This window comes from Dunckerocampus dactyliophorus, chromosome 14 (genome assembly GCF_027744805.1).
Source record: "Dunckerocampus dactyliophorus isolate RoL2022-P2 chromosome 14, RoL_Ddac_1.1, whole genome shotgun sequence".
Taxonomy (NCBI): domain Eukaryota; kingdom Metazoa; phylum Chordata; class Actinopteri; order Syngnathiformes; family Syngnathidae; genus Dunckerocampus; species Dunckerocampus dactyliophorus.
The window spans coordinates 29,666,081-29,790,352 of NC_072832.1; the positions used below are offsets into that span (position 1 = coordinate 29,666,081).

Genomic DNA, 124,272 nt, shown 5'->3' on the forward strand with positions numbered 1-124,272 from the left:
CAAGAAGCAAAAGAGAAACAACCAGCCATGGATGACAAAAGGACTAAAAAACGCCTGTAAGAAGAAGAACACATTATACAGGACATTTATCATTCAACAAACTACAGAAGCAGAATAAAAGTATAAGACTTACAAAAATAAGCTAACAACTATTGTGAGAGTGTGTAAGAGGGAATATTATAGTCATGTACTAAATAAGAACAAAAATAACATGAGAGCAACTTGGGGCGTCTTAAATAGTATTATAAAGAACAACTTTAAGAAAGCAGACTATCCTCCCTATTTCATGGTTGGAAACACTAACAGGAATGACATGAATGCGGTAGCTGAAATGTTTAATGAATATTTTGTAAATATTCGACCAAAACTGGAAGAAGAAACAAGACACAATTGACGAAGGGAATGATATCATTGATAGGAATCTTAATTCTATGTTTGTCACTGCTGTAACCAAAAAGGAGATCACTGACATTGTTAAACATTTTAAGGCAAAAACATCAACTGATTTTCATGGAATGGAAATGGAAACAATGAAAAGAGTCATCAATGAGATCGCAGACCCGTTAACATCGATTAGTAACTTATCATTTCAGACTGGAATATTTCCAAGCAAAATGAAAACAGCCAAGGTGGTTTCAATTTTCAAAAAAGGAGACAAACACCAATTTACAAATTATCGGCCAGTTTCCTTGTTACCACAATTCTCTAAAATTGTGGAGAAGCTATTTAATAATAGGTTGGACAAATTTATTAATAAGAATGAATTATTTGCTAGCAGTCAATATGGTTACAGAGCCAACATTTCAACTTCTATGGCACTGATGGAAATCACGGAGGAAATCACTACTGCTATAGACAACAGAAGATGCGCAGCAGCAGTATTCATGGATCTGACAAAAGCTTTCCATACAATTAATCACAATATTTTAATTACATAATTAGAAAGGTACGGAATTAGAGGATTAGTTTTGAATTGGGTTAAAAGCTACCTAGCAAAGAGGAAACAATTTGTAAAGCTAGGAGAATACACATCTGGGAGTTTATACACCACGTGTGGAGTACCCCAGGGGTCCATACTGGGACCAAAACTGTTTAATTTGTACATCAACGACATTTGTAAAGTAACAAAGGACTTAAAATTGATCTTATTCGCGGATGATACCACCGCTTTCTGTTCTGGTGAAAGCACACAAGAACTCATTAAAAAGGTCAAGGATGAAAAGGTCATATTAAAGTCATGGTTTGACAGGAACAGATTATCTCTGAATTTAAGTAAAACTAAAATAATGCTATTTGGTAATAGTAGAAAGGACACGTACGACCAAATACAAGTTAATGGAGTGGATATTGAAAAAGTGGAAGAATATAAATTCCTTGGGGTTGTAATAGATGAAAAAATGAGTTGGAAATCTCATATTAAAAATATACAACAAAAGGTGGCGAGAAATATCTCTATATTGAATAAAGCAAAATATGATCTTGATCAAAAATCACTCCACACTCTGTACTGTTCCTTAGTATTAGCATATTTAATGTATTGTGTGGAAATATGGGAAATAATTACAAAGCAATCTTCACTCACTCACTGTACTGCAAAAAAGATGGTGAGGATAATTCATAATGCCAAGTATAGACAACATACACACCTTTATTTTTAATATCACATATTAGTGATCATTCATAATACCAAGTATAGACAACATACACACCTTTATTTTTAATATCACATATTAGTGATGATCATTCATAATACCAAGTATAGACAACATACACACCTTTATTTTTAATATCACATATTAGTGATGATCATTCATAATACCAAGTATAGACAACATACACACCTTTATTTTTAATATCACATATTAGTGATGATCATTCATAATACCAAGTATAGACAACATACAAACCTTTATTTTTAATATCACATATTAGTGATGATCATTCATAATACCAAGTATAGACAACATACACACCTTTATGTTTAATATCACATATTAGTGATGATCATTCATAATACCAAGTATAGACAACATACACACCTTTATTTTTAATATCACATATTAGTATCATTCATAATACCAAGTATAGACAACATACACACCTTTATTTTTAATATCACATATTAGTGATGATCATTCATAATACCAAGTATAGACAACATACACACCTTTATTTTTAATATCACATATTAGTGATGATCATTCATAATACCAAGTATAGACAACATACAAACCTTTATTTTTAATATCACATATTAGTGATGATCATTCATAATACCAAGTATAGACAACATACACACCTTTATGTTTAATATCACATATTAGTGATGATCATTCATAATACCAAGTATAGACAACATACACACCTTTATTTTTAATATCACATATTAGTATCATTCATAATACCAAGTATAGACAACATACACACCTTTATTTTTAATATCACATATTAGTGATGATCATTCATAATACCAAGTATAGACAACATACACACCTTTATTTTTAATATCACATATTAAAATTAGCAGATTTAGTAAACTTTCAAACCGCTATAATAATGTATAAAGTTAATAATAACTTGTTAGCCAAAAACCTAATAAAGTATTTCTCAATCAGAGAGGAGAAATATGATCTTAGAGGAAAGTGAAACCTAAAACATTTATATGCGAGAACTACGCTGAAAAGCCACAGCATTTCCATGTGTGGAATGAAACGATGGAAGGGATTGAGTAAGGAAGTCCAACAAAGTACAGAGATGAGCACATTCATAAACAATACAAGCAGTTGATGTTTGCTAAATACAAGGCAGAAGAGTCTTCATCATCACAATGATGTTCTGTCAGGTTTGTTATTTTTTGTTTATAAAGAAAGCTTTGTTCTTTATTTATTTATTTATTTAGTATTGTTATTATTATTATTATTATTATTAATGTATATGTATATATATATATATATATAATTTTTTATTTTCTTTGGGAGGGCTATCTTACCGTTATCTATCATGTATTATTCTGACTATCACAGAAAACATGACATGGAATGCAGGAAGTGAACAACATGTACTGTACTAGATGTAGAATAGATGGGGGTAGGATTAAATAAGCTTTGCTTCTTCCTACTCCTTTTGGACATGTGGAACTGTGAAAGAATGATTCATGAGATGTATTCCATTGGAACCTTCATGTTCAAATAAACTAAACCAAACCAAGTTCTCATTTTCCTTCTCCACTTTGGCCGAAGAGGGTCCAGGTTTGATCATCAGGGACTTGCCTTCGTCCTCGTCTGACTTATTAGAGCTTCATGTGTCATGTTCTGTGTTGTCTCTCTGTTTTGTGGTTGAGTGCATACTGCCACCCTAATTGTGATGGGACACACCTGTGTGCAATTACCAGCCCCTTTACCAGCTGCTGCCAGACAACTGTGCAGCGCCACTTATTCCTACTGCCATTCCTTTGTCCCGTGGCTCCTAAGTGGTCTTTTCCCTTTTTGCTGTTTCCTACGTGATTGCTCGATATTGTTTTTGCTTCGCTAGTCCTTGTCTGCATAGTTTTTTACTCTCGTGTTTTTTGTTATAGCCGGCGTCATGCCCCGAGTCTTTTTGTTACTGTTTTGACATTTTATATTTGTACACTTTTTGTCTTTGCTTATTACCTTTGGTATTAAATTCTTTTGTTACTCAAGCGCTGTGTGCCAATCTGCATCTTGGAATCCATAACTTAAAGTTGAAGTTGTAATATTAAGAGAAACAAACAAAAAAACTTTGTAATTTTCGGAAAATTTCGTTGTGGGGAAAAAGTCAGGAGGTGTCGAGTGCTTGACCACAAAAAAAAGGCATTTTGTTTTTGGACAAAGCTGCAGTGTTCCAAAAAAAGGGTCACTAATGGAACGACTTCACCTGTCATGTTCTGTGTCCTTCCGCCACCTGGGGGCTAACTGACGCACGTGCAGCTCATCAGGAGCAGCAGGCTCACCTACACTCACTGCCACTTTGTTGCCAAGCTTCCGTCCACACAGGCTCATCTCTGCAGTGTTCCCTGCTCTTTGCTAGCGTTACCGAGCGTTTGTGCTTTAGCCTTGTGCTGTTTCTTAGTTTCCTGCCAGGTGTGCTACCGGCAGCCTGAGTACCCTTTTTGCTGACCTCGCCTGCTCGCTTCTCAGCAGTGCTTTTGGCTTTTGTTTGGACTCTAGCCTTGTTCTGGTAGCTCTTTTTGTTCTTTCGTATTGTCCCCGTAAGTGTTCCGGGTGATTTTGTGTTGGACTTTTTGCCTGGGTTGTACTTTGTATTATTGTTTGTATTTATTAGCCCTTGTGTGTAATCAATATTGTTACAGCTGTCATTGGCTCTCACGTCCTGGGATCCAAGTTCCGGCTTCGGCTAATTCCTGACATCACCACTTTGAAAAATGCCATCAAGTCAATTCATAACTCAGTTCAGATCAATTATTTGCAATTGAATTCCAAAATGAAATGAATTAATTACTCCGTCATGTCAGAAAATGAATTTTAAAATTATGAAAGGCATAAAAATGTGATGAAATAAATGAAACTGTGATGAAAAGTTGGTCTCCTCAGGCGTGTTTCGCTGCTGATTGGCTGTGTTACACGTGCGTCTAACCAATCAGAGGGCGCTGTGGGTGGGACGACGCTGGAGACAACTGCAGCTTCAGAGCCACAGATCTGTATTATATATCTGGATAGCTCATACGTCGCACGCCGCAGTGCAAGCCGCTGAAGCCAAAGAGACGCCATCTTACTACTCACATGTCGACTACATTGGCACAGCGTACATAGTGTACAAAGCAGATGAAGAGGCTAACAGAACATCTATATTTGACATTAAAAAGCGGGGAGATTCTCCCATTCCTTCAAGTAACGCAACCTTCGTCCCTTAAAAACCATTTGATACGTTATTCTCTATCTTTTGCTATATTAAATGTACTTTTTCCCTTCCAATTCTCATTGCCTTTGGGACAAAATTCTACTGTGCACCCTGGCTCATCACTCCCCTATAGCAATGATAGTTTTACTCCTCTAGAAAGAGATTTTAATTTTAACTGCATATCTCATCCCTTTTTTCCACTAAAATCCATGGTCATGATCCTTTACTTTTTATTCTTACTTTCATACAATTCACTATGCTCTCGTCTGTAGAAAATATGAATCATAAAAGAGACAAGTTTGAAAATCATTTCACATTTTGATGATTTTTTGTTTTGTTTGTGTTATGAAATAGAAATAAGCTCTTTTCTGATATAGAAATATATTTGAACAAAAACCACAGGAATAATATGTGATAACCATAATGTGTAATAACCATAAACACACACACACAGAAAAAAACCACAACACTGAAACAAAACCATATGCTTTGGGGAAGACAATACGTTGTTTGCAATCTCAAACATACCGGTATGCATGTTCAGTAATATTATTTTCCAGAACATATCATATGAATGAATCCTTTTACGTCATTCAGCATTGTTGTTTATCCAAATGAAGGGTCATGCCGGGTCAACTGTATGCTAACTGGCTTGCTAACTGCACTGTATACAATGCCTGGTAAGCATCATGGAAGCACTGAGGTTCTCCTTCCTTCAATAACGCAACCTTCGTCCCTTAAAGAAATACATATATCATGATATAATAAAAAAGTACGTACATTTGCTCTTACCTATTATAGAGCTATATAAACCTATCAATTCTGGACGTATATTTAATCAGAGGAATTTTACACGATCGAAAATATCTGAGAGATCGACAGTGGAAAACCCTTAAATGATCAATCATAAATCTACATTTCAATCATACTTACACGTGAAATGTTCGTCCACAGCCTTTGAACTGGCGATTTGTGCAGTTAATAGCTGCACATGCAGGCATTTTAAGTTGGAATTTGTGTCCAATCCGAATTAATAAAAGAAGTTCACCACGAATGCAAAAGCTTGTCCGAGAAGTGTTTCTTGTGAGTGGCAATATGGCGGCCATGTGGCCTCACAAGTCATCGCTAATGAGCTATTCAGATATATAATACAGATCAGTGTTCAGAGCAGACAGACGACAGGCTGGGCCGCATCAGAGCCAAAATGAGCCACTTTGAAACGGATGTCTTAAAAAGGCCCACTTGTGCGAAAATGGCTGATAAGAATGTCACGAAAGAGTAAATCAGTCATAAAAAGATGGAAAATAAATGTCCCATGCAGGGACATTTAGTTGACAATTCCATTCAAATGGGAGACATTTGAACGTTGAATATTTGCAGGATCAACACCAAGTCTTACGGTTGTTCCTCTTGTTGCTAGGCAGAGTTCGTAGGGCTCTTTGCTAATAGGCCAAGAGGAAAACAAAGCTCAATACCAGGCTCGTGCACTAGGCTGCATGTGCCAACCAATGATTACATGCCTTTCTTCATACATCATATGGAAGCCCCTTTCCACCACGGAAAGAAAAGAAATATCCCAACCATAAGTCACAATAATCACATCAAAAATCACATTCTGACTTATAAAGTCTACATTCGGAAACAAAGTCACAATTAGGAAATAAAAATGTGGAAATTATGAGATAAAAAGTCAACATTGTGAAATAAAAAGTTCTAATGATGACTTTTTGATGTCATCATTCCAACTGTGTGAGGACAGGAAGGTGGACACTTCCATCAGCGTGGCTGACATATCTGGGGTAGTCCAAACCCTCCCCAGTGGCAAAGCTCCGGGGGTGGACCAGTTTCTCCCTGAGTTCTCTGGATGTGTCTTGGCTGACACGTCTCTTCAACATTGTGTGGAAGTGGGGACCAGTACCTCTGGATTGGCAGACTGGGGTGGTGGTCCCCCTTTTTAAGAAGGGTGGCCGGAGGGTGTGTTCCAAATATGGTGGGGGGGGGGGGGGGGGGTCACACTCCTCAGCCTCCCTGGGAAAGTCTATTCCAGGGTGCTGGAGAGAAGGGTACCACCGCTAGTCCAACCTTGGCTACAGGAGGTGCAATGTGGTTTTGGTCCTGGTGGTGGAACACTGGACCAGCTCTACACCCTTGCGAGGGTACTTGGGAGTTTGCCCAACCGGTTGCTCCCAGGTGCTCCGGGAGGATGGGATTGGTGACACTTCTACATGTCATTGGGTCCTTGTAGAACCAGAGCAGGAGTCTGGTTGGCATTGCCAGCAGTAAGCCAGCCTTTTTCCGCTGAGCGTTGGCCTCTGCCAAGGCTGCCCTTTGTCACCCGTTCTGTTCATCATTTTTATGCACACAATGTCTAGGAGCAGCCAAGGCATCCAGGTGGTCCAGTTTGGTGGCCTTGGGATGAGAGAGCAGATCCTGATGGTCCTGATGGCCTCATCGGGCTGTGACCTTCAGCACCTGTTGGAGAAGCTTGTGACCATGATGTCATGCAGTACGACACATGAGAAAGGATCACTGCGTGCACGTTCGGCAGCTTGATGTGACAGGCTCCTTCTAATGAAACCATTACAACGCAATGAAGATTTGGTTGAACCTTCTTGCACATCCAGTATATTTAACCTGACTATCAAAGTTGAATTCTTCTCCAGGATGACACTTAGCTTCATTCACTTCCTCAATCATTTCATTCTTAATTCTTACCTCCAATTCAGATTGAAGAGTTTTATTGCCATCTGCACAGTAAAACAGGTACTTATACTACTTACTGCAATCAAATAAGGAGACGTGAGGAGGAAGTGACGTGATGCTGTAATCTTGCGAGAGTGTGCGTGACGCGCGGAATACAGACAAGCGGAACATAGCGCTCGGGAAAAAAAAAAAGACAAACAATCAACTATTAAAACATCCGCAAAGTATCTCGACACAAAACCAGCAAATTAAACACCTTAGACGCCTAACCAACCCAAACTGGAAGATCTGGAGGAGTACATCGACGGGTGCTTCGAACGTGTAGTTATGGGAAAATCACCCAAGACCCCAAACGGAGCCGTCCGGAAGACTCACCTGGAGGTATATCTCCGCCAGGCACTGACATCAGAGACATCCTTGAGTCCATCGACAAGAGGCTGATTTGCTTGGACGGCCGCCTTGCTCTCATCGAGGTACTTCACAAAGAATTCCAGGCCATCCGTGAATCTCTGGAATTCAGCCAAAACCAGATCGTCCCCTTGGTTACGGAGAACGCCACCCTCCGCGACTCGGTGAAGTCCCTCACCGACGGAGTTTCACAACTCGTCCAGGATAACAAGACCATGAAGGAGACGATTCTAGACCTCCAGGCCCGGAGCATGAGGGACAATCTGGTCCTGGGAATTCCCGAAAAATCTGAGGAGGATCCCCCTATCCCACTGTATGTATGCACAGCCTTTCTTCTTTTTTGTCCTTTTTTTCTTCTTCTCTATCTTCCTCTTCTATTCCCCCCTCTGTCTCACGTTTTCTCCCCTCCTCATATTGTCACATATCCTCTTGTCTGCCAGCTGTCTCCTCACAGTGACATCATACACCCTCAAAGTCCAAACCCAACCAAATTCAAACAATTCACACAAATACACACACGTGCACGCATTCTCCTACACATACACATCATATTCTACTATTGATATGGATATCACAACTACTCACAAGCACGCTCATCTCACTTATGCATAAACCCACATCACATCCTCACTTTAGTTGGCTTAGTTCATTCAGGATTACTATGTTACACTTTGCCTATGTACAAATTAAGCATACATTTAAATGTACTGTATATACTCCCATTAATTTTACTTCCAGGTACACATACTTCACATTTGATCTTGTTTACACACACATCACTAAAGCTAGTCTAGGATGAACTCACTACAGTTTGTCACTTGGAATGTCAGGGGAGTTGGGTCGATAGAAAAAAGACAAAAAATGTTTAATCATTTGAAGAACACCCAAGCAGACATTGTCTTATTACAAGAGACTCACATGTCCAAGTCAGCTGTCCATACACTTCACTCACCACAGTTCCCACACACATATTTAGCAAGTTACAACTCCAAACAGAGAGGGTGTTTTAGAATATTTTAGAGGATCGTGTTCAGTCGGCACACAGAATGACACAGACACATCAAGGTATTTTAGCCTAAACAAGGGCGTATTTATTTAAGTATCAACACACAAGATATATGATTGCAGCGAAAAAGCCTCTTACCTACGCCAACAGAGTGGAGAGCCAACACCCGTGGAAGAGTTCGCATCAATCGGCTGAGCGTTCGATCACAACCCGCAGCAGACTCCGTCTAGGTGTTTTCGCTCACCCCTCTTTATGCCAGTCTGTTCGTGCGAGCGTGAGAACGGGGTGGCCTGCCCCAAAACTCAGGCATTCGCACACAGAGTTACTGTTTTTAACAAAACAGGCGCCAGGCAACCTAGTTTGGTTATATGAGTGTCCTGTCTTCCTCAGTACATAACAAGCACCTGGTAGGCAAGGTCAGCAGATAACAATAACAAGATACAGTGGGAAGTGAATGTTCAGAACAACACAAACCCATCACCCTTTCTCACAGAGGGGTAGCTATTTTAATTAACTGAAGGGTGAATTTTACAGTCCACATCATTATTCCAGACACAGAAGGGAGATATATAATAATGAACATATCTGTTGATAATGTACATTTCTGCATTGCCAACATATATGGTCCGAATGTTGACGACCCCTCCTTCTTTCATGCCTTCTTTTCTTCTCTCTCTGCACATTTGGATACAAGTATGATCTTGGGAGGGGACCTCAACTTAGTATTTAACCCAGAAGTGGACAGGTCTAGCCCAGCTGGGAGACATCGTGAGTCTCAATCAACATCGATACAGAAGAAATACATGAATGATTTTGGTCTTTGTGATGCTTGGCGCTGTTATCAAGAGAGTTTTGTTGTAGTTGTAGTGTTGACTGCATCATCCGTGGACCGGTTCTGGCGATATGCAAACTGTAGAGGGTCCACAGTTGCCGCCGGGATGCTCTTTTTGATGTGGGTCATGACTATTCTTTCAAAGCACTTCATAACAATAGGAGTGAGTGCTATAGGGCGATAGTCATTCAAGCAAGTCACGTTGCTCTTCTTGGGTACGGGCACTATGGTGGTGGACTTAAAGCAGGTTGGTACAGATGCTTGTGCAAGCGACAGGTTAAATATGTCAGCAAGCACATCAGCGAGCTCTGATGAGCATCACCCTACTCACAGGGAATATACTTATTTCTCCCCAGTGCACCACACCTACTCTCGTATTGACTACTTTTTGACAAGCAACTCAATCATATCTGACATTTCAAACATTCACATACACCCTATCACCATTAGTGACCACGCCCCAGTCTCTCTTTTTCTCACTAACCAAACTATGAGCGCTCCTACTAGATGCTGGAGATTAAATACATCATTACTAAAAGACTCAGACTTCCTAAAATACTTTGAAAGAGAGTGGACAATGTTTTTAGACTTCAATGACCAACCCAGTGTCTCGGCTAGTATTCTGTGGGAGGCAGCAAAAGCAGTAATGCGCAGAAAAACCATTTCATATTCATCATATAAGAAAAAGAAAGAGAGAATACTCGAATCAGAGTTGGAGAAAAAAATCCAACTCCTCGAAGCAGCTCATGCTGACTCACAAGATGAGCATATCCTAAGTAACCTAAGAAAACTGAAACTAGACTTAAAAGAAATTACTGACAAGAAAATTCAGTTCTAACTGCAGAGACTACGTTTCGAAAAGTTTGAGGATGGCAATAAACACGGAAAATACGTAGCTAACCAACTAAAAGTCAATAAAGAAAAAAGCTCTATCTCCTCCATTAGAAACTCAGGAGGTCCTATCACTCACCTCCCGGAGGAAATTAATTCCGTCTTTAGGAGCTTTTATAAAAATCCATATACACCTCAGATTAAACCATCTCTCCCAGATATCAAAACATTTCTCAACACCATAGAATTACCAAATTAAATGACGAACAGGTGACAATCTTAGATGTTCCCATTTCATTAATAGAACTCCATAACGCTCTACACCGGTTGCCGAATAAGAAAGCACCAGGACCTGACGGTTTCCCTGCCGAGTTTTATCAAACATTCTAGTCATTACTATCTCCAATATTTCTTAGAATGGTTTTGGAAATTAAAGACAGTTCATGCTTGCCTCCAACCATGAACTCAGCTACAATCAGTCTCCTGCTGAAACCGGATAAGGACCCAACACCACCTTCCAGTTATCGTCCAATTTCACTCATTAATGCAGATCTTAAAATAATATGCAAAGCGTTGGCTATAAGGCTGGACAAAGTTACCCCTCATATAATACACCCTGATCAATCAGGATTTATCAAGGGGAGAAACTCAACTAGCAACGTACGCCGTCTAATCAATCTGATTGATTACTCTATCATCCATAATTTAGAAACCACAATTGTCTCATTAGATGCTGAAAAAGTAAACTGGAAATTTCTCTTTGCAACACTACAACAATTTGGCTTTGGAGATTAATTTAGAACATGGATTAAAATACTATACAACACCCCGAAGGCCTCTGTTCGGACCAACAATCACATCTCTCCAGAATTTACTTTACAAAGAGGTACTAGGCAAGGGTGTCCACTCTCTCCCTCACTATTTGCTATCTTTATCGAACCTCTTGCAGCTGCAATTCGACAACATATAAATATGAAAGGGATCCACACCACAATTGTTCATCATAAGATAAGCCTTTATGCTGATAATGTATTACTCTTCCTAGATAATTCACATTCTTCACTTCACAAATCTATCTCACTCATTAACAATTATAGCACCTTCTCAGATTACTCCATTAACTGGTCTAAATCCACAGTACTGCCCATTAACTTTGGTTTCCAGAGCACCCCCTCTATACCACTGTGTTCAGGGAACATTAAGTATTTGGGTATTAACATTTCCTCCAACCTGTCAGACCTGATCCGCTTGAATTATACTCCACTATTGAAGTCAATAGAGGATGATCTTGCACGTTGGAGAACCTTGTCCATCTCACTTACAGGCAGAGTATCCACCGTGAAAATGATGATTTTACCAAAGGTGAATTATCTATTTTCCATGATCCCCACCAAACCATCTATAATTTGGTTCAAGTCATTAGATTCATATATAAATAAATTTCTTTGGAAAAATAAGCCAGCACGAATAAGTCTCAAAACGTTACAAAAATCTAAAGAATATGGGGGCTTAGAACTCCCAAACTTCTCCAACTACTTCCTTGCAAACAGGTTACAGTATATCTTAAAATGGATCAAACCTAACCCATTGGATTATTTATGGCTAGACATTGAACAATCACTTAGCCACGAAATCCCAATTTGTAACCTGCCCTTCATTAGCCAAATCCCCCGGAAAAATAATTGTTTTAAAAGTAAAAATATAAGCACCACTCTGACAGCTTGGTGGGAATTTTTAAAAATAACAAAATTCTCGCTCACTCCTTGCCAATACACTCCCGTCTGGAATAATCCTGACATCTTGCTTAAAAAGAAACCATTAAATTTCCCAACATGGCACGAAAAAGGAATAAGCTGTATGAAAAATATAATTATAGGAAACAACTTTATCTCATTTAACGACCTTGTTACACAGTATGGAATAAATCATAACAAATTTCTTGAATACATACAAATTAAATCCATAATTAAAGCAAGTTTCAGGACCATATCATGGGAAAGCGATACCACCATTGACCAATTTTTAAAAATATCTGCCCCGAAAACATGATCTAAATTATATGTTCTACTTTCAAAAAATGACAACACAATCGGAGTACCAATCTCCAAATGGAGCTCAGATTTATCTACAAGCTGTGACCCTGAATTCTGGAAGCAAATATGTCTCAATGCTTCCCGGTTAATCAATAATCCCAACCTACAGCTGATTCAGTTTAAAATCCTTCATGGAGTACACTACACAGGACATAGAATGTTTAGAATGGGCTTAACTGACTCTAACATCTGTACACACTGCTCAGACCATAGAATAGATGACTACTTACACTCCATGTGGACCTGTGCTCCCATTAAAAATTTTTGGCACGGAGTGTGTGAGTACCTATCTTTGGCACTTGGGTTCTCCATTCCTACCTCCCCTTTACTATGCCTGCTGGGCGATCTCTCCACAATTAATGTAGAAACAAACCAAACACAGCTTCTCATCACTGCATTAAGCATCGCCAAGAAAACCATTCTCATCAATTGGAAATCAAGGAAGGAATTGAACATAGCTCTTTACAAAAATCTTTTGTTTTTGTCATATAGCTTTGGAGAGAATGTCTGCTGAATCTAAAGAACAAATGTCAGAATTTCAGTCTATATGGGCACCAATAATTAATTCCCTGACCTGACTCTCAGGGGGTGAGGGCATCTGTCTCTGCCCCTGGGGGTCTCGTTCATCTGGCATGGGGTGTGGTCCTGGTCGCTGTGTGGGCCTGGTACCTCGGGGGCGGGCGGTGGCGGGCTTGGTGTCCCGGGTCTTCTTTGCTGGGCTGCCTGCCTGGGGGGGCTGGTGGGTGGGGGTGGGGAGGGGTCCAGGTCGGGTGATGGGGCGGGGGCGGGGGGGCCGCCCAGGGGGCGGCGTTGGTTGACCTCCGGGGTGGTGGGTGGGCGGGGTGCTGCATGTTGCGAGTGCCGGGCGCCTACTGCTGCTGGGGGGCCCGTGTGCGGCTGGTGGCGCTGGCTCTCCCTCGCCTCCTTTGCCTCTGAGGGTGGGGTGAGGTCTGCCCTGGGCCCTCCTGCTCGGCTGCCGCGTGGGGCCGTCCGGTGTGGGGTGTGGGGGCCGGCCTCTCCCCCTGGTGGGGGAGCCATCTCCCCTGGGTGGGAGGGTGGTTTGGGTTGCCCCTTTTTATTTATTTATTTATTTATTTATTTATTTATTATTTTATTTTATTTCTTTATTTTATTTTATTTTACCGATTTATGTGTGTGGTGTATGTGTGATAGGTGGGAGCTGCCTGTTATCCTCCGGCGCCTGTGGCTGTCCCCCGGGTGACTGGGGGCGCGGAGGTGGGGGTCGCGAATGTGCGGTTTGGGCTCGGGGTGGTGGGTGCGTGGTGCTGGGGTGGGGGGGATTCCTTGCTTTCTCCCTTCAGGGACGGGGCCGCTGTAGCTTGGTGAGTGGGGCGTGTGGGGGACGTGGGCTGCGCGTGGGAGCGGGCGGCGTGGTGTCCATCTGCGTGGTGCTTCCCGGGATCGGCGGGGGGATGCTTGCTCCGGGGTGGGGCGGTCGGGGGGTGGCTTTGGCCGGGGGCTTGGGGGTGGGGCTGGCGGGCGGTCCCTGCTGCCTGCTGGTGTCTGGCTGGTCCTTGCTTCCGGGCCGGCGGTTGTCTCCCGCCCTCCGGGGTTTCCCCCTTGGTGTGTTGGTGGATGGGCGGGGGGTGGGGCGGTGGCCGGTCTGCGGCGTGGCAGGGGGCGGGGCGGGCGGGGGCATCTGCTTGGGCGCCGGGCGGGGGGCCGCTCCTCTCGTGGGCAAGGTTGTGCGGTGCTTGCTTCTCTGTCCCTCCCTGGCGCCTCTGGCCTGCGTGCTTCGTGGGTGTGGCCGTGCTCCACTCTATGTGGGGTCCGGTGCTCTTGTGGTTGTCGTGGTGTTGCTCCCTTGCCGGCCGTGGTGGTATGCGGGGGGCGTGTGGGCGCGGTTCCCGCTGTCCTGGTGGCGGTCGGATCTGCCTTGGGGCGTGTGGCTGGTCCGTGGTGTTTGGCGGTTTGGGGGTGGCGCTGTGGACGCTACCTCCGGTGGGGCTCCGGTGTTGGGGGGCGCTGGGGGTATCGCCTCTGGAGGGTTGGGTGGGCCGGACTGGGCATCCTGGCGGACCGGGTAGGGCCTGTGGTGTGTCCTGCGGCCTGTGGCTCGCCCGAGCCTGGGCTGTGGTGGGCGGCCGGTCGGTCATGTGTCCTTGGTCCCCCCCTGCTCGGTTTGGGCGGCGTTGGGGTGTGGGGCCCCCGTCCTTCCTGTGCCACTGCACCACCTCACATATACTGTATATAGGACTTTGGGGGGTGTAGAGTAGACACTTAGGGTTTGGGGGGGCTGGTCAGGTGAGGGGCCCTCCGAGCGGCAGCTGTCCCCCGATTTTAATTGCATCATTAGCTATCATCCACATACACCCCATATACATGCACACAGATACACCATCCTCCTTTATTTTATTTCCTCTTTTATTTTATTTTATTTATTTATTTATTTTTTAATTGCATTATAGACACAATCACACCTTATCACATACACGGGTGGGGCGGGCTGGATTGGGGTGCCTCGTGCACCTCGGCGTCTGCCCGCCAGGGTCGGCAGTGTGGCCGGGGGCCTGGCTGTCGCGGTGGCTCGCCCGGGGCGGCCTGGCCTGTGGGGTGCCCTTGTCTGGTTCGCCTGCCCTTCCCTGGGGTGGCCCTCTGGGGCCTGTTGATGCCGGAGCTTGCGCCGTGGGGGGCGGCTTGCGGTGCTTCCCCTGGACTGACACGTGCTGCGGGCGCCTCTGCGCTCTTGGGGTGGGTTCGGCGGTCTCTGGGGGGCGGTGCCGGTGCTGTGGGTGGCCCGTGTGCCGTCGCGGCGGCTGGTGGTTGCTGCGCTGTGGCGGCTGCTGGGGCGCCGGGCCAGCTGGTGGGTTGGGGCTTGGTCATGCTTGCGGGTATTGTGGGCCTGGGTGGTGGGGTGGGGGTGGGGTGGTGGCTGCCCTGGGGCCGGGCCCGCTGGGGGGGGTCGTGCTCTGCCGGGCGCTTGGGCGTTTGTCGCCGTTGCGCTTTGTGTACTGCCGGGCCGCTGTCTGTGTCCTCGCCTTCCCCGGTCTGTCTGTGGGCTTGTCGGGGGTGGGGCTCCGGTGCGCGGGTGGTGCGCTGTCGGCTCTGGTGGCATGTGGCTGGTCTGGCTTCCGGTGGTTTGTGGGGGCCGTCGGCTGGTCTGCTGCTGGTCTCGCCTTCTCGGCTCTGGTGCTTGGCCTCCCTGCGGCTTGGGGTGTGGTGCTCCCGCTCCCTCTTCGGGGTTTGCTGGCCCGCGGGTGTCATTTGGCGCTGTGTGGTGGTTCGCCTGGCTGCTCGCCCGTTTTCCCGCGTGCCTGCTCAGTTTCCCGCTTTCCTCCTCGCTGGCTCCCCTGTCTGCCTTGCTGGCGGCGTCCTACCGTTGGGAGGGTGTGGCCTGGTGTCTTCCTGCTCCCCGGCGGTCCGCGCTCTCCGCGCCTGGGTTCTGGATCGTATGTCTGGGACCCCGGGGTCCCCGGCTCCGCTGCTCCGTGGGTTACCAACGGGGGATAGGGTGGGGCTTCCGGGTGTCGGGCAGTCGACCACTGTGTGTGTGTGTGTGTGTGTGTGTGTGTGCGCGCTTGAGTAAGTAAGAGTGTGTATGAGCGTGCGCGTAGGGGCGTAGGGGTGTGTATGTGCGTAGGAGTGTGTATGTGCGTGCGTGTGGGTGCGTAGGAGTGTGTTTGTGCGTGCGTGTGTGTACTTTTATTTATTTATTTATTTTTGTTATTTATTTTTGGGGGGGAGGGGGGCATACAGGGATTTGCTCCATGGGGTCGGGTGCTGGGCGATACATCTCTGCCGCCCGTACCTCCGCCGGGTGGGTGGAGGGTGTGCCTCCTGCATCCCATGGCGGGGCGGCCCTGTGTCGGGGGTCGGGCGGGGGTTGGCCCGGGGCGGGCCGGGCTCCGTTCCCTGGGGGTGGGGGTGGCGGTGGGCGGGAATTGGCGCTTCCGGCGCGGGCGAGCTTCTTTCCAGTTGTGGAGGCGTCTCTGGGCCTGCCGGTTTGTGGCCCCCGGTACCCGTCTGCCTTTGTGGGGTGTGATCTCTCGCTGGTCTCAGGGGTTGGCAGTCCTCCGGCTCGCTGGCGCCCTGTCCTTGGCTGTGATTACCTCTCTTCGGCCCCTTGCTGGTCTTCCCAGGGGGGAGGGGGGGGGGCTCTCTGGGCTGGCTCTTGGGGCACTGATCTTTGTGCTGCCTGCCCCTATGGGCCTGGTGGCCTTCTGGCGTCCGGGGCCCGGCCTGGCTATTTGGGGCGGGGCTCTCTGGGAGGTGGAAGGCGGCCCCTTTCCTTTCATGCATTCTCAGTGACAATTACACGCCCACACATTCCTGCACCTTTATATATATATGAAGTCTTCCTCACATACAGAGATACCTGTACATATGCACACTCACAGTATATACGTTCTTCCCCACATTACTCACTGAGTTAACCAGGGTGTTATTATGTTGTTGGTTTTATTACAGCGACGGTGATATCAGCAGTATGACTATATATATATATATATATATATATATATATATTTTTTTTTTTTTTTTACAATGATGTGCATTACAGTAATTTTCATTCTGTTCACTATCATGGACAATCATTTCATTACTACAGTTATGTGTGACTGTTTCAATGCAGTATTGTCTATCATAGTTCATCATTTCATGACTGCTATTATGTGTGACTGTTTCAATGCAGTATTGTCATTGTGATCACTGTCATAGTTCATCATTTCATGACTGCTATTATGTGTGATTGTCATTGACAGCTTTGTCATTGTGGTTGTTGATATTGTTTTGTCCTTTGTCCTTGTTCGTCTTTATAGTTGTCACGGACATTTATTTGCTGATGTCGTTCTGTATGTTTCTGTTGTTCTGTCACAATTGTTGTTGTTGCTGCTGTTGTCCTTGTCTCTTGTCTCTCTTTTTTTTGTTTTTGTCCCCCTCTCGTGTCAGCTTGGTAGGTCTTTCATGTACATTGTGAACAACGGAGGGCCAGGACCAGACCCTTGGGAGGATAGCATGGGCCTGCTAAATCTTTGTCTCCTGATTTATGCACTGGGATCATTATTGCAGTTTTCCAGCTCTCTGGGAAGGTTTTAGTTGGTTTTGACATGTTTACTAAGTAAGTCATGGGTTCCAACAGACAGCTGAGATATTTCCTAATGAATGCAGCATTAAAGTTCAGTAAGTCCTGAGCCATGGAGTTCCTCATGTTGCCAATCTCTTTCTGAACTTCATCACCAGAGATGTGTGTGATCATGGTCCAATTCATCAGGAGATGACACAGTAGATTTCAAATGACTCGCTAATTCTGGTACACAATCAATAAAAAATATTTGAACCGTTTGCAGTAGACTCAGGACTATCAATAACTTCATGACGCACTTTGAGGTAGTTTATTTTCGGGCGTGTTTGCTTGCTTGAGTGAGTGAGTGAGTGAATTTATTGAGGCGTTGCCACAGTTTACAAGTGTTGCCAGCAGCCTCTTCAATGACTTTGGTGTAATAACTGTCTTTTTAATAACTTGCTAGTAAAATCAAATTGAGCTACACACGTGTCAACTCTTCCAGCTGGTCTTTTGTATTCATTTGCCAGACTTTCCTGTTTATGTGATAGGACACCCTCTGTTGGACATACAGACCAGTGGGCCAGTTGCCACATGGGCTTTGGGTTTGACCCACGCCATCGACCCAAACTACCTTGGCGATCTACCGGTAGCTTGCTATCCACGTAATGAGCACCCCAGATTTAAGCTAACGTATTCTTCTGAGTTTAACCAGGTCTCCGTTAGACTACTAAGCTGTGTTTGGATGTGTGACATACAGGGTAATTCAAAAAGAATACGTCAAAATAATGATGCATTTATTAAGTTTAAAAGCATTGCAATGGACTGAATCAGTGGTCATTTAATTGGGGAGTTCTCCAAGTTCGACTGGGTGTGAACATCACAGCTGTGGTGGTTTTTCTTTGAAGGAAACTCCGTTTCAGGACAGATGTATCTCAAAATGCTCCAAAACTTTACTGCGAGCAGATTGGAATGAATTCATTTTTCAACAAGATGGGGCACCGCCCCACTGGCATCCTGGGGTTCAACCTCACTCTCTGCGCTTGGCCGGCTAGATCCCTGCACCTCACCGTGTGTGACTTTTTCTTCTCATGTGGGCTTGATGTTGTCCGTGCTGCCGGTGGTGGCCACACTGAGCACTTGTAAAACATGAAATAAAAACTTGAAGGTACGTACAACATGTGTGTCCAAGATGGACTCTTCTATTGCTTTTCCTTTTTGAAATATTGCATGATGGTTCTTATTGAATCACCCTGTATTATTTAAAATGCACAAAGTTTCAACAGAGGTCCAGTTTAAAAAGTATATACTGTAATAATGACTACAATAGTCACAGGGGCATGCTGGAGCCTATCCCAGCTGGCTTACACCCTGGACTGGTGTCCTGCCAATGGCAGGGCACATATAGACAAACACTCACATTCATACCTATGGACAATGTAGAGTCTCCAATGAAGCTAACATGCATGTTTTTGGAATGTGGGAGGAAACCGGAGTACCCAGAAACCCCCCCCCCCCACACACACACACGGGGAGAACATGCAAACTCCACACAGAAATGACTACAATATTACAAGACTTCAATATTACTTTTTGTAATATGGGAACTTATGCGGCACCCTGTCCCATATTGGGGACAAGTATTGTTACAACTATTTTCGTATCCCCTGCATTGTGTTTTTCGGATGAATGCCTTCATTCGTCCTGAGCCATCTGGAAATGCAGAGTTGCATTACTGGTTTTGGTCGCCGGGTGGCAGCAGCGGTGAGAGGAGCCACTTGAGGCGGTGCTTCCTCTACGGTAGTAGCAGACAGTGTTGCCAACTTGTCGCTAGGTCTGGCGGCATTCCAACCCCCCTTGTCGACATATTTACTCAAAAGCGACTTTTTCTCCCGTCGTTGGAGCTTTCTAATGTGGCAGCGGTGGGGGCTGCTGACATGTCCGCCCCGCCCAAAGGCAGTCACAAGCCGTGCTCTACGCATCCCAAGTGCAGATGAGTTGCTATTACATACATTCACCAGAAGAGTGCGCTACTCACCAACCACATCTGTCATGTTCTTCATTGTGTCGAAGTAAATGATGCAAAAACGGTTTTCTCCAGGGCGTTCTTCATTGACACCAAAACCGGGTCAGGTGTTCCCTCCAACACCGCTTGTCGGAAGAGATGACGCATCATCTCTGCCGAGTTTGGATCAGCACCAGCTATTTCAGTCCACTGAACACACCTGACAAGATGAGCCACACCAGTTTCAGGGGGAGCATAGAGAGCGTGCAGGGTGGATACATGCTATGCAATACTTGACCCAAATTGTGCATTAGTCCGTCTGGAACTGGTTTGCTGTCTGGCATTTCTAGAATGCCGGCCCGTTGTTGCACGTCCCAGAGAAAAAGGAAGCTTTACTCAAATCTGAATTGTTGCGTTTGCAGGTGCAGGGAGCAAAGCGAGACAACTCAAAGGCCACCAAGGCTGACAAACAAATGACGTCCAAACAACCGACGTCACCCCAGAAGTCTGATTGGGTTCTTCTACCACCTGAACAACCCGCTCGGGGACCCGTTGATGGGATTCAAGCCCCTCAGGGAGTTGCTAAGCGTTGGCGAGGACATGGTGGGGCTATGAGGGTGGGGCTGAAATGGGACCAGACAACACTCCAAGTGTGGAGACATTTATTGGGCAGCCTTGACCCCGGAGACGCCTGATGAGCCTGGCATTCTCTTCCTCTTCTATAAGTGGTCTCCATGGCTTAGAAGCCTGCACCCTTATCATCCATGACGTATGTTATGACAGCAAAGGTGACATGTATTTTGACAGGTACACTCGATGCAGGGGGACTCCTGCTCCATCATGCGTCTTTTTCTTCCACAACTGGTGTGGCTTCTCATGTCGTGTTGACCGACCGGGAATCCACAACAATTCCGTGCGTCTCCTTCTCTCCCGGATTGGTGAGTCAGCTGTCAATCATGCTGTTGTGGACATCACATGAGATCATGGTATGGTAGGTCAATCAATGTTAGATGCTCGACCACACACATGATGGGCACATGGTCCCACAAACGTGGGATGGTATTTTCCAAACCCATGACCTTTGACATTTCCACCCAGGCTCCCATTTGGCGTCCGCAGTAGCGGTGCTCTCTGAAGGCGGAGGACGGTCTGTCAGCCTCGATAGAAGGCTTGATTGAGTCCGGTGCGCTGGAACCCTCCTGCCCTCCTTGGAACACCCCGATCCTGCTGGTGCCAAAGGGGGGCTCTGACCTTTGCACCGTTAACGCACTAACTACCACACCCACCACTGCGGTCCCAAACCCTTTCTCTGCGTTATCAGCTCTTGATCAGACACCCACGCATTTCACCTTCATTGACCTTTCCAATGCATTGTTTTGCCTCCCGCTGGCTGAACACCTGACATTTTGTCCTTCAGGTTTAGGGGCAGGAAATGGCGCTACACACGTCTGCCACAAGGCTTTACTTTGTCACTCTGCATTTTTAACTCCGCCCTGAAGCAGTGTTTGTCAGGGGATGCGCAACTTGTTTGCTGTACTGGAGCGGACACCCGAAAGAGGCTCGTTCTTTGGTGGCCAACTACTCCACCCCCTTCTTTTTGGATGTTGCTGAAAAACAACACTGGAGGACGTGAGTGGTGTTTTATTCACAAGGGGATGGAGGTGTGCGTAAAATCTTCATGTACATCAGCGCTCAACTCGACTCCATGGAGCTACGTCACCCAACATGCACAAGGTCATGTGACCCTCACTGACAGTCCTCACCGCAGTGTCACAGCCTACATCACCTCAGCAGCCTTCACACTCACGTCCTTGCCTCAGACACGCTTGGAGGACATTCTCACTGCACCCAACATGAAGCAGGAGGGGGTCCCACAAGTGTGCACACAGAAGGTGATGGACGAGCAGATGTACGGCCAGCCCAGTTAAGGGGCGTGATCAGAGCGTTAGAGGTCGCAGAAGGGAAAAGGGTTAACGTAACAAACTTGGCTTGAGTGTGGAGTGTGGTACATGATGAGCTGGTCCAGTGGCAGGCAGTCAGGCAGGTTACAAGACTGCAACAGGAAACCCAGTGAAGCATCAACAGGACACTTTCAGCTTCCAGGACACACTTCTAAAGCCAAAAGCTGTGCAGCAAAGGAAGCGGCAGGTTATAACCCAGCGTTACACGTGAGTGTCTCAGAAAGTGAAGGTATGTTGCCAAGATTCACATCTGATGTACTTAGAGAAGATCAGGAACAACACCAGAGGAGGAAACTTTGTGGTTAGCAAAGAACTGTAACGAAAAGGAGGCTGGGGCTTGGCTTTCGGGGGATGGGCGTCCTGTCTCTGCTGGCTCAGCTGTTCTGGACCCTGGTGGTGGAGGAACACGGACCGGGACATGTAGGTAAACAACAAATGATGTGAGCTGATTCAAGATTCAAGATTCAAGAGAGTTTTATTGTCATGTGCATGGTAAAACAGCAGTTATACCATGCAATGAAAATCTTATTCTGTTCATTCTCCCAAGAAAAGAAAGAAAACAAATGAAAGAATAAGAACATAAGAAACATAAACACATAAACATATATACCAATAAATTAAGCAACAACAACAGAAGAGACATTAATACAAGTAAACAAAACAAATAAATAAATAAATCAATAAATAAAGTGCTATGAGTGTGTGCGTGTGTTGCGTGCGGCGTGTGCGAGTGCTTCGTTGAGGAGCCTGATGGCCTGTGGGTAAAAGCTGTTTGCCAGCCTTGTGGTCCTGGACTTCAAACTCCTGTAGCGTCTGCCTGACGGTAGGAGTGTGAATAATGAGTGTTGTGGATGTGTGCTGTCCTTGATGAGGTTGTGTGTTCTTCGTAGGACTCTAGTTTTATAAATGTCTTGCAGTGAGGGGAGGGCTGCCCCAACAATGTTCTGTGAGGTCTTGATCACCCGCTGGAGTGCCTTCCTATCACGTGTTGTACAGTTACCGTACCAAACAGTGATGGAGGCGGTAAGGACACTTTCCATAGTGCATCTGTAGAAGCAACTCAGGATTGTGGTGGACATGCCAAATTTCCTCAGTCTTCTCAGGAAGTACAGTCTCCTTTGGGACTTCTTCATAATTTGTTGGGTGTTGTGAGACCAGGTGAGGTCCTCGCTGATGTGTGTGCCAAGGAACTTGAAGGTTTTCACCCCTCCCACCTCAGTCTCATCAATAAACAGGGGTCTATGCGGCTCCTTTTCCCTTGTTCTTGGGTCGATGATCATCTCTTTAGTCTTATCTGTATTGAGAAGGAGATTGTTATCACGACACCAAGCTATGAGGTCCGCCACCTCTCTTCTGTATGACGTTTCATCCCCACCAGTGATCAGTCCGATGACTGTAGTGTCATCCGCAAATTTAATGATGCTGGTGTTGTTCTGGGAGGCCACGCAGTCGTAGGTGAAGAGCGTTTAGAGGAGCGGACTCAGCACACACCCCTGTGGGGTCCCAGTGCTCACAATTCTTGAGCTGGATGTGCGATTGCGGGCTCTGACTGACTGGGGCCTGCCTGTTAGAAAGTTAAACACCCAGTTACAGAGGGAGGGAGATAGTCCAAGTGTGAGGAGCTTATTTTTGAGTTTGTGGGGGCTGACTAAAAGCAGAGCTATAGTCTATAAATAGCATTCTGACGTATGTGTCCTGGCCCTGTAGGTGAGAAAGGGCTGTGTGGATGGCAATGTTGACTGCATCATCCGTGGACCGGTTATGGCGATATGCAAACTGTAGAGGGTCCACAGTTGCCGCCGGGATGCTCTTTTTGATGTGGGTCATGACTATTCTTTCAAAGCACTTCATAACAATAGGAGTGAGTGCTATAGGGCGATAGTCATTCAAGCAGGTCACGTTGCTCTTCTTGGGTACGGGCACTATGGTGGTGGACTTAAAGCAGGTCGGTACAGATGCTTGTGCAAGCGACAGGTTAAATATGTCAGCAAGCACATCAGCTAGCTCTGATGAGCAAACCCGAAGTGCACGTCCTGAGATGTTGTCTGGCCCTGCTGCTTTTTGTGGGTTTGTTTTGTTTAGAACCCTGCACACATCAGCTGATGTCACCATGAGAGGTGAGTCCTGTGTGCTCCCCAGGTTCAGCCACCCTCTCTGCTCATCAGGAGTTTGGGTGTCAAAGCGGGCATAGAACTCGTTCAGCTCATCTGGAAGTGTGGTTTGGCTGGACGTGGCTACGCTACTCTGCTGTCGATAGTCTGTGATGTGCTGGAGCCCCGCCCACATGCGCCGAGGGTCTGAGGTGGAATAGTAGCCCTCCAGCTTCTGTCTGTACTGTCTTTTGGCCTCTCGTATGGACCTCCTCAGGTCATATCTGGCCTTTTTGTAGTCATCAGCGGTGCCCATGACAAATGCAGTCGAACGAGCACGTAGCTTAGCCCTTACATCACAGTTCATCCACTGTTTTTGGTTAGGGTATTTTCTGTAATACTTGGTGGTGGTAACAGTCTCTATGCATGTTCTAATGTAGCCAGTAACAGCAGAAGCATATTCATCCAAATCAACAGTACAATCTTCCCTCCCCGCTGCAGTTTTAAACACATCCCAGTTTGTGCAGCCAAAGCAGTCCTGAAGTACTTGATCAGTTTCTTCATTCCACACTTTAACTGCTGTACTTACAGGGGGAGCTTTTTTAAGAAGTTGTCTTTATGTTGGATAAAGGAATATAGAGATGTGGTCAGCCTTTCCAAAGTGGGGTCTTGGAACAGCCTTCAAAGCACCTTTCATGTTGCTGTAGACTTGGTCCAGGATGTTATTTTCCCTTGTGGGAAAGCTCACATGCTGGTAATATTTGGGGAGGACAGTCCTGAGGTTACAGTGGTTGAAATCGCCAGATATAATGAATACAGCGTCTGGGTGTTTGGTCTCGTGTTTATCAATGATGTCATGCAGGAGGCCTAGTGCGTTAGCGTTGTTAGCTCGTGGTGGGATGTAAACAGCAGTTAAATACACAGCGCTAAACTCACGAGGCAAATAAAAAGGTCTGCATTTCACCATCAGCAGCTCAATGTCCTGCGAGCAGTGCTTTTCCATCGTCTGTACGTCTGTGCACCACCGTTTGTTTACGTAAACAAGGACGCCGCCACCTCTGTGTTTACCAGACGCTAAAGTCCGATCTCCCCGGTAAGCAGCAAATGATTCCAACTGGATCGCCGAGTCCGGTATATCCTCCGTCAGCCAGGTTTCTGTGAAGGTGAGGACACAGCATTCCCTGATCTCACGTTGAGCTGTAATCCTTGCTCGTAGTTCGTCCATCTTGTTTTCAAGAGAGCGGACGTTGGCTAGCAGCAGGCTTGGTAGCGGTGGCCTCGTCGCTCTAGCTTTTAGCCTAGCATGCAGGCCGGTACCATCCTCACATGGCAGACACAAGTGAGGAAAAGTTGAAAGCAAGTGTACCCGTGCAGGAAAGAGGATGATAAACCATTGCATTCCAACGCCTGGGTTTCCTAGACTAGTTTGATCTGACAACGGTAAACATTTCTAAAATGTATTTGCAAACAGCACAAAAGGCCGTAGGCTCAGTATACCATCCTCAATCACAGGGCAAAGGTCAAAGGATGAATCTAAACCTCCAAAATAAAATGGCAAAAATGATGCAGGACTCAAACGTGACTTGGGTGTGCACACTTCCATTAGCCCTTGTGGCTGCTAGGTGTGCTGTAAACAGCCAAAACGGGGTTCCTGGACGTACTGCCGGCCCATGGAGGCCCACGGGGGCCCTGGCGAAAATGAGCTATGGCACATATTATGATGCATGACAATGCTTGGTTGCAGGTTGCTGATACCAACAAGGAGGGTCCTGAGAAGGAAGTACACACAGCACCATGGGAGGATCTAAAGGCAGACTCATTGCTGGGTGCGTGGGAAACGCTTCCTGTCTGAAATACAATAATGGAAGGCCTGTCAGCAGGACTCGGGGGAGGGGGGCTCCAGCCAGATAGCGTGTACTATGTGGCAGGAAGTAAGAACACTTTCAGGTAGAATTTTGGACAAAAAAGAAAGCGTCTGTCTTTGTGTGAATTCACAGTTGATATGTGCGACTCTTGGGGACCAGTGATAGCACACTCCGGCCCCTGGACCTCAGCTGAGTTACCAAAAATATTCTCCATGACACGAGGCGCCCTAACTCAAGGAATCACTGATCATGTCACAGGCTGGCAGGATTCCAGGATGCAGAGGAAGACACAACATTTCTGCATAACAACAGTTTACTCCAAAACACAAAATGGTACAAAAACCAGGTGTAACCCAGGTTAACTGGATGCTCAAAAGTAAAAGCCTGTTAATAAAAACAGCAATAAATACTTTGTATGAAGAAACAATATGAGACAATATGGTTATATAATCTGTAAATATGTGTAATAATCTATGTTGTTTAAAACCTGTTAAAATATGAAAAGAATGTAAATTCATTGGTTATTGTAATTTACGTTTGAATTACGGAAATGGGACTTTTATTTTGAAAGGGTACGTTGCTACGTAACCCATGTGACTAGCTCCATTTCCTGTGCAGAGGAGGGAGAACATTACGCAGTCAGCACATAGTGCGCAGCAGAAGGAGAAGAGCAGGAAACTTTCCAGAACAATATGAAAACGTGTCTAAATACTATTTTTGTTGTCTGAAGAAAGTGCAAAGAAGTTATTTTTGATTTTCCACCGTGTTCCTGTTTTGGAGATGTTTTATTTTCTAGAACGGGACTTGGTGAGTGAAAGAAATGTATTTTATTTTGTTTGAAAGTGATGTGAGATAATATAGTGGTTATGTTTTGTGGTGAAGTTATGGTGTATTTTCAATAGTTAACATACTATACTGTTGCAAGTGTATTGTTCCTTCCCTCATTTCGGCGACAGCACTTGTTAACGAGCACTAATTAAGAGACGAAAGTGACGTGTTCTTTATTGTAACACTATCCACTGGTTTATTTGATATATTTATGCATATTTCATGTTGTTTATGATAGGCCAATTAGATTGGGTTGAAGAACTATCGCGATAGATCGACATAAGAGAACATGTGCAGGAGCACATGTGCTTGAGATAAAGATGGCGAGCCACCCATGGAACCTGTGAACTGCGCATGCGCCAGGACCAGTTCAGGAGCAACAAGCCCTCTGCTGACCGGTGCATGGTACTACAACTGGTAGGATTATCCATTGTTTCTGCAAAACTGCAGTGGACCAAGGATAACCGATAACCGTAGTAAATAGGTCCATGACAAAGAAGGTGATATTTGTTATCCAAATGGATGTGGTGCATATTGTTATTTAGTCACCAAGCTGCTTGTGCACGTCGTGTGTCATAAATGCTAATGTTCCACAGAGGGACACAACTCTGCATGCTGGTGTTTGCGTGCGTGCGTTGGGCTTCATGCTGCCACGTGCTCAAATGTGCAGTATGTGACATAAGCTCTAAAAGTATGGCTATTGCCCATTTATGTTGATAAATAGATAATATCTCAGCACGTGACGTCTCATCGGCTCTGTGGTAAAACTCGGGGAGTGGAGGAAGTGACGTACATTTTGTACACGTGCAGAACCAGTCGTGTTTCCATAGTGACAGGGTGCTAAACGGGGGAGGTGTGCGAGCACTGATCTGTACGAAAAAAAATCTGGATCACACCTCGCTCGCGCCCGTGCAAGCCGCTGACGCCACAGGCACGCATGAGAGGCCATCTTAGCACTCACACCTCGTACGTAGCAGACTACATTGGCACACATGATCTGTACTAATATACAGTCAAACCTGTCTTAGCGGCCACCTTTTATTGAATGGCCACCTGCCTATAGCAGCCACTGAAAAATCCCCCCCAGCAAATGTACATGTTATAGACCCTGTGTATAGCAGTCACCTGTCCAACGCGGCCAGCGGCCACCCATTTTGTCTCCCTTGGTCAATATCTGACCGCATATAGCGGCCAAATTACCGACTCAAATAGAAGCTTCATGCACAAAAAAGTTTAGTTTTTCAGTCAATGAAGCCGTCGTGTGTCGACTTTAATTACTGAGTCCTAGCTCAGTCACAATCATTCACAAGATCCACACAAACTGTCAGTTGTTCCACATAAAAAAGCCGTCTTCTTTTGAGCTTGCTATTTCCTGGTCAAACATGTAACTTTAAGAGCATTTGCACCAAAACATTACCGCAAAGTAGGCTGGGAACAGGACATGCTCCCAGCGACGCTACAATAAAAAAAACGCTAGCATGCATGCGGCAGCGGGAGCAAAACTGAGTTGGGTTGTACTTAATTGAAGTATTTTAGAATGTACTCATGTTATTTTTCATCAATCCTCATCCACAAATCCATCAAAGTCCTCATCTTCTGTATTCAACACAAACAAAGCCGTCTTCTTTTCCGTTCGCTACTAGTCTGTTAACTTGTCAGTGTTATTCAGCTCCGAAGCAAAGAAGGAAACTTCTCCTGTTGCTTCTGCCAACTTTATTTCTTGAACGCGGCCACCAGACAGCAGCTCAGAACACACACACATCTCTCAGCATCGTCTCTCCTTCCTGCTTGCCCACAAGGCAAAGGTTAAACAAGCCCCACTACATAGCTGTCCAGTCAATGCCTGTAAGAAATGACACCGTTTATTTCCTGGTGTGCACTGGTCAATACTGTAATGCCGCTTGTTGTGGGGAAGGACAGACTCAGGTCACCGATGCACTTTAATGGCTTTATTAACAGCGGAGAACACTGCAGGACTTTACATCCACGCCAACATAAACACACTTCCCAACTCTCTCCAAACTCACAGCTAGCACTGAGCCTAGCTCTCCTGCTCGGGACGCCCACCGTCACTTCCCGTCACTTCCTGATGAACTAAAGCTGTAATGACACTCTGCCGTATAAAAAGTAAAATATTAAAAACAAGCGTAAGACATTACTAGCACAGCTTTGTTCTGTGGGTGGTGGATATATTCTATCAGTTATTATTAAGCCTCTAGCTTCCTTTTAGTAAGTAAAAACCTTGGCTATGATTGCACTACATTGTCATGTAGACCTACAAAGTACACTTGGAAGAACAAGAGGTGAATAAATGTATTGCAACTGATGTGAAACTGATGAGGGGTAGGATTAAATAAGCTTTGCTTCTTCCTACTCCTTTTTGGACATGCAAAATTGTGAATTGTACTATGTGATGTGCTACTGTTTGACTCATATGCATGTTCAGGATTAAAACCATGAACCATGATAATAACAAGCCTAGTAGTGCTGTACAACTTTTATCCGCAGTCCGCAGTGCCCTCTACTGGTCAACATTATTATTTTCCCTTTTTTTTTCATTTTTTTCCCTCTACTGGTCAACATTCAAACTGGATGCCAACCTGTCTATAGCGGCCACTTTTGCAAACTCCCTCTAGTGGCCACTATAGACAAGTTTGACTGTATCTGGATATCCCATTGGTCAATGACTTGTGAAGCCACATGGCGGCTATATTGCACTCCAACGAAACACTTGTCGGACAATGACTTATGTGAGAACTTATGTGAGAACACTACAGTCATCGGACTGATCACTGGTGGTGTTGAAACATCATACAGAAGAGAGGTGGCGGACCTCATAGCTTGGTGTCGTGATAACAATCTCCTTCTCAATACAGATAAGACTAAAGAGATGATCATCGACCCAAGAACAAGGGAAAAGGAGCCGCATAGACCCCTGTTTATTGATGAGACTGAGGTGGAGAGGGTGAAAACCTTCAAGTTCCTTGGCACACACATCAGTGAGGACCTCACCTGGTCTCACAACACCCAACAAATTCTGAAGAAGTCCCAAAGGAGACTGTACTTCCTGAGAAGACTGAGGAAATTTGGCATGTCCACCACAATCCTGAGTTGCTTCTACAGATGCACTATGGAAAGTGTCCTTACCGCCTCCATCACTGTTTGGTACGGTAACTGTACAACACATGATAGGAAGGCACTCCAGCGGGTGATCAAGACCTCACAGAACATTGTTGGGGCAGCCCTCCCCTCACTGCAAGACATTTATAAAACTAGAGTCCTACGAAGAACACACAACCTCATCAAGGACAGCACACATCCACAACACTCATTATTCACACTCCTACCGTCAGGCAGACGCTACAGGAGTTTGAAGTCCAGGACCACAAGGCTGGCAAACAGCTTTTACCCACAGGCCATCAGGCTTCTCAACGAAGCACTCACACATGCCGCACGCAACACAAGCACACCCTCAAAGCACTTTATTTATTTATTTATTTGTATTAATGTCTCTTCTGTTTTTGTTGCTTAATTTATTGGTATTTATGTTTATGTGTTTATGTTTCTTATGTTCTTATTCTTTCTTGTGTTTTCTTTCTTTTCTTGGGAGAATGAACAGAATAAGATTTTCATTGCATGGTATAACTGCTGTTTTACCATGCACATGACAATAAAACTCTCTTGAATCTTGAATCTTGAACTTGTGAGTTGTTAAGTGTGTTGTTAGTTTGTTAGCCACTCACACTAAATGCAAGGTTAGTCTTCACACTAACCTCGCACAGCAGGTGTGCTTGAGCTTAGTCATAAGGACTCGTATGATCATTTTTAAACATTCTGTGGATATCAAACCATACCTGAGTCATAAGGGTTTTGACTATGCTTTTCACTATGCTCTCGTCTGTACAAAATATGAATCATCAAAGAGACAAGTTTTAAAATCATTTCACATTTTCATGATTTTTTTGTTTGTGTTATGAAATAGAAATAAGCTCTTTTCTGATATAGAAATATATTTGAACAAAAACCACAGGAATAATATGTAATATAATATGTAATAATATATAAACATTGTCTCCATATGGGGGTTCATTTGAAATTCGGGTAAACAACAACAAAAAAAAATGTATTTTTTTATATTTGCAAGCAACACAAATGATTTAGTAGTCTAGTGGTGGTTGTTTGTTTACATAGCCCCCACAGCCCCCCATGTAAAGCCCTTATGACTCAGGTATGGTATGATATCCACAGAATGTTTAAAAATGATCATACGAGTCCTTATGACTAAGCTCAAGCACACCTGCTGTGCGAGATTAGTGTGAAGACTAACCTTGCATTTAGTGTGAGTGGCTAACAAACTAACAACACACTTAACAACTCACAAGTTCTCACATAAGTCATTGTCCGACAAGTGTTTCTTGTGAGTAGCAATATGGCAGCCATGTGGCTTCACAAGTCATTGACCAATGGTCTATCCAGATATATAATACAGATCAGTGTGTGCGAGCAGCTCTTTGTTCTTTCACTTAACACACGCCTGCGTGGAACCGCTGATTTAGTTTCCACTCCGATACGGAGTCAAATTCAGGCTGGTATCGGTGATACTTTGTGTAAATTCACCTAACGTGTGGTACATTTAAAGAAGTTGTGTATTTCATATCGTAGCATAGAAAATACAAGACACTGAAATCACTTATTCATGAAATGAATTATGAATATGAATACAAGAATGTAATGTATTTATTGTAAAGCCTGAAGTATAATGAGGTAGCAGGGTGATCTAGCCAAGCTAATATAGAACACAAAACAGGACAAAATCATAAAATATGTAAAAGAGTCTTTTGAAATGAACTCCATTAAGAATGAAAACTTTACTGACAATTCACACATGGCTCCGTTTACGATTGCTCATTGTTTCAACAGACAAACGTTTCATAGAACACTGATCATACAACACATGTATGTATTGTATACAGTGACCTCTGGCTAACATATGCTAGCAATAGTGCTTTCATAGAACACATTGATCATACAACACATGTATGTATTGTATACAGTGACCTCTGGCTAACATATGCTAGCAATAGTGCTTTCATAGAACACTGATCATACAACACATGTATGTATTGTATACAGTGACCTCTGGCTAACATATGCTAGCAATAGTGCTTTCATAGAACACTGATCATACAACACATGTATGTATTGTATACAGTGACCTTTGGCTAACATATGCTAGCAATAGTGCTTTCATAGAACACATTGATCATACAACACATGTATGTATTGTATACAGTGACCTCTGGCTAACATATGCTAGCAATAGTGCTTTCATAGAACACTGATCATACAACACATGTATGTATTGTATACAGTGATCTCTGGCTAACATATGCTAGCAATAGTGCTTTCATAGAACACATTGATCATACAACACATGTATGTATTGTATACAGTGACCTCTGGCTAACATATGCTAGCAATAGTGCTTTCATAGAACACTGATCATACAACACATGTATGTATTGTATACAGTGACCCCAGGCTAACATATGCTAGCAATAGTGCTTTCATAGAACACATTGATCATACAACACATGTATGTATTGTATACAGTGACCTCTGGCTAACATATGCTAGTAATAATGCTTTCATAGAACACATTGATCATACAACACATGTATATATTGTATACAGTGACCTCTGGCTAACATATGCTAGCAATAATGCTTTCATAGAACACATTGATCATACAACACATGTATATATTGTATACAGTGACCTCTGGCTAACATATGCTAGCAATAGTGCTTTCATAGAACACATTGATCATACAACACATGTATATATTGTGTACAGTGACCTCTGAATTGGCCGCCGTATTCTCAGTATAAAGTATGATGTGTTTGCTGCTTCCATGTTGGCATGACATCCATGTCGTTTATGTTTTACTAGCTGACTGGTTGGAAGTCTGGTGTGGGGGGCACACTGTGCACGGTGAATCTGGTGTACAGGGTGCAAAGCCGGTGTTGATGCTGAGTGCTGAGGAGAGGTGAGGCCCCACTTGAGTCTCTGGATGGTGACTGAGGAAGTCCTTGAACGTGGCAGGCCCACCTTGTTGGCTTTTGTTGGGGATGATGGCATTGGATGCTGAATAGAAGCCTGGCGTAGGAGGGTCAGGGTGGTGTGAAGGACTGTGGCTATGGCATCCTCTGTTGACCTGCTAGTCCTGGATGGGAAGTGCTAGTGTGGGAGAGTCTATGGATGATGTGTCTCAGCAGTGTGCTCGTGCACGGACATGTTGAGCACACGGCTCGCATCATGCCAACATGTGACTGGCGTTGGCCGGTGGATGTGATGAGGTCACCTCTGCTGTCCTCCTTCACGTCCTCAGGGTGGAATACACTCCAGTCTGGGATGTTGACAGTCCTGCAGCTGTGAGGAGGCTCCATCCGCTTTTGAGGTGGGGGGGGGTGTCCTTTTCCAAAGGGGATGTAGTGTTAGGGTTGTTCATTTTGGTGTTGTCACCTTTTGACCTGTGTTTCTTTTTAGATCCCTTCACTCCCTGAGTGGGCGGCGCCACGAGGCACACCTGTAGCCACTTGGTCATCAAGGGCTCTTAAGCCACATGGCTGCAGGAGGAGGACGTGGGATTGTTACTACTGGTTTGCATGCTGCCCGCGAAACACCAGTTTGTTTGCTCCTGTGCTCTTGGCCTTATGATTGCTGTGTTATTTCAAAGTCTGTTCCACGTGCTCCTTGCCTCCTGTGACGCTGTCTGCTCATCAGTGAGTTGTTGCCTTTTTCCACGGTGCCTTTTTGTTTTACTACTTTAGTTGCACCGTCTACCTCAGTTTGGACACAGAACTTTTTGCTATCCCTTCGTTACTTGATTCTTGCTCTACGGAATTAAAGATATTATTTTTGACCTGGATTGTGTCTGGCTCTGCATATTGGGATCTCTACCTGACTGCACATAACAGAACAATCCCACCATGCAAACAGATCCCGCAGAGTCTGACCCGGTGCATGCTGCACTCAAGGCACATGGAAGTATGATTAGCGAACATCATTTGGCTATCAGGGATATGTCCACGCTTCTCCAGTCCATCTCCAGCAACGTGGACCGGCTCGTCAGCGAGGGAACAAGCTCCACCTTGTCGGCTCCAGCTGATGGCATAGTCACTCCTCCCCAGTTGCTGCCATCTGTCCCTTATTCCTCTACCAGTGGCTTCAAGGAACCAGTAATTCCTCACCCTTCAAGGTACGCTGGCGACCGTGGGAAATGCAAACAATTCATACACCAATGCCAACTGGTATTTGACCAGCAACCCCTCACCTACCCCACCTGCCGAGCAAGAGTAGCCTTTATGGTCAGTCTCCTGTCGGAGAGAGCTGCTGAGTGGGCACTGGCTATATTAGAGAATCGTCCGGAGCTACGGGACACTTTATCTGGCTTCATTTCTGAGTTCCGCAAGGTGTTTGACCACCCCTTAAGAAGGCGCCAGGCAGCCAGCCGTCTGATGGCTCTACGCCAGCACAAGGCTTCCGTGGCAGACCACTCAATAAACTTTCGCATTCTCGCAGCAGAGAGTGGCTGGAACACTACAGCCCTCTGTGATATTTTTCTAGCCAGCTTGAACTCTAATATAAAGGATGAGCTCGTAACGAAAGATGAGACTGAGTCACTGGAGCAGCTCATTTCCCTCGCCATCAAGCTCGACGACCGCATCAATGAGCGCAAGGCAGAGCACCATGCAGAGAAACGAAGTCCTACTTGCACCCAGTCATCTTCCATCTCCATCCTACAACCAGCAACTCCAGATGTGGTTCCCAGCGCAGCAGTCCTTGGTCCAGCACCCACTGAGGAACCCATGCAACTGGGAGGTGGTCGTCTTACTCCGGCCGAGCGGACACGCCGGCTGCGCCTGCATCTCTGTCTATACTGCGGCCGTGCTGATCATGTCATCTCCAAGTGTCCTGCTCGACCTGCAGGACGTCCAACCTCCACTGGAGGAGCATTCACCGTGGGCCAGTCTACCGTCGAGGCGTCGCCAGGGCGCCTTCAACTGAAAGGTACACTCGCCTGGGAGGAGAACTGCCTTAATATCTGTGCACTTGTTGACTCTGGGGCAGATGACTGTTTTTTGGATTACAACTTTGTTAACCTGCATAACATCCCTGTGTTCTGTCTTAAGGAGGCCAAAGTGGTTCGTTCGCTCGACGGGCGCGTTTTGGCTCACGTTACTCACCAAACCGAGACACTTACCCGAAGAGTCTCCGGTAATCATTTTGAGAAGCTGAGATTCTTTGTAGTACCTTCTCGTTCGGCACCTCTAGTCCTAGGCCTCACTTGGCTCAAGATTCACAATCCTTATATTGATTGGTCTAGACTTGCTATTACCAATTGGAGTCAGTACTGCCATTCCCACTGCCTCCGTTCCGCGTCCGTTCATGCACCCTTGGCTCACTTTTCACCCACTGAACAGATTGACCTTTCTCAAGTTCCAAAAGAATATCATGACCTCAAGGAGGTATTCAGTAAGGACAGGGCTATGGAGCTCCCACCCCATCGACCTTATGACTGTGCCGTTGACCTCCTACCAGGAGCTAAGTTACCCACCTCCCGACTGTTTAACATCTCCAATCCTGAACGCGCAGCCCTTGAAAATTACATCTCCACCTCCCTTGCAGCCGGACACATTCGCCCTTCCTCCTCACCTCTAGGTGCCGGGTTTTTCTTTGTGGACAAAAAGGATGGTTCATTAAGACCATGCATTGATTATCGGGCACTAAATGACATAACCATCAAGAATAAATACCCACTTCCTCTTATTGACTCCGCGTTCTCCTCACTTCACTCCTCTGTCATTTTTTCTAAATTGGACCTTCGGAACGCGTACCACCTAGTCAGAATTAGAGAGGGGGACGAGTGGAAAACGGCATTCAACACCCCTATGGGGCATTTTGAGTACCTAGTTATGCCGTTCGGCCTCACTTACGCCCCCGGAGTGTTTCAGAATCTGATCAATGATGTGCTACGTGACATGCTAGGCCGCTTTGTGTTCGTGTACTTGGACGACATCCTGATTTTTTCCCCTTCCCTTCATGAACACATACATCACGTTAGACTAGTACTGCAGCGACTCCTGGAAAACCGGTTATTTGTGAAGGCGGAGAAGTGTGATTTTCACTCCGAGTCGACGTCTTTCCTGGGGTTCATTGTGGAGAAAGGGCGACTCAAAGCTGATCCGGCTAAGATACAAGCCGTGGTCGATTGGCCCACTCCTATAACAAGGAAGCAGCTGCAGAGGTTCCTGGGCTTCGCCAATTTTTACCGTAGATTTATTCGCAACTTTAGTCGAGTCGCAGAACCTCTCACTAAGCTTACATCCGTTAAAGTCTCATTTGTCTGGACCCCAGAGGCAGACGCGGCATTTAAAAAGCTTAAATCCTTGTTTATAAGTTCCAACGTCCTCACCCATCCTGACCCCTCTCGCCAGTTTATTGTGGAAGTTGATGCCTCAGATTCCGGGGTCGGGGCCGTGCTCTCACAACGTTCTTCCACTGACCGTAAACTCCGCCCCTGTGCCTTCTTTTCACGCCGTCTCTCACCTGCCGAAAGTAATTATGACATAGGCAATAGGGAACTGTTGGCCGTCGTCTTAGCCTTACAGGAGTGGAGAGATTGGTTGGAGGGCTCCACCCACCCTTTCATTGTATTTACTGACCACAAAAACCTAGCCTACCTCCGCTCCGCACGACGACTTAACCCTCGCCAGGCACGGTGGTCCCTATTTCTAGCTAGGTTCAATTTCACCATTACATACCGCCCTGGCTCTCGTAACAGTAAACCGGATGCCCTCTCCAGACTCTTTTCCCCTTCTTCAGAGATCACTGAGGCTGAACCCATCCTTCCACAGACCCGGATCCTGGGCGCTCTCCAATGGGAGGTTGAGAGCAGAGTGACAGATGCCCTCAAGGACATTACCCCCCCAGCGAAGTGTCCACCTGGCCTGCTATACGTCACCCCTACACTGCGCTCGGAGGTTCTGACCTGGGCACACAGTTCCAGGATTGCTTGCCATCCAGGCTTCCACCGCACCCTGTTCCTGCTTGGTCAACGTTTTTGGTGGCCGTCCTGTCGAGTGGACACGAAGCAGTTTGTGGCGGCCTGCCCAGTGTGTGCACGCAGTAAGGCTTCCCACCAGGCTCCGGCTGGACTTCTCCGCCCACTCCCATTACCCCTCCGCCCTTGGTCACACATTTCAGTGGATTTTGTTTGTGGACTGCCCCCCTCTGACAACAACTCTGTGATCTTTACTATAGTTGACCGTTTCTCCAAGATGGCCCATTTTGTTCCCCTCCCCAAACTCCCATCTGCATTGGACACGGCCAAACTTCTAATCCTCCATGTTTTCCGCCCCCATGGCATACCTTTGGACATTGTTTCCGACAGGGGCCCTCAGTTTACCTCTGCCGTGTGGAAGTGTTTTTGTGAAGCCCTAGGTGCAACCACTAGCATGTCTTCGGGCTATCATCCGCAATCAAACGGACAGACAGAGAGAACCAACCAAGACCTGGAGACAGTACTCCGCTGCATCTGCCACCAACAACCTGCTTCATGGGCTACACATCTTCCCTGGGTGGAATATGCTCACAATTCCTTGGTCAGTTCTGCTACAGGTGTTTCCCCATTCTATTCTGTGTACGGCTACCAGCCCCCAGCTTTTCCATCCCTGGAATCTAATGTGGCCGTTCCCTCTGTGCTCCAGCACCTACGCCGTGTCCGCCGTGCCTGGCGCAACACCAGAGCAGCCCTAAGACGCACTTCAGAGCGGAACCAACGTCTAGCGAATCGCCACCGCAACCCAGCTCCAAGTTATAGACCCGGTGAGAAGGTCTGGTTATCATCAAAGGACATCCCTCTGGCAGCTACTTCCAAGAAACTGGCCCCTAGATACATCGGCCCATTCACAGTGGAACGAGTCATCAACCCTAACGCAGTCAAGCTCCAGCTCCCTGCATCTCTTAATATCCATCCTGTTTTCAATGTCTCCCGTCTCAAGCCAGTCTCTACTAGTCCTCTCAGCCCTCCAGTCAGGTCACCTCCTCCTCCTAGGTTGGTCGACGGCCATCCCGCTTATTCTGTTAACAAGATCCTTAACTCTCGGAGAAGGGGTAGGGGTTTCCAATATCTTGTAGAGTGGGAGGGATACGGTCCAGAGGAACGTTCCTGGATTGGCGGTAAGCTTATTCTTGACCCCTCTCTAATTTCTGACTTTCACAAACGGTTCCCTGACAAGCCTGGTAGGCCGCCAGGAGGCGTCCATTGAGGGGGGGGTACTGTTAGGGTTGTTCATTTTGGTGTTGTCACCTTTTGACCTGTGTTACTTTTTAGATCCCTTCACTCCCTGAGTGGGCGGCGCCACGAGGCACACCTGTAGCCACTTGGTCATCAAGGGCTCTTAAGCCACATGGCTGCAGGAGGACGACGTGGGATTGTTACTACTGGTTTGCATGCTGCCCGCGAAACACCAGTTTGTTTGCTCCTGTGCTCTTGGCCTTATGATTGCTGTGTTATTTCAAAGTCTGTTCCACGTGCTCCTTGCCTCCTGTGACGCCGTCTGCTCATCAGTGAGTTGTTGCCTTTTTCCACGGTGCCTTTTTGTTTTACTACTTTAGTTGCACCGTCTACCTCAGTTTGGACACAGAACTTTTTGCTATCCCTTCGTTACTTGATTCTTGCTCTACGGAATTAAAGATATTATTTTTGACCTGGATTGTGTCTGGCTCTGCATATTGGGATCTCTACCTGACTGCACAGAACATGTAGCAAGGTAATGTAAACAGGACTATGTGTTCTGACTGGCCCAGGGGAGTGCTGGGATTCCTTTTTAAAGTTTTCTGCTACGTTACTCATTTCACACGCTGATGTTGTTTGGGGAACACTAATTTGAAGGCTACATGGCTGAAACCCCAGCTAGTTGCAAGGATGCTGCTTTTTACCACGTGGACACTTTGGAATAAGTTCTGTAGTTCTAGAAACGTGCACCTCCACTTCATCTCTCCAAATTGTTCAGCTTTCTTCTTAACTTTAGCCCCAAAACTTTTAATTTTCCAAATTTAGTTTCTCATCATGTTATGACTTGGAAAAAAAACATATTTTTTTCTTACTATTTGAACTAAAATGCTGCACGGTGGTCTAGTGGTTAGCATGTTAGCCAACACAGGAACAGTCTGGAGATGGGAAGACCTGGGTTGGATTCTCCCTTGGGCATTTCTGTGTGGAGTTTGCATGTTCTCCCCGTGTGTGTGTGTGTGTGTGTGGGGGGGGGGGGGGGGGTTCTGGGTACTCCTGTTTCCTCCTACATTCCAAAAACATGCATGTTAGCTTCATTGGAGACTCTACATTGTCCATAGGTATGAATGTGAGTGTTTGTCTAAATGTGCCCTGCCATTGGCTGGACACCAGTCCAGGGTGTACCCCACCTGTTGCCCAAACACACAACCTCATCAAGGACAGCACACATCCACAACACTCATTATTCACACTCCTACCGTCAGGCAGACGCTACAGGAGTTTGAAGTCCAGGACCACAAGGCTGGCAAACAGCTTTTTGTTGGAGAAATGTATATAAATGTTATCTCTGTCTGTTCTCCTCGCGAGTAAAAGCAATCTCGTTGTCTTCTTTCTTCTTTCTTATTGTGTTTAGAATGTTTTAGGTTGCTTGAACCTGACATTAATTTGGTCCTTCGAGCCAGATACCAAAACACCTGAGGATTCCAGCTGAGGAAACGACAACCAGAAAGACCGTGGCCACGGCAAACAGACCCTTTCCGGGACTGGCTCTCGTCTCACTGGCTGGAGTCTGATGGTTGACGGTATACCTCGGAGAGGGAAGACAACTTGGTGAGTAATATTTCCTTAGGGGGGATTAAAAGAGAATGAGTGAAACGTGTTTAAGAAAAGACAAGCAGAGTCAATAAAAGCCCGCTAGGCCTGCTTAGAGTGAAACCTTGTGAATACTAGTCAATGGCAAGTAATTGAAGGACACCGAATTCCGATAAATTCCGTGGTAAAGATGGACACTGAATTCCGATAAATTCCGTGGTAAAGATGGACACCGGATTCCCATAAATTTCATGGTAAAGAGGGATGCCGGATTCCGACAAATTCCGTGGTAATAACAGGACGGCGGAGTCCTACGCGCATTTAAATTCCGTGTTGTGTGCTTGTGAGTGTGAGTGGAGACGAAGTTTCACTAGAAACTTATCTCATACCAAAGCGGTGAGATTGTAAGTGGTGACTTGTTGTGGAAGCAGAGGCAAGAATTCTCCGCCCCCACTGGGGTAGAAGCTTGAGAATTACCACAATAAGACCATTTTTCACCACCTCACTGACAGAAAGAAAACCCCAGTTATTAGAATTCCCTAGGAATTAACATCATAACTGGGACCAAATTGAATTAAAATGGGAAATGGAAAAAGTAAAACAAACTATAAAGATAACTTACAGAGTAAAGACTGGCGATTCGTTGAAAAACAAGATTCAACAAAGTTAAAATACATGGATAAATGGGTGTCTAAATACGGGTATGATGGCCAATTAAATTCCCCAAAAATAGTGTCGTTACAGGACTAGATACTTTAGTGGATGAAAAATAATGATAAAAAGAAAATAATTATAAAAAGATGAAAAAAGAAGGATATGAAGAGACAGTTTTGGCTTAATACAGCTCAAAAAAGAGAAGAAGGAGAAAAAGAAAAGAAAAACAAAAAAGAAACGTGTGTGTAAAAAGAAAAGAAAAAAGGAACAGCAAAGGTGGAAACAGAAGGTTGAGAAGTTAAAAATAAGAGAGAAGGAACTGAGGAAGTGAAAGTTAAAGATAGAGAAGAGGATAATAAGATAGTAAATGTTAAAAGGACTGAGTAAAGTAGGGAAGAAAGACAGCAAGGCAGACCCTCACTGGATCCTCTCTTGCTGGTGTCTCCACCACGATATGAGGAGCAGTGTAGTGATATTACACAGCAGAGAACTGGAACACCGAGTGCAAGGCCTGATCAACCGAACCACTCGACGTTTGCTAAAAAGAGCAGATGACACCGCCATGGGTAGAACTAAACAACAACTAGATGAAACATTTGATGTTTACAGAGCCACAATGATAACGGTATTTAAAACAAAGTGGCTAACGGGATAATGATGACCCACAGGGTCGTTATAACAACAGCTAAAAAATGTGTTACACGCTAATTCAAAAGACGCTATAAGAAATTGGTTCTTCAAATATTGCATACATTTTGCAACAGGCATGCTAGAAGAATATGTTAAACATGCCATACATGGGGAAAGAAAATGACAAAGGAAAAATCTTAGGCTTAAAAATGAAGATACCTTCATAAATGAAGAAGGTCAAATATACTTTCAAAGTAACGCACTAAACAGGAGGATTTGGAAGAGGACAATTTAGACAAAATGTGTCAGGCTGTTGGTGTTGTGGAAAAGAAGGGCATATTGGACGCAATTGTTAAAAAATAAATAAATAAATAAAATTAAAAGTAAATAAACACCAAGAAATCATACACTGTGTGACTAGGCCAGCCTGCTCCCACAGCAGAAGAAAGGGACACTTCTGAGTCAATGAACAAAAACAAAAACAATTTATAAGAGTTGTAAATCCTGCTGTGGTAGTACTAGTAGTACCACAAACAGTATGGAAAGGCATGTCAGTTGCCCATTTTGTTGGTACCAAAATGTCCTGTCAATCTGCTGTGGAGAGATGGCTTGTCAGCCCTGGGACTAGCTTTAGTTCCAACTAGCGATGGAAACATCATTGTTAAAAGGCAACATGAAATAAAAGACTCATTTGCAGTAAAAGCGGAAGAATTCCCTTCCTACTATTATTCATTGGACATACCAAACAAACCACCTCAGAGTGGGAACCAATCGTCTACAGGAGGGACAAGCGTTACTGCAAAATATTGAGGACACAATGACTAGCGACAACTTACACATAACTCTGTACTACCGAGGTACTTTAGGCCAAATCCAGAATATGAAAAACAATTGGCGAGCAACACCAGGAGTTGTACTCATTGATTACATCTATTCAGATGGATCAACTACTGCGATAGCAGGAACACCACATGTGTCACTCTACAAGGCAAAAGGTGAAAAATGGAAAGATTTAACAGAAATAGTACAATTGGGACAACAAACCACTGACTGGGTGCAAACACCTGAAGGAGTCGACAGAAGTGATATTACAGGTTTACTATTACAGGCGGTAAACAATGCAGTGATTCAAAGAGCACCATGTGTACCTGATCCACATACGCTTTTAAATTCGTTAAGGCCTGATGCCACTTATTTTACAGTAGTGGATATAAGCAATGCTTTCTTTTCAGTACCAGTAGATAAAGAAAGCCAATTCTGGTTTGCTTTTACCTTTGGAGGAAAACGTTACACCTATACAAGGTTACCCCGGGGGTATTGTGAAAGCCCCACTATTTATTTACAAGCCATGACTGCTAGCATGGCCAAGTTCAGTACACTCAGGCAGCTGAATTAGTTGCATTAACGGAAGCCTGTAAATGAATGAAAGATAAAACAGTAACTATATGCACCGATAGCCAATATGCATATGCTACTGTGCACACATTTGCCCAATATTGGAGAAGCAGGGGCACGGTAACATTGACAGGCAAGCCAGATACAGATGCGCACCTGTTACAGGAGTTATTAGATGCTGTTTAATTACCATTAAAACTTGCAATTTGTAAATGTGCTGCACACACCAACGGGCACTAATAAAACCACAAAAGGAAATGCATTTGCAGATAACATGACTAAAGTTACTGCTGGAAATTAAATGACCGTATTGACAGCACCACAACACCACCTAGATAATGAGGTTCTCAAAGGCATGCAATAACAAATTCGTAGTCTGAAATTAAAATTTGGAAAAGAAAAGGGGCTACACTTAAAAATGCCATCTATGTTGACCAAAATTTGAAGCATATTTTTCCAAAAATGTATATAGATGGGAGGCTATTTTGAGCCATGGTGTGTCACATGTCTCAACAGGAGGGATGGTTAGTCAGATACATCAATATTTTACCACCTATGGCTTTAATGCATATTCAAAAAATGTTTGTAGAGCCTGTCTAACATGCGCAAAGCACAATCCGAAAGGCAATTTTCGCCCGCGACGCGGTCGGTTTCCAACACCGCAATATCCTTTCCAGGTAATACATATGGACTTCATAGAGCTAAACAAAAGCGAAGGAAGGAAATTTTGTTTGGTCATCATAGATGCATTTTCTAAATGGATAGAACTCTTTCCAACAAAGAATCCTGATGCCTTGACGGTGGTAAAAGCACTATGTAAAGATATTATACCACGATATGGTATACCTGACACGCTTTATAGTGATAATGGCTCTCATTTTGTAAACCGGATAATACAAAAAATAGGAACAATGTTCCATATTAACTTAAAAAATCATTGTGCTTACCACCCTCAAAGCGCAGGACTAGTGGAACGAATGAATGGAACAATAAAAAATAGACTCAAAAAGTGTATGGAGGAAACAGGGAGACCAAAGACACAAAGTCTTGATCTCGTTAAATTATATATTAATATAACTGCTTCAAATGGATTAACACCATTTGAAATTTTATTTGGAAGACCATATAGACTACCATACTTCAAAAGTCAATGGGAAGCTGATGATGACGCTAATCTCGCTGACTATACGCTTGTTGGAAAGGCAAAATAATATATGTCAACCTGCTGAGGATTCTACTGTCTCCCAGCAGGAGATTCAGTTAGTTCAACCAGGAGATTGGGTCCTCATCAAAAGCATCAAAAAGAAGCACTGGCATTTACCCAAGTGGGAAGGTCCCTACTAAGTATCATTGACAACACAAACAGCCCTAAAAGTAACTGAAAGATCAACATGGATTAATTTGAAACATTGTAAAAAGGTCCTTTCAGCAGAGAAACCCCGACGGGAAAGGTGAGCAAAGGTCTGACAATAAGGTGGGTGCAGACATTTAGAGTCTGAAAATACCTGACGGTCAGTGAAGAACGTACAAGACACCAATCCTAGTAGAGGCGGAACTCCTAAGGTTCTCTGTGAAATGACGGTAATAAGAGCAAAGTATTTTGTAAGTGATAGATAACTATTATGTTCATAATGGACATAGGGCTGCTTGTATGGGATCAGACTAATAACCTCAAAAATGCAGACACAGTTGCCACTAATGTAACAACACTAACAGATAGGCCAAAGTGAAGCACATCAAAGACAGTACATGCACCATGGATTGTTAGTTGGGCGTATAGAAATTCTATCCATATGACTATTGGTCCGAACACAAGCACAGTGGTTAGGAGACAAGGATCCTATATACATTGATGCCATTGATGTTCTCTGTGGCGTGCCTGATGAATAGAAATTAGTAAATTAGATTGCGGCTGGATGGGAATCCATATTTCCATGGATTACCGTCAATAAAAACGTAGACAGGATTAACTACATCCACTACAATGTTCACAATTTGGGAAATTGGACACAAGTTGGATTTGAAGCGGTCAAAGAACAACTTAAAGCCACGTCCCTGATGGCTTACCAAAATGGGATTGCGGTGGACATGTTGTTAACAAAGGAAGGAGGTGTGTGTGCAGTGTTTGGAGAACAATGCTGTACCTTCATTCCCAACAACACTGCTGCTGATGGCAGCCTGACTCAGGCCATTCAAGGCCTCCGCACCCTGAATGGTAAGATGAAGGAACACTCTGGAGTGGAAACCTCATGGTGGGACAGTTGGCTTGATATGTTTGGCAAGTACAAATCCTTGGTGTCATCTCTATTGATGTCAAGTGCTGTTTTTGCAGCAATCGTAACCTTGTGTGGATGTTGTGTTATTCCCTGTGTGGGGGGTCTATTTAACAAAATGATAAATGCAGCTATTTCACCCATGGAAACTAAAATGGCACAAATGTATTTGTTAGTTGGATCTGGAAGGGAACGAGAGAGAGATGGAGACAGCTATAGACATGGAGGATGATCTCCATTTGCCTGATCTGTTTCCAGACCAGGTGACTATGAGTAAAAGTCACATTTGACTCTTAGTGTAAATGTGTTTGTGTTCATATAAAAAACAAACAATAATAATTCTTGACTGAAAATCCGAAAGGAAGTGGTTATAGAATGATATGAGAATTTGAGCAAATACATGATAAACAGGAGGGAAATGTTGGAGAAATGTATATAAATGTTATCATATATTTGTCTTATAGAATGTATCTTCCTTTGTTTGAACCACTATAACCTCTGTATGTGTGTGTGTCTGAGCAGTACAGTTTTATGGGGCTACGGAGAAGAAGATGAAGGAACTCCTCTTGACCGCATCAGCGCTCAGCTGATTTTGTTCCTCCCTTAGTCATGATTACTTGTTATCTTTTCTATGCACTCATCCACAGAGACTCTTTGTAGATCAAGAAGAACAAACAGGAACTGCTAAACAACAGATGCTTGGAATGTTCTGGTGTAACTGCTGCATGTTTACAGATTCACACTCTTGATTGTTTGTTTATGTGAACACACACACACCCCCACACACCCCCACATACACAGTTAGATACAGATTGTATTGTCACGTTGCAGCTGTTGTGCTCCCCCTCCCCTTAGAGCTGCAACGTGCTCTGTGTAACTAGGGAATCCCCAACAGAATAAAAGGGAGGAGAACGCAGAGTTTACTCAGAACGGATCGAGGTTGTAAACTGAGTACATCTCTGTCTGTTCTCCTCGCGAGTAAAAGCAATCTTGTTGTCTTCTTTCTTCTTTCTTATTGTGTTTAGAATGTTTTAGGTTGCTTGAACCTGACAGGCCCCCAGAAAGGCTGGATGGTTGCCTGGAGGGTGTGTTCCAAGCAACACTTGTCAGCCTTCCTGGTAACTTATTGGAACATGAAAATGTCCAACATTACAGGATTTTAAAAGCATGGCTTTTCATCAACTTTTATTTGAAACTTCTTCAAAGATCCTGAGGGTCATGGAACAAAAAAGTAGAGACCTCCTGCAGCGACGTACGACAGTTGTGCAAGAAGATACGCCGCCGCATGCCGGGCCTGGTCCGAGTCCTGACCTGAATCCTTTTCAAATGCGGTGGCATGACCTTAAAAAGGCGCTTCACGCTGGAAAACCTTCAAACTCTTCAGATACTTCTTCATCCAATGTATGTATTTGTTTAGATGACACTTTGTGGCCCACTGAGGCCCTAATTCATGCAACGTGTGCACACTGACCTCAAGTGCTCAATCATTCCAGAGTTTTCCTCATGGAGCAGTGAGGCACACACATGGGATGATGAAGAGCATCCCGCTTTTTTTACGCAATACTTCCTAATAGGCTTCTCTCTTGGAGACAAAGTGTCTGTAAGTCATGTGCAACAAGAATGATATGATCCCTGTGTGGATTGGGAACTTGTGTCCTACTTAGACAACACTGTTGTTTCATTGGAACACTAATTACTGGATGTCTAGCTTGGCCGTTGTCAACCATCTGTAGTTGGAAAAAAGCAATTTTGAAATGTGAACATTGGGCCTCATTCACGAAAATCTTCTTAAAAGTCTTCTTAAGAAGTGTACTTAAGAAGGCGGGGGTTGGAAACTGCGCCGCATTCACGACACGTTCTTAAGTCGGGATAATCGTTCGCACCGGTGTTCTTAGGTTGATGAATGCCAACTGCGATGCCCGTGCATGTGAGGCCTAATTTGCATAGGTCACCGCCTATTATTTCCTATATAAGGTCAAAAATGTGGCAGCTGGAGGCGGAGATGGCAACGCGCAAGGGCAAGACTGAGAAGCAGCTGGACAACAAACGAAAGAAAAACTTCAATTCTACTGAAATAGAGGTGCTTTTACAAGGAGTGAGCGAACACAAGACCACCTTATTTTCACGTGTATCCACCGGTCATCAGGCCATCCAAAAAGAGTCGGCATGGAGCACCATTGCAGGAAACATAAATGCCGTTTCCACGGAGAAACGCGCCACCGCAGAGGTTAAAAAAAAGTGGTTTGACTTAAAATAGACTGAAAAAAAAGATTGGACTGCACCGGAGGGATCTGGAGGAAACGGGAGGTGGGCCATCAATCAGAAACCAAACCATTTCAGAATCTCTAGAAAATATTTACACAATCATGATGGAAAAATAAAGTCAAAATACATAGTTTGTGTGTGACAATGTATTTTTTCTGTGGTTACATTTGATTAGACGCTGCCTAATTAATACAGCAGCCCCGTGCTCTGGCTCAAGACGTGGCTGGGGGCGCATGTCGTTATCTGGGGGTGCTACGTGCGCAATAGACACACCACGTTTCATTGCGATGTTATTCTGATGATCCTGCACACCTGCAAGAACAGAGAGGGAAGCCTGAAGCGGGACATCAAATATTGGTGGCTTTCAGCAAATAAATCTAATGGTCCCTTTACATTCTCTCTGCGCAGCGCACGTCCAGACAGCCTTTTTTTTGATGAATTGGGATTTGCATATGTATTTATCCATGGCGTATATTTTAGTTGTTTTGATGATAAATCATTGTTGGGATATTGTATTTGCACTACATTTTTTGGGATCAGGTTGCAAAATCCATCATGAGGGCGATTGCGCATTGAAAGTGCAAGCTTTGCTTGTGCGTAAGAGTCCTCCTGAGCGTTCGTAGAATTTGTTCTTAGATCTAAGAACTGTGAGTTAAGAACATGTTTCGTGAATGCCAAAAATCTTTGTAAGAAGGCTTTAAGAACAGATTTGTGTGTAAGAACGTTTCGTGAATGAGGCCCAATGTGAACAATAATAATAGAAACCAAATATAGTGCTGACCAACTTAGTGTTGCACTTCCTGTGTTGCACGATGCATGTAAAACACCTGCTCAGGCCCAATCATCTCCAAGAACATGTCATGTTTCCAGCAGCTCTCCAAAAATGTCCAAACTTTGATCTGCAGCCTTTCTGATGGTCCCAACTCTCCAGCACTCTGGAATACTGTAGACTTTCCTGGACTGTAGATGTCATCCCTCCACCTCGTCAGCCGGCTACATATAGAGCCACCACAGTCCTGATTGGCAAGGGAGAACCCGCCCATTGTGTTCTGTGTTCTGATTGGCGTATGTGTCCCACGGATGTGTTTCACAAATGATCCAATCCCAGGAACGTTTCAGTCTGGACGGGGCGTCATTTTCAACTGTGATGAATTTTATTCATGAATGGTTTGACAGCCGTAGTTTTCAGAGAAATGAACATGACGGTGTTCCAACTGTATCCTTGAATATGAAGGTGTTCCAGCTGTATCCTTGAATATAAAGGTGTTCCAACTGTATCCTTGAACATGACGGTGTTCCAGCTGTATCCTTGAATATGACGGTGTTCCAACTGTATCCTTGCACATGACGGTGTTCCAACTGTATCCTTGAATATGAAGGTGTTCCAACTGTATCCTTGAATATGAAGGTGTTCCAGCTGTATCCTTGAATATAAAGGTGTTCCAACTGTATCCTTGAACATGACGGTGTTCCAGCTGTATCCTTGAATATGACGGTGTTCCAACTGTATCCTTGAATATGAAGGTGTTCCAACTGTATCCTTGAATATGAAGGTGTTCCAACTGTATCCTTGAACATGACGATGTTCCAGCTGTATCCTAGGACATGACGGTGTTCCAGCTGTATCGAGGAAAAGGCTTCTTGAGACGTCATCTGTACTGCTGTGAAGAAGGTGTCGGACGTTTCGCTCCTCATCCGAAGAGCTTCGTCAGCGAACTATAAGTGCTGGTAGCTTAGGCCTTAAATACAGTAAGAGTGGGCGGAATTGGTGTGCCAACACCCTCCTCCTATAGGTTCGTTACACTAAGCCTGGGCGGAGTAGTGGTATAATCCTATCCTGTTATTAACACCTCCGATAAAAGGGAAGTGTCGCTCCCTGAATTGGGTATGAACGACTCTGATACTGGCTTGTTAGCATCTATTGTTCTGGCTCGGCCCTGGCTCCACCTCATTTGCAAGACTAAGAGCTGTGGGTTTTGGTCTCAGTAACCTGCTGAACACAGGGTCCAAATTAAACCTCAAACCACCATTCCGATTCAATGATGGGTTCTGTTGTTTGACAAAAATAGCTTCCTTTACTCCTCTTTCAAACCATCTGTTTTCTTTGGCCAAAATCTTTACCTCGCTGTCCTCAAAAGAGTGATTGGTAGCTTTCAGGTGTAGATGTACTGCTGATTGAGGCCCACTAGAATTGTCCCTGCGATGTTGATAAAGCCTTTTTTGGAGCATTTGCTTAGTTTCCCCAATGTAGTGCTCTTTGCATTCCTCCATAGGATTATACCACTACTCCGCCCAGGCTTAGTGTAACGAACCTATAGGAGGAGGGTGTTGGCACACCAATTCCGCCCACTCTTACTGTATTTAAGGCCTAAGCTACCAGCACTTATAGTTCGCTGACGAAGCTCTTCGGATGAGGAGCGAAATGTCCAACACCTTCTTCACAGCAGTACAGATGACGTCTCAAGAAGCCTTTTCCTCGATGGACAACTCCTGTACGACTGAGAGCCTACACAGACGCGTTCCAGCTGTATCCTTGAACATGACGGTGTTCCAACTGTATCCTTGAAAATGACGGTGTTCCAACTGTATCCTTGAACATGACGGTGTTCCAGCTGTATCGTGTTCCAGTTGAGGAAGGTCTGTTTATGGCGTTTGTTCAAGCCAAGCTTCACTCCTAAATTCAGGTGCACTCACACAGGCCATTAGTCTGCTAACTCTTCTAGTGGGATGTTAGCGTCCACACATGTTGCTACAACATCTTCAACCCCACTTGGAATGGATTCACCACCCTAACCGAGGCATTTCCTTGGAAAGTTACAACTATTTTCTTTGGAAACTTTCAACCCCAGTGAGTTTCTAGGTGCAGCCAAAGCGTCAGGGGGGTGATTCAGTCACTGCAAGCCAGCAGGAGGTGCTAGAGGCTGGATTGTCATGTATGTGGGGTAGGTTCTTACCCCCTGCAAGGTGAATGTGGTTTCCCTCATTTGTATCCCTTTACAAAAAAATGATGTCGTTATTTAGAAATGATGGCATCTATTCCACGGGACAAAACATCCATACAGTAATCCCTGTTGGCATTGGCATTGGGAAGACTGGATCACTTGGACTTTTTGGAATAGTTGAAGGTTCCCCTAGAAATGGCACTATGCTGTATATTCATCTCCACAAGCGTTGGTACATACTGTAGTCCATGACCACACGGCGCTTACACCAGTCATGGAGAGATGACACTTACATATACACTTTACTTTGTGTACAATAATAATAATAACACAATCATATCATCATGTTGTATTTCTTTTATTGATGCAAATATATGCTGTATCATGTGGGATGTTTGTGTCATGAGATCCAATGTCAAACTGCGCTGGCACCACATCATTAGGTACACCTGCACAATATGTGCTTCTTAAACAACAAGTGGCTGATTGCAAAGAAAAAAGGATCATATTTTTGGATCGGGATGTTTCGCCAGTCACAAGACCCCCCATCTACTGAACTGGACTTTACAGTCACTGATCTCCTTCAGATGACAGCGTCTACACAAGATGTAGTCTAACTGTGTGCTCCTACCTCCACTCTTATAGGTCACCCTATGTCCCTGCCTCTTCTGGAAGCAAGTATTCACTATAGCCATTTCCATCCTTTTTGCAAAGTCAACCACCATCTGTCCTTCTGCATTCCTCTCCTGGATACCAAACCTGCCCATGGCCTCCTCATCCCCTCTGTTTCCTTCACCAACATGTCCATTGAAGTCTGCACCAATGACAACTCTCTCTCTTCTAGGTATGCTCTGCATCACTTCATCCAAGTCCAACCAGAATGTCTCCTTCTCCTCCAGCTCACATCCTACCTGTGGAGCATACCCACTAACAACATCGACCATCACACCTTCCATTTCTAGCTTCAGACTCATCACTCAATCTGACACTCTTTTTACGTCCAGGACATTCCTAACAAACTCCTCCTTCAAGGTAACTCCTACTCTGTTTCTCTTCCTATCTACACCATGATAGAACAACTTGAACCCTGCTCCTAAACTTCTAGCCTTGCTACCTTTCCACCTGGTCTACCTTCCTTCTCTGCATCATGTCGACCAACTCGCTACCTTTTCCTGTCATAGCTCCAACATTCAACATCCCTACTCTCAGTCCCATACTCTTGGCGTTCCTCTTCTCTCTCTTCCTACGGACACACTTTCCTCCTCTCCTTCTTCCACCAACAGTAGTCCAATTTCCACCGGCACCCTGCAGGTCAACAGCACCGATGGCGGTCGTTGTTAACCCGGGCCTCGACCGATCCGGTATGGAAGTCATAGACTTGATTCGCATGTTTGATTTGGCAAAAGTTTTACGTCGGATGCCCTTCCTGACACAACCCTCTGTATTTATCCGGGCTTGGGACCGCCACAATAAGACACTAAGACACTGGCTTGTGTCCTCTTGGGGCTACATTACATACTCATGACCTTCACACTGCTAGCTTATTGAGCTACTTGTGACCTTTGACACTGCTAGCCTATTGAGCTACTCATGACCTTCACACTGCTAGCTTATTGAGCAACTTGTGACCTTTGACACTGCTAGCTTATTGAGCTACTCATGACCTTTACACTGCTAGCTTATTGAGCTACTCATGACCTTTACACTGCTAGCTTATTGAGCTACCGGTGACCTCTGACACTGTTAGCTTATTGAGCTACTGGTGACCTTTGACACTGCTAGCTTATTGAGCTACTGGTGACCTTTACACTGCTAGCTTATTGAGCTACTGGTGACCTTTACACTGCTAGCTTATTGAGCTACTGGTGACCTCTGACACTGCTAGCTTATTGAGCTACTGGTGACCTCTGACATTTAGCTTATTGAGCTACTGTTGATCTTTGCCACTGCTAGCTTATTGAGCTACTGGTGACCTCTGACACTGCTAGCTTATTGAGCTACTGGTGACCTTTACACTGCTAGCTTATTGAGCTACTGGTCACCTCTGACACTGCTAGCTTATTGAGCTACTGGTGACCTCTGACATTTAGCTTATTGAGCTACTGTTGATCTTTGCCACTGCTAGCTTATTGAGCTACTGGTGACCTCTGACACTGCTAGCTTATTGAGCTACTGGTGACCTTTACACTGCTAGCTTATTGAGCTACTGGTCACCTCTGACACTGCTAGCTTATTGAGCTACTGGTGACCTCTGACACTGCTAGCTTATTGAGCTACTGGTGACCTTTACACTGCTAGCTTATTGAGCTACTGGTGACCTCTGACATTTAGCTTATTGAGCTACTGGTGACCTCTGACACTGCTAGCTTATTGAGCTACTGTTGATCTTTGCCACTGCTAGCTTATTGAGCTACTGGTGACCTTTACACTGCTAGCTTATTGAGCTACTGTTGATCTTTGCCACTGCTACCTTATTGAGCTACTGGTGACCTTTACACTGCTAGCTTATTGAGCTACTGGTGATCTTTGCCACTGCTAGCTTATTGAGCTATGTGTTTCCTGGTGTTGACTTGTATCTTCTCGTGTGGATGTTTGATGTGATCGTGAGGACTTCTGATCCTGCAAACATTCATGGTTCAAATGTCTCCCGTTTGAATGGAATCTCCAACTAAATGGAATATTTCATCTTTTTATGACTCATTTCTTCTTTCAGGACATTCTTCTCAGCCACGTCGGCCTTTTTGGATGTTTTGGAAGAGATCCATTTCAAAGTGGATTATTTTGGTTCTGATGCGGCCCAGCCCGTCATGTGCCGTCTGATTGGTTAGAGGCCCATCAGCACTGAAACACACACGTGCTGGAGAGGAGACCAACGTTTCATCCCAGTTTCGTTGGTTTCATCCCATTTCACAATGTCAGCATTCATGTGCTCACACGACAAGCAACGAATTCATGTCCTGGTGACATCCAACGGTAAAAAGGAGGTGGTGATGTGTTTATGGAGCACGGTCAGCACGTTTCCAATGTCTTCATGAGCACCATTTGGAAAGGGAAGTGGAAATGATTGTTGTGAACGTGCAGGTTTCCTTCCATTGTCAATGATTGCAGTCCAGCTGTGGATGGATGGATGAGTTCATGTGCTGACATGTGGATGATTGATCTCATGGCATTTGTCTTCCACATTCACGTCCACAATCAATGACTTGGCTTCTCGACCACATGGACGCTAACGTCTTTGATGAAGCAAGTCATGTTTGTAGTTGCATCGCATAGAATGAAACATTAGAATTGGACAGGAAGAACAATCCAACTAGCAAACATCCAACTTTGGAACAAACCTTTCTTATTCCTTCTTTGCGTTTGCTCTGAAAACACGGAGGGAAAATAGGAGCGCTTCTTTTTCACTTTGGGCTTTCATGTCAAACACCGATAAACGAGTCACACGCCGAGTCGTCCGTGACCCCTTTTGTCCATTTTTACACAACATTGGAAAAATGATTTGTTGTCCGTTTCTTTGTTTTGCTCTGAAAAGAAGTCTTGAAAAAACAGGCCTTATTTGTTTTTCTTTGTTTGCTTTTAATGTGAAAAGCCAATAAAGGAATGACGGGTGCATTCGTCCTTGATCCGTTTTGTCCGTTGTATAACCGTGCTTGTCCAGCGTTTCTTTGTCTTTGTGAGAAAAGCAAAGGAGTTTTTATTTGTGTGCTGGTGGCCAAGAAGCCTTCAAAGAGCATCTCAGCACTCAAAGCACTCGGCTGCCTTGTGATGGCATCACGTGGCGTTGCTGGAAATGATGCGGGACGATGAAGCCTATAAAAGGGACGTCACCGTCAGACACTCACTCTACTTCCGCCTGGAAGAGACCGACATCTCCGTTCTTCACGACCGATCATCCAACCGTCCTTCCTTCTTCCAGCCCGTTTGGTTCTGAGACGACTCTTCAGCGGACAAGATGAGAATGATCCTTCTGCTGGTGCAGCTGGCCACCTGCTGTGCCATCGGTAAGACCAAGACGTCCTTTCAATGTCAGTAAGACTCGTCCAAAAGAATCCATCAGATCATAGTCACCTTGGATGAGTGCTAATGCTCTATTGCAGTGATCCACAACCCTCGGTACCGGGCCGTGGGCACTTGGTACCCGACAAACCATTTCCATGATTTATTGTGAAAAGTGGTTCTGGCACCTGACGCTTGTCCATTGTGGGTGTGCTAACTTTATCTCTACTGCTGCTGTCTTCTTTGCTTTGGTTGATTTGAACATGAAGGTTGCGATGGAAAACATCTCAATCATCCTTTCACACTCGTTCATTGTCATTCATACGTTTGTTGTTGAATAGCTTCTCCATCATTGGAGAGAATTGTGGTAACAAGGAAACTGGTTGATAGTTTGTAAATTGGTGTTTGTCTCCTTTTTTGAAAATTGGAACCACCTTGGCTGTTCTCATTTTGCTTGGAAATATTCCAGTCTGAAATGATAAGTTACTAATCTATGTTAACGGGTCTACGATCTCATTGATGACCCTTTTAATTGTTTCCATTTCCATTCCATGACAATCAGTTGATGTTTTAGCCTTAAAATGGTTAACAATGTCAGTGATCTCCTTTTTGGTTACAGCAGTGAGAAACATAGAATTAAGATTCCTATCAATGATATCATTCATTCATCAATTGGGTCTTGTTTTGGAATTTCTTCTTCCAGTTTTGGTCCAATATTTACAAAGTAATGGTTGTAATGTTCCTTGTAAATATGAAGACTGGCAGATGATGACTGAGGCCACTGATGGTGTTGTTATCCAAGTCATTGGTGAATATATTATGGATGAGGGTGGCACAGTGCTCTGGTATTCTACTTGGTCTAATGATTTTAGGATATAAACTCAAACTATACATTGTATCTATGAAGTCGTCTATTTCCTTGCACTTGTGTGGGTTCAAAAGGTCAATATTGAAGTCTCCACATATAAAAATAGTTTTTTGACCTCCTGTATGTCTGTAAACGTTGTCTTAATCCAATCCTCAAACATTCCAATCTTTGACTTTGGAGTTCTGTACACACAACTTATTAACACATGTTTGCTTTTTTCTTTACAGATTTCCATTGTTATACATTCTAAAATGTTATCAATGACAAATGACATATTCTTTACCATTTTGTAGTTCAGATGTTTGTCCACGTATACGGCCACACCTCCTCCATTTGCATTGTTCCTGTTTGCACACGTCATTTCATATCCTTCCAGCTCGAAGTCCATTCCTTTGTTGGCATTAATCCAAGCTTCTGAGATTGCTATAACTTTGAAAGGTTCTTTGAATTGATTCAAATATTGTTTAATATTAGTAAAGTTTGCGTTCAAGCTTCTGCTGTTTATGTGGATGATGGATAACTTGTCGTCGTTGATGAAGCTGTTGTTGTATTGCTCCTCCGTATTATAACAGCACAAACTGGTCACCAAAAGAAACAAAAAGTTTAAATCTATGTGGGAATGCATGAAGGTAAGTTTGATGACTTGTTGAGTGCTAAAGTGTACATTTGTATCGAGGTAATTCATGCTAGCACACTTCCTGTTAGCACACACGTCAAACAGCCATGTCATCATCTTGAACTGGTGGATTATTATTATTAACTAAAAAACAACATAAACATGCTATATTATTATTATTAACTATATAACAATATAAACATGCTATATTATTATTAACTATATAACAACATAAACATGTTATATTATTATTAACTATATAACAACATAAACATGTTCTATTATTATTATTATTAACTATATAACAACATAAACATGTTCTACTATTATTATTATTAACTATATAACAACAGAAACATGTTATATTATTATTATTATTAACTATATAACAACATAAACATGTTATATTATTATTATTATTAACTATATAACAACATAAACATGCCATATTATTATAATTATTAACTATATAACAACATATATTATTATTATGAACTATATAACAACATAAACATGTTATATTATTATTATTATTATTATTAACTATATAACAACATAAACATGTTATAATAACTATATAACAACATAAACATGCTATATTATTATAATTATTAACTATATAACAACATAAACATGTTATATTATTATTATGAACTATATAACAACATAAACATGTTATAATATTAACTATATAACAACATAAACATGTTATATTATTATTATTATTAACTATATAACAACATAAACATGTTCTATTATTATTATTATTAACTATATAACAACATAAACATGTTATATTATTATTATTATTATTAACTATATAACAACATAAACATGTTATATTATTATTATTATTAACTATATAACATAAACATGTTATATTATTATTATTATTAACTATATAACAACATAAACATGTTATATTATTATTATTATTAACTATATAACAACAAAAACATGCTATATTATTATAATTATTAACTATATAACAACATAAACATGTTATATTATTATTATTAACTATATAACAACATAAACATGTTATATTATTATTATTAACTATATAACAACATAAACATGTAATATTAATTATTATTAACTATATAACAACATAAACATGTTATATTATTATTATTATGAACTATATAACAACATAAACATGTTATATTATTATTATTATTAACTACATAACAACATAAACATGCTATATTATTATTATTATTAACTATATAACAACATAAACATGTTATATTATTATTATTATTAACTATATAACAACATAAACATGCTATATTATTAATATTATGAACTATATAACAACATAAACATGTTATATTATTATTATTATTATTAACTATATAACAACATAAACATGTTATATTATTATTATTATTAACTATATAACAACATAAACATGTTATAATATTAACTATATAACAACATAAACATGTTATATTATTATTATTATTAACTATATAACAACATAAACATGCTATATTATTAATATTATGAACTATATAACAACATAAACATGTTATATTATTATTATTATTATTAACTATATAACAACATAAACATGTTATATTATTATTATTATTAACTATATAACAACATAAACATGTTATATTATTATTATTATTAACTATATAACAACATAAACATGTTATATTATTATTATTAACTATATAACAACATAAACATGCTATATTATTATTATTATTATTAACTATATAACAACATAAACATGTTATATTATTATTATTATTAACTATATAACAACATAAACATGTTACATTATTATTAACTATATAACAACATAAACATGCTATATTATTATTATTATTAACTATATAACAACATATATTATTATTATGAACTATATAACAACATAAACATGTTATTATTATTATGAACTATATAACAACATAAACATGTTATATTATTATTATTATTATTAACTATATAACAACATAAACATGTTATATTATTATTATTATTAACTATATAACATAAACATGTTATATTATTATTATTATTAACTATATAACAACATAAACATGTTATATTATTATAATTATTAACTATATAACAACATATATTATTATTATGAACTATATAACAACATAAACATGTTATATTATTATTATTATTATTATTAACTATATAACAACATAAACATGTTATAATAACTATATAACAACATAAACATGCTATATTATTATAATTATTAACTATATAACAACATAAACATGTTATATTATTATTATTAACTATATAACAACATAAACATGTTATAATATTAACTATATAACAACATAAACATGTTATATTATTATTATTATTAACTATATAACAACATAAACATGCTATATTATTAATATTATGAACTATATAACAACATAAACATGTTATATTATTATTATTATTATTAACTATATAACAACATAAACATGTTATATTATTATTATTATTAACTATATAACAACATAAACATGTTATATTATTATTATTAACTATATAACAACATAAACATGCTATATTATTATTATTATTATTAACTATATAACAACATAAACATGTTATATTATTATTATTATTAACTATATAACAACATAAACATGTTACATTATTATTAACTATATAACAACATAAACATGCTATATTATTATTATTATTAACTATATAACAACATATATTATTATTATGAACTATATAACAACATAAACATGTTATTATTATTATTAACTATATAACAACATAAACATGTTATATTATTATTATTATTATTAACTATATAACAACATAAACATGTTATATTATTATTATTATTAACTATATAACATAAACATGTTATATTATTATTATTATTAACTATATAACAACATAAACATGTTATATTATTATAATTATTAACTATATAACAACATATATTATTATTATGAACTATATAACAACATAAACATGTTATATTATTATTATTATTATTATTAACTATATAACAACATAAACATGTTATAATAACTATATAACAACATAAACATGCTATATTATTATAATTATTAACTATATAACAACATAAACATGTTATATTATTATTATTAACTATATAACAACATAAACATGTTATAATATTAACTATATAACAACATAAACATGTTATATTATTATTATTATTAACTATATAACAACATAAACATGTTCTATTATTATTATTATTAACTATATAACAACATAAACATGTTATATTATTATTATTAACTATATAACAACATAAACATGTTATATTATTATTATTATTATTAACTATATAACAACATAAACATGTTATATTATTATTATTATTAACTATATAACATAAACATGTTATATTATTATTATTATTAACTATATAACAACATAAACATGTTATATTATTATTATTATTAACTATATAACAACATAAACATGCTATATTATTATAATTATTAACTATATAACAACATAAACATGTTATATTATTATTATTAACTATATAACAACATAAACATGTTATAATATTAACTATATAACAACATAAACATGTTATATTATTATTATTATGAACTATATAACAACATAAACATGTTTTATTATTATTATTATTAACTACATAACAACATAAACATGCTATATTATTATTATTATTAACTATATAACAACATAAACATGTTATATTATTATTATTAACTATATAACAACATAAACATGCTATATTATTAATATTATGAACTATATAACAACATAAACATGTTATATTATTATTATTATTATTATTAACTATATAACAACATAAACATGTTATATTATTATTATTATTAACTATATAACAACATAAACATGTTATATTATGATTATTATTAACTATATAACAACATAAACATGTTATATTATTATTATGATTAACTATATAACAACATAAACATGTTATAATATTAACTATATAACAACATAAACATGTTATATTATTATTATTATTAACTATATAACAACATAAACATGTTATATTATTATTATTATTAACTATATAACAACATAAACATGCTATATTATTAATATTATGAACTATATAACAACATAAACATGTTATATTATTATTATTATTATGAACTATATAACAACATAAACATGTTATATTATTATTATTATTAACTATATAACATAAACATGTTATATTATTATTATTATTAACTATATAACAACATAAACATGTTATATTATTATTATTATTAACTATATAACAACATAAACATGTTATATTATTATTATTATTAACTATATAACAACATAAACATGTTATATTATTATTATTAACTATATAACAACATAAACATGTTATATTATTATTATGATTAACTATATAACAACATAAATATGTTATATTATTATTATTATTAACTATATAACAACATAAACATGTTATAATATTAACTATATAACAACATAAACATGTTCTATTATTATTATTAACTACATAACAACATAAACATGTTATATTATTATTATTATTAACTATATAACAACATAAACATGCTATATTATTATTATTATTAACTATATAACAACATAAACATGTTATATTATTATTATTATTAACTATATAACAACATACACATGATATATTATTATTATTATTAACTACATAACAACATAAACATGCTATATTATTATTATTATTAACTATATAACAACATAAACATGTTATATTATTATTATTATTAACTATATAACAACATAAACATGTTATATTATTATTATTATGAACTACATAACAACATAAACATGTTATATTATTATTATTATTAACTATATAACAACATAAACATGCTATATTATTAATATTATGAACTATATAACAACATAAACATGTTATATTATTATTATTATTAACTATATAACAACATAAACATGTTATATTATTATTATTATTATTAACTATATAACAACATAAACATGTTATATTATTATTATTATTAACTATATAACAACATAAACATGTTATATTATTATTATTATTATTAACTATATAACAACATAAACTTGTTATATTATTATTATTATTAACTATATAACAACATAAACATGTTATATTATTATTATTAACTATATAACAACATAAACATGCTATATTATTATTATTATTATTAACTATATAACAACATAAACATGTTATATTATTATTATTATTAACTATATAACAACATAAACATGTTATATTATGATTATTATTAACTATATAACAACATAAACATGTTATATTATTATGATTAACTATATAACAACATAAACATGTTATAATATTAACTATATAACAACATAAACATGTTATATTATTATTATTATTAACTATATAACAACATAAACATGCTATATTATTAATATTATGAACTATATAACAACATAAACATGTTATATTATTATTATTATTATTAACTATATAACAACATAAACATGTTATATTATTATTATTATTAACTATATAACAACATAAACATGTTATATTATTATTATTAACTATATAACAACATAAACATGCTATATTATTATTATTATTATTAACTATATAACAACATAAACATGTTATATTATTATTATTATTAACTATATAACAACATAAACATGTTACATTATTATTAACTATATAACAACATAAACATGTTATAATATTAACTATATAACAACATAAACATGCTATATTATTATTATTATTAACTATATAACAACATATATTATTATTATGAACTATATAACAACATAAACATGTTATTATTATTATTAACTATATAACAACATAAACATGTTATATTATTATTATTATTATTAACTATATAACAACATAAACATGTTATATTATTATTATTATTAACTATATAACAACATAAACATGTTATATTATTATTATTATTAACTATATAACAACATAAACATGCTATATTATTATAATTATTAACTATATAACAACATATATTATTATTATGAACTATATAACAACATAAACATGTTATATTATTATTATTATTATTAACTATATAACAACATAAACATGTTATAATAACTATATAACAACATAAACATGCTATATTATTATAATTATTAACTATATAACAACATAAACATGTTATATTATTATTATTAACTATATAACAACATAAACATGTTTTATTATTATTATTATTAACTATATAACAACATCAACATGTTATATTATTATTATTATTAACTATATAACAACATAAACATGCTATATTATTAATATTATTATTAACTATATAACAACATAAACATGTTATATTATTATTATTTTTATTAACTATATAACAACATAAACATGTTATATTATCATTATTATATATTATTATTATTATTCACTATATCACAACATAAACATGTTTTATTATTATTATTAACTATATAACAACATCAACATGTTATATTATTATTATTAACTATATAACAACATAAACATGTTATATTATTATTATTAACTATATAACAACATAAACATGTTATATTATTATTATTATTAACTATATAACAACATAAACATGTTTTATTATTATTATTAACTATATAACAACATAAACATGTTATATTATTAGTATTAACTATATAACAACATAAACATGTTCTATTATTATTATTATTATTAACTATATAACAACATAAACATGTTATATTATTATTAACTATATAACAACATAAACATGTTATTATTATTATTATTATAACTATATAACAACATAAACATGTTTTATTATTATTATTAACTATATAACAACATAAACATGTTATATTATTATTATTAACTATATAACAACATAAACATGCTATATTATTATTATTATTATTAACTATATAACAACATAAACATGTTATATTATTATTATTATTAACTATATAACAACATAAACATGTTATATTATGATTATTATTAACTATATAACAACATAAACATGTTATATTATTATGATTAACTATATAACAACATAAACATGTTATAATATTAACTATATAACAACATAAACATGTTATATTATTATTATTATTAACTATATAACAACATAAACATGCTATATTATTAATATTATGAACTATATAACAACATAAACATGTTATATTATTATTATTATTATTAACTATATAACAACATAAACATGTTATATTATTATTATTATTATTAACTATATAACAACATAAACATGTTATATTATTATTATTATTAACTATATAACAACATAAACATGTTATATTATTATTATTAACTATATAACAACATAAACATGCTATATTATTATTATTATTATTAACTATATAACAACATAAACATGTTATATTATTATTATTATTAACTATATAACAACATAAACATGTTATATTATTATTATTATTATTAACTATATAACAACATAAACATGTTACATTATTATTAACTATATAACAACATAAACATGTTATAATATTAACTATATAACAACATAAACATGCTATATTATTATTATTATTAACTATATAACAACATATATTATTATTATGAACTATATAACAACATAAACATGTTATTATTATTATGAACTATATAACAACATAAACATGTTATATTATTATTATTATTATTAACTATATAACAACATAAACATGTTATATTATTATTATTATTAATTATATAACAACATAAACATGTTATATTATTATTATTATTAACTATATAACAACATAAACATGCTATATTATTATAATTATTAACTATATAACAACATATATTATTATTATGAACTATATAACAACATAAACATGTTATATTATTATTATTATTATTAACTATATAACAACATAAACATGTTATAATAACTATATAACAACATAAACATGCTATATTATTATAATTATTAACTATATAACAACATAAACATGTTATATTATTATTATTAACTATATAACAACATAAACATGTTTTATTATTATTATTATTAACTATATAACAACATCAACATGTTATATTATTATTATTATTAACTATATAACAACATAAACATGCTATATTATTAATATTATTATTAACTATATAACAACATAAACATGTTATATTATTATTATTATTATTAACTATATAACAACATAAACATGTTATATTATCATTATTATATATTATTATTATTATTCACTATATCACAACATAAACATGTTTTATTATTATTATTAACTATATAACAACATCAACATGTTATATTATTATTATTAACTATATAACAACATAAACATGTTATATTATTATTATTAACTATATAACAACATAAACATGTTATATTATTATTAACTATATAACAACATAAACATGTTTTATTATTATTATTAACTATATAACAACATAAACATGTTATATTATTAGTATTAACTATATAACAACATAAACATGTTCTATTATTATTATTATTATTAACTATATAACAACATAAACATGTTATATTATTATTAACTATATAACAACATAAACATGTTATTATTATTATTATTATAACTATATAACAACATAAACATGTTTTATTATTATTATTAACTATATTATTATTATTATTAACTATATAACAACATAAACATGTTCTATTATTATTATTAACTATATAACAACATAAACATGTTATTATTATTATTATTATTATTAACTATATAACAACATAAGCATGTTATTATTATTATTATTATTATTAACTATATAACAACATAAACATGTTATTATTATTATTATTATTAACTATATAACAACATAAGCATGTTATTATTATTATTATTATTATTATTATTAACTATATAACAACATAAACATGTTATTATTATTATTATTATTATTATTAACTATATAACAACATCAACATGTTATATTATTATTATTATTAACTATATAACAACATAAACATGTTATATTATTATTAACTATATAACAATATAAACATGCTATATTATTATTATTAACTATATAACAACATAAACATGTTACATTATTATTATTATTAACTATATAACAACATAAACATGTTTTATTATTATTATTAACTATATAACAACATCAACATGTTATATTATTATTATTATTAACTATATAACAACATAAACATGCTATATTATTATTATTATTAACTATATAACAACATAAACATGTTTTATTATTATTATTAACTATATAACAACATAAACATGTTATTATTATTATTATTATTAACTATATAACAACATAAACATGTTATATTATTATTATTATTAACTATATAACAACATAAACATGTTATATTATTATTAACTATATAACAACATAAACATGTTTTATTATTATTATTAACTATATAACAACATAAACATGTTATATTATTATTAACTATATAACAATATAAACATGCTATATTATTATTATTAACTATATAACAACATAAACATGTTATATTATTATTAACTATATAACAACATAAGCATGTTATATTATTATTATTATTAACTATATAACAACATAAGCATGTTATTATTATTATTATTATTAACTATATAACAACATAAGCATGTTTTATTATTATTATTAACTATATAACAACATAAACATGTGATATTATTATTATTATTAACTATATAACAACATAAACATGTTTTATTATTATTATTAACTATATAACAACATAAACATGCTATATTATTATTATTATTAACTATATAACAACATAAACATGTTATATTATTATTAACTATATAACAACATAAACATGCTATATTATTATTATTATTAACTATATAACAACATAAACATGTTTTATTATTATTAACTATATAACAACATCAACATGTTATATTATTATTATTATTATTAACTATATAACAACATAAACATGTTACATTATTATTATTAACTATATAACAACATAAACATGCTATATTATTATTATTAACTATATAACAACATAAACATGCTATATTATTATTATTATTAACTATATAACAACATAAACATGTTTTATTATTATTAACTATATAACAACATCAACATGTTATATTATTATTATTATTATTAACTATATAACAACATAAACATGTTCTATTATTATTATTATTAACTATATAACAACATAAACATGTTATATTATTATTATTAACTATATAACAACATAAACATGTTATATTATTATTATTAACTATATAACAACATAAACATGTTATATTATTATGATTATTATTAACTATATAACAACATAAACATGTTATATTATTATGATTATTAACTATATAACATAAACATGTTATATTATTATTATTATTAACTATATAACAACATAAACATGTTATATTATTATTATTATTAACTATATAACAACAAAAACATGCTATATTATTATAATTATTAACTATATAACAACATAAACATGTTATATTATTATTATTAACTATATAACAACATAAACATGTAATATTAATTATTATTAACTATATAACAACATAAACATGTTATATTATTATTATTATGAACTATATAACAACATAAACATGTTATATTATTATTATTATTAACTACATAACAACATAAACATGCTATATTATTATTATTATTAACTATATAACAACATAAACATGTTATATTATTATTATTATTAACTATATAACAACATAAACATGCTATATTATTAATATTATGAACTATATAACAACATAAACATGTTATATTATTATTATTATTATTAACTATATAACAACATAAACATGTTATATTATTATTATGATTAACTATATAACAACATAAACATGTTATAATATTAACTATATAACAACATAAACATGTTATATTATTATTATTATTAACTATATAACAACATAAACATGTTATATTATTATTATTATTAACTATATAACAACATAAACATGCTATATTATTAATATTATGAACTATATAACAACATAAACATGTTATATTATTATTATTATTATTAACTATATAACAACATAAACATGTTATATTATTATTATTATTAACTATATAACAACATAAACATGTTATATTATTATTATTATTAACTATATAACAACATAAACATGTTATATTATTATTATTAACTATATAACAACATAAACATGCTATATTATTATTATTATTATTAACTATATAACAACATAAACATGTTATATTATTATTATTATTAACTATATAACATAAACATGTTATATTATTATTATTATTAACTATATAACAACATAAACATGTTATATTATTATAATTATTAACTATATAACAACATATATTATTATTATGAACTATATAACAACATAAACATGTTATATTATTATTATTATTATTATTAACTATATAACAACATAAACATGTTATAATAACTATATAACAACATAAACATGCTATATTATTATAATTATTAACTATATAACAACATAAACATGTTATATTATTATTATTAACTATATAACAACATAAACATGTTATAATATTAACTATATAACAACATAAACATGTTATATTATTATTATTATTAACTATATAACAACATAAACATGTTCTATTATTATTATTATTAACTATATAACAACATAAACATGTTATATTATTATTATTAACTATATAACAACATAAACATGTTATATTATTATTATTATTATTAACTATATAACAACATAAACATGTTATATTATTATTATTATTAACTATATAACATAAACATGTTATATTATTATTATTATTAACTATATAACAACATAAACATGTTATATTATTATTATTATTAACTATATAACAACATAAACATGCTATATTATTATAATTATTAACTATATAACAACATAAACATGTTATATTATTATTATTAACTATATAACAACATAAACATGTTATAATATTAACTATATAACAACATAAACATGTTATATTATTATTATTATGAACTATATAACAACATAAACATGTTTTATTATTATTATTATTAACTACATAACAACATAAACATGCTATATTATTATTATTATTAACTATATAACAACATAAACATGTTATATTATTATTATTAACTATATAACAACATAAACATGCTATATTATTAATATTATGAACTATATAACAACATAAACATGTTATATTATTATTATTATTATTAACTATATAACAACATAAACATGTTATATTATTATTATTATTAACTATATAACAACATAAACATGTTATATTATGATTATTATTAACTATATAACAACATAAACATGTTATATTATTATTATTATTATTAACTATATAACAACATAAACATGTTATATTATTATTATTATTAACTATATAACAACATAAACATGTTATATTATGATTATTATTAACTATATAACAACATAAACATGTTATATTATTATTATTATTAACTATATAACAACATAAACATGTTATATTATGATTATTATTAACTATATAACAACATAAACATGTTATATTATTATTATTATTATTAACTATATAACAACATAAACATGTTATATTATGATTATTATTAACTATATAACAACATAAACATGTTATATTATTATTATTATTAACTATATAACAACATAAACATGCTATATTATTAATATTATGAACTATATAACAACATAAACATGTTATAATATTAACTATATAACAACATAAACATGTTATATTATTATTATTAACTATATAACAACATAAACATGTTATATTATTATTATTATTATTATTAACTATATAACAACATAAACATGCTATATTATTATTATTATTAACTATATAACAACATAAACATGTTATATTATTATTATTATTAACTATATAACATAAACATGTTATATTATTATTATTATTAACTATATAACAACATAAACATGTTATATTATTATTATTATTAACTATATAACAACATAAACATGTTATATTATTATTATTAACTATATAACAACATAAACATGTTATATTATTATTATGATTAACTATATAACAACATAAACATGTTATATTATTATTAACTATATAACAACATAAACATGTTATAATATTAACTATATAACAACATAAACATGCTATATTATTATTATTATTAACTATATAACAACATATATTATTATTATGAACTATATAACAACATAAACATGTTATTATTATTATTAACTATATAACAACATAAACATGTTATATTATTATTATTATTATTAACTATATAACAACATAAACATGTTATATTATTATTATTATTAATTATATAACAACATAAACATGTTATATTATTATTATTATTAACTATATAACAACATAAACATGCTATATTATTATAATTATTAACTATATAACAACATATATTATTATTATGAACTATATAACAACATAAACATGTTATATTATTATTATTATTATTAACTATATAACAACATAAACATGTTATAATAACTATATAACAACATAAACATGCTATATTATTATAATTATTAACTATATAACAACATAAACATGTTATATTATTATTATTAACTATATAACAACATAAACATGTTTTATTATTATTATTATTAACTATATAACAACATCAACATGTTATATTATTATTATTATTAACTATATAACAACATAAACATGCTATATTATTAATATTATTATTAACTATATAACAACATAAACATGTTATATTATTATTATTATTATTAACTATATAACAACATAAACATGTTATATTATCATTATTATATATTATTATTATTATTCACTATATCACAACATAAACATGTTTTATTATTATTATTAACTATATAACAACATCAACATGTTATATTATTATTATTAACTATATAACAACATAAACATGTTATATTATTATTATTAACTATATAACAACATAAACATGTTATATTATTATTAACTATATAACAACATAAACATGTTTTATTATTATTATTAACTATATAACAACATAAACATGTTATATTATTAGTATTAACTATATAACAACATAAACATGTTCTATTATTATTATTATTATTAACTATATAACAACATAAACATGTTATATTATTATTAACTATATAACAACATAAACATGTTATTATTATTATTATTATAACTATATAACAACATAAACATGTTTTATTATTATTATTAACTATATTATTATTATTATTAACTATATAACAACATAAACATGTTCTATTATTATTATTAACTATATAACAACATAAACATGTTATTATTATTATTATTATTATTAACTATATAACAACATAAGCATGTTATTATTATTATTATTATTATTAACTATATAACAACATAAACATGTTATTATTATTATTATTATTAACTATATAACAACATAAGCATGTTATTATTATTATTATTATTATTATTATTAACTATATAACAACATAAACATGTTATTATTATTATTATTATTATTATTAACTATATAACAACATCAACATGTTATATTATTATTATTATTAACTATATAACAACATAAACATGTTATATTATTATTAACTATATAACAATATAAACATGCTATATTATTATTATTAACTATATAACAACATAAACATGTTACATTATTATTATTATTAACTATATAACAACATAAACATGTTTTATTATTATTATTAACTATATAACAACATCAACATGTTATATTATTATTATTATTAACTATATAACAACATAAACATGCTATATTATTATTATTATTAACTATATAACAACATAAACATGTTTTATTATTATTATTAACTATATAACAACATAAACATGTTATTATTATTATTATTATTAACTATATAACAACATAAACATGTTATATTATTATTATTATTAACTATATAACAACATAAACATGTTATATTATTATTAACTATATAACAACATAAACATGTTTTATTATTATTATTAACTATATAACAACATAAACATGTTATATTATTATTAACTATATAACAATATAAACATGCTATATTATTATTATTAACTATATAACAACATAAACATGTTATATTATTATTAACTATATAACAACATAAGCATGTTATATTATTATTATTATTAACTATATAACAACATAAGCATGTTATTATTATTATTATTATTAACTATATAACAACATAAGCATGTTTTATTATTATTATTAACTATATAACAACATAAACATGTGATATTATTATTATTATTAACTATATAACAACATAAACATGTTTTATTATTATTATTAACTATATAACAACATAAACATGCTATATTATTATTATTATTAACTATATAACAACATAAACATGTTATATTATTATTAACTATATAACAACATAAACATGCTATATTATTATTATTATTAACTATATAACAACATAAACATGTTTTATTATTATTAACTATATAACAACATCAACATGTTATATTATTATTATTATTATTAACTATATAACAACATAAACATGTTACATTATTATTATTAACTATATAACAACATAAACATGCTATATTATTATTATTAACTATATAACAACATAAACATGCTATATTATTATTATTATTAACTATATAACAACATAAACATGTTTTATTATTATTAACTATATAACAACATCAACATGTTATATTATTATTATTATTATTAACTATATAACAACATAAACATGTTCTATTATTATTATTATTAACTATATAACAACATAAACATGTTATATTATTATTATTAACTATATAACAACATAAACATGTTATATTATTATTATTAACTATATAACAACATAAACATGTTATATTATTATGATTATTATTAACTATATAACAACATAAACATGTTATATTATTATGATTATTAACTATATAACATAAACATGTTATATTATTATTATTATTAACTATATAACAACATAAACATGTTATATTATTATTATTATTAACTATATAACAACAAAAACATGCTATATTATTATAATTATTAACTATATAACAACATAAACATGTTATATTATTATTATTAACTATATAACAACATAAACATGTAATATTAATTATTATTAACTATATAACAACATAAACATGTTATATTATTATTATTATGAACTATATAACAACATAAACATGTTATATTATTATTATTATTAACTACATAACAACATAAACATGCTATATTATTATTATTATTAACTATATAACAACATAAACATGTTATATTATTATTATTATTAACTATATAACAACATAAACATGCTATATTATTAATATTATGAACTATATAACAACATAAACATGTTATATTATTATTATTATTATTAACTATATAACAACATAAACATGTTATATTATTATTATGATTAACTATATAACAACATAAACATGTTATAATATTAACTATATAACAACATAAACATGTTATATTATTATTATTATTAACTATATAACAACATAAACATGTTATATTATTATTATTATTAACTATATAACAACATAAACATGCTATATTATTAATATTATGAACTATATAACAACATAAACATGTTATATTATTATTATTATTATTAACTATATAACAACATAAACATGTTATATTATTATTATTATTAACTATATAACAACATAAACATGTTATATTATTATTATTATTAACTATATAACAACATAAACATGTTATATTATTATTATTAACTATATAACAACATAAACATGCTATATTATTATTATTATTATTAACTATATAACAACATAAACATGTTATATTATTATTATTATTAACTATATAACATAAACATGTTATATTATTATTATTATTAACTATATAACAACATAAACATGTTATATTATTATAATTATTAACTATATAACAACATATATTATTATTATGAACTATATAACAACATAAACATGTTATATTATTATTATTATTATTATTAACTATATAACAACATAAACATGTTATAATAACTATATAACAACATAAACATGCTATATTATTATAATTATTAACTATATAACAACATAAACATGTTATATTATTATTATTAACTATATAACAACATAAACATGTTATAATATTAACTATATAACAACATAAACATGTTATATTATTATTATTATTAACTATATAACAACATAAACATGTTCTATTATTATTATTATTAACTATATAACAACATAAACATGTTATATTATTATTATTAACTATATAACAACATAAACATGTTATATTATTATTATTATTATTAACTATATAACAACATAAACATGTTATATTATTATTATTATTAACTATATAACATAAACATGTTATATTATTATTATTATTAACTATATAACAACATAAACATGTTATATTATTATTATTATTAACTATATAACAACATAAACATGCTATATTATTATAATTATTAACTATATAACAACATAAACATGTTATATTATTATTATTAACTATATAACAACATAAACATGTTATAATATTAACTATATAACAACATAAACATGTTATATTATTATTATTATGAACTATATAACAACATAAACATGTTTTATTATTATTATTATTAACTACATAACAACATAAACATGCTATATTATTATTATTATTAACTATATAACAACATAAACATGTTATATTATTATTATTAACTATATAACAACATAAACATGCTATATTATTAATATTATGAACTATATAACAACATAAACATGTTATATTATTATTATTATTATTAACTATATAACAACATAAACATGTTATATTATTATTATTATTAACTATATAACAACATAAACATGTTATATTATGATTATTATTAACTATATAACAACATAAACATGTTATATTATTATTATTATTATTAACTATATAACAACATAAACATGTTATATTATTATTATTATTAACTATATAACAACATAAACATGTTATATTATGATTATTATTAACTATATAACAACATAAACATGTTATATTATGATTATTATTAACTATATAACAACATAAACATGTTATATTATTATTATTATTATTAACTATATAACAACATAAACATGTTATATTATGATTATTATTAACTATATAACAACATAAACATGTTATATTATTATTATTATTAACTATATAACAACATAAACATGCTATATTATTAATATTATGAACTATATAACAACATAAACATGTTATAATATTAACTATATAACAACATAAACATGTTATATTATTATTATTAACTATATAACAACATAAACATGTTATATTATTATTATTATTATTATTAACTATATAACAACATAAACATGCTATATTATTATTATTATTAACTATATAACAACATAAACATGTTATATTATTATTATTATTAACTATATAACATAAACATGTTATATTATTATTATTATTAACTATATAACAACATAAACATGTTATATTATTATTATTATTAACTATATAACAACATAAACATGTTATATTATTATTATTAACTATATAACAACATAAACATGTTATATTATTATTATGATTAACTATATAACAACATAAACATGTTATATTATTATTAACTATATAACAACATAAACATGTTATAATATTAACTATATAACAACATAAACATGCTATATTATTATTATTATTAACTATATAACAACATATATTATTATTATGAACTATATAACAACATAAACATGTTATTATTATTATTAACTATATAACAACATAAACATGTTATATTATTATTATTATTATTAACTATATAACAACATAAACATGTTATATTATTATTATTATTAATTATATAACAACATAAACATGTTATATTATTATTATTATTAACTATATAACAACATAAACATGCTATATTATTATAATTATTAACTATATAACAACATATATTATTATTATGAACTATATAACAACATAAACATGTTATATTATTATTATTATTATTAACTATATAACAACATAAACATGTTATAATAACTATATAACAACATAAACATGCTATATTATTATAATTATTAACTATATAACAACATAAACATGTTATATTATTATTATTAACTATATAACAACATAAACATGTTTTATTATTATTATTATTAACTATATAACAACATCAACATGTTATATTATTATTATTATTAACTATATAACAACATAAACATGCTATATTATTAATATTATTATTAACTATATAACAACATAAACATGTTATATTATTATTATTATTATTAACTATATAACAACATAAACATGTTATATTATCATTATTATATATTATTATTATTATTCACTATATCACAACATAAACATGTTTTATTATTATTATTAACTATATAACAACATCAACATGTTATATTATTATTATTAACTATATAACAACATAAACATGTTATATTATTATCATTAACTATATAACAACATAAACATGTTATATTATTATTAACTATATAACAACATAAACATGTTTTATTATTATTATTAACTATATAACAACATAAACATGTTATATTATTAGTATTAACTATATAACAACATAAACATGTTCTATTATTATTATTATTATTAACTATATAACAACATAAACATGTTATATTATTATTAACTATATAACAACATAAACATGTTATTATTATTATTATTATAACTATATAACAACATAAACATGTTTTATTATTATTATTAACTATATTATTATTATTATTAACTATATAACAACATAAACATGTTCTATTATTATTATTAACTATATAACAACATAAACATGTTATTATTATTATTATTATTATTAACTATATAACAACATAAACATGTTATTATTATTATTATTATTATTAACTATATAACAACATAAGCATGTTATTATTATTATTATTATTATTAACTATATAACAACATAAACATGTTATTATTATTATTATTATTAACTATATAACAACATAAGCATGTTATTATTATTATTATTATTATTATTATTAACTATATAACAACATAAACATGTTATTATTATTATTATTATTATTATTAACTATATAACAACATCAACATGTTATATTATTATTATTATTAACTATATAACAACATAAACATGTTATATTATTATTAACTATATAACAATATAAACATGCTATATTATTATTATTAACTATATAACAACATAAACATGTTACATTATTATTATTATTAACTATATAACAACATAAACATGTTTTATTATTATTATTAACTATATAACAACATCAACATGTTATATTATTATTATTATTAACTATATAACAACATAAACATGCTATATTATTATTATTATTAACTATATAACAACATAAACATGTTTTATTATTATTATTAACTATATAACAACATAAACATGTTATTATTATTATTATTATTAACTATATAACAACATAAACATGTTATATTATTATTATTATTAACTATATAACAACATAAACATGTTATATTATTATTAACTATATAACAACATAAACATGTTTTATTATTATTATTAACTATATAACAACATAAACATGTTATATTATTATTAACTATATAACAATATAAACATGCTATATTATTATTATTAACTATATAACAACATAAACATGTTATATTATTATTAACTATATAACAACATAAGCATGTTATATTATTATTATTATTAACTATATAACAACATAAGCATGTTATTATTATTATTATTATTAACTATATAACAACATAAGCATGTTTTATTATTATTATTAACTATATAACAACATAAACATGTGATATTATTATTATTATTAACTATATAACAACATAAACATGTTTTATTATTATTATTAACTATATAACAACATAAACATGCTATATTATTATTATTATTAACTATATAACAACATAAACATGTTATATTATTATTAACTATATAACAACATAAACATGCTATATTATTATTATTATTAACTATATAACAACATAAACATGTTTTATTATTATTAACTATATAACAACATCAACATGTTATATTATTATTATTATTATTAACTATATAACAACATAAACATGTTACATTATTATTATTAACTATATAACAACATAAACATGCTATATTATTATTATTAACTATATAACAACATAAACATGCTATATTATTATTATTATTAACTATATAACAACATAAACATGTTTTATTATTATTAACTATATAACAACATCAACATGTTATATTATTATTATTATTATTAACTATATAACAACATAAACATGTTCTATTATTATTATTATTAACTATATAACAACATAAACATGTTATATTATTATTATTAACTATATAACAACATAAACATGTTATATTATTATTATTAACTATATAACAACATAAACATGTTATATTATTATGATTATTATTAACTATATAACAACATAAACATGTTATATTATTATGATTATTAACTATATAACATAAACATGTTATATTATTATTATTATTAACTATATAACAACATAAACATGTTATATTATTATTATTATTAACTATATAACAACAAAAACATGCTATATTATTATAATTATTAACTATATAACAACATAAACATGTTATATTATTATTATTAACTATATAACAACATAAACATGTAATATTAATTATTATTAACTATATAACAACATAAACATGTTATATTATTATTATTATGAACTATATAACAACATAAACATGTTATATTATTATTATTATTAACTACATAACAACATAAACATGCTATATTATTATTATTATTAACTATATAACAACATAAACATGTTATATTATTATTATTATTAACTATATAACAACATAAACATGCTATATTATTAATATTATGAACTATATAACAACATAAACATGTTATATTATTATTATTATTATTAACTATATAACAACATAAACATGTTATATTATTATTATGATTAACTATATAACAACATAAACATGTTATAATATTAACTATATAACAACATAAACATGTTATATTATTATTATTATTAACTATATAACAACATAAACATGTTATATTATTATTATTATTAACTATATAACAACATAAACATGTTATATTATTATTATTATTAACTATATAACAACATAAACATGCTATATTATTAATATTATGAACTATATAACAACATAAACATGTTATATTATTATTATTATTATTAACTATATAACAACATAAACATGTTATATTATTATTATTATTAACTATATAACAACATAAACATGTTATATTATTATTATTATTAACTATATAACAACATAAACATGTTATATTATTATTATTAACTATATAACAACATAAACATGCTATATTATTATTATTATTATTAACTATATAACAACATAAACATGTTATATTATTATTATTATTAACTATATAACATAAACATGTTATATTATTATTATTATTAACTATATAACAACATAAACATGTTATATTATTATAATTATTAACTATATAACAACATATATTATTATTATGAACTATATAACAACATAAACATGTTATATTATTATTATTATTATTATTAACTATATAACAACATAAACATGTTATAATAACTATATAACAACATAAACATGCTATATTATTATAATTATTAACTATATAACAACATAAACATGTTATATTATTATTATTAACTATATAACAACATAAACATGTTATAATATTAACTATATAACAACATAAACATGTTATATTATTATTATTATTAACTATATAACAACATAAACATGTTCTATTATTATTATTATTAACTATATAACAACATAAACATGTTATATTATTATTATTAACTATATAACAACATAAACATGTTATATTATTATTATTATTATTAACTATATAACAACATAAACATGTTATATTATTATTATTATTAACTATATAACATAAACATGTTATATTATTATTATTATTAACTATATAACAACATAAACATGTTATATTATTATTATTATTAACTATATAACAACATAAACATGCTATATTATTATAATTATTAACTATATAACAACATAAACATGTTATATTATTATTATTAACTATATAACAACATAAACATGTTATAATATTAACTATATAACAACATAAACATGTTATATTATTATTATTATGAACTATATAACAACATAAACATGTTTTATTATTATTATTATTAACTACATAACAACATAAACATGCTATATTATTATTATTATTAACTATATAACAACATAAACATGTTATATTATTATTATTAACTATATAACAACATAAACATGCTATATTATTAATATTATGAACTATATAACAACATAAACATGTTATATTATTATTATTATTATTAACTATATAACAACATAAACATGTTATATTATTATTATTATTAACTATATAACAACATAAACATGTTATATTATGATTATTATTAACTATATAACAACATAAACATGTTATATTATTATTATTATTATTAACTATATAACAACATAAACATGTTATATTATTATTATTATTAACTATATAACAACATAAACATGTTATATTATGATTATTATTAACTATATAACAACATAAACATGTTATATTATTATTATTATTAACTATATAACAACATAAACATGCTATATTATTAATATTATGAACTATATAACAACATAAACATGTTATATTATTATTATTATTATTAACTATATAACAACATAAACATGTTATATTATTATTATTATTAACTATATAACAACATAAACATGTTATATTATGATTATTATTAACTATATAACAACATAAACATGTTATATTATTATTATTATTATTAACTATATAACAACATAAACATGTTATATTATGATTATTATTAACTATATAACAACATAAACATGTTATATTATTATTATTATTAACTATATAACAACATAAACATGCTATATTATTAATATTATGAACTATATAACAACATAAACATGTTATAATATTAACTATATAACAACATAAACATGTTATATTATTATTATTAACTATATAACAACATAAACATGTTATATTATTATTATTATTATTATTAACTATATAACAACATAAACATGCTATATTATTATTATTATTAACTATATAACAACATAAACATGTTATATTATTATTATTATTAACTATATAACATAAACATGTTATATTATTATTATTATTAACTATATAACAACATAAACATGTTATATTATTATTATTAACTATATAACAACATAAACATGTTATATTATTATTATGATTAACTATATAACAACATAAACATGTTATATTATTATTATTATTAACTATATAACAACATAAACATGTTATAATATTAACTATATAACAACATAAACATGTTCTATTATTATTATTGACTACATAACAACATAAACATGTTATATTATTATTATTATTAACTATATAACAACATAAACATGCTATATTATTATTATTATTAACTATATAACAACATAAACATGTTATATTATTATTATTATTAACTATATAACAACATACACATGATATATTATTATTATTATTAACTACATAACAACATAAACATGCTATATTATTATTATTATTAACTATATAACAACATAAACATGTTATATTATTATTATTATTAACTATATAACAACATAAACATGTTATATTATTATTATTATGAACTACATAACAACATAAACATGTTATATTATTATTATTATTAACTATATAACAACATAAACATGCTATATTATTAATATTATGAACTATATAACAACATAAACATGTTATATTATTATTATTATTATTAACTATATAACAACATAAACATGTTATATTATTATTATTAACTATATAACAACATAAACATGCTATATTATTATTATTATTATTAACTATATAACAACATAAACATGTTATATTATTATTATTATTAACTATATAACAACATAAACATGTTATATTATGATTATTATTAACTATATAACAACATAAACATGTTATATTATTATTATGATTAACTATATAACAACATAAACATGTTATAATATTAACTATATAACAACATAAACATGTTATATTATTATTATTATTAACTATATAACAACATAAACATGCTATATTATTAATATTATGAACTATATAACAACATAAACATGTTATATTATTATTATTATTATTAACTATATAACAACATAAACATGTTATATTATTATTATTATTAACTATATAACAACATAAACATGTTATATTATTATTATTATTAACTATATAACAACATAAACATGTTATATTATTATTATTAACTATATAACAACATAAACATGTTATATTATTATTATTATTAACTATATAACAACATAAACATGTTACATTATTATTAACTATATAACAACATAAACATGTTATAATATTAACTATATAACAACATAAACATGCTATATTATTATTATTATTAACTATATAACAACATATATTATTATTATGAACTATATAACAACATAAACATGTTATTATTGTTATTAACTATATAACAACATAAACATGTTATATTATTATTATTATTATTAACTATATAACAACATAAACATGTTATATTATTATTATTATTAATTATATAACAACATAAACATGTTATATTATTATTATTATTAACTATATAACAACATAAACATGCTATATTATTATAATTATTAACTATATAACAACATATATTATTATTATGAACTATATAACAACATAAACATGTTATAATAACTATATAACAACATAAACATGCTATATTATTATAATTATTAACTATATAACAACATAAACATGTTATATTATTATTATTAACTATATAACAACATAAACATGTTTTATTATTATTATTATTAACTATATAACAACATCAACATGTTATATTATTATTATTATTAACTATATAACAACATAAACATGCTATATTATTAATATTATTATTAACTATATAACAACATAAACATGTTATATTATTATTATTATTATTAACTATATAACAACATAAACATGTTATATTATCATTATTATATATTATTATTATTATTCACTATATCACAACATAAACATGTTTTATTATTATTATTAACTATATAACAACATCAACATGTTATATTATTATTATTAACTATATAACAACATAAACATGTTATATTATTATTATTAACTATATAACAACATAAACATGTTATATTATTATTATTATTAACTATATAACAACATAAACATGTTTTATTATTATTATTAACTATATAACAACATAAACATGTTATATTATTAGTATTAACTATATAACAACATAAACATGTTCTATTATTATTATTATTATTAACTATATAACAACATAAACATGTTATATTATTATTAACTATATAACAACATAAACATGTTATTATTATTATTATTATAACTATATAACAACATAAACATGTTTTATTATTATTATTAACTATATAACAACATAAACATGTTATATTATTATTATTAACTATATAACAACATAAACATGCTATATTATTATTATTATTATTAACTATATAACAACATAAACATGTTATATTATTATTATTATTAACTATATAACAACATAAACATGTTATATTATGATTATTATTAACTATATAACAACATAAACATGTTATATTATTATGATTAACTATATAACAACATAAACATGTTATAATATTAACTATATAACAACATAAACATGTTATATTATTATTATTATTAACTATATAACAACATAAACATGCTATATTATTAATATTATGAACTATATAACAACATAAACATGTTATATTATTATTATTATTATTATTAACTATATAACAACATAAACATGTTATATTATTATTATTATTAACTATATAACAACATAAACATGTTATATTATGATTATTATTAACTATATAACAACATAAACATGCTATATTATTAATATTATGAACTATATAACAACATAAACATGTTATATTATTATTATTATTATTAACTATATAACAACATAAACATGTTATATTATTATTATTATTAACTATATAACAACATAAACATGTTATATTATGATTATTATTAACTATATAACAACATAAACATGTTATATTATTATTATTATTATTAACTATATAACAACATAAACATGTTATATTATGATTATTATTAACTATATAACAACATAAACATGTTATATTATTATTATTATTAACTATATAACAACATAAACATGCTATATTATTAATATTATGAACTATATAACAACATAAACATGTTATAATATTAACTATATAACAACATAAACATGTTATATTATTATTATTAACTATATAACAACATAAACATGTTATATTATTATTATTATTATTATTAACTATATAACAACATAAACATGCTATATTATTATTATTATTAACTATATAACAACATAAACATGTTATATTATTATTATTATTAACTATATAACATAAACATGTTATATTATTATTATTATTAACTATATAACAACATAAACATGTTATATTATTATTATTATTAACTATATAACAACATAAACATGTTATATTATTATTATTAACTATATAACAACATAAACATGTTATATTATTATTATGATTAACTATATAACAACATAAACATGTTATATTATTATTATTATTAACTATATAACAACATAAACATGTTATAATATTAACTATATAACAACATAAACATGTTCTATTATTATTATTGACTACATAACAACATAAACATGTTATATTATTATTATTATTAACTATATAACAACATAAACATGCTATATTATTATTATTATTAACTATATAACAACATAAACATGTTATATTATTATTATTATTAACTATATAACAACATACACATGATATATTATTATTATTATTAACTACATAACAACATAAACATGCTATATTATTATTATTATTAACTATATAACAACATAAACATGTTATATTATTATTATTATTAACTATATAACAACATAAACATGTTATATTATTATTATTATGAACTACATAACAACATAAACATGTTATATTATTATTATTATTAACTATATAACAACATAAACATGCTATATTATTAATATTATGAACTATATAACAACATAAACATGTTATATTATTATTATTATTATTAACTATATAACAACATAAACATGTTATATTATTATTATTATTAACTATATAACAACATAAACATGTTATATTATTATTATTATTATTAACTATATAACAACATAAACATGTTATATTATTATTATTAACTATATAACAACATAAACATGCTATATTATTATTATTATTATTAACTATATAACAACATAAACATGTTATATTATTATTATTATTAACTATATAACAACATAAACATGTTATATTATTATTATGATTAACTATATAACAACATAAACATGTTATAATATTAACTATATAACAACATAAACATGTTATATTATTATTATTATTAACTATATAACAACATAAACATGCTATATTATTAATATTATGAACTATATAACAACATAAACATGTTATATTATTATTATTATTATTAACTATATAACAACATAAACATGTTATATTATTATTATTATTAACTATATAACAACATAAACATGTTATATTATTATTATTAACTATATAACAACATAAACATGCTATATTATTATTATTATTATTAACTATATAACAACATAAACATGTTATATTATTATTATTATTAACTATATAACAACATAAACATGTTATATTATTATTATTATTAACTATATAACAACATAAACATGTTACATTATTATTAACTATATAACAACATAAACATGTTATAATATTAACTATATAACAACATAAACATGCTATATTATTATTATTATTAACTATATAACAACATATATTATTATTATGAACTATATAACAACATAAACATGTTATTATTGTTATTAACTATATAACAACATAAACATGTTATATTATTATTATTATTATTAACTATATAACAACATAAACATGTTATATTATTATTATTATTAACTATATAACAACATAAACATGCTATATTATTATAATTATTAACTATATAACAACATATATTATTATTATGAACTATATAACAACATAAACATGTTATATTATTATTATTATTAACTATATAACAACATAAACATGTTATAATAACTATATAACAACATAAACATGCTATATTATTATAATTATTAACTATATAACAACATAAACATGTTATATTATTATTATTAACTATATAACAACATAAACATGTTTTATTATTATTATTATTAACTATATAACAACATCAACATGTTATATTATTATTATTATTAACTATATAACAACATAAACATGCTATATTATTAATATTATTATTAACTATATAACAACATAAACATGTTATATTATTATTATTAACTATATAACAACATAAACATGCTATATTATTATTATTATTATTAACTATATAACAACATAAACATGTTATATTATTATTATTATTAACTATATAACAACATAAACATGTTATATTATTATTATTATTAACTATATAACAACATAAACATGTTACATTATTATTAACTATATAACAACATAAACATGTTATAATATTAACTATATAACAACATAAACATGCTATATTATTATTATTATTAACTATATAACAACATATATTATTATTATGAACTATATAACAACATAAACATGTTATTATTGTTATTAACTATATAACAACATAAACATGTTATATTATTATTATTATTATTAACTATATAACAACATAAACATGTTATATTATTATTATTATTAACTATATAACAACATAAACATGCTATATTATTATAATTATTAACTATATAACAACATATATTATTATTATGAACTATATAACAACATAAACATGTTATATTATTATTATTATTAACTATATAACAACATAAACATGTTATAATAACTATATAACAACATAAACATGCTATATTATTATAATTATTAACTATATAACAACATAAACATGTTATATTATTATTATTAACTATATAACAACATAAACATGTTTTATTATTATTATTATTAACTATATAACAACATCAACATGTTATATTATTATTATTATTAACTATATAACAACATAAACATGCTATATTATTAATATTATTATTAACTATATAACAACATAAACATGTTATATTATTATTATTATTATTAACTATATAACAACATAAACATGTTATATTATCATTATTATATATTATTATTATTATTCACTATATCACAACATAAACATGTTTTATTATTATTATTAACTATATAACAACATCAACATGTTATATTATTATTATTAACTATATAACAACATAAACATGTTATATTATTATTATTAACTATATAACAACATAAACATGTTATATTATTATTATTATTAACTATATAACAACATAAACATGTTTTATTATTATTATTAACTATATAACAACATAAACATGTTATATTATTAGTATTAACTATATAACAACATAAACATGTTCTATTATTATTATTATTATTAACTATATAACAACATAAACATGTTATATTATTATTAACTATATAACAACATAAACATGTTATTATTATTATTATTATAACTATATAACAACATAAACATGTTTTATTATTATTATTAACTATATAACAACATAAACATGTTATATTATTATTATTAACTATATAACAACATAAACATGCTATATTATTATTATTATTATTAACTATATAACAACATAAACATGTTATATTATTATTATTATTAACTATATAACAACATAAACATGTTATATTATGATTATTATTAACTATATAACAACATAAACATGTTATATTATTATGATTAACTATATAACAACATAAACATGTTATAATATTAACTATATAACAACATAAACATGTTATATTATTATTATTATTAACTATATAACAACATAAACATGCTATATTATTAATATTATGAACTATATAACAACATAAACATGTTATATTATTATTATTATTATTAACTATATAACAACATAAACATGTTATATTATTATTATTATTAACTATATAACAACATAAACATGTTATATTATTATTATTATTAACTATATAACAACATAAACATGTTATATTATTATTATTAACTATATAACAACATAAACATGCTATATTATTATTATTATTATTAACTATATAACAACATAAACATGTTATATTATTATTATTATTAACTATATAACAACATAAACATGTTATATTATTATTATTATTATTAACTATATAACAACATAAACATGTTACATTATTATTAACTATATAACAACATAAACATGTTATAATATTAACTATATAACAACATAAACATGCTATATTATTATTATTATTAACTATATAACAACATATATTATTATTATGAACTATATAACAACATAAACATGTTATTATTATTATTAACTATATAACAACATAAACATGTTATATTATTATTATTATTATTAACTATATAACAACATAAACATGTTATATTATTATTATTATTAATTATATAACAACATAAACATGTTATATTATTATTATTATTAACTATATAACAACATAAACATGCTATATTATTATAATTATTAACTATATAACAACATATATTATTATTATGAACTATATAACAACATAAACATGTTATATTATTATTATTATTATTAACTATATAACAACATAAACATGTTATAATAACTATATAACAACATAAACATGCTATATATTATAATTATTAACTATATAACAACATAAACATGTTATATTATTATTATTAACTATATAACAACATAAACATGTTTTATTATTATTATTATTAACTATATAACAACATCAACATGTTATATTATTATTATTATTAACTATATAACAACATAAACATGCTATATTATTATTATTATTAACTATATAACATAAACATGTTATATTATTATTATTATTAACTATATAACAACATAAACATGTTATATTATTATAATTATTAACTATATAACAACATATATTATTATTATGAACTATATAACAACATAAACATGTTATATTATTATTATTATTATTATTAACTATATAACAACATAAACATGTTATAATAACTATATAACAACATAAACATGCTATATTATTATAATTATTAACTATATAACAACATAAACATGTTATATTATTATTATTAACTATATAACAACATAAACATGTTATAATATTAACTATATAACAACATAAACATGTTATATTATTATTATTATTAACTATATAACAACATAAACATGTTCTATTATTATTATTATTAACTATATAACAACATAAACATGTTATATTATTATTATTAACTATATAACAACATAAACATGTTATATTATTATTATTATTATTAACTATATAACAACATAAACATGTTATATTATTATTATTATTAACTATATAACATAAACATGTTATATTATTATTATTATTAACTATATAACAACATAAACATGTTATATTATTATTATTATTAACTATATAACAACATAAACATGCTATATTATTATAATTATTAACTATATAACAACATAAACATGTTATATTATTATTATTAACTATATAACAACATAAACATGTTATAATATTAACTATATAACAACATAAACATGTTATATTATTATTATTATGAACTATATAACAACATAAACATGTTTTATTATTATTATTATTAACTACATAACAACATAAACATGCTATATTATTATTATTATTAACTATATAACAACATAAACATGTTATATTATTATTATTAACTATATAACAACATAAACATGCTATATTATTAATATTATGAACTATATAACAACATAAACATGTTATATTATTATTATTATTATTAACTATATAACAAACATAAACATGTTATATTATTATTATTATTAACTATATAACAACATAAACATGTTATATTATGATTATTATTAACTATATAACAACATAAACATGTTATATTATTATTATTATTATTAACTATATAACAACATAAACATGTTATATTATTATTATTATTAACTATATAACAACATAAACATGTTATATTATGATTATTATTAACTATATAACACATAAACATGTTATATTATTATTATTATTAACTATATAACAACATAAACATGTTATATTATGATTATTATTAACTATATAACAACATAAACATGTTATATTATTATTATTATTATTAACTATATAACAACATAAACATGTTATATTATGATTATTATTAACTATATAACAACATAAACATGTTATATTATTATTATTATTAACTATATAACAACATAAACATGCTATATTATTAATATTATGAACTATATAACAACATAAACATGTTATAATATTAACTATATAACAACATAAACATGTTATATTATTATTATTAACTATATAACAACATAAACATGTTATATTATTATTATTATTATTATTAACTATATAACAACATAAACATGCTATATTATTATTATTATTAACTATATAACAACATAAACATGTTATATTATTATTATTATTAACTATATAACATAAACATGTTATATTATTATTATTATTAACTATATAACAACATAAACATGTTATATTATTATTATTATTAACTATATAACAACATAAACATGTTATATTATTATTATTAACTATATAACAACATAACATGTTATATTATTATTATGATTAACTATATAACAACATAAACATGTTATATTATTATTAACTATATAACAACATAAACATGTTATAATATTAACTATATAACAACATAAACATGCTATATTATTATTATTATTAACTATATAACAACATATATTATTATTATGAACTATATAACAACATAAACATGTTATTATTATTATTAACTATATAACAACATAAACATGTTATATTATTATTATTATTATTAACTATATAACAACATAAACATGTTATATTATTATTATTATTAATTATATAACAACATAAACATGTTATATTATTATTATTATTAACTATATAACAACATAAACATGCTATATTATTATAATTATTAACTATATAACAACATATATTATTATTATGAACTATATAACAACATAAACATGTTATATTATTATTATTATTATTAACTATATAACAACATAAACATGTTATAATAACTATATAACAACATAAACATGCTATATTATTATAATTATTAACTATATAACAACATAAACATGTTATATTATTATTATTAACTATATAACAACATAAACATGTTTTATTATTATTATTATTAACTATATAACAACATCAACATGTTATATTATTATTATTATTAACTATATAACAACATAAACATGCTATATTATTAATATTATTATTAACTATATAACAACATAAACATGTATATTATTATTATATTATTAACTATATAACAACATAAACATGTTATATTATCATTATTATATATTATTATTATTATTCACTATATCACAACATAAACATGTTTTATTATTATTATTAACTATATAACAACATCAACATGTTATATTATTATTATTAACTATATAACAACATAAACATGTTATATTATTATTATTAACTATATAACAACATAAACATGTTATATTATTATTAACTATATAACAACATAAACATGTTTTATTATTATTATTAACTATATAACAACATAAACATGTTATATTATTAGTATTAACTATATAACAACATAAACATGTTCTATTATTATTATTATTATTAACTATATAACAACATAAACATGTTATATTATTATTAACTATATAACAACATAAACATGTTATTATTATTATTATTATAACTATATAACAACATAAACATGTTTTATTATTATTATTAACTATATTATTATTATTATTAACTATATAACAACATAAACATGTTCTATTATTATTATTAACTATATAACAACATAAACATGTTATTATTATTATTATTATTATTAACTATATAACAACATAAACATGTTATTATTATTATTATTATTATTAACTATATAACAACATAAGCATGTTATTATTATTATTATTATTATTAACTATATAACAACATAAACATGTTATTATTATTATTATTATTAACTATATAACAACATAAGCATGTTATTATTATTATTATTATTATTATTATTATTAACTATATAACAACATAAACATGTTATTATTATTATTATTATTATTAACTATATAACAACATCAACATGTTATATTATTATTATTATTAACTATATAACAACATAAACATGTTATATTATTATTAACTATATAACAATATAAACATGCTATATTATTATTATTAACTATATAACAACATAAACATGTTACATTATTATTATTATTAACTATATAACAACATAAACATGTTTTATTATTATTATTAACTATATAACAACATCAACATGTTATATTATTATTATTATTAACTATATAACAACATAAACATGCTATATTATTATTATTATTAACTATATAACAACATAAACATGTTTTATTATTATTATTAACTATATAACAACATAAACATGTTATTATTATTATTATTATTAACTATATAACAACATAAACATGTTATATTATTATTATTATTAACTATATAACAACATAAACATGTTATATTATTATTAACTATATAACAACATAAACATGTTTTATTATTATTATTAACTATATAACAACATAAACATGTTATATTATTATTAACTATATAACAATATAAACATGCTATATTATTATTATTAACTATATAACAACATAAACATGTTATATTATTATTAACTATATAACAACATAAGCATGTTATATTATTATTATTATTAACTATATAACAACATAAGCATGTTATTATTATTATTATTATTAACTATATAACAACATAAGCATGTTTTATTATTATTATTAACTATATAACAACATAAACATGTGATATTATTATTATTATTAACTATATAACAACATAAACATGTTTTATTATTATTATTAACTATATAACAACATAAACATGCTATATTATTATTATTATTAACTATATAACAACATAACATGTTATATTATTATTAACTATATAACAACATAAACATGCTATATTATTATTATTATTAACTATATAACAACATAAACATGTTTTATTATTATTAACTATATAACAACATCAACATGTTATATTATTATTATTATTATTAACTATATAACAACATAAACATGTTACATTATTATTATTAACTATATAACAACATAAACATGCTATATTATTATTATTAACTATATAACAACATAAACATGCTATATTATTATTATTATTAACTATATAACACATAAACATGTTTTATTATTATTAACTATATAACAACATCAACATGTTATATTATTATTATTATTATTAACTATATAACAACATAAACATGTTCTATTATTATTATTATTAACTATATAACAACATAAACATGTTATATTATTATTATTAACTATATAACAACATAAACATGTTATATTATTATTATTAACTATATAACAACATAAACATGTTATATTATTATGATTATTATTAACTATATAACAACATAAACATGTTATATTATTATGATTATTAACTATATAACATAAACATGTTATATTATTATTATTATTAACTATATAACAACATAAACATGTTATATTATTATTATTATTAACTATATAACAACAAAAACATGCTATATTATTATAATTATTAACTATATAACAACATTAACATGTTATATTATTATTATTAACTATATAACAACATAAACATGTAATATTAATTATTATTAACTATATAACAACATAAACATGTTATATTATTATTATTATGAACTATATAACAACATAAACATGTTATATTATTATTATTATTAACTACATAACAACATAAACATGCTATATTATTATTATTATTAACTATATAACAACATAAACATGTTATATTATTATTATTATTAACTATATAACAACATAAACATGCTATATTATTAATATTATGAACTATATAACAACATAAACATGTTATATTATTATTATTATTATTAACTATATAACAACATAAACATGTTATATTATTATTATGATTAACTATATAACAACATAAACATGTTATAATATTAACTATATAACAACATAAACATGTTATATTATTATTATTATTAACTATATAACAACATAAACATGTTATATTATTATTATTATTAACTATATAACAACATAAACATGTTATATTATTATTATTATTAACTATATAACAACATAAACATGCTATATTATTAATATTATGAACTATATAACAACATAAACATGTTATATTATTATTATTATTATTAACTATATAACAACATAAACATGTTATATTATTATTATTATTAACTATATAACAACATAAACATGTTATATTATTATTATTATTAACTATATAACAACATAAACATGTTATATTATTATTATTAACTATATAACAACATAAACATGCTATATTATTATTATTATTATTAACTATATAACAACATAAACATGTTATATTATTATTATTATTAACTATATAACATAAACATGTTATATTATTATTATTATTAACTATATAACAACATAAACATGTTATATTATTATAATTATTAACTATATAACAACATATATTATTATTATGAACTATATAACAACATAAACATGTTATATTATTATTATTATTATTATTAACTATATAACAACATAAACATGTTATAATAACTATATAACAACATAAACATGCTATATTATTATAATTATTAACTATATAACAACATAAACATGTTATATTATTATTATTAACTATATAACAACATAAACATGTTATAATATTAACTATATAACAACATAAACATGTTATATTATTATTATTATTAACTATATAACAACATAAACATGTTCTATTATTATTATTATTAACTATATAACAACATAAACATGTTATATTATTATTATTAACTATATAACAACATAAACATGTTATATTATTATTATTATTATTAACTATATAACAACATAAACATGTTATATTATTATTATTATTAACTATATAACATAAACATGTTATATTATTATTATTATTAACTATATAACAACATAAACATGTTATATTATTATTATTATTAACTATATAACAACATAAACATGCTATATTATTATAATTATTAACTATATAACAACATAAACATGTTATATTATTATTATTAACTATATAACAACATAAACATGTTATAATATTAACTATATAACAACATAAACATGTTATATTATTATTATTATGAACTATATAACAACATAAACATGTTTTATTATTATTATTATTAACTACATAACAACATAAACATGCTATATTATTATTATTATTAACTATATAACAACATAAACATGTTATATTATTATTATTAACTATATAACAACATAAACATGCTATATTATTAATATTATGAACTATATAACAACATAAACATGTTATATTATTATTATTATTATTAACTATATAACAACATAAACATGTTATATTATTATTATTATTAACTATATAACAACATAAACATGTTATATTATGATTATTATTAACTATATAACAACATAAACATGTTATATTATTATTATTATTATTAACTATATAACAACATAAACATGTTATATTATTATTATTATTAACTATATAACAACATAAACATGTTATATTATGATTATTATTAACTATATAACAACATAAACATGTTATATTATTATTATTATTAACTATATAACAACATAAACATGCTATATTATTAATATTATGAACTATATAACAACATAAACATGTTATATTATTATTATTATTATTAACTATATAACAACATAAACATGTTATATTATTATTATTATTAACTATATAACAACATAAACATGTTATATTATGATTATTATTAACTATATAACAACATAAACATGTTATATTATTATTATTATTATTAACTATATAACAACATAAACATGTTATATTATGATTATTATTAACTATATAACAACATAAACATGTTATATTATTATTATTATTAACTATATAACAACATAAACATGCTATATTATTAATATTATGAACTATATAACAACATAAACATGTTATAATATTAACTATATAACAACATAAACATGTTATATTATTATTATTAACTATATAACAACATAAACATGTTATATTATTATTATTATTATTATTAACTATATAACAACATAAACATGCTATATTATTATTATTATTAACTATATAACAACATAAACATGTTATATTATTATTATTATTAACTATATAACATAAACATGTTATATTATTATTATTATTAACTATATAACAACATAAACATGTTATATTATTATTATTAACTATATAACAACATAAACATGTTATATTATTATTATGATTAACTATATAACAACATAAACATGTTATATTATTATTATTATTAACTATATAACAACATAAACATGTTATAATATTAACTATATAACAACATAAACATGTTCTATTATTATTATTGACTACATAACAACATAAACATGTTATATTATTATTATTATTAACTATATAACAACATAAACATGCTATATTATTATTATTATTAACTATATAACAACATAAACATGTTATATTATTATTATTATTAACTATATAACAACATACACATGATATATTATTATTATTATTAACTACATAACAACATAAACATGCTATATTATTATTATTATTAACTATATAACAACATAAACATGTTATATTATTATTATTATTAACTATATAACAACATAAACATGTTATATTATTATTATTATGAACTACATAACAACATAAACATGTTATATTATTATTATTATTAACTATATAACAACATAAACATGCTATATTATTAATATTATGAACTATATAACAACATAAACATGTTATATTATTATTATTATTATTAACTATATAACAACATAAACATGTTATATTATTATTATTAACTATATAACAACATAAACATGCTATATTATTATTATTATTATTAACTATATAACAACATAAACATGTTATATTATTATTATTATTAACTATATAACAACATAAACATGTTATATTATGATTATTATTAACTATATAACAACATAAACATGTTATATTATTATTATGATTAACTATATAACAACATAAACATGTTATAATATTAACTATATAACAACATAAACATGTTATATTATTATTATTATTAACTATATAACAACATAAACATGCTATATTATTAATATTATGAACTATATAACAACATAAACATGTTATATTATTATTATTATTATTAACTATATAACAACATAAACATGTTATATTATTATTATTATTAACTATATAACAACATAAACATGTTATATTATTATTATTATTAACTATATAACAACATAAACATGTTATATTATTATTATTAACTATATAACAACATAAACATGTTATATTATTATTATTATTAACTATATAACAACATAAACATGTTACATTATTATTAACTATATAACAACATAAACATGTTATAATATTAACTATATAACAACATAAACATGCTATATTATTATTATTATTAACTATATAACAACATATATTATTATTATGAACTATATAACAACATAAACATGTTATTATTGTTATTAACTATATAACAACATAAACATGTTATATTATTATTATTATTATTAACTATATAACAACATAAACATGTTATATTATTATTATTATTAATTATATAACAACATAAACATGTTATATTATTATTATTATTAACTATATAACAACATAAACATGCTATATTATTATAATTATTAACTATATAACAACATATATTATTATTATGAACTATATAACAACATAAACATGTTATAATAACTATATAACAACATAAACATGCTATATTATTATAATTATTAACTATATAACAACATAAACATGTTATATTATTATTATTAACTATATAACAACATAAACATGTTTTATTATTATTATTATTAACTATATAACAACATCAACATGTTATATTATTATTATTATTAACTATATAACAACATAAACATGCTATATTATTAATATTATTATTAACTATATAACAACATAAACATGTTATATTATTATTATTATTATTAACTATATAACAACATAAACATGTTATATTATCATTATTATATATTATTATTATTATTCACTATATCACAACATAAACATGTTTTATTATTATTATTAACTATATAACAACATCAACATGTTATATTATTATTATTAACTATATAACAACATAAACATGTTATATTATTATTATTAACTATATAACAACATAAACATGTTATATTATTATTATTATTAACTATATAACAACATAAACATGTTTTATTATTATTATTAACTATATAACAACATAAACATGTTATATTATTAGTATTAACTATATAACAACATAAACATGTTCTATTATTATTATTATTATTAACTATATAACAACATAAACATGTTATATTATTATTAACTATATAACAACATAAACATGTTATTATTATTATTATTATAACTATATAACAACATAAACATGTTTTATTATTATTATTAACTATATAACAACATAAACATGTTATATTATTATTATTAACTATATAACAACATAAACATGCTATATTATTATTATTATTATTAACTATATAACAACATAAACATGTTATATTATTATTATTATTAACTATATAACAACATAAACATGTTATATTATGATTATTATTAACTATATAACAACATAAACATGTTATATTATTATGATTAACTATATAACAACATAAACATGTTATAATATTAACTATATAACAACATAAACATGTTATATTATTATTATTATTAACTATATAACAACATAAACATGCTATATTATTAATATTATGAACTATATAACAACATAAACATGTTATATTATTATTATTATTATTATTAACTATATAACAACATAAACATGTTATATTATTATTATTATTAACTATATAACAACATAAACATGTTATATTATGATTATTATTAACTATATAACAACATAAACATGCTATATTATTAATATTATGAACTATATAACAACATAAACATGTTATATTATTATTATTATTATTAACTATATAACAACATAAACATGTTATATTATTATTATTATTAACTATATAACAACATAAACATGTTATATTATGATTATTATTAACTATATAACAACATAAACATGTTATATTATTATTATTATTATTAACTATATAACAACATAAACATGTTATATTATGATTATTATTAACTATATAACAACATAAACATGTTATATTATTATTATTATTAACTATATAACAACATAAACATGCTATATTATTAATATTATGAACTATATAACAACATAAACATGTTATAATATTAACTATATAACAACATAAACATGTTATATTATTATTATTAACTATATAACAACATAAACATGTTATATTATTATTATTATTATTATTAACTATATAACAACATAAACATGCTATATTATTATTATTATTAACTATATAACAACATAAACATGTTATATTATTATTATTATTAACTATATAACATAAACATGTTATATTATTATTATTATTAACTATATAACAACATAAACATGTTATATTATTATTATTATTAACTATATAACAACATAAACATGTTATATTATTATTATTAACTATATAACAACATAAACATGTTATATTATTATTATGATTAACTATATAACAACATAAACATGTTATATTATTATTATTATTAACTATATAACAACATAAACATGTTATAATATTAACTATATAACAACATAAACATGTTCTATTATTATTATTGACTACATAACAACATAAACATGTTATATTATTATTATTATTAACTATATAACAACATAAACATGCTATATTATTATTATTATTAACTATATAACAACATAAACATGTTATATTATTATTATTATTAACTATATAACAACATACACATGATATATTATTATTATTATTAACTACATAACAACATAAACATGCTATATTATTATTATTATTAACTATATAACAACATAAACATGTTATATTATTATTATTATTAACTATATAACAACATAAACATGTTATATTATTATTATTATGAACTACATAACAACATAAACATGTTATATTATTATTATTATTAACTATATAACAACATAAACATGCTATATTATTAATATTATGAACTATATAACAACATAAACATGTTATATTATTATTATTATTATTAACTATATAACAACATAAACATGTTATATTATTATTATTATTAACTATATAACAACATAAACATGTTATATTATTATTATTATTATTAACTATATAACAACATAAACATGTTATATTATTATTATTAACTATATAACAACATAAACATGCTATATTATTATTATTATTATTAACTATATAACAACATAAACATGTTATATTATTATTATTATTAACTATATAACAACATAAACATGTTATATTATTATTATGATTAACTATATAACAACATAAACATGTTATAATATTAACTATATAACAACATAAACATGTTATATTATTATTATTATTAACTATATAACAACATAAACATGCTATATTATTAATATTATGAACTATATAACAACATAAACATGTTATATTATTATTATTATTATTAACTATATAACAACATAAACATGTTATATTATTATTATTATTAACTATATAACAACATAAACATGTTATATTATTATTATTAACTATATAACAACATAAACATGCTATATTATTATTATTATTATTAACTATATAACAACATAAACATGTTATATTATTATTATTATTAACTATATAACAACATAAACATGTTATATTATTATTATTATTAACTATATAACAACATAAACATGTTACATTATTATTAACTATATAACAACATAAACATGTTATAATATTAACTATATAACAACATAAACATGCTATATTATTATTATTATTAACTATATAACAACATATATTATTATTATGAACTATATAACAACATAAACATGTTATTATTGTTATTAACTATATAACAACATAAACATGTTATATTATTATTATTATTATTAACTATATAACAACATAAACATGTTATATTATTATTATTATTAACTATATAACAACATAAACATGCTATATTATTATAATTATTAACTATATAACAACATATATTATTATTATGAACTATATAACAACATAAACATGTTATATTATTATTATTATTAACTATATAACAACATAAACATGTTATAATAACTATATAACAACATAAACATGCTATATTATTATAATTATTAACTATATAACAACATAAACATGTTATATTATTATTATTAACTATATAACAACATAAACATGTTTTATTATTATTATTATTAACTATATAACAACATCAACATGTTATATTATTATTATTATTAACTATATAACAACATAAACATGCTATATTATTAATATTATTATTAACTATATAACAACATAAACATGTTATATTATTATTATTATTATTAACTATATAACAACATAAACATGTTATATTATCATTATTATATATTATTATTATTATTCACTATATCACAACATAAACATGTTTTATTATTATTATTAACTATATAACAACATCAACATGTTATATTATTATTATTAACTATATAACAACATAAACATGTTATATTATTATTATTAACTATATAACAACATAAACATGTTATATTATTATTATTATTAACTATATAACAACATAAACATGTTTTATTATTATTATTAACTATATAACAACATAAACATGTTATATTATTAGTATTAACTATATAACAACATAAACATGTTCTATTATTATTATTATTATTAACTATATAACAACATAAACATGTTATATTATTATTAACTATATAACAACATAAACATGTTATTATTATTATTATTATAACTATATAACAACATAAACATGTTTTATTATTATTATTAACTATATAACAACATAAACATGTTATATTATTATTATTAACTATATAACAACATAAACATGCTATATTATTATTATTATTATTAACTATATAACAACATAAACATGTTATATTATTATTATTATTAACTATATAACAACATAAACATGTTATATTATGATTATTATTAACTATATAACAACATAAACATGTTATATTATTATGATTAACTATATAACAACATAAACATGTTATAATATTAACTATATAACAACATAAACATGTTATATTATTATTATTATTAACTATATAACAACATAAACATGCTATATTATTAATATTATGAACTATATAACAACATAAACATGTTATATTATTATTATTATTATTAACTATATAACAACATAAACATGTTATATTATTATTATTATTAACTATATAACAACATAAACATGTTATATTATTATTATTATTAACTATATAACAACATAAACATGTTATATTATTATTATTAACTATATAACAACATAAACATGCTATATTATTATTATTATTATTAACTATATAACAACATAAACATGTTATATTATTATTATTATTAACTATATAACAACATAAACATGTTATATTATTATTATTATTATTAACTATATAACAACATAAACATGTTACATTATTATTAACTATATAACAACATAAACATGTTATAATATTAACTATATAACAACATAAACATGCTATATTATTATTATTATTAACTATATAACAACATATATTATTATTATGAACTATATAACAACATAAACATGTTATTATTATTATTAACTATATAACAACATAAACATGTTATATTATTATTATTATTATTAACTATATAACAACATAAACATGTTATATTATTATTATTATTAATTATATAACAACATAAACATGTTATATTATTATTATTATTAACTATATAACAACATAAACATGCTATATTATTATAATTATTAACTATATAACAACATATATTATTATTATGAACTATATAACAACATAAACATGTTATATTATTATTATTATTATTAACTATATAACAACATAAACATGTTATAATAACTATATAACAACATAAACATGCTATATTATTATAATTATTAACTATATAACAACATAAACATGTTATATTATTATTATTAACTATATAACAACATAAACATGTTTTATTATTATTATTATTAACTATATAACAACATCAACATGTTATATTATTATTATTATTAACTATATAACAACATAAACATGCTATATTATTAATATTATTATTAACTATATAACAACATAAACATGTTATATTATTATTATTATTATTAACTATATAACAACATAAACATGTTATATTATCATTATTATATATTATTATTATTATTCACTATATCACAACATAAACATGTTTTATTATTATTATTAACTATATAACAACATCAACATGTTATATTATTATTATTAACTATATAACAACATAAACATGTTATATTATTATTATTAACTATATAACAACATAAACATGTTATATTATTATTATTATTAACTATATAACAACATAAACATGTTTTATTATTATTATTAACTATATAACAACATAAACATGTTATATTATTAGTATTAACTATATAACAACATAAACATGTTCTATTATTATTATTATTATTAACTATATAACAACATAAACATGTTATATTATTATTAACTATATAACAACATAAACATGTTATTATTATTATTATTATAACTATATAACAACATAAACATGTTTTATTATTATTATTAACTATATTATTATTATTATTAACTATATAACAACATAAACATGTTCTATTATTATTATTAACTATATAACAACATAAACATGTTATTATTATTATTATTATTATTAACTATATAACAACATAAGCATGTTATTATTATTATTATTATTATTAACTATATAACAACATAAACATGTTATTATTATTATTATTATTAACTATATAACAACATAAGCATGTTATTATTATTATTATTATTATTATTATTATTAACTATATAACAACATAAACATGTTATTATTATTATTATTATTATTATTAACTATATAACAACATCAACATGTTATATTATTATTATTATTAACTATATAACAACATAAACATGTTATATTATTATTAACTATATAACAATATAAACATGCTATATTATTATTATTAACTATATAACAACATAAACATGTTACATTATTATTATTATTAACTATATAACAACATAAACATGTTTTATTATTATTATTAACTATATAACAACATCAACATGTTATATTATTATTATTATTAACTATATAACAACATAAACATGCTATATTATTATTATTATTAACTATATAACAACATAAACATGTTTTATTATTATTATTAACTATATAACAACATAAACATGTTATTATTATTATTATTATTAACTATATAACAACATAAACATGTTATATTATTATTATTATTAACTATATAACAACATAAACATGTTATATTATTATTAACTATATAACAACATAAACATGTTTTATTATTATTATTAACTATATAACAACATAAACATGTTATATTATTATTAACTATATAACAATATAAACATGCTATATTATTATTATTAACTATATAACAACATAAACATGTTATATTATTATTAACTATATAACAACATAAGCATGTTATATTATTATTATTATTAACTATATAACAACATAAGCATGTTATTATTATTATTATTATTAACTATATAACAACATAAACATGTTTTATTATTATTATTAACTATATAACAACATAAACATGTGATATTATTATTATTATTAACTATATAACAACATAAACATGTTACATTATTATTATTATTAACTATATAACAACATAAACATGTTTTATTATTATTATTAACTATATAACAACATAAACATGCTATATTATTATTATTATTAACTATATAACAACATAAACATGTTATACTATTATTAACTATATAACAACATAAACATGCTATATTATTATTATTATTAACTATATAACAACATAAACATGTTTTATTATTATTAACTATATAACAACATCAACATGTTATATTATTATTATTATTATTAACTATATAACAACATAAACATGTTCTATTATTATTATTATTAACTATATAACAACATAAACATGTTATATTATTATTATTAACTATATAACAACATAAACATGTTATATTATTATTATTAACTATATAACAACATAAACATGTTATATTATTATGATTATTATTAACTATATAACAACATAAACATGTTATATTATTATTATTATTAACTATATAACATAAACATGTTATATTATTATTATTATTAACTATATAACAACATAAACATGTTATATTATTATTATTATTAACTATATAACAACAAAAACATGCTATATTATTATAATTATTAACTATATAACAACATAAACATGTTATATTATTATTATTAACTATATAACAACATAAACATGTAATATTAATTATTATTAACTATATAACAACATAAACATGTTATATTATTATTATTATGAACTATATAACAACATAAACATGTTATATTATTATTATTATTAACTACATAACAACATAAACATGCTATATTATTATTATTATTAACTATATAACAACATAAACATGTTATATTATTATTATTATTAACTATATAACAACATAAACATGCTATATTATTAATATTATGAACTATATAACAACATAAACATGTTATATTATTATTATTATTATTAACTATATAACAACATAAACATGTTATATTATTATTATGATTAACTATATAACAACATAAACATGTTATAATATTAACTATATAACAACATAAACATGTTATATTATTATTATTATTAACTATATAACAACATAAACATGTTATATTATTATTATTATTAACTATATAACAACATAAACATGTTATATTATTATTATTATTAACTATATAACAACATAAACATGCTATATTATTAATATTATGAACTATATAACAACATAAACATGTTATATTATTATTATTATTAACTATATAACAACATAAACATGTTACATTATTATTAACTATATAACAACATAAACATGCTATATTATTATTATTAACTATATAACAACATATATTATTATTATGAACTATATAACAACATAAACATGTTATTATTATTATTAACTATATAACAACATAAACATGTTATATTATTATTATTATTATTAACTATATAACAACATAAACATGTTATATTATTATTATTATTAACTATATAACATAAACATGTTATATTATTATTATTATTAACTATATAACAACATAAACATGTTATATTATTATAATTATTAACTATATAACAACATATATTATTATTATGAACTATATAACAACATAAACATGTTATATTATTATTATTATTATTATTAACTATATAACAACATAAACATGTTATATTATTATTATTAACTATATAACAACATAAACATGTTATAATATTAACTATATAACAACATAAACATGTTATATTATTATTATTATTAACTATATAACAACATAAACATGTTATATTATTATTATTAACTATATAACAACATAAACATGTTATATTATTATTATTATTATTAACTATATAACAACATAAACATGTTATATTATTATTATTATTAACTATATAACATAAACATGTTATATTATTATTATTATTAACTATATAACAACATAAACATGTTATATTATTATTATTATTAACTATATAACAACATAAACATGCTATATTATTATAATTATTAACTATATAACAACATAAACATGTTATATTATTATTATTAACTATATAACAACATAAACATGTTATAATATTAACTATATAACAACATAAACATGTTATATTATTATTATTATGAACTATATAACAACATAAACATGTTTTATTATTATTATTATTAACTACATAACAACATAAACATGCTATATTATTATTATTATTAACTATATAACAACATAAACATGTTATATTATTATTATTAACTATATAACAACATAAACATGCTATATTATTAATATTATGAACTATATAACAACATAAACATGTTATATTATTATTATTATTATTAACTATATAACAACATAAACATGTTATATTATTATTATTATTAACTATATAACAACATAAACATGTTATATTATGATTATTATTAACTATATAACAACATAAACATGTTATATTATTATTATTATTATTAACTATATAACAACATAAACATGTTATATTATTATTATTATTAACTATATAACAACATAAACATGTTATATTATGATTATTATTAACTATATAACAACATAAACATGTTATATTATTATTATTATTAACTATATAACAACATAAACATGCTATATTATTAATATTATGAACTATATAACAACATAAACATGTTATATTATTATTATTATTATTAACTATATAACAACATAAACATGTTATATTATTATTATTATTAACTATATAACAACATAAACATGTTATATTATGATTATTATTAACTATATAACAACATAAACATGTTATATTATTATTATTATTATTAACTATATAACAACATAAACATGTTATATTATTATTATTATTAACTATATAACAACATAAACATGTTATATTATGATTATTATTAACTATATAACAACATAAACATGTTATATTATTATTATTATTAACTATATAACAACATAAACATGCTATATTATTAATATTATGAACTATATAACAACATAAACATGTTATAATATTAACTATATAACAACATAAACATGTTATATTATTATTATTAACTATATAACAACATAAACATGTTATATTATTATTATTATTATTATTAACTATATAACAACATAAACATGCTATATTATTATTATTATTAACTATATAACAACATAAACATGTTATATTATTATTATTATTAACTATATAACATAAACATGTTATATTATTATTATTATTAACTATATAACAACATAAACATGTTATATTATTATTATTATTAACTATATAACAACATAAACATGTTATATTATTATTATTAACTATATAACAACATAAACATGTTATATTATTATTATGATTAACTATATAACAACATAAACATGTTATATTATTATTATTAACTATATAACAACATAAACATGTTATAATATTAACTATATAACAACATAAACATGTTCTATTATTATTATTAACTACATAACAACATAAACATGTTATATTATTATTATTATTAACTATATAACAACATAAACATGCTATATTATTATTATTATTAACTATATAACAACATAAACATGTTATATTATTATTATTATTAACTATATAACAACATACACATGATATATTATTATTATTATTAACTACATAACAACATAAACATGCTATATTATTATTATTATTAACTATATAACAACATAAACATGTTATATTATTATTATTATTAACTATATAACAACATAAACATGTTATATTATTATTATTATGAACTACATAACAACATAAACATGTTATATTATTATTATTATTAACTATATAACAACATAAACATGCTATATTATTAATATTATGAACTATATAACAACATAAACATGTTATATTATTATTATTATTATTAACTATATAACAACATAAACATGTTATATTATTATTATTATTATTAACTATATAACAACATAAACATGTTATATTATTATTATTAACTATATAACAACATAAACATGTTATATTATTATTATTATTATTAACTATATAACAACATAAACATGTTATATTATTATTATTAACTATATAACAACATAAACATGCTATATTATTATTATTATTATTAACTATATAACAACATAAACATGTTATATTATTATTATTATTAACTATATAACAACATAAACATGTTATATTATGATTATTATTAACTATATAACAACATAAACATGTTATATTATTATTATGATTAACTATATAACAACATAAACATGTTATAATATTAACTATATAACAACATAAACATGTTATATTATTATTATTATTAACTATATAACAACATAAACATGCTATATTATTAATATTATGAACTATATAACAACATAAACATGTTATATTATTATTATTATTAACTATATAACAACATAAACATGTTATATTATTATTATTATTAACTATATAACAACATAAACATGTTATATTATTATTATTAACTATATAACAACATAAACATGCTATATTATTATTATTATTATTAACTATATAACAACATAAACATGTTATATTATTATTATTATTAACTATATAACAACATAAACATGTTATATTATTATTATTATTAACTATATAACAACATAAACATGTTACGTTATTATTAACTATATAACAACATAAACATGTTATAATATTAACTATATAACAACATAAACATGCTATATTATTATTATTATTAACTATATAACAACATATATTATTATTATGAACTATATAACAACATAAACATGTTATTATTATTATTAACTATATAACAACATAAACATGTTATATTATTATTATTATTATTAACTATATAACAACATAAACATGTTATATTATTATTATTATTAATTATATAACAACATAAACATGTTATATTATTATTATTATTAACTATATAACAACATAAACATGCTATATTATTATAATTATTAACTATATAACAACATATATTATTATTATGAACTATATAACAACATAAACATGTTATATTATTATTATTATTATTAACTATATAACAACATAAACATGTTATAATAACTATATAACAACATAAACATGCTATATTATTATAATAACTATATAACAACATAAACATGTTATATTATTATTATTAACTATATAACAACATAAACATGTTTTATTATTATTATTATTAACTATATAACAACATCAACATGTTATATTATTATTATTATTAACTATATAACAACATAAACATGCTATATTATTAATATTATTATTAACTATATAACAACATAAACATGTTATATTATTATTATTATTATTAACTATATAACAACATAAACATGTTATATTATTATTATTATTAACTATATAACAACATAAACATGTTATATTATGATTATTATTAACTATATAACAACATAAACATGTTATATTATTATTATTATTAACTATATAACAACATAAACATGCTATATTATTAATATTATGAACTATATAACAACATAAACATGTTATAATATTAACTATATAACAACATAAACATGTTATATTATTATTATTAACTATATAACAACATAAACATGTTATATTATTATTATTATTATTATTAACTATATAACAACATAAACATGCTATATTATTATTATTATTAACTATATAACAACATAAACATGTTATATTATTATTATTATTAACTATATAACATAAACATGTTATATTATTATTATTATTAACTATATAACAACATAAACATGTTATATTATTATTATTATTAACTATATAACAACATAAACATGTTATATTATTATTATTAACTATATAACAACATAAACATGTTATATTATTATTATGATTAACTATATAACAACATAAACATGTTATATTATTATTATTAACTATATAACAACATAAACATGTTATAATATTAACTATATAACAACATAAACATGTTCTATTATTATTATTAACTACATAACAACATAAACATGTTATATTATTATTATTATTAACTATATAACAACATAAACATGCTATATTATTATTATTATTAACTATATAACAACATAAACATGTTATATTATTATTATTATTAACTATATAACAACATACACATGATATATTATTATTATTATTAACTACATAACAACATAAACATGCTATATTATTATTATTATTAACTATATAACAACATAAACATGTTATATTATTATTATTATTAACTATATAACAACATAAACATGTTATATTATTATTATTATGAACTACATAACAACATAAACATGTTATATTATTATTATTATTAACTATATAACAACATAAACATGCTATATTATTAATATTATGAACTATATAACAACATAAACATGTTATATTATTATTATTATTATTAACTATATAACAACATAAACATGTTATATTATTATTATTATTATTAACTATATAACAACATAAACATGTTATATTATTATTATTAACTATATAACAACATAAACATGTTATATTATTATTATTATTATTAACTATATAACAACATAAACATGTTATATTATTATTATTAACTATATAACAACATAAACATGCTATATTATTATTATTATTATTAACTATATAACAACATAAACATGTTATATTATTATTATTATTAACTATATAACAACATAAACATGTTATATTATGATTATTATTAACTATATAACAACATAAACATGTTATATTATTATTATGATTAACTATATAACAACATAAACATGTTATAATATTAACTATATAACAACATAAACATGTTATATTATTATTATTATTAACTATATAACAACATAAACATGCTATATTATTAATATTATGAACTATATAACAACATAAACATGTTATATTATTATTATTATTAACTATATAACAACATAAACATGTTATATTATTATTATTATTAACTATATAACAACATAAACATGTTATATTATTATTATTAACTATATAACAACATAAACATGCTATATTATTATTATTATTATTAACTATATAACAACATAAACATGTTATATTATTATTATTATTAACTATATAACAACATAAACATGTTATATTATTATTATTATTAACTATATAACAACATAAACATGTTACGTTATTATTAACTATATAACAACATAAACATGTTATAATATTAACTATATAACAACATAAACATGCTATATTATTATTATTATTAACTATATAACAACATATATTATTATTATGAACTATATAACAACATAAACATGTTATTATTATTATTAACTATATAACAACATAAACATGTTATATTATTATTATTATTATTAACTATATAACAACATAAACATGTTATATTATTATTATTATTAATTATATAACAACATAAACATGTTATATTATTATTATTATTAACTATATAACAACATAAACATGCTATATTATTATAATTATTAACTATATAACAACATATATTATTATTATGAACTATATAACAACATAAACATGTTATATTATTATTATTATTATTAACTATATAACAACATAAACATGTTATAATAACTATATAACAACATAAACATGCTATATTATTATAATAACTATATAACAACATAAACATGTTATATTATTATTATTAACTATATAACAACATAAACATGTTTTATTATTATTATTATTAACTATATAACAACATCAACATGTTATATTATTATTATTATTAACTATATAACAACATAAACATGCTATATTATTAATATTATTATTAACTATATAACAACATAAACATGTTATATTATTATTATTATTATTAACTATATAACAACATAAACATGTTATATTATCATTATTATATATTATTATTATTATTCACTATATCACAACATAAACATGTTTTATTATTATTATTAACTATATAACAACATCAACATGTTATATTATTATTATTAACTATATAACAACATAAACATGTTATATTATTATTATTAACTATATAACAACATAAACATGTTATATTATTATTATTATTAACTATATAACAACATAAACATGTTTTATTATTATTATTAACTATATAACAACATAAACATGTTATATTATTAGTATTAACTATATAACAACATAAACATGTTCTATTATTATTATTATTATTAACTATATAACAACATAAACATGTTATATTATTATTAACTATATAACAACATAAACATGTTATTATTATTATTATTATAACTATATAACAACATAAACATGTTTTATTATTATTATTAACTATATTATTATTATTATTAACTATATAACAACATAAACATGTTCTATTATTATTATTAACTATATAACAACATAAACATGTTATTATTATTATTATTATTATTAACTATATAACAACATAAGCATGTTATTATTATTATTATTATTATTAACTATATAACAACATAAACATGTTATTATTATTATTATTATTAACTATATAACAACATAAGCATGTTATTATTATTATTATTATTATTATTAACTATATAACAACATAAACATGTTATTATTATTATTATTATTATTATTAACTATATAACAACATCAACATGTTATATTATTATTATTATTAACTATATAACAACATAAACATGTTATATTATTATTAACTATATAACAATATAAACATGCTATATTATTATTATTAACTATATAACAACATAAACATGTTACATTATTATTATTATTAACTATATAACAACATAAACATGTTTTATTATTATTATTAACTATATAACAACATCAACATGTTATATTATTATTATTATTAACTATATAACAACATAAACATGCTATATTATTATTATTATTAACTATATAACAACATAAACATGTTATTATTATTATTATTATTAACTATATAACAACATAAACATGTTATATTATTATTATTATTAACTATATAACAACATAAACATGTTATATTATTATTATTATTAACTATATAACAACATAAACATGTTTTATTATTATTATTAACTATATAACAACATAAACATGTTATATTATTATTAACTATATAACAATATAAACATGCTATATTATTATTATTAACTATATAACAACATAAACATGTTATATTATTATTAACTATATAACAACATAAGCATGTTATATTATTATTATTATTAACTATATAACAACATAAGCATGTTATTATTATTATTATTATTATTAACTATATAACAACATAAACATGTTATTATTATTATTATTATTATTATTATTAACTATATAACAACATAAACATGTTTTATTATTATTATTAACTATATAACAACATAAACATGTTATAATATTAACTATATAACAACATAAACATGTTATATTATTATTATTATTAACTATATAACAACATAAACATGCTATATTATTAATATTATGAACTATATAACAACATAAACATGTTATATTATTATTATTATTATTAACTATATAACAACATAAACATGTTATATTATTATTATTAACTATATAACAACATAAACATGCTATATTATTATTATTATTATTAACTATATAACAACATAAACATGTTATATTATTATTATTATTAACTATATAACAACATAAACATGTTATATTATTATTATTATTAACTATATAACAACATAAACATGTTACGTTATTATTAACTATATAACAACATAAACATGTTATAATATTAACTATATAACAACATAAACATGCTATATTATTATTATTATTAACTATATAACAACATATATTATTATTATGAACTATATAACAACATAAACATGTTATTATTATTATTAACTATATAACAACATAAACATGTTATATTATTATTATTATTATTAACTATATAACAACATAAACATGTTATATTATTATTATTATTAATTATATAACAACATAAACATGTTATATTATTATTATTATTAACTATATAACAACATAAACATGCTATATTATTATAATTATTAACTATATAACAACATATATTATTATTATGAACTATATAACAACATAAACATGTTATATTATTATTATTATTATTAACTATATAACAACATAAACATGTTATAATAACTATATAACAACATAAACATGCTATATTATTATAATAACTATATAACAACATAAACATGTTATATTATTATTATTAACTATATAACAACATAAACATGTTTTATTATTATTATTATTAACTATATAACAACATCAACATGTTATATTATTATTATTATTAACTATATAACAACATAAACATGCTATATTATTAATATTATTATTAACTATATAACAACATAAACATGTTATATTATTATTATTATTATTAACTATATAACAACATAAACATGTTATATTATCATTATTATATATTATTATTATTATTCACTATATCACAACATAAACATGTTTTATTATTATTATTAACTATATAACAACATCAACATGTTATATTATTATTATTAACTATATAACAACATAAACATGTTATATTATTATTATTAACTATATAACAACATAAACATGTTATATTATTATTATTATTAACTATATAACAACATAAACATGTTTTATTATTATTATTAACTATATAACAACATAAACATGTTATATTATTAGTATTAACTATATAACAACATAAACATGTTCTATTATTATTATTATTATTAACTATATAACAACATAAACATGTTATATTATTATTAACTATATAACAACATAAACATGTTATTATTATTATTATTATAACTATATAACAACATAAACATGTTTTATTATTATTATTAACTATATTATTATTATTATTAACTATATAACAACATAAACATGTTCTATTATTATTATTAACTATATAACAACATAAACATGTTATTATTATTATTATTATTATTAACTATATAACAACATAAGCATGTTATTATTATTATTATTATTATTAACTATATAACAACATAAACATGTTATTATTATTATTATTATTAACTATATAACAACATAAGCATGTTATTATTATTATTATTATTATTATTAACTATATAACAACATAAACATGTTATTATTATTATTATTATTATTATTAACTATATAACAACATCAACATGTTATATTATTATTATTATTAACTATATAACAACATAAACATGTTATATTATTATTAACTATATAACAATATAAACATGCTATATTATTATTATTAACTATATAACAACATAAACATGTTACATTATTATTATTATTAACTATATAACAACATAAACATGTTTTATTATTATTATTAACTATATAACAACATCAACATGTTATATTATTATTATTATTAACTATATAACAACATAAACATGCTATATTATTATTATTATTAACTATATAACAACATAAACATGTTTTATTATTATTATTAACTATATAACAACATAAACATGTTATTATTATTATTATTATTAACTATATAACAACATAAACATGTTATATTATTATTATTATTAACTATATAACAACATAAACATGTTATATTATTATTATTATTAACTATATAACAACATAAACATGTTTTATTATTATTATTAACTATATAACAACATAAACATGTTATATTATTATTAACTATATAACAATATAAACATGCTATATTATTATTATTAACTATATAACAACATAAACATGTTATATTATTATTAACTATATAACAACATAAGCATGTTATATTATTATTATTATTAACTATATAACAACATAAGCATGTTATTATTATTATTATTATTAACTATATAACAACATAAACATGTTATTATTATTATTATTATTATTATTATTAACTATATAACAACATAAACATGTTTTATTATTATTATTAACTATATAACAACATAAACATGTGATATTATTATTATTATTAACTATATAACAAAATAAACATGTTACATTATTATTATTATTAACTATATAACAACATAAACATGTTTTATTATTATTATTAACTATATAACATCAACATGTTATATTATTATTATTAACTATATAACAACATAAACATGCTATATTATTATTATTATTAACTATATAACAACATAAACATGTTTTATTATTATTAACTATATAACAACATCAACATGTTATATTATTATTATTATTATTAACTATATAACAACATAAACATGTTACATTATTATTATTAACTATATAACAACATAAACATGCTATATTATTTTTATTATTAACTATATAACAACATAAACATGCTATATTATTATTATTATTAACTATATAACAACATAAACATGTTATATTATTATTATTAACTATATAACAACATAAACATGTTATATTATTATTATTATTATTAACTATATAACAACATAAACATGTTATATTATTATTATTATTATTATTATTATTAACTATATAACAACATAAACATGATATATTATTATTATTATTAACTATATAACAACATAAACATGTTCTATTATTATTATTATTAAGTGTATAACAACATAAACATGTTATATTATTATTATTATTAACTATATAACAACATAAACATGTTCTATTATTATTATTATTAAGTGTATAACAACATAAACATGTTATATTATTATTATTATTATTAACTATATAACAACATAAACATGTTTTATTATTATTATTAACTATATAACATCAACATGTTATATTATTATTATTAACTATATAACAACATAAACATGCTATATTATTATTATTATTAACTATATAACAACATAAACATGTTTTATTATTATTAACTATATAACAACATCAACATGTTATATTATTATTATTATTATTAACTATATAACAACATAAACATGTTACATTATTATTAACTATATAACAACATAAACATGCTATATTATTTTTATTATTAACTATATAACAACATAAACATGCTATATTATTATTATTATTAACTATATAACAACATAAACATGTTATAATTATTATTATTAACTATATAACAACATAAACATGTTATATTATTATTATTATTATTATTAACTATATAACAACATAAACATGCTATATTATTTTTATTATTAACTATATAACAACATAAACATGCTATATTATTATTATTATTAACTATATAACAACATAAACATGTTATATTATTATTATTAACTATATAACAACATAAACATGTTATATTATTATTATTATTATTAACTATATAACAACATAAACATGTTATATTATTATTATTATTATTATTATTATTAACTATATAACAACATAAACATGATATATTATTATTATTATTAACTATATAACAACATAAACATGTTCTATTATTATTATTATTAAGTGTATAACAACATAAACATGTTATATTATTATTATTATTAACTATATAACAACATAAACATGTTCTATTATTATTATTATTAAGTGTATAACAACATAAACATGTTATATTATTATTATTATTATTAACTATATAACAACATAAACATGTTCTATTATGTGTTCATCCTGCCTTTTAGGCTCAGCTATCAAGTGCTATCAATGTAACCTTGGAGCGTCCTACTTCACCAGCTGGGACTGGAGTACTAAATGTACCCTCACCAAATGTGGAAAAGGAGATCAGTGCTTCATCACCAAAGATCAGAGTAAGCAAGCTGAAAGGTGTTGCAGGTGTCAGCCATGATCTACATAGAATACAACACCTAGAGCATATACACTACATATCATACATACATCATAGACGTACAGCACATAGACATGATCACATCACCTTCCTCATTCATGTCTTTGTGAACACCACTCACCCCGTGTCCTTGTATGACCTCTACAGGTACAGGCACCTACCAGGTGGGCTGCAAGGCTGGTTGGAAAGATAATGCTAACACTAAGTGCTGTGACACTGATGGATGCAACAACTGGCTGGACGTGGCTGCTGATGCACCAGCATGGAAGAAGCTGGAGGCCATCAAGGCAGCTTGCAGCAACAACAACGATCTCAAAGCCTGCCTGGAAGCCATCTCCTCCACCAAGAGTAAGACCAGTGGTGTGGGGGGGCTGTTTGCAAGGTTTCACTTCCACAGTTCAACTTCTAACTGCTGACTAGAACATGACTTGGACCTGTTATGTCATGGCTTGTTTACACCACTCATGTGTTCATGCTGACCTCATGTGTTCATCCTGCCTTTTATTCTCAGCTATCAACTGCTATCAATGTGACCTTGAAGAGAACTTCTTCACCAACTGGGACTGGACTACTAAATGTACCCCCACCCCATGTAAAGCAGGACAGCAGTGCTCCATCACTAAAGTGTCACGTAAGCAAGCTGAAAGGTGTTGCAGGTGTCAGCCATGATCTACATAGAATACAACACCTAGAGCATATACACTACATATCATACATACATCATAGACGTACAACACATAGACATGATCACATCACCTTCCTCATTCATGTCTTTGTGAACACGACCACCACTCACCCCGTGTCCTTGTATGACCTCTACAGGTGATGCAGTCTCCTATAAGATGGAATGCAAGCCTGCTTGTAAAGATGGTACTAACACTAAGTGCTGTGACTCTGATGGATGCAACAACTGGCTGGGCATGGCTGCTACAACCCAACAGGCTGCTGTCAGGACAGCATGCACCAAGGTCAACAATGATCTCAAAGAGTGCCTGGATGCCATCAAGACCAAGAGTAAGAGCAGACCAGTGGTGGGGGGGCTGCGTGGTGGGTCTTTGACGGCCATTGTTTTAGGAAAAAGGCCTAAGAAGGCAAGCAAACAATAAGAATGCAATGTAAGCATCAGTGATGAAGATGAAGATGAAGACAGTCTGATGACACCTTCATCTTAGCAGCTTCAAGGTCAAATGTTGACCTTTAAAAGCTGACATGGAGTTGTGCTTTTAGGGAAAAGTGCTAAGTTGATGTGATGACATCATTTCATTCAGGCAATAGAAAGGTAGTAAAAGTGGTCCTATTGTAGCATGCTAGGCTAACAGCTCCTCAATGCAGACTGCTGCTGCTTTCTATGTGCTGACTAGAACATGACTTGGACCTGTTATGTCATGGCTTGTTGACACCACCCATGTGTTCATGCTGACCTCATGTGTTCATCCTACCTTTTATTCTCAGCTCCCAGCTGCTATTCATGCTCTGGTCCCCTTGGAGCGGACTACTTCACCAGCTGGGACTGGAGTGCTCAATGTACCCTCACCCCATGTAATGCAGGAGATCAGTGCTCCGTCACTAAAGTGTCAGGTAAGCAAGCTGAAAGGTGTTGCAGGTGTCAGCCATGATCTACATAGAATACAACACCTAGAGCACATACACTACATATCATACATACATCATAGACGTACAGCACATAGACATGATCACATCACTTTACTCATTCATGTCTTTGTGAACACCACTCACCCCGTGTCCTTGTATGACCTCTACAGGTGCAGGCACCTACCAGGTGGGCTGCAAGGCCAAGGCTGCCTGTGACAGTGATGATGCTAACACTAAGTGCTGTAACACTGATGGATGCAACAAGTGGCTGGACGTGGGCGAGGATGCTGATGCATGGAAGAAGGTGGAGGCCATCAAGGCAGCTTGCAGCCCCTCCAGCAACGACCCCAAAGACTGCCTGAAAGCCATCGACCCAAACCTCATCAGTGGTGGGGGGGGGGGGCTGGCTGGTGCTTTGGGCCTGCCTTTGGTCTTGGCCATCAGCGTGATTGTGTTGGTGGTACTGGGCTAACCCCCCCATGCAGCCCCCCCCCCAGCCATCAGCGTGATTGTGTTGGTGGTACTGGGCTAACCCCCCATGCAGCCCCCCCCCCCCCCCTTTTCCTCTTTAACATGAAAAGGCTAAAAAAAAGAAAAGAAATAATCCAACAAAGCAACTTTCCATCAACCTGACCTGATGTGATGTTTGCACCCCCCCACATGACCAGCCCCTCCCTTGCTGTTACACTCAGGGGTGTCGCATGTGCGGCCCCGGGGCCCATGAAGGTCTTAATATGAGCAAAGTGTCATTCATTGGAAAAGTGTCATCAAATTGGGGGGAGCACAAGAAATTGTTGGACCGGAAGAAAATGTCAGAAGAAAGTTGAAGTGGTTGGAAAATAAAAATAAAACGAATAAAAAGCTGTGATGTGCAAATGAACGAGTTGTTAAACGTCATGAATGCATGATTGTACAATGAATGCATGGTTGTACAATGAATGCATGGTTGTACAATGAATGCATGGTTGTACAGTGAATGCATGGTTGTACAATGAATGCATGATTGTACAGTGAATGCATGGTTGTACAATGAATGCATGATTGTACAATGAATGCATGGTTGTACAATTAATATGAATGCATGGTTGGACAATGAATGCATGGTTGTACAATGAATGAAACCACAAGTATCATTCTTGTCCAAAAGGATGGAAAAGGCAACATGAGAAGGAAATGAACAAGATGACTTTAATGACTGGAAAACATCATTTTCATCAATAAACTCACATTGCAGAACATTTGATGGAGTGGAGCCTTTTTGTCTTTAGCCTAAATGAAACATGCTAACGCTACATCCCATCTCTCCAGCATCCGTGACATGCTAATGCTACATCCCATCTTTCCAGCATTCATGGCATGCTAATGCTACGTGCCATCTTTCCAGTATCCGTGACATGCTAATGCTACATGACATCTTTCCAGCATCCATGACATGCTAATGCTACATCCCATCTTTCCAGCATCCGTGACATGCTAATGCTACGTCCCATCTTTCCAGCATCCATGACATGCTAATGCTATGTCCCATCTTTCTAGCATCCGTGACATGCTAATGCTATGTCCCATCTTTCCAGCATCGGTGACATGCTAACGCGACATCCCATCTTTCCAGCATCCGTGACATGCTAATGCTACATCCCATCTTTCCAGCATTCATAGCATGCTAATGCTACATCCCATCTTTCCAGCATCCGTGACATGCTAATGCTACATCCCATCTCTCCAGCATCCGTGACATGCTAATGCTACATCCCATCTTTCCAGCATCCGTGACATGCTAATGCTACATCCCATTTTTCCAGCATCCATGACATGCTCATGCTATGTCCCATCTTTCCAGCATTCATGGCATGCTAATGCTACATACCATCTTTCCAGCATCCGTGACATGCTAATGCTACATCCCATCTTTCCAGCATCGGTGACATGCTAATGCTCCATCCCATCTTTCCATCATCGTTGACATGCTAATGCTACATCCCATCTTTCCAGCATCCGTGACATGCTAATGCTACATCCCATCTTTCCAGCATCCGTGACATGCTAATGCTACCTCCCATCTTTCCAGCATCTGTGACATGCTAATGCTACGTGCCATCTTTCTTGCATTCATGACATGCTAATTCTACATCCCATCTTTCCAGCATCCATGACATGCTAATGCTTCGTCCCATCTTTCTAGCATCCGTGACATGCTAATGCTACGTGCCATCTTTCCAGTATCCGTGACATGCTAATGCTACATGACATCTTTCCAGCATCCATGACATGCTAATGCTACATCCCATCTTTCTAGCATCTGTGACATGCTAATGCTACATCCCCTCTTTCCAGCATCCGTGACATGCTAATGCTACGTCCCATCTTTCCAGTATCCGTGACATGCTAATGCTACATGCCATCTTTCCAGCATCCATGACATGCTAATGCTACGTACATTTACCAACATCAGTGACATGCTAATGCTACGTCCATCTTTCCAGCATCCATGACATGCTAATGCTACATCCCATCTTTCTAGCATCCGTGACATGCTAATGCTACATGCCATCTTTCCAGCATCCATGACATGCTAATGCTACGTCCCATCATTCCAGCGTCCGTGACATGCTAATGCTACGTCCCATCTTTCCAGTATCCGTGACATGCTAATGCTACGTCCATCTTTCCAGCATCAGGAACATGCTAATGCTACGTCACATCTTTCCAGCATCGGTGACATGCTAATGCTACGTCCCATCTTTCCAGCATCTGTGACGTACTAATGGTACGTCCATCTTTCCAGCATCCGTGACGTGTTAATGCTACGTGACATCTTTCCAGCATCCGTGACATGCTAATGCTACGTCCCATTTTTCCAGCATCCGTGACGTGCTAATGCTATGTGCCATCTTTCCAGCATCCGTGACGTGCTAATGCTACGTGATATCTTTCCAGCATCCGTGACATGCTAATGCTAGGTACCATCTTTCCAGCATCCGTGACGTGCTAATGCTACGTCCATCTATCCATCATCAGTGACATGCTAATGCTATGTCCATTTTTCTAACATCAGTGACATGCTTATGCTCCGTGCCATCTTTCCAAGATCAGTGACATGCTGATGCTACATCCCATCTTTCCAGCATCAGTGACGTGCTAATGCTACATCCCATCTTTCCAGCATCAGTGACATGCTAATGCTACGTCCATCTTTCCAGCATCCTTGACATGCTAATGCTACGTCCCATCTTTCCAGCATCCAGCACGCCGGAACCGCGACGCTTTCCAGGGCGCGGGCCCCTCTCTCGGGGCGAACCCATTCCAGGGCGCCCTGCCCTTCACAAAGAAAAGAGAACTCTCCCCGGGGCACCCGCCAGCTTCTCCGGGATCGCTTGCGTCGCCGCACTGGGCGCCTCGCGGCGCCTATCTCCGCCTCTCCAGGTTCGGGGATCTGAACCCGACTCCCTTTCAATCGGCCCGGGGGCGACATAGGCCATCGCCCCGCCCTTCCGAACGGCGCTCGCACATCCCTTAGGACCGACTGACCCATGTTCAACTGCTGTTCACATGGAACCCTTCTCCACTTCGGCCTTCAAAGCTCTCGTTTGAATATTTGCTTCTACCACCAAGATCTGCGCCCGCGGCGGCTCCACCCGGGCCTGCGCCCGGGGCTTCCGTGCGCACCGCGGCGTCCCTCCTACTCGTCGCGGCATAGCCGCCCCTGTCGCCGGCGGCGGCCGGGTGTGTGCCCGACGCTCCAGCGCCATCCATTTTCAGGGCGAGTTGATTCGGCAGGTGAGTTGTTACACACTCCTTAGCGGGTTCCGACTTCCATGGCCACGGTCCTGCTGTCTATATCAACCAACACCTTTTCTGGGGTCTGATGAGCGTCGGCATCGGGTGCCTTAACCCGGCGTTCGGTTCATCCCGCAGCGCCAGTTCTGCTTACCAAAAGTGGCCCACTTGGCTGCTCGCATTCCACGCGCCGTGGCTCCAAGCCAGCGAGCCGGGCTTCTTACCCATTTAAAGTTTGAGAATAGGTTGAGATCGTTTCGGCCCCAAGGCCTCTAGTCATTCGCTTTACCAGATAAAACTGCGAGGGGTCCCAGCCAGCAATCCTGAGGGAAACTTCGGAGGGAACCAGCTACTAGATGGTTCGATTAGTCTTTCGCCCCTATACCCAGGTCGTACGACCGATTTGCACGTCAGGACCGCTGCGGGCCTCCACCAGAGTTTCCTCTGGCTTCGCCCTGCCCAGGCATAGTTCAGCATCTTTCGGGTCCTATCGCACGCGCTTAGGCTCCACCTCCCCGACGCGGCGGGCGGAGACGGGCCGGTGGTTCGCCCGCGTGCGCCAGCGGTCTTCTGTACGCCACAACTCCCGCGCCCGACCGCCGGACGGGGATTCGGCGCTGGGCTCTTCCCTCTTCGCTCACCGCTACTGAGGGAATCCTTGTTAGTTTTTTCTCCTCCGCTTTGTAATTTGCTTAAATTCAGCGGGTCGTATCGTTTGATCTGAGGTCGTGGTCGAAGGGGGTTGGAGGTGGCTCCGGAGACGCTCACCCTGCGGGAAGAGGAGGCGGCGGCGGGGTGGACGAGACACACGAGCGCAGCTGGCGGCGGACGTAGGGCGCGTGGACGGATGGCGGGACATGCCTCCGCAACTCCCCCCGCGACACCCGGGCATCGCCGGCGAGTTACCGAGGGGGGGAACCGGGGTAAGGCAGACGCCGAAACCGAACCCAACCCGCCTGGGGCCCCAGCGCAGCCGTTCCCTCACCACCAGGCCTGACTCTCACGAGTCCGTGCTCCTCCGCGACGCCTCTGGTCGAACTGCCGCACGCGCGGTGCGGGCTGCTCAGAGACACGGCGGTCCACCGGCAGCCGCGCCGGCTGACGCGCGGGGCCCGGCGAGGCGGCCTCCACCCCGGGAAGGGGAGAGGGTACGGAGAGGAGCGGGAGCTCGATAGACGGCGAGGAGGTGGGAACGGAGCGAGGGAGGTGGGAGGGGACGGCACCGCGCCGCCAAACCCCGAAACCTCGGAGGTACGCCCAGCGAAACCGGATGAAGAGGCACCGGGGAGAGCCGTGACAGGGTCGCGGGACGGAGGCAGCCGGAACCGCACGCCGCGCTGCCGCTTCGGACGACGGGCCTCGAAACCCGTTGGTTTTCCTCTCTTCAGCCAGCTGCTTTTCGGTCTGCACTAAAGGGGACGAAGGCCCGCGGAGGGCCTGCGACACCCCAGCCGCGGGAGCGTAGGCCGAGCGGCCCCCCACCCGGTGAGGGGGAAGGGGGGCCTGCCTCGTCCGTACTCCCAATTGATTGCCAAGCAACGCTCAGACAGGGAGGGACCCGGGGCCGCAAGGTGCGTGCGTGTCGATGATCAATGTGTCCTGCAATTCACATTAGTTCTCGCAGCTAGCTGCGTTCTTCATCGACGCACGAGCCGAGTGATCCACCGCTAAGAGTTGTCAGAGGGGTTTGGTGGGCTTGCCACACGAGTGAGTTGGGGGAAGGCGCGCCCTCCTTCCCAGGCAGCAGAGGGCGGCTGGCTTCACCTCAAAAGCCAAGATCATGACAAGGGGAGGGTGAAGGTGCCGCCTCGGGGGTCGGGTGGGACGAGGGCGCTCCGGCCGGCGCCGGAGACATTGAACTCGAGTCGAGTACCCCCGCGGTCCTCCCTTCCCCCGCCCCGCCGGGGTGGTGGCGTGGCTCGCCGTGGCTCGCAGAGGCCGCGGCGCCCGTCGGAGCAGAGCCTGCGGGGGGGCCACCTCCGCCGTATGCGGGCGGGCCGGAGCCCGCCGTGCGGCCGCGCACCTCCTTCCAACAGCTGGAATTTGGTGTCCGGGGACAACAAGGTCACGGGCGGAGACATTAAACTCCCCTCCTCCCTCCGGAGGAGGAAGGTGAGTTGAGTACCCGCGACCCCCCCGCCGGGTGGCGGGGTAAAGGTTATGGTTCCGTAAGGCGCGACGCAGGGGCCACCTCCGGCGTACGCGGGCGGGTCGGAGCCCGCCGTGCGACCGCGCACCTCGGGGGGGCCCGGGAGAGGGCCCGTCG

At 29.7% G+C, this 124,272-nt stretch overlaps 1 protein-coding gene, 1 long non-coding RNA gene and 1 pseudogene across 2 annotated transcripts; 2 read left to right on the top strand and 1 right to left on the bottom strand.

Moving 5' to 3' along the window:
• The first annotated feature begins 26,319 nt into the window (after window positions 1-26,319).
• Window positions 26,320-44,586, top strand: LOC129194315 (uncharacterized). Its single transcript, XR_008573745.1, has 3 exons — window positions 26,320-26,499; window positions 26,759-26,937; window positions 39,234-44,586. It is a non-coding gene; the product is annotated as an uncharacterized LOC129194315 (long non-coding RNA).
• Window positions 44,587-53,298: 8,712 nt separating this feature from the next.
• On the top strand, window positions 53,299-119,456 carry LOC129194088 (uncharacterized). The gene is made up of 7 exons (XM_054799002.1): window positions 53,299-53,572; window positions 116,473-116,598; window positions 116,784-116,984; window positions 117,148-117,267; window positions 117,459-117,650; window positions 118,089-118,214; window positions 118,400-119,456. The coding sequence occupies exons 1-7, from the start codon at window positions 53,524-53,526 to the stop codon at window positions 118,699-118,701; spliced, it is 1,116 nt and encodes a 371-aa protein (XP_054654977.1). The 5' UTR covers window positions 53,299-53,523; the 3' UTR covers window positions 118,702-119,456.
• Window positions 119,457-123,542: 4,086 nt separating this feature from the next.
• On the bottom strand, window positions 123,543-123,682 carry LOC129194461 (5.8S ribosomal RNA; annotated as a pseudogene).
• Between the last annotated feature and the right edge of the window lie 590 nt (window positions 123,683-124,272).

What these genes read in the sequence shown, in the direction of transcription:
- LOC129194088 (XM_054799002.1), top strand. Translation starts at nt 53,524, where the DNA reads ATGAGAATGATCCTTCTGCTGGTGCAGCTGGCCACCTGCTGTGCCATC. An exon ending in GGCCACCTGCTGTGCCATCG is followed by an intron (nt 53,573 to 116,472) that starts GTAAGACCAAGA and finishes CCTGCCTTTTAG; the next exon opens with GCTCAGCTATCAAGTGCTAT. An exon ending in CTCCATCACTAAAGTGTCAC is followed by an intron (nt 117,268 to 117,458) that starts GTAAGCAAGCTG and finishes TGACCTCTACAG; the next exon opens with GTGATGCAGTCTCCTATAAG.